The sequence below is a fragment of the Rhinatrema bivittatum genome, chromosome 8, assembly GCF_901001135.1.
Source record: "Rhinatrema bivittatum chromosome 8, aRhiBiv1.1, whole genome shotgun sequence".
Classification (NCBI taxonomy): Eukaryota; Metazoa; Chordata; class Amphibia; order Gymnophiona; family Rhinatrematidae; genus Rhinatrema; species Rhinatrema bivittatum.
The window spans coordinates 21,748,844-21,893,022 of NC_042622.1; the positions used below are offsets into that span (position 1 = coordinate 21,748,844).

Below are 144,179 nucleotides of genomic sequence, written 5' to 3' on the forward strand. Positions count from 1 at the left end.
AGAGAGGCTCGAGGGGGTCAAGGGACTGGGCCGGGGGTCCCAAGACATGGAGAAGGATCAGGAGGTCCCACATCTGGAAGTTGGAGAGCCTAGGGAATGTGTCTGGCCATAGGGAGTAAGCTGCAAAGAATCCATAGTGAGCTGGTAAGGCTATTATTTATGGCGCTAAGACTTTCATACACAGTCTCTTGGAGGAAAGAAGGAACCAGATGAGTAAAGGAGTGGAAGTTGTATACACCCAAGAGTGTTGATGAATCATGGGAGTTCAAGGGATGAACCTGACCTCTACCCTGGGAGAAGGGCTAGAGAGTTTGCTGTGACTTGGTACTTTTCATTTTTCCTACAATTTCTGATCAAGCCTGTGCACGTTGATCTGATCGGTGTTATCTCTGATTGCTGGTACCATCAGAAAATACAAGTTTGTTCTTGGAATATATTTACATAGTGAGCTGCATCCTGCTCGTATGATGTGATTTGAGAAAAGCAAATAGCCGTCAGGGGGGGGGGGGGGTGTCACAGAGGGGATTCTCTTAAGCGTGAGAACCCTAGCCAGCTCAGGCCTGTTGCACACCTTCCTTGCCTCTGGATCTGGATCCACTCACCACTCCACCACCCTGCTTCACACACATTCTCACTTCAACTCTTCCGGAGGGACTGGCACTCGGCTGCCAGGCCCCCTCACATTTTATAGGCCCCTTCCAATGGCTAAAATAAAAGACTTCTGCACTCCTCTTGTCTGCTCATCTATCCTACCTGCTGCTATAGCCCGCAAGGCCCCACTTGTCCTGCAGTTTTAGGCTTGCTTTTCCACCATTCCTCATCCTGCATACTATCCAATGTCGTCTTGAGTGCGTTTCCCTCACCCCTTCCACTGGGAAGCACCCAGGAACCTGACAGATGACAACATTCAGGGAAACGCTTTTGCCTACACACTTCAGATCCTTCACACGTTGTGACACATTTTATTGGCCCAGTATAAGAACAGGCCAAAGATGGTGCAGAAATGGTTTATATGATCTTGAAAGCTCATGTAGCTGTGGATAGATCTATCTTAATCCAAAAAATGGTTTCAGAGAACCTAGATTGCTCCAGGATGAACGTGACTACTAGAAGTCAGCATTATCTAGATCAGGAGTGAGCAAACCTATTCAGCCTTGGGCCCCCTCTTCCATCCGTGCAATTTGTTGGGTCCCCCACGCACCAAAGCTGGGTTACATCATGTATATAATATATATGTATGTGTGTGTGTGTATGTGTGTGTGTGTGTGTGTGGCAATCACGCTGCCAGCCAGAAGCTCAAAATTCCAGTTTTGATTCTCTTCCGGTTGCTGATAGGAGCAATCAGATATACACAAACTGTTCTGTCCCCAGCAGTGGGTACATGTTTGTATCTGTCTGTATTGTAGTTTAACTGTGTTTAGTGCAGTCCTCACTTCTGAGGATTCTTAATAATGAAGCACTGTTTGTAACCCATGATAAAAATCTGTGAGCCTTTGTCTTTAAGAGGCCCCCTCCCCTTTCACTTTCTCTCACCATCGGGAGAGCTTGAATCCTATTCAACCTAACTTAAGTTTTCCATGGTGCCTTATAGGTTCAAAGCAGGGGTGGATTCCCAATGACGAACCGGCCCGGGGATTCGCCCCCCCGGCCGGCCCCAAAGATACCACGTGCTCTGCCGAGCACGGCTCTGTCACAGCCATGCTCTGCAGACCACGTGACTAGAGTGACCGGCCCACGATAGGCCAATCCGCCCCTGGTTCAAAGGACTGCCCTTCATGATCCCCCTGTGCTACATGGTTCTTAGGCTTGCTGCCATTGGACCTGTCCTCTGCCTCTAGCTGTGTGGAGGCGTTTCTTTTGGCAGCTCTTGGCCACGAGGCAGTTGCTCCATGCTTGCCTCTGAGTAGCTTTGTGCTCTGTGTTACCCCCTGAAACGGATTGGGTTTCACCTTCCCTCTTATTGCCTTCTATGGGCTAAATCAGCCTCATATTCCTCTCATCCTTCCCACCTCTACAATAACTAACTCCTGCAAAACAAGAAACTCCATTCTCCTTTCTCCTGCCATAGTTCCAGTTACCAAAGATTCTTGCCTGGGGCTTGTGTCTGAAGTGCAACAATTGTAAGTAAAGTTTACTTGTGCAATAAACAATTTCAGACTTTACAGAATCTTTGCCATGAGGACTGATTGGGGGGAAAGTTTAGCTGCCTGGGTAATAAAACATGGATGTTTTATGTGAGCCAGAACACAAACGGACCGATGCAATATCTGCGCGGTAAAAACAGGTGCTCATGACTGAGTGCCCGCTCTCCTCCTAACGCATGCCCATCCACCTCTCCCGGGCATGCGATGCAGTAGGCAAATGAGCCACTGCGTTAACAGGGTGGCGCTAGGGGAAATTGTGCGTCCCTAGCGTCTCCTCGGCATCCGGCGCCCAGGAGAGGTGGCTGTACAGGGGTTAGGAAAATGGTTGCTCATAAAATTGAGTGGCCGCTTTCCTTTTTTTTTTTCACGTTGCTGCTTTCTGTGTTTCCTCCGACTTAATATCGCCATGATGTGAAGTCTGAGGAACCACAGAAAAGCAGTGTTTTCTGCTTTTCTAATCAACTTTTGGGGCTCCTCAAAGCAACGAAAGCTCTGGAGCTGGTGTTAATTTTTGAGAGTTAAATTGTGTGCATTGGCACACGGTTATGTTTTTTTACGTCGGGGGTAATAGCTAATAGCCTCATCAATATGGCATTTACATGTGATGAGCGCTATTAACTACACCCTGGTTTGAACGCGCTGATCCCCTTATTGCATCAGGAGTTATAGACGCGCGTCCAACCACAGGTTAACCTGTGCGCTAGCCTGAGCGCACGGTATTGCATTGGCCTGAAAGAGAGGCAGATACCACACCACATCCAGATGGGCACCTCACAGTAACAGCAGCACAAACTCCTTCCACTGCCAGACACTGTAAAAAAAAGACACTCAAAATCTATACTGCAAAGTTATCATAACATAACAGTTGTGACACCAAGAATTCAAGCAAGAAGCCGACCTGTGAAAAAGCAGCACTGTAAATATTACACTGAGTCCCAGAAAACCAATACATCACCTACTGGGAAAACGAAACAAACCCGAATGCTAGAGATCCCTATACAGACGCTGCACACTAGCAGAATCTCTCACCTTGGTGTCAAGCACAGAGCAGAGACAGACCCTCACCAAACGATCACAAATTAGAATCGGCAATATGCAGACAAAAACTGAAATGGAAATCCCAAGAAGCCAGACTTTGCATGTAACAATGGAAAAACAGAACCACCATTCCTCATAAAACAATAAAATAAAAAAACATAAAGCATCAATTATAATAGTAGAATCGTACCAATAAAAGGATAAATATTTCAAAACTACTAAGAAATAGAACATCTATTAAAGTCATATATGTTTTTAAATTTTCCAAAGCACCAATAAAATATTTCAAAAGAGCACACATATCAAATAACACCTATAATTAAAACTTAGGATAAAAAAATAGCCCCTGCTGTCCATACCTAGTAACTTGATTTCCAGTCACCCTGAGGTTGTCGAAGATTAGGGGGCTGGAGGGACATCCAAACTTATCCTCTCTCTCTCACATATACACATACATACGTGCGCTCATACATACTCACACTCATACAAAGGCTCCAAGTCCCTCTACCCCACGCCCCCATGCACACAAAAGCCCTTACTACCCCAGATTCCCTCATACATACACAGGCTCTCACCCACACAAACCTCCAGGCAGGCACCTATTCATTCTCTCCCCCCCACACACACACACACAGACTGACCCCTAGGCAGGCACCCATTCTCTCTCTCTCTCTCTCTCTCTCACACACACACAACACCCCAGGCAGACACTCATTCTCTCTCTCACACGCACACAGACCCCCAAGCAGGCACTCATTCTCTCTCTCACACATACACACAGAGCCCCAAGCAGGCACTCATTCTCTCTCTCACACATACACACAGAGCCCCAGGCAGGCACTCATTCTCTCTCTCACACATACACACAGAGCCCCAGGCAGGCACTCATTCTCTCTCTCACACATACACACAGAGCCACAGGCAGACACCTATTCATTCTCCCCCCCCCCCCCCCCCCACAGGCTGACCCCCAAGCAGGCACCCACACACACACACACAGAACCCCAGGCAGACATTCATTCTCTCTCTCGCTCGCACGCACACACACACACACCCAGGCAGGCACTCATTCTCTCTCTCACACACACACAAACCCCCAGGCAGACACTCATTCTCTCTCTCTCTCACACTCACACACACACTCCCAGGCAGACACTCATTCTCTCTCTCACACGCACACAGACCCCCAAGCAGGCACTCATTCTCTCTCTCACACATACACACAGAGCCCCAGGCAGGCACTCATTCTCTCTCTCACACATACACACAGAGCCCCAGGCAGGCACTCATTCTCTCTCTCACACATACACACACAGCCCAGGCAGGCACTCATTCTCTCTCTCACACATACACACAGAGCCCCAGGCAGGCACTCATTCTCTCTCTCACACATACACACAGAGCCACAGGCAGACACCTATTCATTCTCTCCCCCCCCCCCCCACAGGCTGACCCCCAAGCAGGCACCCACACACACACACACAGAACCCCAGGCAGACATTCATTCTCTCTCTCTCTCGCACGCACACACACACACACACACACACCCAGGCAGGCACTCATTCTCTCTCTCACACACACACAAACCCCCAGGCAGACACTCATTCTCTCTCTCTCTCACTCACACACACACTCCCAGGCAGGCACTCGTTCTCTCTCTCACACACACACACACACAACCACAAGTAGGCACTCATTCTCACACACGCACACATACAGACCCCCAAGCAGGCAGTCACTCTCACAATCACACAGACCCCCAGGTAGGTATCCATTCTCTCTCTTACACACAGACAGACGCCTAGGCAGGCACTCATTCTCACACACAGGCACACAAGCTCCCATTCATACACATGCACACACTGAAGGCAGGCCCCCTCTCTTTGTTTTGCTGGCAGCCTCGGAGCCTCTCTCATTGCTGCTGCCGCTGTCACTGCCGCCACGTGGCTGTTGAGGAGGAGCCAATCACTCTCTGCTGCTTCAGGCACTGAAGCCCATTCTGCTGCCTCCTCCTCTGAACAGGCCCTGTGCTATTAAAAATTGGTGGGACTAGCACTTCCTCCATGCTGATCTCGTGCATTGCGAGATCAGCATGGAGGAAGTGCTGCTTTCATGAGTTCTAATACTGCGGGCCTGCACAGATGGGGTGTCCAGTGTTGGCAGCCTTGCTTATTTACCATGAGTTTGGGCTATTTTTTTTTCTGGAATTGTGTTTTGTTTTTTTTAGCAACTTGTGGGTAGCTTATTTTTGGGCTTTTTTTGTTCATACTCGCTTTTTGGGGGGCTTGATGGGCGGGACTTGCTGTTCCTGTTTCCTCTGATTGGCTGCTGTTCAACAGGCAGCACCAACAGTGCATCAGAGAGCTGAGCCTCAGCCTTCCCTGTGCTGTGATTGGACACTGTGAGGAAAGAGGGTGGGACCTCAGCAAGCAGGGTAATCAGTCGCTGCTTTTTTGTGGCCCTGCCCCTGCCTCCTCTCTAGTGCTGCCACCAGAAGCATAACACATTGAAATCGTCGGCCCAGTGTGCTGTAGCGATCAAAAAAGCAAGCAGTATGTTAGGAATTATTAGAAAGGGAATGGTTAATAGAACGGAAAATGTCATAATGCCTCTGTATCGCTCCATGGTGAGACCCCACCTTGAGAATACTGTGTACAATTCTGGTTGCCGCTTCTCAAAAAAGATATAATTGCGATGGAGAAGGTACAGAGAAGGGCGACCAAAATGATAAAGGGGATGGAACAGCTCCCCTATGAGGAAAGTGTTGCGCTTGTCGGTTGCAGACTTTGCGCCCTCTATTGCTCACCTTTTTTTCTGCCTGATTCAGTTCCTTTCGGGAAGATGGCTGCCTCTGCTTCTCCACGCCGACCCCTCCAGCGTCCCGGTCCGGCATGGGCGATTGCATTCACCATCTTTCTCCCGGAGTCACCTAGGGCACGCGTACGCAGCCCCGTCCTCGGGGGCATACCCAACGCATGACGTCACAAGCTCTGGTATTTAATCTCCATTCACAATTGCGAATACGAGTTAGCAAGGAATCCTCCACGCTGATCTCTCTACAGTACCAGATGCTCCCACTCTGTGTACTCTCACTCCAGGACGACTTAGGTACCCGCTCCTCGGGGGCCTTGCTTCGCTCCTATCTACCCTCTGGGGTTGCCTACCACCTACAAAGACGCCTAAGGTACCCGCTCCCCTGGGGCCTTATTTCGTCCCGGACCTCCTCTCCTCGGGGGTTCTCTTCTACTACAACTGCCAGCATCAGAGTGAGTACTACCGTTCCAGTTCTGTCTATGCATTGTCTCACCTCTCTCTCTCTAGATCCTCGGCCTACCCCACATCGCTGACCACTACCGGATCTACTCTCATTGGCCTTTCCATCGTGGTCTGGGTTCTCGGCCTACCCTGTTTCGCGGACCACTACTGGACCCATCTCCCTCTCGGGACCTGGTGAGATTGTGAAGCTGCCTTCTCCACGCTGCAGCCCTCAGACGGAACATTGTCATCAGACATTTCCTCTGCTGACTGGGATTATTAACCATTCCTCGGGTTACCATCTACGTTGCAGTTTAATAAAAACTAACTTCTCTGTGTCTATCTCTGCTCAGGAGCTAGCCTATCACTGCAAGTCCCTGCAGGGCTCCACCCTGTGGGAGGTGCCATCTCTTGCAGCGACCAAGGGCCCATGCTTCAATATCCAAAGTACAACAGATTGCTAACTCCATGGACCCGGCTCAGCTCACAGCCTTGCAGGCCATTCCTGGCCTGGCCCAATGAATTACAGAGCAACAGAAATCTCTGGAGACACTAGCTGCCGCTTTCAACCAGTTGAACGCCTGACCGAATACACCGACAGTTCCAGAGAAAGATTCTTCTTCTCAAGTGGTTGCAGTCCGCACCACTGTGCCGCTTCCAGCTCCTACACGCTTCTCTGGTGATGCCCAGATGTGCAGGGGTTTTATTAATCAGTGCTGTATGCACTTCTCGTTGCAACCGAACTACTTTCCCACTGCTGTTTCAAGACTACCTATATCCTATTGCTACTCGATGGAAGAACCCTGGCTTGGGCTTCACCTCTCTGGAAATGCAGCGACCCTGTTTTAAATGATCTGACTGACTTCTTGAACCTGTTCAAATCGGTGTTTGATGATCCAGCACGTCAGACCATCGCAGGGTCCTCTCTTCTTCACCTTCAACAAGGAACTAAGCCTTTACTAGACTATGTTATTGAATTTAAGACATTAGCATCTGAGCTCCCGTAGAAAAGACAAGCTAGTGGCTCATGATTTACCAGACACCATGAAATCTCTCATTGATTTGGCTGGGAGAGTCGATTGCAGGATATGCGATCGGACTCAAGAGGCAAAGTGTCACAAGAATCACTCTTCGGGAGGTAGTTGCCTTCGAGTCATGCACACGACTTCAGCCCAATCTTCTGTGCCCAGTGAAGAAGAACCTATGCAGCTAGGATGCAGTCACCTGACCTCTAAAGAGAGACGTTTTCGCAGACGCTCAGTTCTCTTTATGTACTGTGGCCATTCTGGCCATGCTGTCCAGACCTGCCCTATCTGTCCGGGAAAAGGCCAGACCTAGGATTTGCTGGAGGACTCTTCCTAGGTCTAACTGCACCTTCTCCTCCTCCATTATCTCTTCCCGACATTTCAGGACGTCTTCTCCAAGCAAGCAGCAGACGTATTACCTCCACACAGGACCTTTGATTGTGCGATAAATCTCAAACCTAACTCAGAGCCTCCCAAGGGAAGGGTATACCCCCTCTCAATAACAGAGACTGAGGCCATATCGGCCTATATCCAGGAGAACCTGCAAAAAGGTTTCATTAGACCTTCTAAGTCCCCGGCTGGCGCGGGGTTCTTTTTGTTTGGAAAAATGACGGATCCCTTCACCCTTGTATCGATTACACAGGTCTCAATGAAATCACCATCAAGGATCATTGCCCTCTACTGTTGATAACCGAGCTATTCGACAGACTCCAGGGGGCCTACAACTTGGTCACGGGGATGAATGGAAAACAGCTTTTAACACCTGTGCGGACACTTTGAATTCCTAATCATTACCTTTGGACTGTGCAATGCACCAGCAGTGTTTCAGAATATGATGAATGATATTCTGCGAGATTTACTGTACCAGTGCGTGATGGTATATTTAGATGACATCCTGATTTTCTCTCAGGACCTCCAGACACATCAGGCAGATGTGATAAAGGTACTACAAAGGCTACTTGACAATCGCCTATATGCGAAGCTCGAGAAGTGCGCTTTTCACCAGAAATCAGTGCCCTTTCTGGGATACATTGTTTCCAAGAATGGCTTTCAGATGGACCCTTAAAAGCTGAAAAACATTCAAGAGTGGCCTCAACCCACTGACCTAAAGGCATTGCGCCGTTTCCTCGGTTTCACAAACTATTACCGTACCTTCATCAAGCATTTTTCCACCCTAACAGCACCACTCACGGCCATGACCAAAAGGGCTAATCCATCTTGATGGTCTGCTGAGGCTGTAGCGGCCTTTCAAACTCTCAAAGAAGCCTTCCTAACCAAGCCTTGTCTTCGTCATCCCAATCCTCAGCATCCTTTCATCGTCGAGGTTGACGCCTCTGACGTCGGCATAGGAGCACTACTAAGCCAAAGCCAATATAGTGATGCCAATCACTGCTCTTTCTTCTTACGACGATTCTCTCCCGCCGAGAAGAATTATGGAATTGGAGATAAAGAATTGCTAGCTATAAAACTGGCCTTTGAGGAGTGGCATCCATGGTTGGAAGGTGTGCAGCACCAAATAACGGTGTATACTGAGCATAAAAATTGAAATATCTACGATATGCCCAACGCCTTAACCACTGACAAGTGAGGTGGTTGTTGTTTTTCAACCGCTTTGACTTCCTACTAAAATATCATCCTGCGGAAAAGAATGTCCGAGCAGATGCCCGTTCATGCCTATTCTCGCCCTCGCTCCACCCTCTCTACCTTTGTGGCGACTCCCTTTGGCTCAGATGGACAGATGCAGCCGCGGCTTCTCTCCGCCTCTTGGTCCCGGTGTCCCTGGGCTGGCTTGACGCTACGGATCCGCCATGTTCCTGATGATGTAAGGGCGCGCGCGTGCGCTCCAGACTTTATACCAGCAAGGGTGCGAACCTCGGGGGCGTCCCCTCTTACTGACGTCATCGTTTTCAATTTAAAAGGTCTTTCTTTGCTAACTACAAATGAGTTAGCAAGGAACTCCAACGGGACTTGCTTCGGCAGTCCACGCTTCTTGCAACAACGATCTGAGTCAGCAAGGGAATTCTTCTCTACTGCTCAGCCTTTTCAAACTTACCAGGAGTACCCGCTTCTCGGGGGCTCCACTCTCTCTATTCTTGATTTCAGATTGTTGGACGGGTTTTGGTACTCGCTCCTCGAGGGCCTATGTTCCTGAAGTCTCAGAAGACTCCTACTGCCTGGAGGTGATCGCAGATGTGAACACAGTGAGTCCTATTACAGACAGGAACCAGTACTCGCTCCACGAGGGCCATTGTTCCTAATCGCTAAGGCTCCCTTCTGTCTAAGACGTTATCGCAGGTATGGAGATCATGAGTTACCATTACAGATTGCAGATATGAATCGGTACTCGCTCCACGAGGGCCTATGTTCCTAATTCCTTTCTCATACTCTCTTCTTCCTCAGAAGATATCGCATTCCTATATTTTATGGATTATTATTATAGATTAACAGATAGGAACCGGTACTCGCTCCACAAGGGCCTACGTTCCTAAATCTCTCCTAGCCTCTCTTCTATTCCAGAAGCCATCTCATACACAGTTATTGTGAGTTCTATTTCAGACTGCTTACAAGAACCAGTACTCGCCTGCGGCTCCTGTTCTTGAATACTGAAGACTCTCTGTTGCATATAGAAGACACTACAGAGATCTACATTTGTGAGTGTATCATCTATCATTGGTTATGCCCTGCATACCCTGTCTACTCACTACCTATAGTCTCTCCTTTCAGCTCAACAACTCAGAGATCATGGTTCCAGTATCAGAGGGACTTCAGCCCTGCCGGGCATATCAACTCACTACTGCCACCTCTGGTGGTTCTACTTCCAGTCTAATAAAGAACTATCTGTGTTTGTCTCAATACTCCAGCCTAGCCGGTGGTCCCTCTCAGGATCTCCACTTGAGGGTGCTGTCAACTGCCATCGACCCAGGGATTCACTATTTCTACTAAGTGTTATTCCTCACTAATAAGAGCGGTATCATCATCTACCACTTTGTGGGAGCCAACCCACATCAGATCATCACTCCTCTCTCTGTGGAAGCTGATTCATATCAGATAGCTATCTCCCCATGGGAATCATACAGGTTGCTGGTTCATCTTCTACAGGAACAAGGCATAACAGTTGCTACTCATTCCCTCTGGAATTGCAGAGCACTAACAGATTGCTATTCCTTAGTAAGATCCTTACAGAGTGCTACTTTGTCCCCTCGCGGGGTGATTGCTTATAGCTTGTTAACTCCTCTTTCTATGGAAGTATCCAGCATCCAGATTCATAACAAATTACTAACTCCTTCCCTCTGGGGGAACAGATCTATAACAGATTGCCAACTCCTCCCCTCTGGGGAGCTGGTCTCTAACAGATTGCTAACTCCTCCCCTTTGGGGAGCTGGTCTCTAACACTCTACGGTGGATGTACCGACGAACCTTGTCACATCATCAGTCCGGAGAAGTTGGTGTTAGTAGCTGGGAAAACTGTGGTGCCGCTGGGAATGAGAAAGAAATTACTAAAGTGGGCCCATGACTCCCGTCTGGCCGACCATCCCAGGAAGGCTGTACATTAGCCATGCTTCAACGTTTCTATTGGTGGCCTACCATGAAGACAAATGTCCAAGCCTACATAGCCTCCTGCTGGGCATCCCTGGGGTCTCCTCCAACCTCTGCCTGTGCCAAAGGAACCTTGGACACACATCGCAACCAACTTTGTGGTGGACTTACCCTCTTCTGCCGGAAAGAATACGATCTGGGTGACCGTCGATCGATTCTCGAAAATGGCACATTTTGTGGCCCTGCCAGGATTACCATCCACTGCTGAATTGGCTAAATTATTCATGAAGCACATCTTTTGCCTCCACGGCATGCCCAAACACATTTTGTCTGATAGAGGCGTCCAATTTACTGCAAACTTCTGGAGAGCTGTGTCGGAAGTTCGACATCGCATTAGATCTGACCTCGGCCTATCATCCGCAGTCCAATGGCCAAACAGAGCGAATTAATCAGACACTCAAACAATTCTTACGCTCTTATGTGAATACTAGACAAAGTGACTGAGCAGAATTACTCCCTTAGGCCGAATTCACCCTAAACTCACATCCTGTTGCCGCCACGGACAACACCTTTTCAAGTGGTGTAAGGCCGCCAACCATTACCTCCATTACCTTTGCCACTCTCCGTGACGTCTCCAGCAGCTCAAGTCACCGCAATAGAATTGCAACAATTGTGGAAACAGACTAAGGATCTATTCCTCAAGGCGGGAGAAAGGGCCAAAAAGGCTTACGATGCTCACCACAGGAAGGCACCTCAATTTCAGCCTGGGGGATAATATATGGCTTAGTACAAAGTTCCTCCGCTTAAAGCTGCCCTCTGCACGTTTCGCTCCACGGTACGTTGGACCTTTTGCCGTCCTCCGACGCCTTGGGAATTTGACTTACAGTTTGAAGCTACCGTCATCCATGAAGATTCATAATGCCTTTCATGTGGCACTATTGAAACCTCTCGTTTTGTCTGAATTTTCCAACAAAGCCTCAGAACCAGCACCGCTTGATGCTGAAGAAGATATTGCATATACGGTTGATGACATACTGAATGTACGCAAGAGAGGTAAATGTTGGGAGTACCTTATCTCTTGGAAGGGATAAGGACCGGATACTCCCTTGGCTAATATCCTGGATAAAGACATGATCCGTTGCTTCCATCAGTCTCATCTGTGTAAGCTGAACCCCCCTGGGGGGGGGGGGGCCCTTGGAAGGAGGGTACTGTTGCACCTGTCGGTCGCAGATGGCTGCACCCTCTATTATTCACCTTTTTTTCTTTCTGATTCAGTTTCTTTCGGGAAGATGGCTGCCTCTGCTTCTCCACGCCGACCCCTCTGGCGTCCCCGGTCCGGCATGGGCGAATGCATTCACCATCTTTCTCCTGGAGTCACCTAGGGCATGTGTGCACGCGCGCGCAGCCCCATCCTTTATGTGCGTCATGGCGGGAACCTCGGGGGCGTCCCCACCGCATGATGTCACAAGCTCTGGTATTTAACCTCCATTCACGATTCCGAATAAGAGTTAGCAAGGAATCCTCCACGCTGATCTCTCTACAGTACCAGATGCTCCCACTCTGTGTATTCTCACTCCAGGACGACTTAGGTACCCGCTCCTCGGGGGCCTTGCTTCACTCCTATCTACCCTCTGGGGTTGCCTACCACCTACAAGGATGCCTAAGGTACCCGCTCCCCGGGGGCCTTATTTCGGCCCAGACCTCCGCTCCTCGGGGGTTCTCTTCTACTACAACTGCCAGCATCAGAGTGAGTACTACCGTTCCAGTTCTGTCTCTGCATTGTCTCACCTCTCTCTCTCTAGATCCTCGGCCTACCCCGCATCGCTGACCACTACCGGATCTACTCTCATTGGCCTTTCCATCGTGGCCTGGGTTTTCTGCCTACCCCGCTTCGTGGACCACTACTGGACCCATCTCCCTCTCGGGACCTGGTGAGATTGTGAAGCTGCCTTCTCCACGCTGCAGCCCTCAGACTGAACATTGCCATCAGACATTTCCTCTGCTGACTGGGATTATTAACCATTCCTCCGGTTACCAACTACGTTGCAGTTTAATAAAAACCAACTTCTCTGTGTCCAGCTCTGCTCAGGAGCTAGCCTATCACTGCAAGTCCCTGCAGGGCTCCACCCTGTGGGAGGTGCCATCTCTTGCAGCGACCAAGGGCCCACGTTTCAATGTCCAAAGTACAACAGAAAGGCTAAAGAAGTTCGGGCTGTTCAGTTTGGCTGAGTGGGGATATGAGAGAGGTCTACAAAATCATGAAAGTTAATGGAAATCGGTTATTTCCTCTCTCAGATAATAGAAGGACCAGGGAGCACTCCATGAAGTTAGCAAGTAGCTCATTTAAAACAAATCAAAGAAAATTATTTTTCACTCAGCGCATAGTTAAGCTCTGGAATTCATTGCCAGAGGATGTGGTTATGGCAGTTAGTGTAACTGGGTTTCAAAAAGGTTTGGATAAGTTCCTAGAGGATCCGGGCATTGTGCCTCAGATACCTTCCCACGCGGTACGACAATCGCGGCCCGCTGGAAGCTCGATTGCGCGCACCCGATCTAGATGTCTCAGCCGTTTTGCAGAAGGCTTCTGTTTTTCTCTCATCACTTCATATCTTAATGAGTCCTCAACCGAAACTTTTTTTTTTTTTCTCTCTTCATAGTGTAGCTAAACTGAGGGAGCAATTGTCAGTTTGTCCTGGTTCTCCTCCTTATGTCCTCTCTTCACCCCACATAAAGTGAAGAGCAGGAGTGCATGGGAGGCCGCCACCTTGAGAAGGTCTGCAGATGTCCCAGAAGGCGGCAAGCTAACATTGCCTGGGCTGCATTTTTTTTGGCACCCCGAGACTGCCCAAACAGCAAGACAGGCTGCCTTCTACCTTGCGATCTCAAGACGGAGCTGCAAGACGCCATCTAACACCCACGGTGACGCTGCAGGTTTGTGTTTCTGTTTCCTGCTGTGCGGCCTGGCTCCTGTTGATGTCATTGCAGGCCGACTATAGGAGCTGGCACACTGCGGAGGGGTGGATCGTCCCCCAAAGCCATGAGACCAAAGGGGGTTCCCTTTTGGGAGATTTTAATAGTGTTTGGGTGGCTTTTGTTCTTTTTCTTTGTGAGAGGGAGGGGAAAGGAAAGGATAGTTATTGCCTTTATTTTAGTCATTGTATATACTATTGCACTTGACGTTTTTGGGTGTATATGCTGCCGTATTCGATGTATATATTTTGAAATGTTAGCTGCCCTACGTTTTATGTTGGAGTAGGGTGACATACAAATCGAAAATGTAATGTAATGGTATTCGCAGTAGCTCCAGTTGCCACTGCAGTGCCCAGCAGTTGCCTTCAACAGAACAGTACCCAAGCTTTCTTTCATCCCATGGGCGTCTCTAGGCACAGTCCCTGCATTCTGATCAGCCTGAGGAATGGAAACCCATCAGGAGGATCTGCCTTGATATTTCCAGTTGATATCATACACCAGTATGCATGAGGCCATTAAGAGAGCCTCAGGGATTGTTCTGCAACGATAAATATAGTTTCCAAACTTTTTCAGACAGAAAGGAAACCGTACAACTAGGGGTTACAAAATGAAACTCCAGGGGGGACGACTCAGAACTGTTGGGAAATATTTCTTCACGGAGAGGGTGATGGAGGCCTGGAATGCCCTCCCAGAGGAGGTGGTGAAGACAAAAACAAAGGGCCATGGGATAAATACTGTTGACTTCTAAAGGCTGAAGGATGGAAATGAAGAACAGGGTGCAATGGGGTAACTTGCTGGTGCAGCAGTTACCAAACATAACCAAAAAGCCTTGATGCAACTGCAACATTGCTCTCCACGTCAACAACAGGGGGAAAAGGGGAATTGGATTTAGACTACAATCCACAAGGATCCTGACTTTTATGCTCCGGGGAAATAAGCATGAGAATAACCTGCATGGAACAGCAGTTATTACCCTTAGCAGAAGGCAAGGAATTATTACACTTAACCAAAAAGCCTTGATGCTTTTGACGCAACTGCAACATTGTTCTCCACTTTGAATCCAGTTCCTCTCCCCCCCCCCCCCCCCCCCGCTACCGTCAAACAACAACCAACATGGGCCGTAATATGCTGACATAAGGGAAAAAGCACAGGACTGATTACGGCCAAGTCCATAAGCAAAGCAGGTCAAGTAGCACTGTCTGAATTTTCAAGAAGGCTCATCACCCAGTAAATATTTTTCTAGGAGTACGTTTTTGATGGGTAGTTATAAGGCTTAGGGATAACTGCACAGAGCAGCAGTTGCTACCCTTAAGAGAAACATGGGTGTAACCTGCACGGCCCAGCAGATACTACCATAAAGAAGTTTCCTGGCAGACTGGGTGGACCATTTGGTCCTTTTCTGCCATCATTGCGATGTATTTTGTTTTTTGTATGTTCCTATCATTAAAAGGTCTATCAATGTAGCCAGACCTAGTTAGTCTGCATACATGTGAATTTTGATCTAGCAATGCTGCATACCTATTAGCAGGTTGATAAACAGGGAGGTGTTGCATTCTCCAGAGAGCTAGAGAAATCAAGCATGGATTAATTAGCTTTGAGTGCATTCATTAACATCTGTCATGTCAACATACTTTATGAATTGGTCAATAAACCATGAAGTGTGCTCAGGAAAAATTTAGATTCTTATTTACATGAGCAGGATGTGAGAGGTTCTGCTGAACTTTGTATTTCACGCGTGACCCAACGCGTTCCAACAACAGCTCTACTGCCGCATCCAGTTTCCAGGGAAGAGGGCTCCATTCGTTTTGACTTTCCTGTTTATCCTCTACCGCCAGCTCCTCCAGTACCTTGGGTTTTAGAATTAAAATGTAAACTGAAGTAAAATGTAGTTTGGTGTCATAGACTCTAATTTTAGCTTCCCGAGCTGTCATAACACTGTAAGATGTGTTTTGTAGTAATTAATGTTTGTAGGAAGACTCCTAAGTAATAATGTCTTTTTAGCAACTGGACCACCAAAGCAGAATGAAGTGCGGTAACTTTCTCTCTCTCACTCTGAAAGTTTCTGTCTTCTGTTCTGCTCTGCTTGGCCCTTTCAAAGCTACCTCAATGAGGAGCCTTGTTGAGACCTCGGCTAGTGCCGCTGTTTATAGAGGGGATCATTAGGAACAGTTTAGTGAGAACAAAACCGTGTTTTGTTCCCATTGTCCTCCTTGACAATCCATCTTCAGCTGGAAAACTATCCACTAACAACCAACAGCATATATTTGCCTATGGAATTTAGACCATTGTCAAAGAGCTTCCGTGCCTACAGCTGTTGACTTACAATAAAACACACTGTACACTTAAAAACATTCGACCATAAGCGTTTTTCACTTCCCTGTATAAACTAAGCTCAAATAGCTAAACATCTGCAAGGTCCACCTGCTTCATTCTAACTCCTCAGATAACAGCTATATTTGTTCAATTGTGAATGCTTGAAGTTACCACAAAATATCCAGAGTCTGAAAGGTAACATCTAGAAAAGCAGTTTTTAGTTATCGAAATACGGAGCATTGCTAAATCTTGAATAAACCACGTTGTCTTGATATTGCTCCTGAGCTGTGGTCAGACAGTCTGTGGTGTGGAGGGTTTGTGGGCAAACCATATCTTGGTGAACCAGGGCTCAAGAGCGATTAGAAACCAGGGAGTACTTGGACCAAAAGGTACCAAACTCATTTCTTGCCAGGGATTTTTGTGGCCAGTTGTTTTCAGATCAGAACCAGTTCCGCTTTTCTCCCCTTTAGATGGATCTTAGAGAGAGATTAAGAGGAGCACTGGATATCTTATTTACAGAAATGGCTCATGGGCATTGCAATATGTGCGCTGGACTGGGAAAACCCAACTTTTAGGATGGCAATTTCTTATGTTCTTATGATAGAAAAGGCATCAGCGTAAGAGGTTTTTTTTTTTTTTTTTTATTGGACTAACTTAATATGTTGTGAAGAGCATTTCAGAATCTTATTCCTTTCATTGAGCAAAGGATGATGTCTGAATATACAAATAAATTGGTGGCTGACATACACCATCGGTGTTTGCTTTCAAACCATAGTATTCCTGGTGTGGTACAATGGTGGTACTCGTAAGCAGCTGCAGACATGATTTCCTCATTGGAAAGGTCCACAATCATCTCTGGTATTCCCATGCTTTCATAGCAGGGAGACTGTCTCTTCCTTCCTCCCCTTAGCTAAAATTAAGAGCTGGTTAAGTGCCAACTATTCTGCACTACATTTTTATGGGTGTGCACAAAAATACCTTTTGGGTTTTTTTTAATTCATTTAATTTCATTTCGGGTTTATGTTGTTTCGTTTTACTGAAAAGAAATAAACAAAAATGAATGAAAACAAAACAAAAAAAGTAAATGAAAGGAAGGGGCCCTTGGCCTGCTGGAAAGTACCAGAACTGTCGGAATTTAAAAAGTAAAGTCCCCCCCTCCATGGGGTACAGATGTCTGAATGGGGCAGAAGCAATCCCCAGTCTCTCCTGCTCTGCTGCGGAAGTATTTACAAATGGCGCTGGTGGCCCTGCTCTATTTGAATTTCTGGACCCTGTGGAGGGAGGAAGAGGGGGTCTGAGATTTGAGAATGGGGTAGGAAAGGCCCATGACTGTTGTTTTTCAGATGGGGGGGGGGGGGAGGGGAGGGGCTGGAGCCAGTGCTGGTGGCGGGTGCTCTACTAAAACCAAAATAAAATGAAAAGAAACAAAATCACATCCCTATCGATTTATGCTTGATTAACGTTACCATCTAGCTCCATGCCAGTTCATTTTACGCTGGGGCATGCAGTGAACTCAATAGGAAAATCAGAAGTTCATCTCTGTGCATGCACTGGGGGTAAATCCAGGATTGGCCCAGCTTGCCCTTCTTGACGTGGAGCTATCTGACCACTCAATGCATGATTAACTTTTCTAGGACTGGACTGAAGCAACCAGAGAAATGCTTGAAGCTGAAAGTACAATTCTGATAAGCAAAGGTACTTGGCTATGAATTTGCTGCTGGATTTGTTTCTCAGGCGGTAGCGTCTCCACGTGGCTTTGTTTTACGCGTACCATGACAGGAATAAACTTCACCCTTCAGCCAGGGGATGTGGGATATAATCTCAATCACTCAACTTTACTAGGGATGGGCAGGGCAAAAATGTCCTTTTTTTTTTTGGGAGGGGGGAGGTGGGATTCAGTTCATTTAATATTTCTTTTGATTCATTTCTGAAATAAACATTACATTAAAAAACAAAAAGAAACACCCCTCCACCATAGCCCTCTTCTCATCCCTTTTGTGGGCTCTCTGAAAATGAAAAGGGCAGGATCAATCCCCAGTCACTTCTGTCCCACCAGCTCGGCTTCCAAAAATGGTGCCAGGCTTGAGGGCCGGCCAATATCAATTTGTTTCACTGCTGTAAATCAATACGGCCATCTTGCTTTATGGCTGTGTTGCTTTATGGCAGTAAAACAACTTGGCGTCAGCTGCCCCTTTCACGGGAAGGGGGTGTGCTTTTCGGGGGTTCTTTTTACACTTCTTGGCAAATACTACATGGCGCTATGTGCTAATAGCGTGCACTGTGTGCTGAAAGACAAAAATCCTCAAATTTTCGGGTTTTTCGAAGGCACCAGCCTGTCATTTGGTTTGAAATGAACCAAACCAATGTACGTCCCTAAAATGTACTGCTAGTGCTCTTCACAACACTTGATTTCTTCTGGAGCAATCTATGAAGGCGGGCTTGGAAATTCTTTTTAATCAAGCTGGCGGTGCCCAATACAGCTGGGACTACTTTCCTGGTCTCCGATTGCATCTCTTGCTACTAGAGGATCTTCTCTCTCTCTCCCCTACGTTGTACGGAATTGGGGTGAGCATTGCTTACTTTTTTCTTTCATTTTGCTTTGTTTTCTTGGCTTCATATTTTTGTTTTATTTAAAACAAAAGAAACCAAGCAAAAATAAATAAATACAAATTTTAAAAAAAATGGTGTTTGGTCCGGGGGATCTGTCCTTTCCCTGCCAACCAAAAAAGATAGAAAACAACTCCCAGTCTCCTCAGGCCCCCTTAACCTTATCTGTTGACTCCAAGTAGGGCAAGAGAGATTCCCCGGTGGCCGCTCTCCTGCTGCTGTTTTTCTAAATAAAGCCTGGGGTGTGAGGCCAGCGCCACCTCCCATTATGAACTGGACAGCAAAGTGGCGCAGGCCTTCGGGGGCGCTGGCAGCGTTTTGAAAAAAATAACGGCAACAGGTGGATGAGGGCAAAATACTGCTGGGGCCCAGAATTTCAGTTTGGGGGTTTTTTGTTTTTGTTTAAACGAAATGAAAAGAAAAGAAAATTCATGAAATTTTGTTTCATTTTCAAAACAACAGGAAGTGAAAGTTCATCCCTAGAACGGAAAAGTCGCTTGGCGCTGACGCTTCTATCAGCAGTGCTCTTCTTGTATTTTTTCTCCTCCTATCGCAATGTCTGGTTTTCTACTATCAAGTGTTTTATTGGTTGGAATGGGAATTTACAACGCCTTCCTCCTCTGCCAAGTCTGACTGTCAGGATCTCAGTGTTTTTGATGGGACGGCGATGCTGTAGCGTTGACACGGTTTCCGGCGGCCGCGCTGGGCCGCCTTGTTGTGCCTTTCAGTGTCCAGGCCCCCTGACCTCGGCCCGTCAAGTCCAGCAGCGAGATGTGGAACCGTTTCCAGTTCTGTCTTACAGAATCCGCACGTCTGTTTCGCCGGTTTTTACTCTACTTGCTGTAGCGTCCACCATATCGTCCGTAGCCCGCTGGCCCTTGTCAGAGTTTGAGCTGCACGTGGCTGCTGCAATGACTCTGTTTCTCAGTGAATGTGAGCGCTTGGCACTTGTTTGCTGGTTCAGCTCTTTTAAAAGCTTTTTCTCCTGTTTTGGAAAGTCTGTTGGATCTTTCTCCTCTTGTGCTAATGGAGACTCATTCATTCCTTCTAGTCCTCAGAACACTTGTCCAAGTTTAAGGGAGGCGACTATCTGCGGCTGCCTGATTTTGTACTTAAGTACTTTTTGAGTATTTTTGTCTCTCGATGCTGTTAAGGGTGCTTGGAGGCCTGTGATAGTAACTCTGGGGTAGATTTTAAAAGGTGCACGCGCTACCCAGCGCGCACACATGTACGCCCGATTTTATAACGCGCGCGCGCAGGCGCGATCATGTTATAAAATCGGCCGGCACGCGCAAGGGGTGCACAATTGTGCATCTTGCGTGCGCCGAGCCGCGCTGCCTTCCCCCATTCCCTTCCTCCTAGCCTGACCTTCCCACCCCTTCCCTTAACCTTCCCCCCCCCCGACCTTTTCTTACCTTTTGCGCCTGCCGGCAGTCTGCCAGCACGCAATCCTCCGGCACAGCGGCAATGGCCGCTGTGGTCAGAGGCCTCTGGCCCTGCCCCCTCTCCTGTAGTAAAGCCCCGGGACTTACATGCATCGCCGGGCCTTTTTAAAATAGGCCCGGCGCCCTTAGGGCTTTTAAAATCTGGCCCTCTGTGTGTAAAATCTACTTCTGAGACTCCAGTGATGCAAGCCTTGGCATATGCTGGTGGGCATGGTGGAGATTTCTTGTCTTATATTCAACTGGCTGAGAGCCGTCTGGGGCCTTCTACCAATCCAAAGCTGTATGAAAACGTGAGGACTGCAAATTGATTATGTGCATCTTATTTCAAGCTGTTACAGTTCTTTTCAATCTCATTTTCAGTCCTTTGTAGTACTTGATCTTTTCTCTCAGAGATTTGCACTGGACTGTTGCACTTTTCTCTGCTCTTATGAATTTATATGTCTTCCTGCTCCAGTTCCTAGTCCCAGAGAGATGTTTACTTTTGCTTAATTTTTCTCTGAGGAAGGTCACCTTAGCATGGTGAAGTTAAGTTTTTCCTCTCACCTTTTCCCTCTTGCTAGGAACGAGAGTATTTACAGTTTTCCACTACGCCATTCCTCTAACAGGTAGCTAGCAGTAATTTTATTATGGGTTTGACGGTTGCTTAGTTTTGATTTTTAATATTACTACCCTTAACATAAGGCTGGGGGTAACCTGCACAGAACAGTAATTAATACACTTAACAGAAACATGGGGGTAACCTGCACAGAGCAGCAGTTACTGCCCTTAACAGAAGGCATGGGGGTAACCTGCACGGAGCAGCAGTTTCTACCCTTAACAGAAGGCATGGGGGTAACCTGCACGGAGCAGCAGTTACTACCCTTAACAAAAGGCATGGGAGTAACCTGCACAGAGCAGCAGTTGCTACCCTTAACAGAAACATGGGGGTGACCTGCATGGAGCAGCAGTTACTGCCCTTAACAGAAGGCATGGGGGTGACCTGCACAGAGCAGCAGTTGCTACCATCAACATAAGGCATGGGGTAACCTGCGTGGAGCAGCTGTACCCCCTTAACAGAAACAAGGGGGTAACTTGCACAGAGTGACAGTTACTACCCTTAACATGGGGGTAACTTGCACGGAGCAGCACTTACTATTCCTTAACAGAAACATGGAGGTAACCTGCACAGAGTAGCAGTTACTGCCCTTAACAGAAATATTGGGGGTGACCTGCATAGAGCAGCAGTTACTACCCTTAACAGAAACATGGGGGTGACCTGCACAGAGCGGCAGTTACCACCCTTAACAGAAACATGAGGGTAACCTGCACAGAGCAGCAGTTACTACCCTTAACAGAAACAAGGGGGTGACCTGCACAGAGCGGCAGTGCTACCCTTAACAGAAGGCATGGGAGTAACCAGAACGGAGCGGCAGTTACGACCCTTAACAGAAATATTGGGGGTGACCTGCACAGAGCAGCAGTTACTACCCTTAACAGAAACATGGGGCTAACCTGCACAGAGCGGCAGTTACCACCCTTAACAGAAACAAGGGGGTAACCTGCACAGAGCGGCAGTTGCTACCCTTAACAGAAATGTGGGGGTAACCTGCACAGAACAGCAGTTACTGTCCTTAACAGAAATATGACCTGCACGGAGCGGCAGTTACTACCATAAGAAGCTTGCTGGACAGACTGGAAGGACCATTTGGACTTTTGTTGCTGTCATTCCTATGTTACTAGTATGTAATTTATCTTCCTGGATTTGTCAATATCTACAATTTTATATAGAGAATAATTTGCTGTATCTCGTCTACATTCTGGAGCCTGTCCATCAAGGAATCATTCGGCTCCAACCAAGGCAGATGCCCAGAAAGCTGCCAGATAACCCACAGCAGAGCTCCATCTGCCCCTGGAAGGTGGAGTGGATAACCAGCCTGCCAAAGAAGTCCTGTCCTGTGCTTACCGGAGCTTGAAAAAGTCCAGCAATAGATAGATGTATAGCAAGGTATCCCTGATATAACCCAAGTATAACAGGGGCGAAATGAGAAGAACCGTAACCCAAACATGCAAAATGATGATTTTGGTATATATTTTAACTTTCAACACTTCACAAGCTTGGAAAAATATACAAAAAAATGGGTGTTAGCACACAAATTTATACGTTGGCTCACAAGCTTACTGAGTCACAAGTCCACTACAGAGAGACTTAAAAAAAAAAAACTCCCAAAAAACCAAGCCAGTGCTCTGAGCTATAATAACCATTTCTACAGCTTACTGGAAGCAGGCAGCGCTGTACAAGATAGACAGGAGAGGCAGTCCCTGCTCCGTGGAGCTTACAATCTAAGTTGAAAGAAAACTTGCTGGCAATCTTTCCCTAAGTCATGCACTAGGGAGGCGATGTAGTAACCTGCAGGACTTCCCCGCGGTTTAGAGGTTTTCTTCACGCCCGACTTTCCGACCGCGCTGGGCAGCAAACGTAGGTCTCAGCAAGGAAGAAAGAACGATTCGGCCACCTCAGTGAGTGTGCAAAGATATTTTCGTTTTTGCTGTGAAATTCATAATTAATGGGCTGCTTTTACACGGGAGATTTTAAATAAACTTTCATACCTAGCCGACTCCATGTGAACATTTAAGAAGGAGCCAAATTTACAACATTTTGTTAAAGGGCAACGCAGGAAACCTCAAAAAATGCTGTTTGGGTTTTTTTTTTCTTTTGCACGTTTCAGGGCGTTTTGTCTTCTTTTTTTTTTTTTCGGCGTGGCCCCCCTTTTGTGAATAAAAGTCCCACGATGTTAGTGCATCAGCGCGCAGCTCTCCTCCGCAGCCTCCGAGTAACGCGGGATGCTTAGGTTCCGGGTGCAGGACTCAGCAAGGTAAGGGCTCCACGTGCAGGGGGAACAGTCCCCAGACAGGATGCGCAGTGAAATGAAACTTTACAAAAATCCAATCAATGACCTTCAAATTAGTCAAAAGCTTAGATCCCTTTTTATTTTTAAACTATCAGGGGTGTCCACAGAAAACGTTTCATGGGAGGGGGCATAAAAAGAAAACAGGAATTTAAAAATCATAGAAATAGCTACAAAACCAATTAGCCACTGAAATCCGCGCGATGACCCTCCCATCAGGGTCCTACCGAAAAGGTTTCTTAACCCTTCCGTGTAGTCAGACGCTGCTTAATCTGTTTACGTGACGAGCAGTGCTGGAGGAGGAGGAGGAGGGCCCTCCCTCTCCTCCCCAGTAACCTGAAGATCCCTCTACTGGTTCTGCAGCAGTGCGCCGCCGCCCCTCCCCTCCCACCAGCTCCAGCCTCCCGCCGGCTCCGGCTGCCTTCAAACACCACTTAGATTTCGCGTGTGAAAGGGAAGAGAGAGAGAGAGATCAGATCCCCACCCCCCCCCCCCCCATAAAGAAACGAGAACTCGGCATTTGGCCGTCCCAGCTCTCTCTCTTGCACGGATTTTTACAAACTCCAAAGATCACCAATTTAAAAAAATCAGCTCCACCTCAGCGGCACAATGATCGGCTTTAGTGGCTGATCCAAGGCGAGCAGAACTTCTTCGGTGCTAAAATTAAGTGCCCGCTCAGGTCCCCATGCTCGCGCTCCCTTTTTCTTAGCTCGCGCCCCCCCCCCCCCCCGAGGGAAGCCATGGAGCCCTTCCCGGGGACCGCAGCCGCCCCGCTGCTGCTGCTCTGGGGCTGCCTCCTGCTGCTGCGGGGCGCCCTGGCCGACTTCGCCCTGGACAACGAGGTGCACTCCAGCTTCATCCACCGCCGGCTGCGCAGCCAGGAGCGGCGCGAGATGCAGCGCGAGATCCTCTCCATCCTGGGGCTGCCGCACCGGCCCCGGCCGCTCGCCTACGGCAAGCAGAACTCGGCGCCCATGTTCATGCTGGACCTCTACAACGCCATGGCCGGCGAGGGCTTCTCCTACCCCTACAAGCCCATCTTCACCACGCAGGGGCCCCCGCTGGCCAGCGCGCAGGACAGCAACTTCCTCAACGACGCCGACCTGGTCATGAGCTTCGTCAACCTCGGTGAGTTGCCCGCAGGAAAGCACCCTTTTTTAATTATTATTATTTAATTTGCATGTCTTTTGTCAAATCGAGGTAAGTCCCTGCTGTCGAACCGCAGGTGGAGGCTTGCAGCACCAGGCGCATAACTCGTGTCGGGGGCTCTTATTCCCAAACAAAAGCAAAACCCTTTTAACGCCCGGCCAGGTGGAAGAAATGCCCTTGTTGGCCCTCCTGCATGACCTAACTGGTTTGCACCCCCCCCTCTCCTACCTAGGATGGTGGAAATCCCTGGCAGAGTTCAAAGCCCAGCGTCTGCCGGAGCCTGCGCCTCCTCCTCGCTCTCTCGCTGCAAACCTTTCCCCTCCGCCTACCTGTGCCCAGCTTTCTCTCCAGGGCATTCAGGTGGCGAAGTCCCGTCCCCCCCAGCAGGCTCCCTCTTAGTGCTAGCCAAGGCCAACTCGAGCAATGTCGTCATCGTGGCTCGCCATAACCGAGTAATCCACTTCTGCTTGGGCACTTTTTTTTTTTTTGCTTTTTGTGTAATTTGATTCACTCAGCTAAATTCTAGCAAGCCCTTGTCATTTGCCAGCATGCTATTTTTAATACGTAATTATAGATTCGCTGTTCCTGTACCCGGTTTCAGCATTCGTCACATATTCGGCTACGAAACCACTGAATATATGGATTGCATGCCTCTTAAGTTCAAGAGCCGATTCCAGCGAGCGTTTTCAAAGTAGCACAGGACTAGTGCTGCACCTCCGGCTCTTCATTTCAGGCCAAGCCAGCCGATAGGTAAAGCAGTTCACAACACAGGGAAAACGTAAATGCAGGAGGAGAGAGGTCGCAGTTCATTTGCTCAACTGCAGGAAGAATCCAGCTAACAATAAGCTGTGTCGGTTTGTTGGATAATTCTTGGGTTAAAGCAGCTAAAATTAAGGGAGTTGATGCATGGAACCATCTCCTCAAGTTGAGGCCAAACACTGGTAAGGAAATGATTTCAAGCAAGCCTGGGCTGATAGCACAGAGGATCCCCAGCTGTGAGAATGTAAAGGTAGGGAGCAAGGAGGGTCATAAAAAAAAAAAAACCTGCTGCCAGATTCTCTTTCTGTTCTGACAACCATATGTAAGCTCTTTGAAACGAAATACTAAGCTAAAGGCCTGATTCATTAAGGTGTTTCTTCCATTCTGTGTCTGGGGAAGCTTAGTGAATTAGGCACTAAGTGACTAGATAAAAAAAAAAATACACATTCCAAAAATAATTCCTATTGTGCTTTAGATATTCATCTTACAGGTATGACATGGGTTAGTTTTAATTAGCTTATTCCATTGTAAAAATAAACCTAAAATCAATTAAAAAGTAACATACATAGATTATACATTCTCTTTCCTCATGTAATATGTGCGTATATCAGTATATGCACAGGTGGTGTGCACTTTTTTTTAACTACAAAAAGGAAGAAACAAATCTTATTTTTTTTCTCCCCATGTGACTCTAGCAGCTACACCAAATGTCCTGTAATGAGTTCTAATAGCAGAAAGGTATTCCCCATGTAAGGTGCTTTATTGTACCTGGCTGCTGCCATCAGCCAGAGGGCAGGTCAGATCCAATGGCTTTATGTAGACAGGTGAAATCATTCGTAACAAGGTACTTTTGAGAGGTTTATCTGTACTGTTTTGTTCCCTTGTCTGCAGTGCATGCCAGGACGAGTTTTAAAAAGGACCTGGATGTATAATGGGGTTCTTCATCAGAATGCCCACCTTTCATCCTTGTAAGAGTCCTACCGCTTTCATCTCTATGGGACAAAGGCTGGTTTGTGTGTGTGTGCGTGGAGCGCTGCTGGTGTGCATTATCAAGCACACCTGCTTGAGGAAATGCCGTTCTCTGTAACCTTCAGTGCAAAAGACCATCTGCAGGACTGGTTTGGGTTTTGGTTTTTTTTTAAACTGTTATACTAAAATAGATCTCCAAATATATTTTGCGTTGCAGTATGGCAGTTCTATAGGCAATGGTTTCTGATAATTCTGTTGCACATTATGAATAATAAACTGCCTTGACATAATAAAATATATATTTTAGTGCCCAGGCAGGGAAAATGCAATGCTGTGCTCTCCCAGTGGATTTGTTCATATTGGCTTCAGTATGAGCAGTTTGTATTCTTAGCAAATTTGTTGCCATCTGTTTGACTTCATGGGCCATTAGGTGGCAAAAATCCTTAGTGTATCAGTATTTTGAATGTTGTACAGGGTGAATTTAAAATCCACAGCAGGGGCATTAAGAGGCAGATTATAAAAATTTCATTACAAAAGTGTTTTGTTCTTTTTGTTTTCTTTTTTTAAACATATCATAGTATTTGAGAATCTCTTGTAATAGTGTCTCTTTGGTAAGTAAAGTTATTCATTTTGAGCTGTATATATTTTTTTTTTTAGACTTTTTTTAAAATCCTGATTAGTCTCATGCACAAATCATTCAATTTATTACTTAAGGCTATAAAAAAAAATCTGAATAAAAATGGATTTGTAGACTGTCCTGAAATATATTGGAACTTTTCTGTACCTGTCCCTAAATATTTATTCACTTCCCTCCACTAGCAGAACACGACATGAATAAAAATAGAGAGATTATTCTATAACATCTTTTCCAAATGAAACTTATTAACCCTGCCTTTGTATTTTTTTGTTTCTCTGCTCAATTTGCATTTTAGGAGGGATGTCCATGCATTTGAAATGAAAATGAGATAAATGAGCCCATTTTTGTTTCTGACCTAAAGAAAACAAATCTGATCCTCCCCCCACCCCCCCACCAAAAAAAAAAAACCCCATAACATGCCCAACGAAAACCAGAAAGATAAAGATAGTGCTGGCGCGGGCCCTGCTCGCTGTTTGCTGGAATTTGTGAAGTCCTTCTGATGTCGGAGTGCCTTTTCAGAGCTGAGAGTAGCCGACAGGTGATTAGTAAAAGAGACCCGCGTTTGGTTACAATGCACTAAATTGGTTTAAGCTTTTCAAACAGAAAATCAGTCACTCGAGGAGCCTGCTTTTGTTAATATGAATCAAGAAGCTGCAAAGTCCTAGGTTCTAGACACTGTGATTTTTGTTTTGTTTTTTTTCCTCTGACCAGTGTTTGGAGTAGCAAGCCATCGCTCTGCCCTTTAATAACAGGGCCCGAACCCTGTAGGGCATTAGAAAGAGGTTCTGTCACAGTTTAAAAATGTCCTGCAGGGAGCACTTCATCCAGCAAGCATGGGCTGCAGGCATCTGCAGCTGTAACCTGGCTTGTGTTAAGATTTGGAAGGGGTTGGTCAGCATTCCAGCTCACTGCGGGCCTTCACTGGTGCACAGCCAAAGGTTAATATAGATGTCACACAGTGTTTCTGCGGAGAGCCTTAGATATAAAAATACGAGTACAGCTGTGTGCTCAGTAACCCTTTCATGCTCACTCCTTTCAAACATCATTTTTTGCCTGCCTCTATAAATCGAAGATGTTCATGGATTAATGACCTGGGTTTGAACTTTCTGGCTCTCTCTATGTGCTTTCCACTTGGAGCAGTGCATGTTAAATCTTGGCTCAGAATGACATTTGGGAGTCAGATGATTTTTGTCCATGTATTTAAATAAGCCAGACTGATTTTGGTGGGTGGGGGGCTCATGTTGATCCACAACTTAGCTAGCTTGGGTATTTTAGCTTACCCCTGCATCTAGGACAGTGGTTCCGAATCCAATGCTCAAATACGTAGTCATATTTGGCTAGTCCTTGGTCCAATACAAGATATTTAAGAAAAGAATCAGTGCCTGTTTATTATAGTGGCAGGCAGTGGCTGTCCTCCCTTTACCTTGCTTGATGTCCAGATATGATGGTCATTCATATTTCATGCTTTCCAGTTGAGATTGATTAGCAGTGTAGATGGAGGATTTTGATGCTTCATTTTGACCGCCAATACAAGGTATAACGGCTTGCAAAGAGTCCGGTGTGTGCTTAAAGAACAGACTTATTTATCTGTTCTGTGCCTTTAGCTTTCATGTTCCTGCCTCTTCAGATCCTTCTGCATGGATATGTTTGCGGGCACGTTAGCCGCAGTTCTGGGAACATTGCTTCAGACCATCTGGGCATGTAAAAATAACCCCGGGAGGGGGGATGCCACCCCCATCTGAAGAAGAACAGCTATTGTGTAGCAAATGGAAATCACATGTATTTGAAGTGTGTAGGCCAACCTTGGAGAAAAGTGGTGATTTTATTCTCCCGCCAGCATGTGTTTCGCTTGTGTGTTCCCCTTTTAAAGCTTTCAGATCTCAAGATCCCGTTACGACTCTTGACACAAGGCTGAGGAAACAGCTTCTCTGTAACACTTTGCAAACTGGGAGTGCAGCTATTTCGCAAGTTAATGGCAGGAAGACCAGAGGAAAAAGTTTTACAAGGGTGGTCAGAAACATTAAAAAAAAACCAAAACAAAACCCAAAATCCTGTAGTTATCAAAATGTAATCTGTGCTGGTGACGGGCATCTTTTCAATGGGACACAGCTGCGTCTTAGTAAAAAGATGACAGTGGATCTTGACGTGTCATCTGTTCAAACTGGAATGTGAGGGATTTAAGGTTTATCGTGCTGGTGCGGCCCAGTACACTTCTTATAAAACATTTAGGTCCCACTGGTAAAATCAATATATTACATTAGAAAAGCTGCTTTGTTTTTAATTCCTTCAATCGGGCTGTGACTACATCATTCTTTCACGCTCTGGGCAGAGTGGACAAATTGCCCATATTATACAGTGTAGTTGCATACATAAAATATTTAGTTTCACAAATCTGAGCTGTCTTAACCTTGATGAATGCCAGACAAATGCAGAATTACAGGACAAAGCCATTAAGAGTGAAACGAGAAAGGAAAATAAATGCTGGAGCTAAAGTTGTATGTGATTCCCAGCTAGGGTACATAACAGAAAAATCGAGTGGTCAAGCAGCTGCTGTAGAGGACCGGGCTGGGAGGATTTTCTTTTTACTGGACAAGAAAAATTTCTTTCCTCTGTGGGGGATGAACAGACCCCCCCCCCCCCCCAAGGTACTTGGCTTCTCTATTCTTACACCAATCTCCATCCCAGGCAAAAGCAAGCTCTGGAAGTCAGTTCAGTCCGCTCCTAGGATTGAGGGCTTCAGTAATGCCAAAGTTCATTAAATACACACAAAAAAAAAAAGGCAAATTCAATCTTCCTCAGGCTTCCACGGTAAAAATAAACAGTAGCAAAGTCAAAATTCTTAGCAGCACAACAGACTCCTCAGTAAAGGGAATTCATTCCCGGCAAAAACCAATACAGTGCATCAATAAGAAATGCAACATAAGAACATGCCATGCTGGGTCAGCCCAAGGGTCCATCAAGCCCAGCATCCTGTTTCCAACAGTGGCCAATCCAAGTCACAAGTACCCAAAAATTAGATAAATCACAAGCTACTCTTGCTTAATAATTAATAGCAGTTTATGGATTTTTCCTCTAGGAACTATCCAAACCTTTTTTAAACCCAGTTACACTAACTGCTGTAACCACATCCCCTGGCAATGAATTCCAAAGCTTAACTATGCATCAGGTGAAAAAGAATTTTCATCGATTTGTTTTAAATGAGCTACTTGTTAACTTCATGGAGTGCCCCCTGGTCCTCCTATTATCTGAGAAAGGAAATAACTGATTTACATTAACTTGTTCAAGTCCTTTCATGATTTTGCAGACTTCTATCATATCCCCTGTCAGTCGTCTCTTCTCCAAGTTGACCAGCCCTAATTTCTTTAGCTTTTCTTCATAGGGCAGCCGTTCCATGCCCTTTATAATTTTGGTAGCCCTTCTCTGTACCTTCTCCATCACAACTATATCTTTTTAGAGATGCGGCAACCAGAACTGCACACAGTATTCAAGGTGCGGTCTCACCATGGAGCGATAGAGGCATTTTGTCGACCTCTTTTCAGCTCTTACTGGAATTCCTATGTGTGGGGGGGTGTTTCCCACTGGTGCTGAGACCAGTGGAGGCACATTTTTCCATGGAGGGAGTAATAAAACTCCACATCAGAAGTTAGGATAAATGATGAGAACTTCCAAGGTAGTCTGTATTCTTTTCTTTGGTGGTGTCCTCATGATTCCTCTAGGGCAGTGATGGCGAACTCCAATCCTCGAGTGCCACAAACGGGCCAGGTTTTCAGGATAACCACAATGAGTATGCATGAGAGAGATTTGCATGCACTGCTGCCATTGTATGCAAATCTATCTCATGCATATTCATTGTGGATTTCCTGAAAACCTGGCCTGTTTTTTGGCACTTGAGGACTGGAGTTCGCCATCACTGCTCTAGGAGCTCTTCCAGAAGAAAAAATATCTTAAGCCTAAGTGTAGAGTTTTATTACTCCCTCCATGGAAAAATGTGCCTCCACTGGTCTCAGCACCAGTGGAAACCCCCCCCACACACATAGGAATTCTGATAAGAGCTGAAAAGAGGTACCCTGAAGTCTCACCTTTTATACTACTCTGTCATCCTCTGACATCACCCAGGTTTAAAAGTACAACTACCTTATTAGATCATCTACTACTGAACAAACTGTAGCCCATGGTTTTCCGGGGGTAGAGGTTAAGTATAGTTTGGGTAGATGTTAAGGGATGAAAATATTCGTGGCCTATGGACCAGAATTAGGATCTGGGCCACAGTCGTACGACAAAAAATTTCTAAAACCGTGTTCTACCCTGAAGTAAAAGTAGTTTTAAGGGGCTCACCCACAGGCTCACGGTGACCTTGGTTCAGTTTCCCGGTGGGGTCTTCTGCTTCTCTGGATCAGCGTTCCCAGTCTCTGCGGGGGCGGACGGGGACGGTGCACCAGTCATTGTGCAATGGCAACACCTAGTGGCTGGATTTTGGGCCCCACAGTTGTTGGGTTCTTGAAATAGCCCTGGTGTTTGGCCTCCCCCCAACTAATGATGGTCACTACAATGACGAGGCTAAGCAAGTTTGGGAGGGGCTAGTACAAAATAGGGGGAAATTCCCCAGGGAGTTGTGAACGAAGACCTAATTCCAATTGAGCAGGAACCTGTCGGGTCACAAAAAGCCACTACCACGCATCTAAACACAATGTCCACGATGCTTAGAGTTCAGGAAAAAAAAAAAAAGCGAAATAGAAAGTAGCTTTGAGCTTGCAGAAGTCATGATTGTGCTGTTGGCCAGTGCACGGCCGGGGAGGAACAGGGGCGAGCGAGCTCCCCGGAAATAACCCGTTCCCCTTTCATCCCAGCAGGGCCCTGTTTGCACCGCGCGCTGCGGTGCCGGAGGAGCAGGACAGGTTGAGGCGAGCAGCGGTGTGAAAGAAGGGGGGGGAAGGAAGAACTGTCCAGAAACAGTGAAAGGGCCTTGCTACTTTATAGAAACCACGTTATTAAACGCAACAAAGCTGAAAGCACCGCGGGATGTACATAGATCAAAAAAGGCCACGTTTTAAAACAGTTGCCTGCCTGGTGACAGATGCCCAACTGCTCCCTAATCTGGGGCTGATTTACTAAAAGACTTGAGCAACTCCAAACTGGGAAGACGCTGGTGCAAAACCTTAAGACATCAGCTGCAGTGTGTGTTACAAAAAAATGTCTTTGATTATGCTGTGACCCGCTCCGAGTTCTCCACTTGAAGGAGATGGGGATGATTTTCATATAAATAGTCTAAGAGAGAACAGTATATTCTTGATGTGGGCACAGCCTGTGCCATGCCTCGGGAGTGCTTCCTGGCTTCTTATTGTTTGTGTCTGCTGCCCTGTTGTTTCCAGTGACACCACCCCCCCCTCCCCTGCCGATCCAGATTGAGTGGTCCCTGTTAATTCAGGTTTCAGGGTAATTGCTGTATTGTTCTGGTACTGAGATGCTGCTAATCTACTTCTTGTGCAAACATGTTTAACGTGTGTTAGTGTGTTTGCATTCGCCGAGAGGGTCTGGTTCTCAATCTGCTTTTCATTAATTGACATCAGTAGCACACTGGCGTATTTCAAAGGGCTGCCAGCTTTAAACTGTGTTTCTAGTTTCCTGGACTTTCCTGTCTGTGGAATGCCAGTGTTCCCGTGCAAGGGCGAGCTCTGCCAGCTGCAGCTTGGCGGAAATGGCTTTTGCCATGCCGGGCTGCCAACGCTGAATGATGCTTGTGAATTTCCGCCGCCCGGTTTTGTGGCCTCTCCAGTTCGTGGTGTGTGGTCGGTGGGATGATGCACAGGAGATTAGCAGCTGATCATTAGAGGAAGTCTTTGAAGTGATTTATATTTTGTTTTAAAGATATGATTATATTATCAGCTAACAGTTCTTCTGGTTTGGGCGCTGAAAATAATGCATTATCTATATAATATGTGTTTGCATATCTGTCTACAGATATATACTCGTATATGGTATTTTTGTGATTCCAGCTATTTTCTAGAGTTTCTGTGGCTTGATAACTATTTAGGTTAACCTAATTTAGATCAATCTTATTAACTTAATTGTTTTTGTTTCGTATTAAAGCAGGATTTTCCCCCATTCTGTGCCTACGGAAAAAGTCTTGATTGAATAAGGCTCATGAGCGTTATAGAGCCACGGTTTCACATACAGATTGCATCATTCTGCTCCACTTACCTATTTGTAATGAATCACAGGGCTCCTTTGTTTTTCAGCAAATCCTGCAGTTGAAAAGCTTTTCATAAATCATTATTATTGGGCAGCACAAGTGATCCCCAATAATAACTTTTATATAAATCTATTTTCAGTTTATAAAGGCAAAGGTGCACCAGCTACACAGTTTCCAAGGCTCATCTGCAAATCACAAACATGGTGGCCCGCCATGACTTGAAATGTCTTCCATTACTGTCATTTTCTCCGCCATGATTCTGTCTTTCAAACCACTATTGGCACAGCTGTGACAAATGCTTGATACCACACATTTACTTACTGTGGGCCAGTCTTTAAAAAAATAAGTGTCAGCTGCTTTTATAAGCTATTATTGTGCAGCATTTAGCTCCCCAAGATAATATACACACATTTTGAAAGGGGCTCTCCAACATGAAATGGCCTTAGAACAGGAATTCCTTTTGGAAAAGGGAGTGGCCTAGCAGCTAGCGTAGTGGTCTGGGATCTAGCAGACCATAGTTCAAATTTGTGTGTTTTTTCACTGAGACTTGTGACTTTGGGCAAGTCTTCTGTAGCTTCAGGAATGCACTTAGAGTGCAAGCCCACCGGGGCAGGGACTTGTACCTGCATTGTTATCTGTTGTTTCAGCGCCTTTGTGCATGGTATACTCTAATATTACTATTCAGTCTGAAAAATCAGTGTTTTTCTGCAGGTGAGGCATTGTCATCTCCGGTTCTGATTTGAGCGTCCATGTGTTTGGCTGAATCAGGGCTCAGGATGGTAGAGAGAGGGCTGCAGCAGGTGATTGGAGGGAGTAGAGAACACTGAGAAGGCTAGGGAGGAGAGAGAGAGAGAAAAGGCATGGGGAAGAGGAGGACAGAGTGGAGGACAGAGTGGAGAGAAGAATGAGGAGGTGAGACAAGGTATGAGGCTGGAGGGAGTGAGGAGAGGACTGTATCTGGGTGAGGTAGATAATGAAAGAGAAGAGGGAGAGGGCTGCATAAGGGTGGGAAAGTGTGCAGTTGCCAGGGAAGAAATGCACTCATGATGTACTAATGCTACCTGCCCCCCTCAAAACTAATTAGTTTGTGGGAGTACATGGCAAATGCATTTTGTCTCAGGTGAGTAAATTCTGGAGGCCTTTTTCATAGTTTGGAAACTATGGTGGGCCACATCTTCTTTTTCTTTCTCCTTCTCTTTGATACCGTCATGTTTCTAATACACCAGATGGCTGCGCCTCATGACCAACTCAAAGGGTACTTATTAGTTAGTGAGGGCAAGATGACATCCAAGAACAAGAGAGAACATGCAGTTTGGTGCGCCGTCTTTCCAGGAGCTGTTGGGAGCTTAAGATTCTGCTCTTTTAAGATCATGGAAGTAAAAAACAAGCTTGCTCATTCCTTCCTAATGTCCCACTGTGCGTACTACAGAAATCACATTTGTAGCACGTTTGCGAGATTGCTTTGAAGCAGTTTATTCTTACATTAAAAAAAAAAGTTAATTCCTCTGTAAGGTTTTAGACTGCGTGCTTCAGAAACTTTCAGCTCTCGAGTTCTGTCACCTGCTTCTGGGTCTCATCAGGGTATTTGTGCTTTATCAACAGGGGTTACGCATGAAACCTTATTCTACTAGGCTAAGAATATGATTGATTGTTTTTAAACTGAGTTGACAGAAAACTAATAGATACATTTATGAGGTTAATGAATGTTTTAGGATCCAAGATTACTAGAGTCCCTTTATCAGGCAAGGTCCTTAAATAAATAATCCTTTTAATAATTTTAATACTCCTTAAAGCATTTATACATTTCTTAGTCTTAGACAGGAATAATTCCTACCCAGCTATTTTGTTAATTGTTTTAATTAAGCTTCCCTTTTTTTTACCTGCTGTTTCTGTCTCTCTTCCACATCCCTCTCCCTCCTCATCTGTCTATTTTTTACTTAACCTTAAAAGCCCCCTTTTATAAGGCTGATCCATTCATGAATGTTTTGTGGAACAGGAGCAGGGTTGCACCAGCATGCCAAGGTTTTGGTTCACTGAATTTAAAAGTCTCTTGAGGGTGAAAGAGAGATTTTAGAAAGTGCTTATTGAAGGAAAAGGCACTTGGAGTAATGTCCTCTGTCACTCAGCCTTCGTAATAAATCACCCTCCATTATGACCAAACCGTTTGAAAGATCAGCCAGGGGCGTATCAGGTTTCTGCGTGTGTATGGTAGGATCACAGAGTGCACGGTCTGGTCTTCCATTCCTTCATAATCTCTGCTCATGGGTTTTTGTTTGCATGTAAACAAACCAAATTCTTACCCAACCTGCGGCGGCCCTCTGGAGTTTATTTTTATTTTTTATTTTTTTGCTGTTTCATTTTCTTCTCTTACTATGCCTTTCCCAGTAAATGTGACAGGCAGTATGAGATACAACTTCAGCAACTGCAGCTCATGCAACTGCTTTTTTTATTTTTCCAGAGCTGTTGATCTCATCTCAGTGACTTGAGCAAACACGTTAGGCGCATGCTGGTTTATGCGCTGCCTGAGATGTATCCAGGGAAGAATGCTTATATACTTAGCCCATGGCTGCAAAGAAAACCAAAGCTTTCCAACTTCCTGGTTTGGAGAGGAAGGGTCTGGAAGGGCTTATGGCTATAGTCCCTGAAGGGTATAGAGGGACTTCAGTAGCTGGGCTCACAGACCCAACTGGGTGAGGAAGCTGTGCAGTCTTTGGGGCCGATGCAATAAGATGTTTGCTGAAAACGGGCGCCCACATCCCTCTGTGCCCCGATGCAATATTTAAATGAGGCAGTGTAAAATAAAAGGGCGCGGTACGGGAGAATGTACATCTGCGGCACTCGAAAAGAGGTTATTGCAATGGGCGCTCAGTACAAGCATCTGTCTTGATTGTGCTTCCTTTGATTATGTTTCTGAGGTGCCGATTTCAGTGCTAGAGTTTATTATATCAGATGCCCATTGCTACAGGCGTCTAAGTTGTGTGGTCATAAACACACGCTTCTTTTTGAGTCAATCAAGATACATTTATTTTTCGCCACCGCAAGTAGTAAATTCCAGTGCCGGGATAATACATTTATCACAATCACCATCCATATTTTGTAATGTTTCTCATGAGGCCTTGACTGCAAGTTGACTTTTCTCCACCTCTGGGTCTGGAGTTAAAACCCCCGTGACAAAACGTGCACATTGGGCGATAATAGCCAATGTCCTCGTCTACATGAAGTTTTGTATACGTTGGGTGCTATCGGGTTCACGTTTGTTAGGGCGTGCGTTTTGGACGCGCTAAGCTCCTCCTTACTGCATTGGGTGCTAGTTTTGTGTGCTAGGCTGGGCACACTTCATTGCACTGGCCCCTTTGTGAGAGAGGAAATGCTGCTTTGCTCATGGAAACGCTGACCCTCTGCTTCCATGCTCCTTTTTCCTGATACAAGCGTTTCCCGTTTGAAGCTTTCCCTGAGGACAGTCAAGAAGCCTTTCCAGCTGAGCTTCATCAGGAAAACTGTCTGGGCTCGGTCCGCCTGGGAAGGCTACTTCCTGAAAAAATCTGAGCAGTTGCCTTAGAGGCACCTATTTGGAAGAGTATCTGACAACAAAAAAAGAGAATATTTGGATGTGAGAAGAAGCCACCATAAACGTCTCGTGTAAGCTTTCTCTCCACTCACAAATTCTTACCCAGATATTTATGTCCCCCCCCCCCCCCTTTTTTTTCCCGCCTTCCTGCAGCCCCATACCCAAATAGTTGCACCCTATGTAAATATATTTTTTAAATATTCAACAAATACCTTTTGGCTCTATGGTTTTCTAAGTCCTAAATTTGGGTAAATTGCACCCTTTGTCTTTCTTATGGTGAAGAAGAAAAGCTTTCATCGCTTTAGAATCAGTGCAGACCTCATTGAATACGTCGGACATCTGGATGTATCAAATCAACGTGGATCCTTTGCGGGTTGTGATTTAACAATAAAACATGCAAAAAACGTTGCACACGAACTTTTGAGACCGTGAGGGTGTATTTGAAGACAGGACAAGTGTGGTCTCAAAGGTTCGTATACAGCAACATCCTAAGATAATTCTTACGTAGCTCCCATAAAAAGATTCATAGCTTTTTTTGTGCTGACACCTAAGCCTTTCTTTCTCCCTCTGTGCCCACTTAACTCTCCTCCAGTGAGCCCGCAGTCTCTTCCTCAGACTGAAATCCCATTTTTCACTGCCTCTCTGAATCTTTCTCTCTAGTCCTGTTGCATTCCCCAACTCAACTAAGCACCATTGAGGCATCGTTGATCCTTCTTTGTCTCTTTGCTCCCATATCTCCTCCATGTATGTGTTTGGGTGCCTCTCTCTGGCATCCACATGCATAGGTGCGAGATCTATGGGTGCTTGAGCACCCCCGATATAGAGCAGTCTCCTTCACTGTGCGCAAGGCGGGGTAATCTGTGTTGAATTTGGCTCCTGTAATCATTTTGAGAAGTTAACTCCCATATCCATAAAAGATCCGTGGATAGACCTAGTTTTTGGGTACTTGCCAGGTTCTTATGGCCTGGATTGGCCACTGTTGGAAGCAGGATGCTGGGCTTGATGGACCCTTGGTCTGACCCAGTATGGCATGTTCTTATGTTCTTATCCATTCCTCACCGACTGTTGAAGCCTGTTGAGCCTCTTGCTCGCTGTTTTCTCTTGCCTTGTTGAAATGTTCTCCCTGATTCTTCATTCTGACCTCTTTATCTTCTCCAGAATTCAACTACTAGACTCCTCTGCTAACACACTCACTCGCTCTTCCCATGTGATTCCTCGCCTGGCTTTCTCTTAGGTACTATTTTAAAATACTGCTCTTCACATTTGAATTCATTCAGGGTTTGGCTCCCTCCTCCTTTGTTTAGTCTGGCAGGTTCCTTCTGTTGCTTTTGGCCTTCCAGCCCAATTGGAACCGGCCTCTGTCCAGCATCAGCGCCACAAGCCTTCGTTTGCAGTGACCCGGGGATCTCCCCTCCCATTTCATGTTCCTGCCCAGAGGTTGCAGGAGAGAACAAGGCCTGATATGGCCTTTCCGTGGAGGCTATTGCTGTAACAGATTTTGGGCATGCTTGGGACAGATGTGGTGGGTAAAGGGACGAGAGGTTTGGTAAAAGATTAGATTGGTGAGCTTGTGTTGGGTTGTAAGGATGTGCATGGAAAAAAATGTGGTTTTATTTTGTTTGTTTCAGGTTCTTTTAAATTTGGGTTTCAGTTCATTTAATGTTTAATGTTCATTTTGGTTTCTTTTGTTTACTGAAAAGATATGGTGCCCCTCCCACATGACCCCCCCCCCCTCCCGGACCATGCTTACCCCTTTCATGGGAGTCTCCAATGTAGAAAAGGGCAGGAGAAATCCCACTCTCAGTTCAAAACTTGGCACAGGCTGGCCCAAAGGTTGGCGCCATTTTGTTTTACAACCCTATGGGTTTTTAAAAAAAATTTAATTTCCTTTTTAAATGAAAAGAGAGAAAATGCAATTATTTTGTCACATTTTTAATTTTGTGGAAGAATTTGAACTGGGAAGACTGACTGGTACAATTTGGTCTCTCTTTATTTCTGGTCATGTACTCCGTTGCTGTACTGCCTGGATGTGGCGCCCATTCGTTCTTGACTCGTGCCCAAACGAAACTCACTCCAGATTGCATAGACATGCATTCAGTGTGTACATCTCACATACCGGTTAAACAGTCCATTTTAAAACTGTCCCCAGGACTCAGGCCATGGCACTATTTGTTACACTACAGGAGGTTCATTTTCACATCCCCTGCCCTACAGGGCCAGTAGAGCCTGCGTGTGATGCAGTGCGGAACAACAACCAGCACCACTGTGGCGATCCCTGTTGGACAATAAGTAGTGTTGAGAGTACACCTTGGAGGCTCTCTTCCAGCCCTTGGGCCAGGGAGAGTTTGCTTCTTGGGGATGGAGGGGGGTGGGTGCAAAGAGAGTGCATTTTATTATGTGCTTCTAAAACCTTGAATAATGGATTACATCTTGCAGAAGGACTGTAATTCCCGAATCTCCACAGAAGAAGCAGAACTGAAATCATGTTGGAATTTAGATTTCTTTATGGGATATAACTTTTTCTTACAAGCTTTTACACAGTTTATAATGGGATGAAATTTTATCCAGAAAGTGAGGTGTGCTGGATGTATTTATTTGCTGCTGTGCTGGGACTGGTGTGGACCCAAAGAAAACTCCCTGTTGGCTCTGGTCTTGTTTATAGCTGATCACATAAACTATTTCCCAGCAGTAATATCAGAGGAATGATGGGTACCATTGGCATCTTCAGGCCTATTTTGATTAATTCTAGAAGGATACAGAAGAATATTGGTGAAATCAGTAAACGAGAGCTGAAAATCTATCTGGAAAACCCTTTTTTATTTGGGGGTCCTTGAATTATTTTGAAGTACAAGGTTTGATACATGCCGTTCCATAAAGGGAGACTGAATGCAGCGCCAAGACTTTGATGGATGTCTCTGGAATATAATTGGTAAAAGCCATTGAAACGAAATGAGCGCATTACAACGAATCCGTTCAACGTGTAATCAGCATGTGTATCTCCTTTAACCAGCAGGGGTTCGCATACACACATTACTGTTTGTAGACACGCAGTGCTTACTGCCCTGTTTGATTAGCTTTCTTGTTTCAAGCTTTGCCAATAGATGCATGGACATATGTTGTAAAAAGACTTTTACTTTGAAATCAAGATGCAAATCTGGGGTATTAAGAAAAACAGACCAGCCCTTTATTTAGCTGCACCTGCGTCTTAATGCCTGAAGAGTTTAGTTTGATGGAATCCAGACCTCAGGAAGGATTATAAATTCTCATTTGATTTCATCTACTGCTATAATACCTTAAACCAGCTGTACCAGTCTTGTATCCAAAGCCTTTTATAAGGATTTTGCAAATGATTTTGAATCTTGTGTCCTACTAAGTAACTTTAGGCTGCATGCATGGAGTAATAGGGAACAGAAGTCAGATGAAAAAAGTTCATCCATTTAAATTAAACCCATCTCTCTTTCTGTTCATTAACAATGATACTATTGTTCATTGAAGCGCAGCACAGATGTTGACGTTGCAGTGTTTAATTTGTCTCTTGTGAGACAATGTTGGGTTATTCTGTGGCATCTACAGAAAACTTGAATAAATGACTGGGATAACTGGTGCTGGTGAACCGTGGGCTCAGCACCAGCCCTAGGGAACGCCATTGGCATGAGTTATCCAAGGTGCAACTCTTTCATGGCAACTGCCTACTGATTCAGGATGGCATTGAATGGATGGGTTTGGAGGGAGCTGCATGCTGCTTTGCTGGTCATTAGGGCTTGCTGGCTTTTTAGCCGTGAAGGAGTTAAAGAAGAATTAGATAAATGGAGTCATAAGGTAGTGAGTAAAGAAGTGTGCATGCATGCCTATCTCTTGTATAGTCATCAGGATTATTCTGGAAACCCAACTGGTCAGGGGCCCTTGAGGGTCTGGAGTTGCCTGCCCTTGAAGTAATGGCGGTTAAAAGAGTTTGAAACAGGCCTTGGCTGTCTAAAGCATCCCTGATGTACTGCATTTCTCTGCTCTTTGGCACCCGCTTCCAAACCCTGTTTAAAAGGGGTTCATGTGTTCCAGCATTGGGGTAACCTGCAAGTGAAAAACTATCTCCCCGTAGTGCTGGCCCAAGTCAAAGCAGGGAGAAAGTACACAGAGAGCAGGCAGGTTAATTTAGGGAGGTTTTTGGCCAAACTTAGAAACCTACATTTTCAGTTAAAACCTCCCCCCCCCCCCCCCCCCCCCCCCCCCCCCCCCCCGATATTTTGATCCCTAAAGCTTCAGGGGCTTACATTAAGGCTCACAATTTATTTGCTTAGATTTAGGGACCTAAATTAGGAGCCTAGTCTTGAAAATCAGTATTAAATCCCTAATTTTTTTTCCCGGCACCCTATCCCTGTAGCCACATATGTATATAATTTTATTTTTTTTTTTTTTTAGGTGCCTAAAATTTAGGTCCCTAGTGACAATAAGTCCCTGAATTGATGCACTTGGGCCTAGTTGGTATTCAGAGGGTAATTCCATGGGTGGAAAAGTGCTTTACCCCCACCCAAAATAGCCTGTTCTAAAATCTCCCACCTAGTATGCGGGAAAATGTATGCACATACATGACATAAGCATGTAGGCTCACTTGGCATGAAAGGAGTTTCTGGGGGTGGAGTTTAGAATCCCAGAATATATTCTTAGCTTCATTACAAGTCATGCTGCTGGGCCATCGAGCCATGGAGCCCAGGATCCTATCTCTGACGGTAACCAGATCCTACTGGGGAAGTCCACTTCCATGTTCCTCACTCCTCAAAGAGCTGGTGATTTCCCCCCCCCCAAGTCTTCCTGGCTAATAATTAACTGACCTGGCCTTCGGAACAGTGGTTCTCAGCAGTGACTATGCATGAGATAGATTTGCCTGCAATGCCTCCATTCTATGAAAATCTGTCTCATGCATATCAGTTGTGGAAATCCTTAAACCCAGACTGGCTGGGTGTATCCTGAGGACTGATTGAGAACCGCTGCTCTAGAAACTCATCCAAAAAATTTTTTTTAGTTGACCCAGCAGCTTCCTCCTGCCGCGTTACATTTCCAGCTCAGTCGGAACCAGACCCGGGACATGGCACCAGCTATCCGGGGATATCTCCCCTCCCCCAGCACTCCTAGTGTGGCACCAGGGTCCCTCCAGAGCCCTCCAATCACGGGCTCTGAATCCAGCCACCGGATGTAGTCATCTCCATGACCCCCCTTCTCCCAGGTGGCTGGGAGTGCTTCGCCCGCCGCCTCCCCCAGACCCGGTCCAGTCTAGAAGAGGAAGGACCCACTCAGGGGACTGAAGCGGGATATGTGCATGGCAGAGCCCAGCACTGCCACTGAGTCGCTGCTCCAGCCCGTGCAGACCCTTTTAAATCCCTGCTATCCTATTAAGCTTGACCACATCTTGACTGGAAAAATACTTTCTCAAATGAGTTTTATCTGCTACTAGTTAAGTTTCATGTAGTGTCCCCTTGTCCTGGTCCTGTCTGAAAAGGTAAATAGCTGCTCCCTATTAACTTGTTCCCCACCATGCATGATTTCATAAATCTCTTATATTATCCTCCCTTCTTCTCCATGCTGAAGAGTCCTAACTTGTTAAGCCTTTCTTTCATCCCCTTTATCAGTTTTGTTACCCTCCTCTGTACCTTTTCTAATTCTGCTGTGCTGTATAGTTTTTGAGATGAGGTAAGCATTGATCTGTATAGAGGCATTATGATATTCTTAGATTTAGTCTCGATCTATTTCCCAATAATTCCTAACATTGTTTGCTTTTTTTGGCTGCTGCCGCACACTGAGCTGACGGTTTCAATGCATTGCCCACAATGACTCCAAGGTCCTTTTCCTGGGTGGCAACTTAAGTGGAACCCAGCACTGTGTGCACGTAGTTCTGGATTATTTTTCCCCATGAGCATCATTTTGCACTTATCCAGACTAAATTGCATTTGCTATTTACATGTCCAGTTTCCCAGTCTCACACAGTTCACCTGCAATTCCCCACAGTCTGCTACTTGTTTGTTTTTTTTTAAACTGGTTTTGAATAATTTTTTGGCATCTACAGGTTTGATCACCTCACTTTTTTTTTTCTTCCCTTTTACATAGAAATGACGGCAGAAGAAGACCAATAGGCCCATCCAGTCTACCCAGCAAGCTTTCACACTTATTTCTTCATACTTGTCTGTTACTCTGACCGCTGAGTTCAGGGCCCTTATTGGTAGCTTTTTGATTCTAATTTCCTTCCACCCCCGCAATTGATGCAGAGAGCAGTGCTGGAGCTGCATCAAAGTGAAGTATAAAGCTTAATGTTTGAGGGTAGTAACCATCATATCGAGTAAGTTACCCCGATATTTGTATGCTCATACTGCTCAGATCAATGCCTTGTTAGGATTTACATCCAGACAACATCTATTTTTTCATTCCCCCCTGCCTTTGAAGCAGTGAGCTGCACTGGATATGCATTCAAAGTGAAGTAACAGGCTTAATTGGTTCGGGGTAGTAACTGCCGCAACAAGCAAGCTACTCCCACGCTTAATTTGTTTACCCAGACTGTGCTACCTTGTTGGTTGTTGCCTGAATGCAAATTCTCTTTTCCACATTTCTTCTTACAGTTGAAGCATAGAGCAATGTTGGAGTCGCATTAACCGTGTGAACGTTTATTGAATAAGGGTATTAATCACCAGATAGTAGCTGTCATTCCCGCAAGCCACCCCCATGCCTCTTCACTTCATTCACATCCTCCAGGCTTTATGGATCCACAGTGTTTATCCCACCCCCCTTTGAAATCCTTCACAGTTTTGGTCTTCACCACTTCCTCTGGAAGGGCTTTCCAGGTATCCACCACCCTCTCAGTGAAGAAATACTTCCTGACATTGGTTCTTAGTCTTCCTCCCTGGAGTTTTAAATTGTGACCCTTGATTCTGCTGATTTTTTTCCAACGGAAAAAGTTTGTCATTGACTTTGGATTATTAAAACCTTTCAAGTATCTGAAGGTCTGTATCATATCACCTCTGCTACTCCTTTACTCCAGGGTGTACATATTTAGATTCTTCAATCTCTCCTCATAAGTCATTCAATGAAGACCATTCACCTTTTTGGTCGCCCTTCTCTGGACCGCCTCCATCCTGTCTCTGTCACTTCGGAGATATGGTCTCCAGAACTGAGCACAGTACTCCAGGTGAGGCCTCACCAAGGACCTGTAGAAGGGGATAATTACTTCCCTTTTCTTACTTGATATTCCTCTCTCTATGCAGCCCAGCATTCTTCTGGCTTTAGCTATCACCTTGTCACATTGTTTGCCGACTTCAGATCGTTAGACACTATCACCCCAAAGTCTCTCTCCTGCTCCATGCACATCAACCATTCACCCCCCATCGAATATATTTCCACACCCCATATGCATGATTCTGCACTTCTTGGCATTGAATCTCAGTTACTGTATCTTCAACCAGCCTTCCAGCTTCCTTAAATCCTGTCTCATTCTCTCTACTCCTTCCAGCATGTCCACTCTGTTGTGGATCTTAGTATCACCTGCAAATAGAGAAACCTTACCTTCTATCCTGTCCGCGATGTCGCTCATAAAGATATTGAACAGGACTGGTCCCAACACCAACCCTTGCGGCACTCCGCTCATCACCACTCTCTCTTCCGAGTAAGTTCCATTTACCATCACACATTGTCTTCTGTCCGTCAACCAGTTTGCTATCCAGGCTACCACCTTGGCACTCACACCCAAGCTTCTCATTTTATTCACAAGCCTCCTGTGCGGGACCTTGTCAAAAGCTTTGCTGAAATCCAAGTAGATGACATTGAGTGCTGTTCCTCGATCCAATTCATTAATCACCCAATCAAAAAAGTCGATCAGATTTGTCTGATAGGACCTTCCCTTGGTGAAACGATGCTGCCTCTGGTCCATCAATTCTGCTGCTTGTAAATAGTTCACTATTCTTTCCTTTAGCAGCGACTCCAATACTTTTCCCACCACCGAGGTGAGGCTAACTGGCCTGTAGTTTCCAGCCTCCTCTCTGCTCCCACTCTAGTGAAGCGGGACCACCGTCGCTCTTCTCCAATCTCTCGGCACCACTCCCGTTTCCAGGAATCTATTGAACAGGTCACACAGCGGAGCCACCAGCAAATCTGAGCTTCCTCAGTATCCTGGGATGAACTTCATCAGGCCCCCATGGCTTTGTCCACCTTCAGTTTTCCTTTTCTAGATCATTAATGAATAAGTTCAATACTGGGTCAAGAACAGATCCCTGGATAATCCATTGGGAAAATGGACCTGCCTACAATAAATCACTCTTATCACAAAATACTCGGTGTTATATATTTCAATAACCTTTCACTGATAATCAATCCAATTTCTTCTTAGTCCAACAAAGGATCTTTTTCTTGTTTTTGCTAATTTTTTCAAAAAATTTTTTTGTGGAAGATGGGAATGGTTTCATACGTTATGGCCGGCAACCCCCTTGGCGCCTTTATCTCTTTAATCATAAACGCATCCACCAACCTCCATATTTATTTTAATTTGAACAAAATTTTTTTTTTTTTTAAAGAATTTTTGATTTGAATTTCAGTGAAAATCGCTTTCTTATATATGTTCGTTATTTACTACGTGTTTCGTTATCTTCTCTCTGTACTACGTACTACTAAATATTTGTTATAAGCCGTCAGTGATGAACTGGTTGGTACTTAGCTTTAAATGAATTTCTGAATTAGTCCCGACTTGCGCAAGTTTCGACATGCAAATGTCTTCATCAGGGTTCATTCATATCCATTGTCCTTTTTTCAAAGACTCTCCGTCCATTATATCCTTTGGTGCTCTGAACAAGCCTCCGTTCAATGCTCTTCCTGACGGTGTTCAGGAAGAGCTGAACGCCGTCAGTGAAAGGTTATTGAAATATATAACACCGAGTATTTTGTGATAAGGTTGTAGTGTACACTTGGTGTAGAATCTCTTTTTTGAAATTAAGTACAATAAATCACTGTCACGTGTCTCATGACTTTGATTTCCTGAGAAGTATCTTATTACAGACTTTGTTAAATGCTTTCTGAAAATGTAAATGCACCATATCAAATGGCTCACCCTTATTCATGTTTATTTATACCTTCAATGAATTCTTATAGATTAACAAAACATGACTTCCCTTAGCTAAACCCATGCTGTCTCTTGCTCATAAGGACATGTTTCTCTATACGCCCAGTAATGTTGTTCTTAACAATAGCTTTCATTATTTTACCTGGTACCAATGTCTGTCTTACTGCTCTGTATTTTTTTTTTTCCAGGATCATTCCTGGAATCTTTTTTAAATGTTGACTATTACATTGGCTGCGTTCCAGTCCTCAGGTATCGTGGCACATTTTAATGAAAGGTTACTAATTACCAGGAGCAGGTCTGCAATTTTGTTTTTGTATTCCTTCAGAAGTCTTGCGTGGATACCATCTAGTCCTGGTGATTTGCTACTATTTATTTTTCCAGTTTACTCTAGTACCTCTTCCAGATTCAGGGCAAAATGTTTCAGTTCCTCTGAATTACTACCTATAAAGAATGGTTCTTTTCTGCTATGGCGTTATGCTCACTGAGTGTCTTTTTTACACTCTGGTCATCTAATCTATCTCATCAGCTTCTTGTTTTTGATGTATAGTAAAAACTTTTTCAACTATTTAGTTTTCTCCTCTTTAACAAGTTTCTCTTCAGATTTTCTCTTGGCCTGCCTTATTAATGTTTTACATCTTATTAATGTTTTACATCTAGAATGACTTCGGTGGGCAAAGTAATAATTTACCTGCAGAAATGACCCTTTAAAAAACTGCACATCAAAGACACATGCAGAATTACATGCATGCACATGTGAAATTTAAGAGTTTCTTGTGTAAAAGGCCCATATATGTGAGTATATGGCTGAGTGCACACAACTCTTATTTTAAAAGTGGCAAATTCCGCACATACATGCACATGCGTGAGCAACAGGCAGATTTGGGGTGGATCAGGATGTTCCAGGGCGGGGCCAACATTTATGCGCATAAATGCTGCTTTTATAATCTGCAAATGCAGCACATGAAGGGCTATTTACTTCTCTTTAACAGGTGTAAGTCGGAATAAAACTTGTTATAGCCAAAAACTGAGTGAGGGGTCTGGGTAAACCTAGGGGGGGAGTGCAGGCTGAAGAACCAGAGGGGTCTGGATGACCTAGAGAGAAACTGGGCAAACTAATGGACTGACTGGTAAAACTGGGACTTCCCTTGACGTGCGCATGTTATAAAATGTGCTCACTTGCGCGTGTAAAAGCCAACAAGTCCTAAGAAAACATACGTGAATGCTTCCTCGTGTAACTGCTTACATTTAGCAGACGTACACGCACTAGGTGATTTTTATATAATGTGCGTACACTTGCACGGATGATTTAAAATTCCAATGCAGGGCTGGTGCAAGAATATCTGGCACCCTAGGTGAAGCTTCGGTCATGCACCCCCAACTCCAACTTACCTGCTGGCGGCAACTCAAGCACAACATTCCCCTCTTTGGCAGAATTGGTTTTCCCCCCTCTGGGCTTTGTGCTAGTAGGATTTTTTATTTTTTTTTTTAATTAGTAATTTTTATTGTTGTCAAAAGATAGCATAATACAATCACAAGAGACGCAACACATGGTCTACAATTATCTAGGACAACAACTGCAAACATTGTGAACCTATGTATCCCAGACCCTTCCCTCCCTCCCCAGCTGGATTTTGCCGCTCCCAAAATCTTGGCACTCCAGGTGACTGCCTGGTTTGCCTAATGGAAGCACTGGCCCTGCATGTGAGCTTGCACCACCCATCTATGTATATGGGCGAGCGTGCGCACGTTATAAAGTTACTGTCTGTATGCAGTAGGGGGATGGTGTCTGAGTGTGATTGGGACTTTTGTTCATAATCTATTTTATTTTAAAAAGTGTGCATGTAAATTCTTTCTCTGCAAATAATTGCACCAAATTGCAGGTATAATTGTGGGCATGTAGCTTTGCTGGGATAATTTTTAGTTTAGATTTGTGTGTGTAACTTACACAAGTTTTGCTGATTGGTTTGCCAGCTAACTAATGAGTGATGCTATAAAATTGCCCCCCATAAAGGCGAATTTTCAAAGGCCAGCGTGCGCCAAAATCAGGAGATGCACGGGCATGTAGGGCTTGTACGCGCTATTCCTGAGGGATTTAAAGGGTCCAGGGTAACTGGGGGGGAGTGCAGGCTGTTAAACCAGGGAGTTTGGGAGAGCCTTAGCTCTACACTGGGCGGACTGGTAGATGAACTGGTGAAACTGGTCTAGGTGTGGTTGCACGCCGGTTATAAAACTTTCCTCACTTACGTAGCCGAAACCCGATTTGCACGGTTGGGCACACCTATTTGCAAAATTAGGCGCACACATACACACGCCAAGGCTATTTTATAATGTACGCGCGTACGTTATAAAAATCGCCGCGTCTGTGTGCTCCTTTGAAAGTTACTGGCTTAATTTGCCTTTGTTAATGTTCATTCCTATTTTCCTCGTTAAGCCGACTGGACTGAACGATACGCCCCTTGGCATCCACTCTGCTCTGCTGATCCCTTGCTCTTAGCTCTTCCTTCTTTGAAAACAGATGACATGATACTCTGAGATGTAGGACCAGCAGCTGAGAAAGCACATTTTGGAATTCAGTACCTCTGGTGCTAAGAGAGAGTTCTCCAATTATAGCATTTTCTGAAAGCAGGTCAAATCCATTTTTTTTTTTTTTTTTTACTTCATCCAAGCTTTTGATGCAGTATCTTAAATTTACTCTGTCCTTTTGGTTTTATATTGAAATGTTCTGTTTTAGGATCTGTGGGATTTTTATTGGATTGTATATATGGGGTCGATATTGAAAGGCTAGCTGTTTATCTAAGTAAGTTGGCTAAATATATCCAGCTACCTTAGATGGGGTATTCAGCAGCACGGATATGCTCCTGAATTTCCCCGTATTTAGTGCTACTTAGACCTGATATTAAGCAGGGCTAACTTAGCTGGATAACGTATCCAGCTTAGGCTGAATATCGCTACTTAGCTAGTGGATAATCTAAGGAGTGCCACCCTGATCCACCTATTCCCTGCCCACAACTTATCCGGCTAGCTAGCAGCCACTGAACATAACTGGATAGTCCTATTTATCTGGCTATCTAGCGTTTGAATATCAGCTTCATGTAGTTTGATTTTATTGTTATATGTCTTATTTCATTGTGTCCTGCCTACATCTTTTATTTAATTTGGTGGAATATAAAGGCTTTTAAATAAATACAATTTTTAAAGGATACTGTTTTGGCTTTATAGTCTGTTTCATAGCACCATTTAACCATGTTGGCAGATGTTTGGCTTTCTTTCAGTCGTTTTTAACTTACAGAATATATTTTATCTGAGCTTCCAAGATGGCAGTTTTGAAGTCCCCATGCAGGCTTTAATTCTAATAACTGTTCCTTTTAGTTTCCTTCTAACAGTTTTCCTCATTTTTGCATTTTCTCCCTTTTTTAAAGTTAAATGCTACTGCATTAATCTTGAGGTCCATATTCAACAGCATTTAGCCAGGTAACTCAGAAGTTATCCATCTAAGTGAATATTTGGGCACTTATCTGGCTAAACTGTAGCTAGCTAACTTAGCTGATCAAGTTTAAAGGTGATCTCTGGGCACTGGATAACTTAGCCAGCACTGGTGTTAGCTGGCTAAGTTATCCAGCTAATTCTGATATTCAGATTTAGTGGTTAATTTAGCTGGCTAATTCTGATTGGATCAATATGTTATCCGGATAAAGTTGGCCAACTATATTCAGTAGTGTGGCTGTACTATTGAATATACCTTCAACGTTTGCCAGATAAGTTTATCCAACCATCAGGTTGATACAGTACAGTGCGCTGTTAACCTGCATTTGGACGCGCGTTTTTGACGCGCTAGCTTTACCCCTTATTCAGTAAGGGGTAATAGCGCGTCAAACGCATGTCCACCCCCCCCCCCCCCCCCCGAGACTAATAGCGCCCTCAACATGCAAATGCATGTTGATGGCCCAATTAGTTATTCTCGCGCGATACAGAAAGTAAAATGTGCAGCCAAGCCTTACATTTTACTTTCAGAAATTAGTGCCTACCCAAAGGTAGGCGCTAATTTCTGCCGGCACCGGGAAAGTATCCCAGCGATATTAAGTCAGAGGTCCCGAAAGTTAAAAAAAAAAGTTTGAAATCGGCCCACGGCTTGAAAACCGGACACTCAATTTTGCCGGCGTCCGGTTTCCAAACCTGTGGCTGTCAGCGGGCTCGAGAACAGACGCCGGCAAAATTGAGTGTCGGCTGTCAAACCCGCTGACAGCCGCCACCCCTGTCCAAAAAGAGGCCTGTGCGCACGCCGGGAGAGCGGGTGCTCTCCCGCGAACTTTACTGTATCGGCCTGTAACTTAGTTATCTGGACAGTGACTGAATATGGACCTGTTTATTTCTTATTCTCCCTGCAATGATGATATCCAATCTGACTGCATTATGATCACTCTTGTGAAGTGTCTCCACCAGTGTTACATCTGGCACCAGGTCCTCATCTGTTCTAGGACAAAATACTATAAACGACTATTTCATGGAGCACCTAGAAACTACCTCCCTTGAATTCAGTACTGGGCTAACCGAAATCTTCCATTATTGTGTTTCCAATTTTGGTAGTCTGTCTAATCTCTGTCCGTCCTTCATAGTCTGTTTCACCATGGATGGTAGTCTACCCGGCCCGCTGTACTCTCTCTCATCACGCATGTATTTTCTATCCAGATTCCAGAGGGAAGTTAGTTTCCTGCAGAATTTTTATCCTACTTGATTCTATGCCATCCTTACCGTATAGTGCCACCCCATCCCCAATTCAGTCTGTTCTGTCATTCTGATGTATTTTGTACCCTGGTATTATTCTTTTCCCAATATGCCGAGTCACTCTCCTAATGTCACTAACATCTGGAATAGGTATAGGACCTGCTCTGAGAACGTTCTGATACAATGTCAGCCAAAATCATTTGCCTACACCATGCTCTTATCATTTAAGTATAAACCACTCCTGAGCTCCATGGGAATTGATGGAGAAAACTGGGGGAAAAAAAAAAAAGTTTTCATTCTTGGTGTGACGGGCACTACCATAAGTAGAAGGAAGTTTAAAACAGGATGCTAGATAGAAGTTAAGGAAAGTTTTACATGAAAGCAAGAGGTGAAAAACGTATCTTAAACTCACACACTTTGTCTTGCCCTTACGGGAAAGTCCTGCACGTCAAGGAGGACTGCAAACCCAAACGATTGGTTTCAGCCTTTCACAACTGTAAAGCAGCACTGTGTGCAGTGACAAGTTACCCAGCCTGGTACTGAGCCAGCTCATGCCGTCACCTGCAATTAATTACCCTGCAGTGAGCCACTTAGCACAGAGATGATCGCCCACCGGCTGCTTTTTTCTTTTTTTGCATTGGTTTATTTCTTCTGGCCTCGTCCCAAGGCTTTCCCCATTGTCTGCTTAACCACGTTGAAAACTCCAGCACCTGCAGCAGCCCTTCTTCACATCCATCAGGGGTAGCACCGTGACATGGAAAGGATCACCTGGCAGCTACACCGACCCACACCTGTAAGTAGCATCCTGCCATCTCCTTTATGTGTATGTAACGTTATACATTTAAGAACATAAGAAAATGCCATACTGGGTCAGACCAAGGGTCCATCAAGCCCAGCATCCTGTTTCCAACAGTGGCCAATCCAGGCCATAAGAACCTGGCAAGCACCCAAAAACTAAGTCTAGTCCATGTTACCATTGCTAATAATAGCAGTGGTTATTATATAAGTCAACTTAATTAATAGCAAGTAATGGACTTCTCGTCCAAGAACTTATCCAATCCTTTTTTAAACACCGATATACTAACCTCACTAACCACATCCTCTGGCAACAAATTCCAGAGTTTAATTGTGCGTTGAGTAAAAAAGAACTTTCTCCGATTAGTTTTAAATGTGCCCCATGCTAACTTCATGGAGTGCTCCCTAGTCTTTCTACTATCCAAAATAGTAAATAACCGATTCACATCTACCCGTTCTAGACCTCTCATTATTTTAAAGACCTCTATCATATCCCCTCTCAGCCGCCTCTTCTCCAAGCTGAAAAGTCCTAACCTCTTCAGCCTTTCCTCATAGGGGAGCTGTTCCATTCCCCTTATCATTTTGGTAGCCCTTCTCTGTACCTTCTCCATCGCAATTATATCGTTTTTGAGATGTGGTGACCAGAATTGTACACAGTATTCAAGGTGCGGTCTCACCATGGAGCGATACAGAGGCATTATGACATTTTCCGTTTTATTCACCATTCCCTTTCTAATAATGCCCAACATTCTGTTTGCTTTTTTGACTGCCGCAGCACACAACCGACGATTTCAATGTGTTATCCACTATGACGCCTAGATCTCTTTCTTGGGTTGTAGCACCCAATATGGAACCCAACATTGTGTAATTATAGCATGGGTTATTTTTCCCTATATGCATCACCTTGCACTTATCCACATTAAATTTCATCTGCCATTTGGATGCCCAATTTTCCAGTTTCACAAGATCTTCCTGCAATTTATCACAATCTGCTTGTGATTTAACTACTCTGAACAATTTTGTGTCATCTGCAAATTTGATTATCTCACTCGTTGTATTTCTTTCCAGATCATTTATAAATATATTGAAAAGTAAGGGTCCCAATACAGATCCCTGAGGCACTCCACTGTCCACTCCCTTCCACTGAGAAAATTGTCCATTTAATCCTACTCTCTGTTTCCTGTCTTTTAGCCAGTTTGCAATCCACGAAAGGACATCACCACCTATCCCATGACTTTTAACTTTTCCTAGAAGCTTTCATGAGGAACTTTGTCAAACACCTTCTGAAAATCCAAGTATACTATATCTACTGGTTCACCTTTATCCACATGTTTATTAACTCCTTCAAAAAAGTGAAGCAGATTTGTGAGGCAAGACTTGCCTTGGGTAAAGCCATGCTGACTTTGTTCCATTAAATCATGTCTTTCTAAATGTTCTGTGATTTTGATGTTTAGAACACTTTCCACTATTTTTCCTGGCACTGAAGTCAGGCTAACCGGTCTGTAGTTTCCCGGATTGCCCCTGGAGCCATTTTTAAATATTGGGGTTACATTTGCTATCCTCCAGTCTTCAGGTACAATGGATGATTTTAATGATAGGTTACAAATTTTTACTAATAGGTCTGAAATTTCATTTTTTAGTTCCTTCAGAACTCTGGGGTGTATACCATCCAGTCCAGGTGATTTATTACTCTTCAGTTTGTCAATCAGATCTACCACATCTTCTAGGTTCACCGTGATTTGATTCAGTCCATCTGAATCATTACCCATGAAAACCTTCTTCATTATGGGTACCTCCCCAACATCCTCTTCAGTAAACACCGAAGCAAAGAAATCATTTAATCTTTCCGCAATGGCCTTATCTTCTCTAAGTGCCCCTTTAACCCCTCGATCATCTAACGGTCCAACTGACTCCGTCACAGGCTTTCTGCTTCGGATATATATATATATATTTTTTTTAATTCTTTATTTATTGAATTTTTTACTGATTACAATAACATACAATATATCATACCGAGACATCCATCATCCTATCCTCCCAGCATAATTTTACTCTAAAACTATTTTTCCAATCAGTATCCAGAAAAACAACACAGGAAACTAAGACATTGAATCCCATTATTAAGCGAGTATATGAAGAAAATTTATAAGAAATACATGCAACAGATTATATATATTTAGTTCCCCACTTTAACTGATTTTACAGGATGTGATTTTAGAAAAGCTTGCAACGCAGTGACTTCATAGAAAAGAAATTTTTTTGTCTTCATGCTATATTTCACATTTACACGGATATCTAAGATAATACTTTATCCCTCTTAATAAGCACTCACTTTTTAACCCAGAAATTCTTTCCGCCTAATTTGTGTTGCTCTTGATAAATCGGGATATACCCAGATTTGCTGACCATGAAATTTAAGCTCTCTATTTCGTAAAAATAACCTGAGTATTGTATCCCTTTCTGGGGGAAATATAAAGGAGACAAACAAAGTTTCTCTCTCCAGTATTTCTGTCTCAGATGACATCTCTATAATACCTGACAGATCAGTGGATTGTTCTGGCTGACTATCCTTTTTAAGTTTTTTTTTTTTTTTTTTTTTAGAATATAATAAATTTTTCCAATAGCTGGCATAGCCTGTTCTGGTAGCTTTATTATTTGCTTTAAATATTCATTGAACATCTCTTTAGGGGCTATTACCTTTTGATAGGGAAAATTCAATATTCTTAAATTTGAATACCTTAAATTATTTTCCATATATTCATAGCGTTTTTCATTTAAACTAACTGATTTAATTACATTTTTTTGAATATCTTCAATCTTAGAAATTCTTCCTTCTTGTTTTTCAATTTTTTCTTTATTAGTATTTACTATTTTCCCCATCTCTACAAATTTTTTCTGGCTACCTTCATATGTTGCTGTTAAATTTATTATTGCTTTCTCTAAAAATTTGATAGCAGACCATATAACATCCATTGTTACTTCAGCGACAGAAGAAGATATAATCACATCTGTTTTAAGCTTAACCTCTTCACTTCCTTTTACAGTTAAGTCCTTTATCGCCACTCCCGGGTTAGCGATGTCCGTTGGCTCAAGGGCCAAAAAAGCATCCTTCCCTTTTGATGAAACAGGTGGAGTGGGTATACTGGGAGCCCCGGGGCTCAACGAGATGGCTTCGGCCGGGGAGACTGACTCTCGCTCCAAGTCTGTCTCCCCAATGGCCCTGTCCTCCGGGTTAATTCCTGTTGCTGACATAAAAAAAGTAGATATTTGAGGCTGGGACTGACCCTGCATGGGAGACATGCAGGGTCATACCAAGCCATGCCTCATACCAAGCGGGCCTTCCGCTTGGTATGAGGCATATTCAAAAATAGGTGCCAAACTTTGTCACAGTCTCTCGATTCAATGTCTTAAATGGAGGTTTGAAAATGTAAGGATTAATCTGAGATGTACTTACATACTTATTTTCTGAGGTTCAGCGTAGGAAAAAACAAGTCAGAAAGCTTCTTTTCCTGACAAAGCCGTGCGCCGATGTTGACGGCGCGCCATAGGGGGTTCCGGTTTTAAGCCTTACCGGCCCCTCCTCCAATGACGTTAGCGACAGCTGGTAGGAGTCGCGGTAAAGTTTCCAAGAAGCAGCTCTCAAAGGTAATTATTTCTTAGTGGAAATGTTCAAAAGGGCAAGCGTTCTCACCCTTGTATCCTTCGCTTGCAAACCTCCTCTGGTATATTTAAAAAAGTTTTTGCCTCTTCAGCCAACTTCTTTTCAAATTCTCTCTTAGCCTGTCTTATCAATGTCTTACATTTAACTTGCCAACGTTTATGCTTTATCCTATTTTCTTCTGTTGGATCCTTCTGGAACACTCTCCCATCAGAGCTCAGATCAGTGCAATGCTCCACTACATTTAAAAAAAGACTCAAGACTTGGTTATTCAACCAAGCCTTCCCATAACATCAACCTGCGAAATATCCCTGCCAATATCCCCTCAGTGGTAACACGCTAGAGAACTATATAGATCTTCTCTAGAAATCACATGATCTTTGGCAGTCTATTATCAAAACCCAACCTCTAGCCTATATTAGGCTCCGTACATGTTAATTATGTTATTACCCCCATATATCTTAATCCAAGTTAATTCGACCTGTTCATTGTAAGACATTTACTTGTCATTGTTGTTATTGTTTAAAATGTAAACCGAATTGATCAGTAATTCTGTTATTGGAAAGTCTGTATAGAAAAATGCTAAATAAATAAAATAAATTCTTCCAATTTTTGAATGAAGATCTTTTAGCTAAAATAGCTTCTTTCACCTCCCCTTTTAACCATGCCGGTAATTGTTTTGCCTTCTTTCCACCTTTCTTAATGTGTGGAATACATCTGGACTGTGCTTCTAGAATGGTATTTTTTTTTAACAATGACCACGTCTCTTGGACATTTTTTACTTTTGTAGCTGCTCCTTTCAGGGTTTTTTTTTCTTTTTAACAATTTTTCTCATTTTATCAAATTTTCCCTTTTGAAAGTTTAGCCCAAGAGCTGTGGATTTGCACACTCTTCCTCTTCCAGTCATTAAATCAAATTTGATCATATTATGATCACTATTGCCAAGCGGCCCCACCACCGTTACCTCTCTCACCAAGTCCTGTGCTCCACTGAGAATTAGATCTAAAATTGCTCCCTCTCTTGTCTGTTCCTGAACCAATTGCTCATAAAGCTATCATTTATTCCATCCAGGAACGTTATCTCTCTAGCGTGTCCCGATGATACATTTACCCAGTCAATATTGGGGTAATTGAAGTCTCCCATTATTACCGCACTACCAGTTTGGTTAGCTTCCCTAATTTCTCTTAGCATTTTACTGTCCGTCTCACCATCTTGACCAGGTGGATGGTAGTATACCCCTATCACTATAGTCTTCCCCGACATAAAAGGGATTTCTACCCATAAAGATTCAATTTTGTATTTAGTCTCATGCAGGATGTTTATCCTGTTGGACTCTATTCCATCCCGGACATAAAGCACCACACCGCCTCACGAGTGCTCCTCTCTGTCATTGCGATATAATTTGTACCCCGGTATAGCACTGTCCCATTGGTTATCCTCTTTCCACCATGTCTCTGAGATGCCAATTAAGTCTATGTCATCATTTACTGCTATACATTCTAATTCTCCCATCTTACTTCTTAGACTTCTGGCATTAGCATATAAACATTTCAAAGTTTGTTTTTTGTTTGTATTTTCATTCTGCTTTTTAATTGATAGGGATAAGTTAGAATTTTTTAGCTCAGGTGAGTTTTTAGTTACAGGCACTTGGACTATTTTTCTAATTATTGGAACCTCACTATCTGGATGCCCTAATTCTAATGTTAGCCAAATATCCCGCTGAACATATGGGATAGGCTAAGTGTCCTAGCCTAAAGTTATCTGCTGAATCTATTTGCCCTGTTTCTACATCTAGTCGGATAACTTTAACCCTAACCGGCCAGTGTCTGTTATCTGGCCTTGTGTGGCTGGATATCCTGCCACCAGATAACTTCAAAAGATATCCAGTTATGTAGCACTCTTTAGATTAAAGAAAACAATACGGTCACAGGCATCGCAGCCCGATTCCCACTCCCTCCTCCCCCCCCCCCCCCACAACCACCACCACGCAAAAGTCCAAACCCACCCACTGGCCAGGGCCCTTCCCAACCCCTTGAAATCTAAACATTAAAAAGACCATGGCAACAACCGAGCCAGCCCTTCAACCATCATCACCACCTATCTCAGAGGGGCCGGGGGGGAGGAGGGGGGTTTGGAGGGGCTTCATTTATCGGGGCTGGAAGGCCGGGTCTGGTTGGTGCCGATAACGTTTTCACTTCTAAATTAGAAGGAGGTGGGGGTGTGGTATCCTGGCCAGCAGGTGGGTTGGGAGTTTTGTGGCAGATAAGGTGGGAATTGAAGCGGGTTGAAATTCAGCCCGCATTTGAGAAAAGGATCTGCACGGATAAAATTGCCGCATTTAATGGAGGTGAATCGAGCCGAAGACGGACTGTTGAATTGGTTTCCGCTATTCCCCTGAAGCAGGACTCCGGTCCGAAACATGGCCATGTCGGGATATTTGGGACCTTTTCATCTTGGATAACTATCCATTTTAATATCCGTGTGATGTGTTCAGTTGGGATTTTCCCTATAATTTTTGTGGAAACTTTCTAAATTTTAAGAAAACTTAAAAAAATTAAGAAAACAAAATACACGGAGGACTTACAATTAAAGCAATATAGACCCCTATGATAAACGAGTTGATAATATATATGACAGCTCGCGAATAGAGGGTCTTACATAAGTATATCGGTAACAGTGTGCTGTATTTAAAGAAAGAACAGTACATTGGTTGTTTTGATTGTTTTAAATATTGAATTCATGGCCGTTGCTCCGGGGCCTAACTTTGGGCACTGCATTGTTACAACTTGTTGTGCTCCTTCGATACTGTCCTGTGCCGTTCTTTGCTTTTTCTATTACTGTTATGGGATTGCACAGTGAGGATAACTTTCAAGGGAATTTAACTGAGTAACTAAGTGCATGCCTGGAAGAACACTGAAATGCTGCCAATCGGCTCTCAGAATAACGCTGGCAGGCGCCATTTTTAAAAGGATTTGTGCGGGGCAGGAGCGAGTGGGTATTGCTCCTACCCCTAGAGAAGGGATAAGGGGGACCCGGGGAAGGTCCTTGGCCAGCAGCACAGTCTTGGGGGCAGGAGGGGAGGGGGGGGAATTGAAGGAGCCCAGGAAGGTCTGTAGCATTCTTTTTGGGGTGGGGGTGTGAGGGGGATCAGAGGAGCCCAGGGAGTTCTCGACTGGGTTTGGCTTAGCCCAGCTGGATAGGCCCAGGCCCCGGCCCCATGTAGTTTCATGGAGGGGGGTAGGAGGGTGTGTTTTGGGTTGTATTTATTTATGTTTATTTTGTTTCGGGAACAAACAAACAAATGAACTGAAAACAGTCGCCCCCCCCCCCCCCACAAAACAAAAAAACAAACCAAAACTGATTTCATTGGCTTGCACATCCCTAGTAGCCACTTTATCATTGTAGCCACTCTAGTTTTTGCATGGCCTACTGTTAATGATTTTTCCTTTCTAACCTACAGAACGATATCCTTGTGCTAAGAAAGAGGAAGAGAATTTCCCCAAAGCCACCAAGAAGCCAGCACCGCCTGTCTACCTGCGCTATAGGCCCGAGAAGCAGTAGGAGACATGGGCGTAGCATCCATAGTGCACAGGCTCCACCAGTTTTAAAACTGAGTGTGCCATGCACAAGCAACTCGGGAAGCTCCTGTGTCCTCTCTGGTTCTCCCCCCACCCCCCGGAACAATAAGCGAGCGCTTTGCCCACCACTTCTCTGAGTCACTGACAGCGTTCCCTCTAAGCTGCACACAGCTTCCCCCCCCCCCCCCCCCCCCCCCAGCGCAGGAAGACTGGTGGGGGCTGTGGTGGAGCTCATCCCACCACGGCCCAAAGAGAAAAGTCTGGCAGGACTATTTATTTATTTATTTATTTATTTATTTATTTACATTCTTTTAATATACCGATGCTCAAGACCAAGTCTTATCGTACCGGTTAACAATAAACTAGGGGGTAAACCAGTTAACACTGAAAGCGAAAGTTACATTACAACAGGGCTGTTAGAAAAAAGGGATAGATTAACAATTTCTAACTGGAGAGCCGTGCATGTAAGCAGAGAGCAGTTGCTTACATGGTAAAATTATATACAATTTACACAGAGGAGTCGATTAGGCAAGTTATATAAGAGCGCAGTTAGCAGAAAACAGTTCCTTTGTGTGGCGGAAAGAGGACGCGACCGTGTGGGTGACTATGAGGCTTCTTCAGGGATATGCTTGGGCGAACAGCCATGTTCTTAATTTTTTTCTGAATGTGATGTGACAATGTTCCTGGCGGAGATCTGGCGGGAGAGAATTCCAGTGATGCGGACCGGCCGTGGATAGCGCTCGTTTTTCAATGGCGTTGTGTATAGCGGATTTGTTCGGGGGAACCTGGAGGGAGTCTCTGTATGCAGATCTGGTAGGTCTTGCTGAGGAGTGTGGTTTGAGGGGTATGGTGAGTTGGAGATAGGATTGCTGAAATATGGTTTTGTGAATGATGGTCAGTGTCTTGAAGAGAATTCTGTAGTGTATGGGTAGCCAGTGAAGTATTTTTAGAATCGGTGTGATGTGGTCCATGCGGCGAGAGTTTGTGAGGATCCTGGCTGCAGCGTTTTGCAGCATCTGAAGAGGTTTGGTGGAAGAGGCCGGGAGACCAAGCAGAAGCGCATTACAATAATCAATCTTTGAGAATAGTACGGCCTGAAGGACTGAGCGGTAGTCATGGAAATGTAAGAGGGGTCTTAACTGTTTTAGGACCTGTAGTTTGTAAAAGCCTTCTTTAGTGGTGGTGTTAATGAATTTTTTAAGGTTCATTCTGGAGTCTAGGATGGCTCCAAGATCTCTCCCTTGATTTACTAATGGTGTATTAGTAGTGTTGGCTAGTGGGTTATTATCATTGGGGGTTCAGTTCAGTCTTGGAAGTATTGAGACTATGATGGCCTGAAACAGAAAAAAGCCTGGTGGGGCTGTGGTGGAGCTCTTCCCCCCCCCCCCCCCCCCCCCCCCCCCAACCTGAAGCAAAGAGGAGGCTATACGTGTGTCTGTGTGAGAGCCTGTGCTGTGTGTGTATGTCTGTAAGAGAGCCTGCATGTGAGCGTCTGTGTGCATGCATGTGTGAGAGCCTGTGGGGGTGTGTGAGCAGGCCTTGGAGAGCTTTTGTCTCTCTCACAGGTACGCGCGCACACTCTCACATAGGAGTTTGTGTGAGAGAGGGAGTGTGTATTAGTATGTCCGTGTGTGAGTGAGAGAGAGAGTGAAGATAGTTTGTGTGGCCCTACCTCCCAAAATCCACGACAATCTCAGGTGTACTGAAATGAAAAGATCCCAGGTATGCAGGGCAAGATATTTTAAAATCCTTATTAGTTGTAATTATTGGTTGGAATTTGATGTTTCTATTGTTTTGAAATATATATATTTTTTAAAAATATTACCATGTTATTTAATTATTGGATGGTTTATTCATCAGATGTTTTGAAATATTTTATTGGTGTTTGGGAAATAGAATAAATGAATGAAAAGGTTTTTTTTGTTTTTTTTTAATTATTGGATGTTTGTTTAGACATTTTATTCTTTTTATTAGCATGGTTTTAGTATTATGAATGATGTCTTTACGTTTCTGTTTTTCCATTGTTGCACTGCATAATACAGTCAGGCTTGTGGTTTCCAGTACAGTTGTTGGCACATTTCTATTCTGTATTGGGTGAGGGTTTATCTGTATTTTAAAAGTCCAATTCTTGCTGTGAATATGATGGTACTTATCACTGGCTTTTACAGTATTATGGTTCTCTCTGCCTCCTTTCTATTTTAAACAGAAGTTTGCTCTTTAATAATTTCACTTGCTGCAGAAAGCAGTTTTGAATGTTCTTGCAGAAAATATTTTTTCATTCACATATTTTATTGAAATTGCTGCTGTTAGATTAGGCGAATGCTTTAAGGGATGGACTTAGCTGATGTTCCCTCTAAGGACTGGGCTGCTGTTAGCATAGCATTGATAGGCTTTTTGCATAAAAAAAAAGTAGTACTCGCAGGGTAATGTAGCAGGACGTACTGTGTTCTCGGGCACATTGCAGCGGCAAATTTTCTGGTGCGCCACCTACGCCCCCTGGTAGGAGAGATGACATGAAAGAAGAGACATTGTAAAAATAAAAAATAAAACACATTTTATTGTGTCCAGTATTTTTTTCTTTTAGTTCTGTAAAGTCTGCAGGAATGGACCTGCAAATTTATCTATTAGCATTAAGGCGGACGTAAAATTTTGGCATCTATAGGCAGGAGCAGAGAGCAGGCGTGTGAGGGGAACATAGCAGAGAACAGGAGAAGGGCCAGAGGGCACATGGCCCCCCAGAGAAAGCAGGAAAGCAGGCTGCTCCTTGGCCTCTGTGTTTGACATCTTCAAAGCTTGGCACCCTAGTTGCCTATATTGCCTCTCCCTAAATCCTGCCTGAGAAGCATTACGTGAAACACCGGCTATTCTGTCTCAGTCATGCGTTTCCTTTGCATAGTTTAGGTAGATAGCTTAACTCAGTCTTTACTCACAGACAGAGACCCTTCCTTCAACTCCAGACTTGTAACAGGCCGCGTAGTCTGGGCCGCTGAAATAAAGACAGGTAAAATGAAGATTATTCTGCAGGGTTGGGTCAGATTAGCTGCTGATGCACATGGACTGACCAGAGCTGACCAAAAACACGAGGCAAAAAACTCCCAAACACTCCTGCTTCCCAGTCAGAGGTTAACCCTTTAAAGCCAGCAGCACTGAATACAGCAGAAGCTGTGAACATGCAGGCTGACCACCAGGTAGCAATATAACAGAATCAAGAAACTTTTTTTTTTTTTTCTTTTTTAATGCAGACTAAAAGCATGAACAGAGCATCAGGATCAGAAACAGAAGGGCTGCTGTGGAAGCAGGGCCAGTGCAGGAGTGCACCTCCCCCCCCCCCCCCCCCCCAATTAACTTTCAGGCCCATAGGCTTCCCTCCTCCCTTGAGATTTTGATAATTAAACTCAACAATGATTATGGTTCTACCACCACCCCTCCCAGAACAATCTTGCAGAAACACACTTGGACATTGTAATTTGAATATTAAACTTTGTATATATCAAATCAGGCAGTCAATCTAACAAAGTGTCCCGAAAAAATATTCTCAAAAACAAAATATGAACATTCAAAAATCATGTATAACAGATTAAAACATAATTGGCTCAGTTTTATATGAAAACATTTTATTGTATTACAAAAAACGTTTACTAAAAAGATTACATTATATATCCCAAATTTGTTAAATCACAAGTAAAGAGCACAATAGTCCTTAGACAATCCTCCAACACAAAAAATATTTAAATAAAGCAATGATCCAATGGCCCTGTATCAACAAAGCTTAAATTGTCTTAATTGCATCTTATTTTATATGTTTAGATTTATATTCTGCTTTTTGCACTTTTTTTTTCAGCGCTTCAAAGTGGATTACATTCAGGTACTGTAGGTATTTCCCTATTCCCAGGGGGTTTACAGTCTAAGGCCTGGATTTATCAAAATGCGATAAGTATCGCAGGCGATAGCAAAAGGGGTGTGGTTTATGCTAATTTACAGTTTATCACAATTTGCGCTGGTTACCTATGCGAAGAGCTAAGTTAGTGCACATTGCGCTAAGCTTTTCAGACTTTGCGATAAGTGCCAGACCTGATGTATTTCCTGCATTCAACCACTGGGGGGCGGGAGAGAGAGAGAGAGAGAGAGAGAGACTAGCCATAGTGTCCTCTCCCTAGATAGGTATTTGTATCCCTATAGTAGGCCCACCTAGTAACTTGAGGTGAGGGCTAGGTATTGGTGTAGGGGCTAACCCTCACCTTGAGTTACTAGGTAGGCCTACGATAGGGATACAAATACCTATCAAACGGGCCTTTCAGGAGACATGGCAAAATGCGATAAAACCTGACTGCCCGGTAACGCAAGCTATCGCACGGCTTAACGCTATTCAAAGAGGTGTAGTTAAAATCGGCGTTAAGTCTGTGCGATAGCATTTCACACACTGGCATACCCAGCCCACTCCCCGCCCCTAACTCCTCCTCTTTTCCAAATTTGCATCGCACCATACGATATGGTGCTATCGCATGCGGTAAAGACGTTTTCGCATGCGGTAAGGGCCTATCCCATGCATTAATGGGGTTTTTCGCATGCGATAAGCCCTTAACGCATGCGGAAACACCTTAGCGCATTTTGATAAATGTCCCCCTAAGTTTGTACCTGAGCCAATGGAGGGTAAAGTGACTTGCCCAAGGTCACAAGGAGCGACAGAAGGACTCGAACCCTGGTCTCCTGGTTCATAGTCCCACTGCTCTAACCACCAGGCTACTCCTCCATTGTTATTAGTGTTACAGTGAGCCCATTTAACTTGCTGAAAGTTGCTCGACCTGGCGTCCCGACTTTTCACAAACAGATAACCAGTGAAACTCCTTCAGTAATTGCAGCCTTTAGTGGCTGTACCTAGAGATATAGATACAAAAAGTCAGTCGTTTGTACCAGTGACAGCCATTTGTTGGCAATGTTGGTCATTAAATTTTATGAAATGTATTCTTGAGTGCCATGGAGGCGCCTCAATTTAAGTTCTCGCTGGCTCGAGCGAGATGCGGAAGGAAGGCACAGCTGTGGATGGCAATTAAGCAATTTCAATTGAAAGTTCAGTCGCGCGGCCGCCTGATGGGGTTGTGTGGCTCCTTGCTCATCGATTTGTTTATTCCTTGTCGATTCTAGTACTCTATCTTTTGGTTTTCACAAACATTCAGGGGTTTTACGTTCGTTAGCCTATGACGCGCGCACTAGTCTCTCCCTTGGCCTTGGACATCGATTACACAATCAGCGTATTCTGTTCTCTTTTTCGTAGTGGTTTCTGAGTTTTAACATTTACAGCTAAATTTGACTACTTAGCAAGCTAATCGAGGCCTTAAGTTTGCGTATATTCTCGGCGCCCCCTTTTCTTATGTGAGGAGCCTTGTCGGGGCATTTGACCTCACACCCAGGAGAAACACTACATTGGCACAGTTTCAAATCCAGTTTATGAAAAAATATAAATTCCTTGCATAGAACAATACATCACTTTTTTTTTTTTTTTTGAGTAGTGTTGTTCATGGTTAGCTTTCAGAAAAATTGATGACATTCCGTATGTTCAATTTTTAATCATAAACAGCTTTATACTGTTATGGATAATGCCGCAGTGCACTGTATAATTATGTCATTGGTAATCTATTGATTGTGGCATGTAAACACTCATTTTATAACATAGAGCTGATATTTACTAAATAAGGTTTGTATAGGCAGGGACTGGTTTCATGTTCATTTTTGTTTAATAGATGTATAAAGGGATATATGTATGGCTGTTCTTTTATACCACATTTATCAATATAAAAGTGCTCATTTATTTTAATTGTTCCAAAACAACAGATAAAAAGTTGATTTTTTAATAAGATTCTTTATCATTTACATTAGTGTTCTTTTTTTTTTTTCTCATTCCTTTGGAATGGTTTTTTGGCCTGTGTGTATGTGTCAGTGGGAGTTGTATCTAGAGATCACCTATATCTGCAAAATAAGGTGGAAAACTTGGAAAACGTGGTTCGCTGACGTAGCATCCAGTTAATACGTTTCCCAAAGAGAAACCAGTCTCTCCTATGGAGACACTGTGCGGATACATTTTTGGAAACTTTTATAAATCTCTGACAACTTGCTCCCCCCTGCCCCAAAGGCAAATTTTGTCTGTGCCGTGTAAGATTTCACAAGGGAAGGAAGATTCTTCAGCTCCTCTTGAACTCTCGCTGGTCTTCTTTTTTTAGAACAACTTCTGAGGAAGGAATAGGCTCCGCTTCTTTAATTGTAACATTTTGTTATGAGGTTGGATCCAGATTTCAGTTTGAAACTTTTCTTTCCTATCAGAGATGTTCCCTTTCTAGGATTAAGAGTTTGTAAGTTTCCTAAGGCAACTCAGGCTGAGAGAGAGAGCTTTTTAACTGTCGCGACCTGGTGTCATTAGTTGGAGGGCTTTATTTTTTGGCTCTATTTCCCCTTGTAAATGTGAGGATAAATTTAAGGGGGTAAAATTGTGTTTTCTTTGAACCCTTCCAGTTGATCGCTTTATTTTATTATTTTTTTTAAATGATAGCGCCCTCAGGACATTGCTCTCTCTGCCGCAAATTTAGAAATTTCCTCTCGAGGTATAGGCACAATTAATATTTAGAGTGTTATCTCCTTTCCGTTAGGCTATTTTCCTTTTTTTTATATTAATGTCCTCATAAATTCTGATTTGGAAACCATTTGAATTATTTGTGGGCTGACAGGGTATGAGAGATTTATTTGTATTGCTTATTAATGTTTTATTTTGGTTTTGATCTCTACATGCTGTTCTATACAAGTTTATTAGCTTGGATGTAATAGGAAAAACCTTTTTTAATATATCCGAAGCAGAAAGCCTGTGAGGGAGTCAGTTGGACCGTTAGAAGATCGAGGGGTTAAAGGGGCACTTAGAGAAGATAAGGCCATCACAGAAAGATTAAATGATTTCTTTGCTTCGGTGTTTACTGAAGAGGATGTTGGGGAGGTACTCGTAATGGAGAAGGTTTTCATGGTAGGCCTGATTGACAAACTGAAGAGTAGTAAATCACCTGGACCGGATGGTATACACCCCAGAGTTCTGAAGGAACTCAAAAATTAAATTTCAGACCTATTAGTAAAAATTTGTAACCTATCATTAAAATCATCCATTGTACCTGAAGACTGGAGGATAGCAAATGTAACCCCAATATTTAAAAAGGGCTCCAGGGGCGATCCGGGAAACTACAGACCGGTTAGCCTGACTTCAGGGCCAGGAAAAATAGTGGAAAGTGTTCTAAACATCAAAATCACAGAACATATAGAAAGACATGGTTTAATGGAACAAAGTCAGCATGGCTTTACCCAGGGCAAGTCTTGCCTCACAAATCTGCTTCACTTTTTTGAAGGAGTTAATAAACATGTGGATAAAGGTGAACCTGTAGATGTAGTATACTTGGATTTTAAGAAGGCGATTGACAAAGTTCCTCATGAGAGGCTTCTAGAAAAAGTAAAAAGTCATGGGATAGGTGGCGATGTCCTTTCGTGGATTGCAAACTGGCTAAAAGACAGGAAAGAGAGAGTAGGATTAAATGGACATTTTCTCAGTGGAAGGGAGTGGACAGTGGAGTGCCTAAGGGATCTGTATTGGGACCCTTACTTTTCAATATATTTATAAATGATCTGGAAAGAAATACGACAAGCGAGATAATCAAATTTGCAGATGACACAAAATTGTTCAGAGTAGCTAAATCACAAGCAGATTGTGATAAATTGCAGGAAGACCTTGTGAGACTGGAAAATTGGGCATCCAAATGGCAGATGAAATTTAATGTGGATAAGTGCAAGGTGATGCATATAGGGAAAAATAACCCACGCTATAATTACACAATGTTGGGTTCCATATTAGGTGCTACAACCCAAGAAAGAGATCTAGGCGTCATAGTGGATAACACATTGAAATCGTCGGTTCAGTGTGCTGTGGCAGTCAAAAAAGCAAACAATGTTGGGATTTATTAGAAAGGGAATGGTGAATAAAACGGAAAATGTCATAATGTCTCTGTATCGCTCCATGGTGAGACCGCACCTTGAATACTGTGTACAATTCTGGTCGCCGCATCTCAAAAAAGATATAATTGCGATAGAGAAGGTACAGAGAAGGGCTACCAAAATAAGGGGAATGGAACAGCTCCCCTATGAGGAAAGACTAAAGTGGTTAGGACTTTTCAACTTGGAGAAGAGACGGCTGAGGGGGGGGGGGGATATGATAGAGGTGTTTAAAATCATGAGAGGTCTAGAACGGGTAGATGTGAATCGGTTATTTACACTTTTGGATTATAGAAAGACTTGGGGGCACTCCATGAAGTTAGCATGGGGCACATTTAAGACTAATCGGAGAAAGTTCATTTTTACTCAACGCACAATTAAACTCTGGAATTTGTTGCCAGAGGATGTGGTTCGTGCAGTTAGTATAGCTGTGTTTAAAAAAGGATTGGATAAGTTTTTGGAGGAGAAGTCCATTACCTGCTATTAAGTTCACTTAGAGAATAGCCACTGCCATTAGCAATGGTAACATGGAATAGACTTAGTTTTTGGGTACTTGCCAGGTTCTTATGGCCTGGATTGGCCACTGTTGGAAACAGGATGCTGGGCTTGATGGACCCTTGGTCTGACTCAGTATGGCATTTTCTTATGTTCTTATGAAAAAAACCCAACCCCACAGCATGCTTCTCTGTAGGAGGGGGAGGATAGTAGCTAATGCCTTCATTAGAATGAGATTTGCATGAAAGGGGGCCAGCCTGTACTTTTTTTGGTGCACAAAACTCCTTGCTGCCTTGTCAGCACAACTGAGGTAAAAGTGTGCCTTCAAGTGAGTGCAGCTCATTCCCTCAGCTCCCACGAAACTAACATGAAGGATACGGCCTGAGCTGCTGTTTAAACACCCTCATCTCACAGTGTAAATCTCTTTGCTGTCGGCACTGAATGAATGAAAAACAATTTGGGAATTTTGTATCCCTCAAGCTTTCCTGCTATAAATTTACCACCATGGCAACAATAATAATTCTTGCTGTCAGATGGAGCATGGAAGTATGCCATGGTACACTTCAGCTTTGCATATTAACGCTGCGATCCCTCTTGAAATAAATATCCTTCAGGTGATTTAATTTTGCTTGGTTGTAAATCCTGATTTAGAAGAGAACAGAAATGAATACAATGGCAGGGACTATAGAGCACATTTTACGTTGTGTCCAGATTAAAGGTACTGTGCAGAACTTTTGGTATTTTCACTGCATGCTGGGTTGTGCAGTTTTTGTCAACAGTGCTCCTTAGTAAATGTTATCGGTGTGCACTCTATTGCAAACCATGCATACTAACGCACTGATTTAGCACGCAAAGCCTTCGGGGTGAAGTTTTAGTTCCCATAGTGCATTGGCACCATAGTCCCACACGGGATAGGAAAGTCTCTCTCCCAGAACCTAAGTGCTGGTTGGTAAAGTATATTCTTCTGTCGTCCACATCTGGATTCCTAATGGATCCAACAAGCACTCGTGTTGATGACTCTGGAGCTGACCCTTCGGAACGACCGCTGGTGATGCTGCAGTGTCTTTGGGAATCCATTTTCCTTTCACGTTAGCTTTCGGTCTCGGGAATCTGACCTTCCCGCTGGTGGTTTTTAACACTGAAATACATTTGCAGGCTGTTATGTGCCAGAATTGCACCAGTTTTAAAAGTGAACTTACTAATACGAGTTTGCTTTGAAAATTATCTCACAAAAGCTACCCCCACAAAGTGGTATATGTTAATTTGTGGAGAAAGCTTTATGAGCATTTTATGCTTTTTCAAAATTGAAAAGTGTGCGCACAAATAAAAACCCAGACCATTCTGTCCACTAGAACCCCAGTTCCCAATTCACTTAAAATTACAAACACACACGCACTGGGTGCATAGATGTGACATTTATATGCATATCACTGTAGTAATATTCATGAAAGCCATTTCTGTGAGTAAAGCACTGCTTTACCCCTAGAAGTCCCTTTGAAAATGACCTTTCCTGTGTTTTGAGACTTTTAAGTCCTTCACAAATCCCTCTTGAATTCTCCCCACTCACTCCTTTGGAAGACAATTCAGCGAGATCCTGCTAAAAAGGGCTCTTCCCTTCATATTGTTTTGAGAGATCGGAGAGAAATACACAGAACTCTGTTAAAGATATTTGTGCAGCCTTTGATGAAATCTAGAATTTCAAAGGGGATGTAGGGATGCTGTTGGCTACTCCCTGAGTTTTTATTTAGTTAAATTTTAAAATCGCCTTCCCCAGGCTCAGTGGTTGTGCTGGAAAATCAAAAGATCTTTTGCTGGGAGCCTTTCCAGGCAGCAAGGCGAAATACAATATTATGATTTCCCTTGTAAGAATTCCAAAATCTGAATTGCTTTTCAAAGTTGCAGTTGTTGTTAACCATGCTTTTTCTTACGTAGCATGACTGTGTCTGCCCTTTCTTAAGGTGATCTCTCGTAATCTGTGCCCATAGTAATCATAGGAAAGGATTCTGGGGCAGAAACCTTGAGGTCTAGGAAAACACAAATTTCTAGATACACTGCACCCTGTCTTGATATTTTGAAACCATGCAATGTAGGTACGTTTTCACATCTTTCAAATCGGACTAGCTGCTCCTGGTTTCATAGTCATGAAATAAAGATGCTTCTTTAGTGTTTATTGTACATCCAGTAAGCCTCGCCATGTCCGATGAATTGAGTTTTCTTCTGTGTGTTATTCAGAGCTTCCCTGTTTTTATAGCTTAGTGTTGTTTTGTCGTTTTGTGGGTGGTTATTTTTTATGCCTTTTAATTCTCGTTTTTAATTGGTTGTACCTAACCTTGGGCATCCCTTGTAAAGGTAATGAAGAAACACAAATAAATAGACTAAATGGAAGGGAAAGTGAGAAGGTGTCTGTGCACAGTGAACCCCCAGCGTTGTGTAGCTTTTGTGACACCTACGTCCTGCCTAATTCACGGATCCCTGCTAGAAGTATGTGTGTGAGTGCTGCTGGACTGAGAGATGTGCCGAAACAACTTGACTGAACCTAGCGCTTTCTGCAGCTTTAGAAATTCCATGCATTCCTTCGTGCTGCTCATATCTTTGGAATTAACCCACTTCCATAAATTCAGGTCAGGCTTTCACCGTCGGGGCTGATCACGAGCTCCTAACACAGTGCCGCTTCCTCCAGGGTAGTTACGCCCTTTGGCATTCAATGACATCACAAATCTTTACCTTAAAGACGTACACATTGTGCCCATTAAAACGAAAAATACTTTTTTTTTTTTTGGGATGAAACGCAGGAAACTGGAAAACTAGATTAGTGGTTCATGGATGGGATACTTACAATGAATAAAATTGATAAAAATGAATGTTTGGCAAATGCAGACTTTTTTTTTTTTTTAATACTAAACAGCAGAAATAGTCAAAAAGCAACTGATTTTTGTTTCAAGTCCAGTTTAGTATTTTGTTTTCATGATTATGCTGTAGATAAGTAAGTGAAATGAAGGCAGTAAGTGCTGTATATAAGCAAGTACATCATAGAAAGACTAAATTAATTCTTTGGGAAATACCGGTCTGAAGGTGTGTTTCAAGGGTGATTTGGATGAATACAATCAAATCACGGTGAACTTGGAAGATGTAGTAGGCCACATTGACAAACTGAAGAGTAGCAAATTATCTGGACCAGATGGTATGCACCCCAGGGTTCTGAAGGAACTAAATGAAATTTCAGACCTATTAGTACAAATTTTGTAAACTGTCATTAAAATCATCCATTCTACCTGAAGACAGGAGGGTGGCCAATGTAATCCTGATCCTTAAAAAGGGCTCCAGGGGTGATCTGGGAAACTATAGACTGGTGAGCCTTCAGTGCCAGGAAAAAAAGACTGGAAACAGAGGAGGATTAAATGGTCAATTTTCACTGTAGAATACCTCAGAGATATGAACTTGGACTGGTGTTTTTTTAATACATTTATAAATGTTCTGGAAAGGAAAATGTTGAGTAAGGTGATTAGATCTGCAGATGATACAAAATTATTCAAAGTAGTTAAATTGCATGTGGATTGTGATAAATTTGCAGGAAGACCTTGCGAGACTGGAAGATTGGGCATCCAAATGGCAGATGACATTTAATGTGGACAAGTACAAGGTATTGCATACGGGGAAAAATAACCCTTGTTGTAGTTACACAATGTTATGTTCCATATTAGGAGCAACCAACCAGGAAAGAGATCTAGGCATCATAGTGGATAATACTTTGAAATCTTCTGTTCAGTGTGCTGCGGCAGTCAAAAAAGCAAACAGAATGTTAGGAATTATTAGGAAGGGAATGGTTAATAAAACGGAGAATGTCATAACGCCTCTGTATCGCTCCATGGTGAGACCACACCTTGAATACTGTGTACAATTCTGGTCGCCGCATCTCAAAAAAGATATAATTGCGATGGAGAAGGTACAGAGAAGGGTGATCAAAATGATAAAGGGAATGGAACAGCTCCCCTATGAGGAAAGACTAAAGAGGTTAGGACTTTTCAACTTGGAGAAGAGACGACTGAGGGGGGATATGATAGAAGTGTTTAAAATCATGAGAGGTCTAGAACAGGTAGATGGGAATCTGTTATTGATAACAGAAGGAGTAGGAGGTACTCCATGAAGTTGGCAAGTAACATATTTAAAAACAAATCTGAGAGAATTTTTTTCACTCAGTGCATAATTAAACTCTGGAATTCATTGCCGGAGAATGTGGTAAGGGCAGTTTAATGTACCTGGGTTTAAAAAAGGTTTGGTTAAGTTCGTGAAGAAGAAGTCCATAAACTGCTATTAATCATGGTGACGTAGGGAATAGCCACCAGTATTACCGACATTTAGTAGCATGGGATCTGTTTAATGTTTGGGTACTTGCCAGGTATTTGTAACCTGGATTAGCCACCATTGGAATCAGGATACTGGGCTTGATGGACCCTCGGTCTGACCCAGTATGGCAACTTCTCATGATGTTATGTTATGGAGGCTCTACGCACAAGTATTTAGAAGACGCAGCAGAAATGCAGGTGCTCACGTCAGACTGGCAGGCTAAGCAGGGGGCCTAAAAAGCTGAATGTTTGGGCAATGCCGACACTAGTATTTAGATTATTATAGAACTTTGTGGTTAGACGTGGGAATGATGGGGATCTTGTATGATCTTCTACGCAAAGGAGGAAAACAGCAGAGCTTGTCTTGAGTAAGGAGAAATCTTGCAGATGGTCACACTCTGTAGCTGGCAGCTGGAATGTATAGCTGGCAGTTTGGACAGAATCTGGGCAGACTGGATGAGGTAGATGATTGTTTTCTGCCATCATCTACTATGTTAACATGAGGTTCATATTCAACTGGCAGTTGCTGGATAAAGTTATCCAGTTTTCTTTATATGGGAGGAGACCAGCTCGGATTGGCATCCAATGCAGATGGGAGTCCCGCAGGGTTCAGCCCTATTGATGCTTTCATTTAATATCTGTTTAGTGCCAGTTTGTAAATTGACCGGTCTCTACAAAGGATTTCACCTGTATGCTGTCGGATTTACAGTTTTACATCCTTATGGGCTTATGGACTGAAATGTCGGCAATGATTTCCTTGTGTTTAACTACACTGAGATGCTGGCTTACGCATAATAAACTGGCATTGAATCTATTAAAAACTAAAATTGTAGTCATCCGGCAATTACATTGCCTGCACTGGATGAGGGTAGCTCGCTTTACTTGGGATTGGCATTGACCACTTTGCAAGCACTGCAGATCTTACAACATGCCACCCAGCCCAGTTAAACTTCTAGCCATTGTATTAAAGATCCCATTCCTCAGTTTTGTGTGACCTCCACTGGCTTCCACTCCAGTGGAGGATCAGATATAAGGCTGCAGTTCTTGCATTCTCTATCGGTTCTCTCCCATGGGTTATAATCCTATGAGAGCATTGGGATCTTCACAGAGAGGACAATTGGATGTTCCAACTCTAAGGCCGCCTCGGCTGGCTTACAGAAGGCAGCATGCATTTTCCATATCTGCTCCGATAATTTGCAACTCATTACCTCAGGAGCTAAGACTGATGGGACTGCTGCAAAGCATTCAAGGGCTTGTTAAAAACTTTCTAATTTAGACCCGCATTTTTGTGACGTCATGGCCGGTCCCCATTTGAGATATGCTGATTCTTTGATTTTCTTGTCGCTCTTCATATTTTTTTCATTTGATTAGGGATGTTTTTATGTATGCCTCCTGAGGTCCTGATATAGGCAGGTTACGAATACTGTAAAATAAATAAATATTCAGCCTGAATTCACACCAACTGAATATTTGGTCTAAAGTTACGCAGACAAAGTTCCAGCTAGCTTTGGGATAGTAATTGATCTAGATGAGTTATCCTGAGAACTTATTTCTGGCCAGTGCTGGAAGTAACACTGCACACCAGCAATGCCCCTCAGTGCCGCCTTTTTTTCTCTGGAGAAAAATAAGCTGGTGAGCAGGGTTTGGGGGGGGGGGGGGGCAGAATGAAAAACGTTGGGGGTTTGTCCCATTAACTCCACAAATTAGGACAAACTGCATTCTCTCCGTGCTAGTATGTTTATGCCACCTGAGGCCATTGCCTCACGGCCGCTCATGACACACATTAAAATGCCTGGATAACTGGTACATTTTCTGTTTTTTCACTACGGACAAAGACTGTCGCGTAACTAAATTGCTTTTTAATGAAGTCTGAAGTTACTGATGTACACTATTTGTGTTTTGTGACAAAGTCAGTTTTTAGAAGGTGATAGTAACTTACAGGAAACCACAGTTTGTACATTGTAACATTATTAAACAACCCGTTAGTAAGTGACCGGTGGCAGAGCAGGCACGTTAGGGTCACTTATTTTATTCATTTTCTATCTTTCGGCACTTCAAAGTGGATTACATTCACAGCTTTGGCAGAATACAGTTTTGTTTAAATGAAATGACATGCAGAGAACTTGAAAACCATAAAACACTCGTAAATGAATCTCTGAGGCCTGATCCTTGTAGAGTTGCTGAGCTGATAAGTCTCCCACATTTGGCGGGAGAGTCCCGCTTTAGTGATCTCATCCCAGCCCCAGGCAGCATATAACTCCCGCCAAAACTCTGGCCAGCCTGACTTGAAAAAATGCCTTAAAAAAAAAAAAAATCTGTCCTGGGCAGCAGGCTCAGCACAGCAGGCGCCTCTGATCTCTGCTGTGCAGGGTTCCCTGGACCGAGGGCTGAAAATCACCGGTTTGTACAATTGTGAAGAGCTGACGAAGAGTGAGAAGTTCCCTAGAGCAGCGGTTCTCAACCAGTTGTGTCACCAAGCACATGCAGGAGTGTCGCCACACTCCCAGGTCCCCTGCTGACCCCAGCTGCTCCCCCTGCCCCAGCGAAGTAGGAGCGCCTCCTCCGCCCGGCCTTAAAATGCCGATAGCCCAGGCGGAACGCGGAAGGCGAGCTGGAGTCGGCGGCACCCGCATGGTCTCTTCTTCCCAGACCCCGCAGCCCGGAAGAGGAGGTGGTGAGCAGCAGCTGTGTGCATGGGAAGAAGAAGAGACCATGCTGGTGCCTGCAACGTCGGCACAAAGACGAGAGACGCAGCCTGAAGAAGAGCATCACGGCGCGGAGCAAAAGAGGAGCAAAGTCAGCCCCCACGGCCGAAGGGAGTCCTTTCTCGAGGCCACAAGGGCTGGAAGTGGAGGAGGCTGCTGCTGCTGTTGCTAATGCGGTAGAGGGAGAGTGAGAGTGAGTGAGCAAGCATATGTTTGATATCCTGTGTGTCTGTGTGAACATAAGTATCAAAGTGAGTGATTGAAAACCTGTTTGTGTGAAAGAGAGTATGTGTGTGTGATTGAGAGCTTGTGTGTGATTGAGATCCTTTGTGTGTGAGATGGTTTGATTGAGAACATGTATGTGTGAGAGAGATCATGTGAATGTATGATTAAGAGCCTGTGTGTATAAGTAAAAGAGAGACCATGTGTGTCTGTGTGTGATTGAGAGCTGGTTTAGGTGAGAGAGCATGTGAGTATGTGATTGAGAGCCTGTGTGTAAATGAGAGAGAACGTGTGTGTGTGAATGAGAGTCTGTGTGTGTGTGTGAAAATACAGACAGCATGTGTATAAATGTGTGATTAAGCGCCTATATAAGTGAGAGAGAGCAAGAAAAAGCATGTGTATATATGTGTGTGTGATTGAGAAGCCAGTGTGAGAGAGCTTGTGTGTGACTGAGAGAGAGGAGAAACTTGCAAGCAAATCATCCCTCCTCCTGCGAATTCAAAACTATCTCGGGGCACCTGGATATCAAACATTCTCAGGTATGCAAAGCTTTTTTTTTTTTTTTTATCCTTATTTTTCATTATTGGGCCTTTGTGTCTGCTATTTTGAAATAGTTTATTGGTATCTAGAAATTTTTTATATGAGTTTTTAATTATTGGATATTCCATTCATCAGTTACTTTGAAATCTGTTCTTTTTGTTAGTATGGTTTTACTGCTACTGATTTTATATTTCTTGATTTGTTTTAGGACTGGTGAAGTTTCTCTTTTTCCTCTGTTACACTGCATACAGAGACTCTGGCTTGTTGTGGTTTCCAATTCAGTTTTTGTCTGCATGCTTCTAGTTATGCGTTTTGGTCTCTTTATTCTTTGTTAGGTGAGGGTCTGCACATGTGATTCAGGTGAGGTTTTCTGCTGGCGTGTAGTTTCTGTGTAGGGCTCTATAGCAGCCTTACTTGGTCCGTTTTCCTAATAGGAGGTGTATTGGTGTCTTAAGGCCTGGTGTAATATTTTCAGTGTTGCCTTTTCTTAGGTAAGGTGGTTACTGTTTGAGTGCTGGAAATCGGTGCTGTTTTGGTATGGGATGTTTATTATTTGTTCAGTTTCTGTTTGGACAGAGTACTTATCTTTCCCTTGTGTCATTCTTAACAATAAAAATAACACTGGACCTTTATTTTTTATTTCCACCGTGAATTGTAATGAGCAGCGTGTCACACGTGAACGAGGTTTGTCAGGTGTGTCACAATGGGAAAAGGTTGAGAATAACCGATGAGAGCAATGTGTTATGAATTTGGCACAGTGAATTCTAGCCGGTGCTTGGTGCTGATTGAATCAACGCTGGTTATAACGACTGAACTCCGTGTACACAGTTCAAGAGCAATGTTATATAGTGATTGACACAAACAGTAAACAAGAGTTGTCACACCTTTCAATTAACAAAAAATAAATGCTGGGTAGGAATCCAGGTCTCCCTGGGATTGAGAGATGCATAAACCCACTAATTACACCCCTCGCCTTTCACCTAAACACCCAATTACCGAAGCAGCCTCAAAGCTCGCTCCTCCATAGCTGACTAAGGGTTAGGTCTGTGCTATGGGCATTTTGTACTGAGGTGACCAAGGGCATGCAAATTTCTAAAGCTAGTTGCAAATGTACTATCATGTTAACCCAATAGAGAGGTTTGTCATCGGCAGCTTGTTTGCCGACATCTTTCTACCTACCCAACTAACAGGGAGATCCACATGATTACGCCTTCTAATTACCACAGAAGAAGGAAGCATCCTTGCATTGGGGCAGACAGAAATTGCGTCTTCTGTTTTCCACAAGTGAATACACCCCCTTGGCCACAACAAAAAATGGATTGACTGTCTCTTTAAGGCTAATGAGGGGTTTTAAGGTGTCCACCTTTGCTGCTGCTTAAAAGGCCAGCAGTGGCTCTGGCAGGCAATGTGAACTAATAAGATTTAGTGCGGCAGACTAACAGATGTGCTTCTCAGATATTAATTCTGAAGGCATTCACTACTTCTGGGTCATTAGATAAGCATGGAGCTCGGTTCTCCCTGGAACCTGGGGCATGTGCACCCTCGCATTCAGCCAGCGATGTCGCTACGGAGCAACGGCGGGATCCCAGGCCCAGGAACTGAAAGCCGGGTCTTATGGCGCGGGAGTTTCACGTGTGACAAGAGGCCGGGCAGTTCAGTGCACAACATCGCTGAAAGTCAGTTTCTAGAGCGGATACATGAACCCGAGCACGTGCTGCATGTGCGTGAGTTGCAAACGTTTCCCAAGCGAGCTCTGAAAGTGATCCCACCAGAGCTGCCCACCCACGGTTGCACCGACTGATTTGCCCACAGGAAACGTTTAGAAACTGTTGAAAATGGAAAAGTGCGCGCGTTAGGCCCGAACCCCTCTGCAGGAACGCCTCCGCACATCAGGGGCCTGCGGGACACTTCCACTCAAGTTAACCCGCATATCAGGCAGGCAGTTCTATAACGAGTATTTTGTGTGTGTGGGTGGGGTGGGGGGGTGGGTAAATGCCTCTGAAAACTGCCCTCAGATTGTGGGGTTTTTTTGTTGGAGGCGGGCAACTTCTTGGGCTCATTTCTGATGAGGGCGTGCAGAGCAAAAATTATCCTTTCGTTTGAAATATGGTTTGTTTGGTTTTGGGGGTTTTTTTTTGTTTTGTTTTTTTTAAGTTTCATTTCCTTTTCTTTGGTTATCTTTTTTGGTTTTGGAAAATAGTACCTGCTCTTTGGAAACAGTGTGTGCTATTTCCTGATACCTAAAAAAAGAAAAGGTACTCTGGAAACCCCAGAGTAAGACCTCTGGGGGTTTCCAGAGACTCCTCCCCACTGCTGCCCCTGGAGGCCAAATTTGTCCCAGAAAGGTGGTAATTGTAGTGGAAAAAACCCCATTTACATGTCCCCTACCCCCATCACCCACCCTCCTGACCACCTTCCCCAGACTTATAAAATTCACACCGTGGTCTACTGGGGGCTGGATAAACCTCTCTGTTCCCAGACCTGGTGGCCATCTTTCTGAAATGACACCAGCCCTTTCCCCTAACGTGGCAGGGGCTGCCCAGTGGCCCATGTTTGTGAACATAAGTGGGCGCATGGGGAGTTATGCCCATATCTTATAACTGTATAGCCCGGTGCCTCACGATGTATAAATATCACGTACATCTGCCCCAAGAGTACGCAAGTATGTTGCAGTAAACGTATATTTCCAGGGCCAGAAAATGCTTATTTTCTATGTTTAATAAATGTACGCATGAATATTTTAGGTACATAAAAATATAGAACCTGTCTGCCTAATAGCCCTGATTTAAGCTTGGCGGCAGGTATTTTTATAGTGTGTATGTAACCATTCTTGTGTGCGTACTTATTATTATTTTATACTGTGTACGTAACCATTCTTGTGTGCGTACTTATTATTATTTTATACTGTGTACGTATACCATTCTTGTGTGCATACTTATTATTATTATTATTATTATTTTATACTGTGTACGGATACCATTCTTGTGTGCGTACTTATTATTATTATTATTTTATACTGTGTACGTATACCATTCTTGTGTGCGTACTTATTATTATTATTATTTTATACTGTGTACGTAACCATTCTTGTGTGCGTACTTATTATTATTATTATTTTATACTGTGTACGTATACCATTCTTGTGTGCGTACTTATTATTATTATTATTTTATACTGTGTACGTATACCATTCTTGTGTGCGTACTTATTATTATTATTATTTTATACTGTGTACGTATACCATTCTTGTGTGCGTACTTATAATTATTATTATTTTATACTGTGTACGTATACCATTCTTGGGTGCGTACTTATTATTATTATTATTTTATACTGTGTACGTATACCATTCTTGGGTGCGTACTTATTATTATTATTATTTTATACTGTGTACGTATACCATTCTTGTGTGCGTACTTATTATTATTATTATTTTATACTGTGTACGTATACCATTCTTGTGTGCGTACTTAGACCCACCAGTCTGCCGCTGTCTCCCAATCCTTCTTCAGTTCACCTAGGCCCTCTAGCGCTTCATCCTGAACCCCCCCGCCAGTTCGCCCAGACCTCCCACCCAAAATCTGCAGACAGCAGACCAGTCTGATTTTGAAATTGTGCAAGTCCATTAGCGGGTGTAAAACTGTTCGGATGAGATCGATAATGTAATGTGCATATATGCACCTCTGAAAAAAAATAGCAACTGATCCCCCACCTCAGAACGCTCCTAGCCTGACACTTTTTCCCCTGGTAAAATATATGCGCCATGCTGCAAGTCCCTGCGCCTTCTCGAGGTTTCTAAAATAGCCCAGGCTGTACACAGGCATGCCATTTTCACACTCGAAACCCCTTTGAAAATCGACTCCTTTGAGTGCGTTTGTTTAAACAGGAAGCTTGCAGTCACCTAATGTCTTAGATTATAAATACACTTTTTATAGGTTTGGGACAAGTTGCAAGTTAGGGGCTCTGTTTTCAAAAGAGTTTTGCTGTAGACAAAAGTGGGAGGAAACCTTTTTGAAAACAGGGCCCAAGGATGCCAGCAACGTTCCAAAGGAGTTGAAAACTTAAAATCGGAGCCGTTTTCAGCAGGGCGATGAATCCTGCCTGTAGTTAGCAGAGCCCTCAGATTGTTTGTGCGTTTATGTGAGCCCAAACTAACGTTTATCCGGCCATAGAAAAGCGTTGCTCGAGGTGGATGCATATCGTCCAGATGTCTGTGACTCTTCCTGTCAGTCCCTCATAACCCAATAACAAGACGTACCCACGCTGTCCCGAAGGGCAAAGGAAAAGAGAGCCCGCATTAGATAAGGGAATATGTTTCTCTTTCCAGTGGAGTACGACAAGGAGTTCCTGCACCAGCAGCAGCATCAGCGGGAGTTCAGGTTCGATCTCTCTAGAATCCCCGAGGGCGAAGCCGTGACCGCCGCCGAGTTTCGGATCTACAAGGACTACGTCCGGGAGCGCTTTGATAACGAGACCTTCCGGATCAGCATCTACCAAGTGCTGCAGGAGCATCCCGGGAGGTGAGTTACTTGGGGAGTTGATTGTGATCTAAAAGTGCTGCCTTCGCGCCCTGTACCTTCACTGTACGAGTTACCAGCTTGTTGCGAGGGTCATTTTAGCAGGTCTTTTGGTTCGGTGGGACCGAATCTCTTTTTTTTTTTTTTCTTTTTCAGGAAACCCGCCATGGCGCTCTGTAACCTCCGTCCTCTAGGGCTAAATCTGTAGCGTTGCACTTTTGTCGAGGGAAATCACAGACTTGGCCAGGAAGACCGAAAGCAATAGACTCCGTGACGGAGAGCGCGCCGCTTCCAAGGGACTTTACTCATTAACCATCGGAGCTGCCGCAAGGAAGACAAAAAAGATTGTTGCCTTGTAATCCACGGTCTTTAGTGGACCATAAAGAAAACTGGCAGAGGGTAATGGACAGATGGCCGAGTTCTCCCCCCGCAGCCAAAATAATATAGTATCGCAGAGGCGGAGTGGGAGGAGAAAAGGATCCTGTCAGAAATCCTAGGAAAGTCATGGAAACTCGTGATCCCCTCCCCCCACCCCGCAGGCTGGGCCATGCGGAGAGAAGGAACGGCATGCGTACCGCTGTCCTGATTGTGAGGCGATGGAGCCCACTGTAAAGAGAGAATTGCAGGAACGCGGCCCTCAGTGTGTAGTGCAGGGGGTACAGAACGTGCTCCGGCAGCGCTCGGCGCAGACCCATGCACCCAGCAGCGGCTCTGGAAGCAGCCAGGCCTATAATAAATCACAGGCTAGGGATGTGCGGCCCCTGAAAACCACACAGACTTCCTGTGATCTTCTTCTTTCCAATCCAAAACGACACAAAAGAAAAAAAATGCTGTCTCGTTTTAGTTTTCCATTTTAGTGAGCGTCAAAACATTTTATCTCGCGCTAAAATGTTTGTGCTCGCTAAACACAGAAATGGAACGAAGCAAAATGAGGAGTGAAAGCCCAAGACCAGCTTTCCCCCCCCTAAAGAGTGATTTGGCTTTTCCCCGTGAAAGCTCATGGGGTCTGGTTGTTGCGCGCGGTTCTGAGCGGAAGCTGGCCCGGTCCTCCCGCACCCAGAACCACCAGTAAGATTGTTCCCAATGCCTTTTGAACTTTGATGTGCCCGAGCCAGAAGGAGGCAGGCGCTGACCTTCCACCCCCTGCAAAAGTCACCGTGACTCCGGCCAAAATCTTCTTCTTGATCTAAAGCAGCGTTGCCTCCTGCACGCTCAATTTTCAGCAAATCCCACTGACTGCCTGGTGCTTTTTGCTTAATCTTTATTTTATTTTTTTACTGTGGGCAAACGTCTTTCCCCACGTAGGACAGAGTTTTGGAAATTGCTGCTAAAGGCACGAGTGCTCTGTGATTGGGAGGGGGGGGGGGGGGGGCTGCGGATGTCGGGGTGGGGAGTTTCCCTTTGACTTGCAAACTGCATGGGTTGGGGGTGGAGGAAAGGGGGCTTTGAAACCTGCCCCGTCATGCATAGGGGTCGAGATGCTATTCGGATGCGTTTTTTGTAAGTGCCCTCGCCTGCCTCGCTGGACAACTCGCGTTAATCCGGAGCTTTCCCGGGTGACGTCCAATCTGCAGCTTGTGCGGGGGAACACGCATCGGCCACGGCGAGCCCTGGCAGGGCACGGGCAGCGCCAGGCATGCCCCGTTTCTTACGAGGCTCCTCTTAAGACGGAGGCAGGCCGCTGCGCTGGACGGACCTTCGATGTGAGCACGCTTTCTGTTTTTCACACGTGGCGGGAGATGTCCAAGAGAAATCCCAGACTTTTGCGATCTGCCCTCAGCTTTCAGAAACCGCTGCCTTAATCCTGCGGGGAAAAGGAAATGCGTACGGATGTGCTCGCGTTGGCCTGCCCAGTATCTTTCAAGCGCCGTTTGCTGTCGGTTGGGGCATTCGGTCTAACGAATACCGACAGAGCGCACCATGTTCCTCAGGATTGATTTGTTTTTTTTTTTTTGTACTTGGTCACAATTACACAATGAGCTATTAAACTCGTTACAAGCAGTTATTAACGTACACTGGGCTTTGACAGCTCCTAAGAGGATTTCAAACCTGACCGTATGCATTTATTTTCAGGTCGCTACTGATTCATTGGGGCCTAAGACCTTGAAACCATTTTTCTATATCCTGTCGTCCACTGCTGCTGAGAGGCTGAATCTCAGCCGATAACATTTTTTTTTTTTTTTTAATTGCAGCCCAGGACAGCCATGTTCGGAAACGGCAGCTCGAAAAGATCCGCCAATTTTGGGCTCTCCTCACACCCCCCTCTTCTGGCCTCCTTCCCCTGCCCTGTGTTTGTGCCGGCACTGTCTGCCTGACATGTGCGAGCCACGGGAAGGGTGTAGAGCGGCCCCACTGGGGACGTCGGAGCCTGTGGCACCATCGCCCTTGGGGAGAGGGCTCGCAGAGGCCATCGACGGAGGCGGCGCCCGCCCTTGGGCGTTTGGAGGTCGCACCTCCGTGGGCTACCGGATTTGGAAGAGGTGCAGACGGCCCTGGACAAACCAGAGGAGAGGAGGTGGTGAGCCTGTTTTACCGTGCCGCAGCGGCAAGGCTGAGTTTTGTTTTTGTTTTTTTTTAATAGACAAGAAGCAGATTATGCAGCCATTTGGCATTAAAAAAAAAAACAAATAAGTTTGCTTTTTGCCCGTCTCCTCCTCTTTAATAAACAGCCTGAGAAAATAAATTTTATAGTGCAGTTCACCGAAGCGGGCTGTCGGTATTATGCCTTTTCTCCAAAATGTACTGTCATGCCTGCATTCTCTTTGTATGAAATCATTTGGGATGCTCCGCCTCCTGCTTCTGACTTCAGCGCTCCTTCCCATTCATCCACCTGCTGAATTTTCCCACCGGATGGGATCTGCCCCTCGAGTGCTGCACGGCCAGGCGGGCTTCCTCTTCCATGAACACCCTCTCTAATCCTAGCCAGGCCCCATCCCTGTGGAGATCCTGCTTCTGCCTCCTTTTTGATCTGTATCGAGCGTCTCACCTCTGCGCCTAGCGCCGAGTGCTCTCAACATGAAAGCATTCTGAACACGGATCTCCTGCATGGAAGCTTAACGTCAACATTCATCCGCATGACACTGAAGCTTAAAGGGAAAATCTTCCCCGGTCAAAAGAAAATGGGCTTGCTGGGGAAGAAAAAGGCATTTGAGCCGACGCCAAAAGCCCTCTCGTCCCGAGGAAGCTTGCACTTTGCACCGAGATGAGTCCAAGCACCAGATGCTGCAGCTGGAAAAATATATGGTAGCTTTACATCTCAAGCCACGTGACTTCTCTCTCTCTCGCAGGCCTTCTGAGGCCACAGATAATGGGTGATGAAAGAGGAGCAGAGCGGAATGACTGACGCTCCTCTCTCCTACAATAACAAAACCCACAAGCTTGGGAATTGAGTTGCTTTGACCAAGTAACCAGAGTTCACAGCAGTGAAAGGCGAAAGAAAGAGAAACCTCTGTGTGTTTTTCCAGGCAGGCTCGGCGGCGAGTCTCCGGAGGAGTTGCTGCACAGGGGACGTGGCAAAAGGAAAGTCAGCGGTTTTGCCCTTCAGCGCAGAGCCGGAGAAACGTCTACCAGGAAACATTTTGTGGGGGCCCCCGGCTGTATCTGAAAAACGAGACTAGCTGGAATGGGGGGGTAGTTCAGCGGGAGGAGCCTGCATTTCCTGGATGGGGGTCCCCGGGACGCTGCTCGCCTCCTCGCGACGCGGCAGTCCACGCACGGCGCGCGTGCCCCAGCGTGCCATTGACAGGGCACAGGGAGCTCTGCCTGGAACAGTGAACAGCTTGACATCGGGGGAGGGGAAAACGTGATGGGCCACACGTCTGGATTTTGTTGCTGAAGGGTTAAAACCTTACGCATGTCCGCATTTTACATACAAACTCGAATGTCATCTTTTGCAGTTATTTAGGTATTTGGAAGAAAGTCGAAGTCCCGTCCGTATCTGTTTAAGAACTTGCCATGCTGGGTCAGACCAAGGGTCCATCAAGCCCAGCATCCTGTGTCCAACAGTGGCCAATCCAGGCCACAAGAACCTGGCAATTACCCAGAGATAGGGGCAATTTTTAAAAGCCGTGTGCTGCTTGCAGGCTCGCAGGGGAAAGCTGGTGCCAAAGGTCCTTTTGTGCTTCGGCGCAGGTGCAAAGTCGGCCCTGGAACGCATGCACAGGGATTTCAAAATAACATCTGGCCCCCCCCCCAGTTACTTTCCCTCCCTGAGAAGGGAAGGCAATTTTCAAGTGGTGATTTTGCTGGTAACTGCTTGAAAGTTGTCCTCACAATGCAAACATTTAGTTGCACTGATTTTAGGGTTACCAGATGGCCCCGGGTCACAGGCTGAGCCGGTCCTGGTTTCGGCCGCCTCCTTGTTTGCATGGAATTGTAGTTCCGAGTGTCCCATTGTTTTACCGGAAGAAAATCAGAAATACAAGCCCCAGCATGCAATGGGGGAAAACCAGGACTGGCTCAGCCTGTCCCTGCGAATCTGGGATCCTCTTTTTTTTTTTTTTCTTTTCCGATGGTTTGTAAATACCAAGCCTTCAATTTCGCAAGAGCCCCCTCCCCCTCCATCCATTGCTTACGGTGGGAGGAAGGAGTAGGGGAGAGGTGGTACAGCAGGGGAGCGTAATATGAAGCAGGTAGCGCCTCTGTCCCATTGCCATGTGAGGGCATTAGGACGCTGAATAGAAGCTTCTGTGCTGGCAAAATAACAGCAGGGGCCTTCGTTCTGCAGAAATCCAGAAATGGCCCCCATGTTCTCATGCTGCAAATAAATAAAAATTATAAGATAAAGATGGTCAGGTCAGCTTGGTACCACTCTGTTTTCTAGAATAGGGGGGCCCTGCTGGAAAAGACTTTTGAATGTGAGCTCTCTTGAACTCTCACCATTTTGGGAAAATTCAGTTCACTTTACATTGAGGATTTTTTTTTTCTTGATGGCCTGCACTCCCAAACGTCGGGAATGTATTGGCCGGTCACAAGCTTGCCCCCACCCCTCAGCCCCGGAGGCAGGCCTCCCCCTCTCTTGGAGGGAAGGGGTGTAGGGGAAGAACTGGAGAGATTTTGTCTTCCCAGGCTTGCTGCTGAGCAAAGGGAGTTCTGCGGTGCTGGGCCGTCTGTGGAGGCCATCTTTGAGGCTGCGGAGCCTTGGTGAGGACTCTACAGTTGACTGTCTGAGTCTGAGGGGCATACTGAGCCCTTTTATTTTTTCAAACAGGTCTTCCCAAGCCGTGTCTGCGGCCGAGCTCTTCTGGAAATTTTGGCCCCATGCATTCCTGTTCCTACGTGACGCCCATCTGACATGGGCCCGTGTTTCGGCGTGTTAACGCCTGCGTCAGGGAAACAATTACTCTACGCAGAGTATTCAGTAATTTTGATGCAGGCGTCAACACACCGAAACATTGGGCCCATGTCGGATGGGTGTCAGGTACTGAGCACGGCCTTTTTGAAACGTCTTCTTGGCGAGGCAGCCATCTTTTTTCAAAGCTAAGTATATAGTGCAATAATATGACATTTTAAACGTTGTTAAAATTTCTTTGGAATTAGAGAAATGTTTGGAACCAGCAGATGAATGAAAAGTTTGTTGCTGTTCCTGAAACCCATTACGTGGCAAGAGACGGTAGATTGCATTTCTGCACCTTTACAAATCTGATGATGTTCGGTTATTATAGATTTGTTTGAATAATTTTATTATATATTTTTTAGCTTGTTTTGATATTTTTGGTACCGTAGGGGTAGATTTTATAACATGACCGTGCTGATTTTATAATATGCTGGCGTGCATGTGTTATAAAACTGGATGGTCTGCGGGCACATGCGCACCGGATTTTATATTCTGCTCGCGCTTCTTTTCAATTAAACAGCAATAAAAAATTGAAAACACCAATTTTCCTGGGCACACCCCCAATGCATTGGTTCTCCACCCCACCCTCGGGGCACGCCTAGCCAGCCAGGTTGTCAGGATCTCCACAATGAATATGCATGACATAGATTTGCATACATTGGAAGCGCTGCATGCAGATCTAGCTCATTGCATATTCATTGTGGAGATCCTGACAACCTGACTGGCTAGGAATGCCCCGAGGGTGGGGTGGAGAACCACTGCTCTAAGGGATATGATAACGTCATCCAAACTGTGTGCAAGAAGAACAAGGGAGAAAAAAAGAACCGAGTGCCAGAGGGCAAGTAGAGCGTAAGATGTGAGGAAAGATACTTTTAAAGCATCCCAAGTCTGGTTAAAAAAAAATAAATAGATGTTTCATATCAACAAGTCAGGCAGGCCCTAAGTTCCACAGCTGAGAGAAAGATGGTGCCTTTGCCGGTGTGTGATGCTGACGAGCACGATAGGACAGTTAGAGTTGCAAACTGGTTCCATTTTTTTTCCAGGTTAGGATGATTCTCCGCTGGTTATACCCTGCTATATCTGCATGGACTTGTACCTCTGGCCTCTCTATTAATTTCCCTGTGAAAATAAAGTCTACAAGTCCATGCAGGTGGTAGGGGGAGGCGGGAGTAAAAGCAGGACTGGGTTAACCTCTCCTGAAAATCAGGAGTCAGTTGGCAACCCATTTAATCTGTAACTTGCTCCCGGCAAAGTCTGATTACTGTTCAGACCCCCCCAGACCCCCTTCCCGGTGCAGCTGGTAATTTTGGAGGTCTTCCATGCGAGGGCTTCCCAGGACATGCCAAGCCTACATTTCTGGCCCAGATCGAGCTGCCGTGGCTGCCTGCAGGCAGCAAATAAGATTTCTGAAGCTGTATTTTAAAAATAAAAGATTTATCTGTCCTCGAAGGCTTAGTGCTCACAAAGGACGGTCTTCCTGCAGGATGTGGACAGGAGAAAACTTGGAGGGCAACTTTTTCCACGAGATCAGGAATGGCACATGCACTGCCTGCAAGCGCCACATGAAAAAAGTATTGAAAAACTTCATGCAGTCTTTTTAACTTCAGTTAAGGCCTCTGTGTTCTTGAGTTTTAGGGTGAGGGGTAAAGAATAACACGTTTTGGGGTAGATTTTAAAAGCAGGGTACGGTTCCCGGCGCGTGCACATGGATACACCGATTTTAAAACAAGCGTGCACTAGTGCGTGCATATTATAAAAACCGATGGCCGCATGCACATGCATGCCGGATCTTAAAATCTGCACGTGCAATTGCGAGCGGCCCGCGACTCATGCACGCGGGGGTGTGTGTGTGTTTATAATGCAACGAGCGGAGACATGAGTAGGGCTTCCCCAGTTCTCTTTTTTTTCCCCACTGTACCTTTGTTGGTCATTTCCTGATTCCATTTTAGGGTCTCTTCTTGTTCTGTTTCTTCTCCTACTGTCATCTTCCCTTCACACTCACACACTCCCCACCCACCCAGGCTCATGTTTTCTCTCACAGATTCCCTCATACACACAAGCGCTCGCTCTCGCAGCCCCTCCCCCGGCTCCCATTCTCACGCACCCAGCGAAGAATTCCTTTATGCTAAAGCTTTTCATGTCCCAAATGTGGCCGCTGTGTTCCCCTCTGGTGTGAGATTGGCTGTCTCCTTTGACATGGACGATGTCCTCCAATCCGTGCCCTATAACAGTGAACTGCATTACCCATACAATTGGAAAGCTCCTTGTGAGCCCCTAAATATTCCTCAATCCAGCATAGTTTTCCAGAAAGCTCCACAACTCGCGTGACCGTTTTAAGGCAGGTGGAGCCGGAGTGCCTGGGGATTGCATCTGCCACATTTCGACATTTACCAGCCCCGTGGATGGGGTTAAAGAATTTTTATTGTGGAGGTGTGGGGGTGGAGGGATTGCGGGACAGGGAACTTTCTTTCCTTCCCTCCCCCGCTCCCTCTTATTTCTTGGTTATTTCAGTTAAACAAAATAAATACCAAACAAAACCATAAATGAATAATAAAAAAAACAAAAAATGAAGTAACATAATGAAACTTTTTTTTTCTGTGCATATTGGCTTTCACCCGTTAGAAACTCCCTTTCATTGTCATTCCTATTTCTGCTCCTGTCAATACTGAATTTCTGTTGTGTTCCAGTTGTCTGCTTCAGTTTATAGTACGGTACTACCCATCCGTCAGGTATGTGTGGCGAAGGTGATCTACTCATACTAAAAATAAATCTGAAACTGCTGCAAGGTGCGTATAGGACAGTTGTGACTTGTAGCAGCACCAGAGGGAGAACCATTTTTTGGTTTAAGGAGATATGACCTATAGGACTTGATTTGTCAAGGTCTCTTCCCATAGGTCCAGAATGAAATGAAAGCCCTAGTGAATCAGGTCCATAGAGGGCTAACAGTCTAGTTTAGTGACGTGTGCATGGAGCTGCTGAATGTGGTTTAATTTCCTGCCCACTCACCATGTGACCTTGAGCAAAATACATGCAAATCCTTCAGCTGTGAGCTCTTTTGGCTAGGGTTGCCAGCTGGTTCCAGGTTTTCAGGGCAGGTTGATCCGGTCCTGGTTTTACCCCATTGCATGCAGGGGCTTGTAGTCTTGGTTTGCTTAAGGAAATGCAATAGAGAAGTTAGAGCGGATCAACCTGCCCTGACAATCTGGAGCCAGTTGGTGACCCTACGTTTGGCTTGGGATATTGTAATCGTGGCTTAACATGTACAGTGCTGGTGCCATGATCCCTGCAAGAGGCACAGGAGAGCAACCCTGGCAGGCCTGCTCCAGTTGTCCTGCGGTTGAAATTGCATTGGGCTTGCAGGTGCTGCAAACTACGGGGCTCAATGCAGTTTAAGCTGCAGGATGGCTGAGGTGTCGGCTGTCTCCAGAGCACCTCAGATGAATGCTGGTGCTGTTTAAACTAATAGGGCTATAAAAGAGAGAAAAATTCAGGTTCATTAGTTTGCAAGTGTGACCATGCCAACAGTTAAGAGGTTCGTTCATATTCAAAACATTTCATGTGGCTACAGTTGATTTTACCCACATAATTCTTGCCCTTTAGTGGACAATTTTAAAAGCCATTTCTGCCGGTAAAGCAATACCCAGTATGCGGTTACCCTTATGTGCTTATGTCCTGTCCACGCGTAACTTTACTAGGACTGAGCAGAGTTGGTCCTGGGGAAGGATTTTGACTTGCGTGCAGGTGAAATTCTGTGTTTTTGTAAATTTAGTAGGATAATTATCAAACTGGACTTGTATTTAAGTCTGCTTTGAAAATTGGTGTCTCTTGTAGGTATTTTTGCCTACGTTCTTATGTGGGCTGTGTAACATTGGGCCGGCTTGCACCCGCCCCAGATGCCACCCATCTCCTCCCTCCTGCTGATGCTTCCCCTTAGGCCTGTGCGCACCCAGGCATTCACAGCACTTAAAGGGCGCGTGACGGGAAAAGCTCTGCGGCGCCCTCGGATGACATCGTTGGCTTTTCTGCCTATCGGAATCCCTGCCGAACAATCAACCATGGCCTCAGCAACAGCCCCCGCAGTGCATGGTGTTCAGTGTATCCTGCCTTGTCCCAGTCCTGCCTTATTCCTCCCCTGTCTTTGCCCATCTGGGACTTGTTCATCTTCTGACCGACTTCCAGTTCCGACCTCTGCTTTTCTGCTCTCTACGTGACCTTCGTCTAAGCCCTGATGGCCCCTGGAACCTGCAGGGAACGAGGCTGGTACAGGTGAAGCCCAGACCTTGTCCCGGTAAAGCGCGTCCGCCTGCTGTCGGCGTGGGTCTAGTGGGTTCGCCTACCACGCCGCAGCCAAGGGCTCACAACCTTTAACAGAACACGCATGGTGGTAACCTGCACGCAGCGGCAGGTACTAACCAAAGGTAAACTGTTGGGCAGACCAGATGGACTTTTTTGATCCTTTTATGCTTTCATTACTATGACAGGCTCTTACAGAATTAACCCCTAAAGTTACCTGGATAAAAAGTGGTGGGGCCGAGAGTGGACTAAAATATTTAGCTGGATAGCAGCATATAAACCAGCAAAAATGTGTGGCCAAATAACTTTAGGATAGCTATTTGTGAAAACTTACATTGGTACAGTATTTTATTTATTTATTTTATCTATTTATCGAGTTTTATATACCGTCGTTCGGTTTCGCCATCACAACGGTTTACAAAGTTTCGATGTTTAGTAATCTGAATAACTTTAGTCAGATATTTATTTATTTATTTTTTGGTTTTTATATACCGGTTTTCTTACATTTTATGCAAATCAAATCGGTTTACAGAGAACAAAGTAACTTGCTTTTTTTTTTTTGAATTTGACAATTTTTATTCATTATATAACAAGAACGCACAAGCACATAAGAAGCCAAACACAAAGTAACTTGCTTAGTAGCATTACATATAACAAAGAAACTCTTAAATAACAGATAACATAAATATGAGAGAAACATATTATAACAATAAATAAAGGTATTAGAAAATATTCCTGATAATGCAGCTGCCTTGCAAGATGCTGATGAAGAAACCTTGAAAATAATTAACTTACATGTGGATGAATCGAACGAAATTGAGCTGGTTGCAGGGAAGATGAGAAAGGGAGGAGAAGAAAAGAGTTGGTCAAGAAAGATGGTGTGATTATTGGGGAGGGAAGAGATTAGAGCTTTAGGGGGTGGAGTTTAAAAGGGGGGAAGAGGGGGTGGAGTTATACTAATTAGAGCGATTATTTAGCAAATAATTATTTAGCAAATAAGTTCCACTGACTATCCAGGCAGATAACGTTACCTGGATAATTGTATGGCTCCTCAGAAGTTTGTATCACTTGCTATCTGTTAAGGACTGCAGGCAAAATATTTTCAGTTTGGTTCATTCCATTTGTTTTTGGCCCATTTTTTTGACAGAGTTTAGTAAATTTCACTTCAATAGGGTTTTAAAATATTTTTTATTTCAGCAAATAGCGCATTCTGTTTGCCAAAATGAAAAATTGAAAAATTATCATTTTTTTGGAGGCATTTTTGATTCGTTTTGGATTTAACAAAATGAAATGAAAATAGACTCATTCGGTTTGGAGTGTGCATTTATTTTAAACGAATTCACCTCCTAGCAGAACGTAAAAATAATATTAAACAGAGACTTTCTTATGAATTGCTCACTTCTGTTCTGTGAGGGATTTTGCTTTTTCTAAGTTTTTAGTGCAGTAATCCTTCTAGAAAAGGCCAAGCTTGAGATTTGCTCCATGAAGATGGGATATAGTTTCCCATATGGTTATCGTTAATGTAGTAGTGTTGCACAGAAACAAAAATATGATGGCAGATAAGGACTGCAAGGCGCCTCTCAAGTTTGCCCGATATCATCCCTGGTGCAATGAGCTCTAGGAATGTGCATTCATTTTTAAACAAACTGAAGGAACACACCTCAAATGCTTTTTATTCTCTGAACTTTGAGATAGTGAATACAGAAATGAAGATGCACATTTTTCCCTCCCCCCTGTGCTTCTCTCTGCTCTGCCAGACTACACTTACTCCCTCTGTGGGGGCTATGATGTAGGAAGGGGTAGGATCAATTCCCAATTGCTCCTGCCCTGCTGGCTTGGGTTTGAAAATGGTGCTAATCGGCCCAGAAACCGGTGCCATTTTTTGAAGCCGAGCTGGCAGGCCAGGAGTGACTGAGGATCACTCCAGTCACTTTCTACTTTGGAGATATCTGTGGTTCAGCAAATGAACTGAACCAAAATAAACATTAAACAAACTGAAACCCCAATAAGCCCCTCCACCCTTGAAATGAAGACACCAATAAAGCAGCCACATTCGGAGTGATAACTGGCTTTCCCCTCATCTCTTCAAAACTAAGGATTGTCGGTGCCTGTCCCATGCTTTCTTGAACTCGGATACTCTTCTTTTTTTTTTTTTGTCTCCACCGTCTGCCTCCACTGGGAGGCTGATCCATGCATCCACCTGATTGTCGTCACATCCTATTTGCAGCTCTTACAATAAAGCAGCTAAAATAATTTAATAGGTTTCATCTTTTGCTTGACATTTTAGGTTGGGCTTTCTTTCCACAACTGCTTTCATCTGCGGCTCACAGAGGAAAACGTCATGGCAGGTGTTGCCACTAATTTTCATGGTTGAATAGTCTTCTGTGGGATGGAAGGCACGCATCTGACATAGCTAAGGATGAGCGACTTCCTGTCTGCTCGCTCTGGTGCATTAGCCTGGCTCGCTCTTCTAAGGACGTGAATGAACTGGTCGCTGTTAGTAACCTTGGCAAAAGCTTCCTCCCTGATGGCAGCAGGTTTTAACCACACCGAGTCATAGCAAGTGACAGAGTCCGGGCAACGTTTACAGCACTTTTACTCCTGAAAAACTTCCCTTATGTCTTCGAAGCCAAACAAAACAAGAAGTAGCTAAAGCCATCCAATTCTGCTGCTGTCAGTGAGTTTGGCAGGGGACTGGAAAGGAAGGAGAGAGAGAGAGAACAAGTGGTGCGCGCTCTAGATTATACGAAGCAGATGATATCTCAGTACCTAACCTGAGGAGGCTGATCCAGATCTGGCTTTCATCCATGGCGTGCATGGAGAAGTGGCCCTAGCTTTTTCTTAGGGAGCCAGGCCCTGCAGCACAGACTCTGTTTATCCTATAGATCGGATCAGAACACCGTGACTGTAATGCTGAGGTTGGAGCCCTGGGCTGCCTTTTGGTACTTTTTATAATAAGTCCTTACTTGGGAGGGACGTAGGTTTGGGAGTTTCGGAGAGATCGGTATGACAGCAGTTTCTTCTCACTGAGTCCATGCTAGAACGTGGAAAAGATCGGTTTCCATAAGAACATGCCATACTGGGTCAGACCAAGGGTCCATCAAGCCCAGCATCCTGTTTCCAACAGTGGCCAATCCAGGCCATAAGAACCTGGCAAGTACCCAAAAACTAAGCCTCTTCCATGTTACTGTTGCTAGTAATAGCGGTGGTTATTATCTAAGTCAACTTAATTAATAGCAGGTAATGGACCCGCAGTCACTTCTGTCTGACGGATTCCATGATGCTATCCGGCCCCCAAGGCCAACGCCATTTTCACTTCTGCCCCCTTTGGATGAGAGAAACTGTGTCGGAGGAGGGGGATGATTGTGGGTTAGGAATGGGAGGGTGGAGTTTGGTGGTGGTGATTTAATTTCTGCGCTGAGGGATTGGCGGGGAGAGGTGGGAGCTCGGCCAGGAATGTCTCTGATTTTATCCAGATAAATTTTATTTGACTAAAAACTTACTCTGAGAAGTCAGAAGTGGTGAGCACGGCGAGATTTTTAAATCTTGCAGTTTGTCCGGCTGACTCCCAGACTTAGTTGGACAAACCTTTTCACTCTGGATCTCTCGTCGTTCCTTTGCTGCCGTCCGGGCGCTAGACTCGTGCTGCCAGGAAATCTTCCACAGAAGTGGCTGCATGCACGTATTTGAAGTGTTAGTCTCTTCTCCAGGGAAATAGAGGAAGTGGTCCAAGTTGCCCCGCAACTGGTTGCAGTGGGAGAGTTTTCCAGGTCTATGGAGGGTCACCATCAGCCTCCAGTTTTGGATTGGTTGATCTGGGCCTGGTTTAGTTCCATTGCATGTAGGGAGTTGTAGTTCTTAGGGGAATTGATGGGAAAAAATTCAGAACTACAACTCTATACATACAATGGGGATAAAATTAAGGCTGAATCAACCAGATGTAGATGGTAATCGGAACTTCCTCCAGACCTCGAGCTCAGTTCTCCAAGCACTCAGCTCCCACTTTCTCTTATCAAAGGTGTTTATTTTAAGAGCTATGCATTTGGGAATGCCACATTTCTTTTCTTGTGCTTTTTCAGAGATTCTGATCTGTTTCTGCTGGACACTCGGACTGTCTGGGCTGCAGAGGAAGGCTGGCTGGTATTCGATATCACGCCAACCAGCAACCATTGGGTGGTGAATCCTGAACACAACCTCGGCCTTCAGCTGTCTATGGAGTGCACAGATGGTAAGTTCCATACAGAAATTTTATTTTATTTATTTATTTAGACATTTTATATACTGTCATTCCATATAATGATCACAGCAGTTTACACAAGTAACATTCATAATTATCAATTAACAAGTCTTCACGATTTCCGTAGATAGTGTTCATGAGCAGTGATTAACATATCTTGAATCAGTTGCGATGTTTCAGTACATATTAAATTTCTTACTAAAGATCTAAGATTTGAGGCAGTTAAAGCTTAAGATAATATAACAAATATCACAGAAATGTTACCATCAAATTAATGGTTCAAGCTGAGAAAACTCCAGTCAAGTTAGTGATTGTGGAGAGTCACCATTTGCTCCGCTGGAGGCCATTTTATGAAAACATGTTGCTATTTCTCTTTAGTTTCTGCTCTGTCTGCTCCATTTCCTTTAATGAAGATGGGTTATAAAGCATAATCTATGGGATACATTTTAAAAGGAGCACACAGCCGTCCATGTGCGCGTGGTTCCTGGCATGTCCGTGTGCACGCGCCGATTTTATAACGTGCACACCGGCACGCGCATGTGTTAAAATCTGATGGCCACGTGCATATGCGCGCCGGATTTTAAAATCCGCCGGGGGGGGGGGGGAGGCGGCAAATTTTCCATTAATACGCACGGTGACACAATCAGGGCTCCCCCAACTCCCTCCCAGTCCGCGCTTCCCCGGGACAGCGTAGAATGGTGCCGTCTTGGCCCACCCCTTCGGAGAGGCCCGGCACTTGTGCGCGTACTGGGTTTTATGCACATGGCCAGGCCGCGCGCATAAACTCCGGTTTTTATGCACTTGGGCCTTTTAAAATCCGCCTTATATGTATAACTTGTCGGTTTCTCTTATTTTTATAGATAAATATTATTTCTTTGTAAAAAAAAAAAAAAAAAAATGAATGTACACGAATGAATTTGAAAGAGAGCAAGCACGATTGCTGCTTAAAAATAAAACCTTAAAAAAAAATAAATAAAAGGAAGACAAAGTAAGAAAATGTACAATGTAAAAGGCCAAAAGCAAAATTCATTCTCTGGTTTTAAGGAGGCAGAGGCTTGGGGGTTCCTGTGCACAAAAATCTACTTCAGTGAGCCAGAAAAAGGGCGCAACAAATCAGAGTATTTTAAATAAAAACCCAGTTATAAAATATCCTGTAAATCCAGGACAGCCCGGCCTAATCCTGCTTTTCTGAAATGCAATTCCCACTGTGTTCTGGGATTTGTAATCCCACCTCCCCCTATTAAGGAGGGCGGGGCCCAGTGTACGGGCAGGTAAGTGTCAAGGGGCTCCCGTCCCGTTGGGTGGGCCCGGCCTGAGGGGCAGAATTTCCTGGCTGGGAATGAAGAGATGCTCGCAGGAGGCGCAGCGTTTGCACTTTCAATCCTTCCTGCTGGCAGGGGGCACTTGTTGCCGTAAGCCTCTGGGGCGGGGGACGGCCACGTACCTCTGGTGCCCCCCACCTCATCCCTTCTGTTCATCCGAAGCGGAAAACAGGTGGTGGGGAAATGGTCACATTTAGGGTAATTAGTAGAGAAAACATTACGCGTATGTTCCCTGATCTTTCCTTCAGCTTGACAAGTGAAGCAGAGGGAAGCTGCGCCCCTGCACGAGCTCCGCCCTGGAAAAATTGCTTGGAGCTGATCGAGGGCAGGGAGGGTGCTTGTAAAAATAAATAAAATAAATATTAATTACGTAAATATTGTGCCGCCGGGTCTTGGTGCAAACGAGAGGGCGAGCAGCCTGACCCCCATGATCTTCCGGTGAGTAATGCTTTCCCCAGAGGATCCCCATACTGAAGGAGAGGGAAAAGTGCCAGCTGGGTATGTGCATTTTGGGGGGGGGGGGGAAATTGGGATGTTAAATTTTTATATGAACCCCTACATCAGGTGAAATTGTAGGAAGCAGGGACCGGCCTGTGCTGGCTCAGTGCGGTGCCGTGCGGCATGGGAGAGCGGGGGTTCAGCTTGTGCCGGACGGGGGAATCTCTGATAGCGGCGATCACGGCCCTGGGGTGGGGGGGGACAGCTCGGTGGCCGGGCCCAGGATGCATGTGCCCGGTAGGTTCTGGAGAGAGCTGCTTCCTCTGGCCCTCCCCCCCCCCCCCCCCCCCGCCCAAGGATTGCTGCTGCGATGGCCGAGCCGGGTGGGAGAGGGTATAAATGTGGGGGAAATCTCCAGGTACCTGTGGCTGAGGGCGTCCTGGTACTCGAGCCCCCGCCAATGAGCTGCAAGCCCAGAGGAGCAGCTGTTTCTCACCACCGCTCCCCCCCCCCCCCCCCCCCCAAACGGACAAGTAGCAACCGTTTTAAACAGGCTGCGACTAAACATGGAGGCCTGGGGTGTCCCGCTGAACTTCTAAACGATTTGGACAAATAAAAGGGTGAGGAGACGGCGTTTATTCTGTAATAATAATGAAGCCCTGTCTTGGTATCTTACTAAGTGTCCTTCGTTCAGGGTTTCTCTGAAAAGCAGCGACGTGCGCTAAATCTTAAAGTAATCAAAATAATAACACCCCCCCCCCCCAACAAAACGGGATCAGTCTGTTCTGTTTCACTAAGTGCCGGCCTCGTTTTGCCACTCGGCTCATAGTGATAGGCGGTGCCTACCGGGACAGCGTTGTATGCAGTGATCCTCCTTGTTTTCTGGCACTCGTTTCCCAGCAACGTGGAAACGAGGGCTGGGCGCAGACTCTTTTTCTTTTTTTTTTTCTTTTTATTTTAAAATGAAAAAAAAAAAAAGAAATAGAAAAACAAAAGGAAAAAAGAAAAAAAAAAGAGCCCACATCCAATCCCTCCCCTGGGGGGGTCCCTCTTACCTTCTCGTTGAAAACTCCTTCACAGGGTGGGAGCGATCCCCGATCGCTCCTGACCCGAAGCTGCCGCTATTGCAAATGGCGCCGGCAGACTGAGGCAGGCGACGCTGCGATTTATTTTTCCATATGAAGGCGCCCCCTGGTCGGCGCCCTGTTTTTTTTTTGTGTTACAAAAATTAACAGCGGTGCCGCCTTTACTCTGCTGGCGCCATTTGCAATGGCAGCAGCCGTGAGATCACGCCTGCCCCACGAAGAAAGGTTCAACGAGAGCTGAAGGGGGGAGGAGGAGGCTGCGGAGGGCCTGGGAGTGGGGGAAAGTTTTGGGCAGCAGTGACAGCCTTAATTTTTTTAATTTTTTTTTTTTAAACAAAATGAATTGAAATGGGAAATGTCATTAAAATTTCCCAATTCCATTTTCCAACATAAAGGCATCCCTAGTGGAAACTGCGCATGTAAATGTTTAGAGAAGAAACGAATTTTAATGTTCAAGTCCTGTCTTCTTTAGCAAATAATTTCCAGCATTTTTTTTTTTTTTGATACAAAAAATTCTGGTAATCCGGTGTGTGTGACTCTGAGGCGCATGGGTCAGTGCTGAAACAAGTGAACGGCTATCAGCTCATAAGATTGATTTTTTTTTTTTTTGGCCCAGAAGTTACCTCCTGATGCTTTGAATTTCCAGCCCAAGGGGAATCAGAGCTGGGATCTGGTGTCAGGAGCAGTCCTTCACAGGTACCTGAGGATTTCTTGCCCTGTTTTATTACCCCCTAGTCAGCGCAGCCACAGTCCTTCGCCATGAGAGCGCCTTCCAGGAATCTGCCACCATGCATCCTAAATCTGGCCACCAGGTGTCGCCCTTCTCCCCAAGGGCTGGGCGTGCTGCCTCCCCAGCCCACCTGGGGTGCAAAAGGCCTGACTTGTGACTCAAACCCAGGCCCTTCACCCGGCAGCGCACAGCACTTCCACTGAGTTTCCGGACCGTCCCTCACGGATTTCTAAGGGAGGGACGTTTATTGTTGAAGACCAGAGATGCATTTTTCAAGATGATAGAAAGAGGCAGGAGGGGGGTCTTGTATTGCTAAAGAGCCTCCTGGCAGCTAATCTGCAAGACAGCCCTCGTCTTTCTGCAATGACCCTAAGTCTGTGACCTTTCCTCTGTATGGAACAGACATGGTCCCGCTGTTCTGGTCCTTCGAACTGTCCCCCAGCTTTCCCCATTTTGTGTAATAAAGAAAGCGTCATGATGCATGTTTCAGCAAATGGCAGCTCATGGAAATTGTAATTCTATTCTTGGGTGAGTAAATAAATATAGCTGCCCAGAGAAGCCGAGGACACAGTGAATGGATTAAGGAGCCCTTGCTTGTTGGACTTGCCTTCCTCTCTTTCCCTTTGGTGCTTTTATTCCGGATTGCTTCAGTTCCGGCAGGCCTGACAGTGGCGTAACCACGGGTGGGCTGTGGCCCACCCACTTTTGGCTCAGGCCCCTCCCGATCAGCGTTAGCTAGTGGCTCAAGAAGAGAGGCCCTGTTTCAGGGCTGCAGCGGACATGCTGGGCGTGCATATCCAGGGGAGCGGTGACGGAGAAGAGAAGGCCAGGGAGGCATCGCGAGATCTGCATAGAAGAAGTGCTAGCCCGCGAGTTTTGAATACCACTGGGCAGGCACACGAGGAGCAGCAGTAGAATGGACTTCCCTTTCTGCTCCCGATGGGGAGTCTCCCCGTATTTTGTGTGAGTGAATGGGAACCTGCCTGAGGATTTGTGTGTTTGTGGGGGAGAATGGGAGTCTGTGTGAAAGCATTTGAAAATGAGTTTGTGTGCGTGTGTGATGGAATGGGAGCATGTGTGTAAGAGCATATGAGAGTGAGAGCCTCTGTGTGGGAGTGAGAACCTATGTGTATGTGAGAGAAAGCATGCAAGAGTGGGATCTTGTGTGAGAGAGAGCCTCTGTGTGTGTGTGTGTGTGTGAAAGAGGAAGAAAAGAAAGCCGGAGGAGAGAGAAGAAACAGAATAAAAGAGACCCTGAAAAAGAAATAAGCAAAAGACAGACAACAGGGGAAAAAAAGAGACTGGGACCAACCAATTAGAAAAATAAGATCAGACAAAGGTAAAAAAAAAAGGTTATTTTGCCTTTCAGCAATTGGAGCATGCCTGTTAGGAAAGTGGACCCTTGGGCTGTGGTGTAGTTGGCGCCGCCGGATGAGCAAGCCCGTATGGCCCACACCTAGAGCTGGTGGACGTACCCTCAGTGCGACTAGCTGGAGCATCACCTATACCAACCACCTCCCCCACAGGTTGAGCTCTTGGGTTTTGACAGCCGGGGTAATAGACAGAGAGCGAGAGTCCAGGTCCAGGTGCAGTCAAGGCAGGCAGCAGACAGCGAGATCCTGTAGACAAGCCAGAGGTTGGGGCAGGTAGCAGACAGGTGTAGGTCAGGTCCAGGAGCCAATCGGGAGGGTTAGAGAGCAAGCCGAGGTCAAACCAGGAAGTCAAGCCAAAGGAGACGGGATGAGACAAGGGCGAGGACAGGGACAGACCACAACACTGGGGACCAGGATCGGGCAGTGAAGACTGACCAGAACACAGGAACATGGGCAGACAACTCGGGGACAAGCAACATGCACTGAGGAGCAGATCACTCAGGAGACCACCTGCCGAGGCAAGAACTGCAGGGCTGAGCTTGCTCCCACAGCCAGAGGTGGGTGACATTATCCAAAGATGACTCCTGGCATTTCCCGCCTCTGTGTGTATATTATGTGCGAGGTTGGGTGTGTGCGTCACTAAGGCATCCAGCACTGGGCCCTCGCTGTAGGCGTGTTTTGAGTGCATGTGATGGCTGCATGGGATGCTGGTAAGTCAGGTGGCTAGGAGGGAGCAGCTGGGGACCGCGGGTTCTAACAATGCCATCTGTGGGAATGTGCAAGTCTTATATATTTGTATTTTGCCTTTTCTTCAGCATTCCAGCGTACACAGAGTCTGGTTTCCCAGGCTTTCCACTTCAGTTTTGTCTGCATGTTTCTGTTTCTAATTTGTAGTCCCTTGTTCTGTATTGGGTAAGGCTCGGTCTGGGATGTGCATGTGTGACAGAAGTCCAGTATTTTGACTGGCATGTTGTTTCTCTGTAGCGATTTGTAGCAGTCTGGTTTGTTCTGTTTGGTCAGTAGGTGGTGTATTGGTGTTCTAGGGCTTGGTGTAATGTTTGCCTTGCTGCCTTTTTCATAGATAAAGCTGCTGCTGTTTGAGTCCTAGAAGTTACTGCTGTTATGCTATGGTATGGCAAGGCTCTAGGTGTTTTTTGGTTTTTTTTAATAGGGGTTTGTGTTACTTCACAAAGTGTTTGGCAGTAGAGGGAGTTTCTTTTGCTGTCACTGATGTGACACCAGGATTTGAATATATATATTTTTTGCATGTCCTAGTTCTGTTCTACAGCCATTGCAAATCTTAAGTTCTTATGATTTAGTTAGGATATTCTCTGCATTTTTGGAATGAGGATTCATAAAAGAATGCTTTTGATATTTGTTTTATGTGATTTGATCTGATTACTATTTTACATGATATTGTGTATCTATAAACTGCAAAAAATATAACATTTAATGTAGGTTAATAAGGCATTTTTAATGTTGGTAATTGCTTGAAATAATAGAATTACAATATTTTAAAATGTCACTTATGCATGATGGCTGTTGGAAACTACTCAGAAATCATTGTAGGGTGCATGCTAAGGCCTTATTTATTGATAGGAGTACCAGTAGGGCCTAGAGCTGCACCTTGGGCCCTCCAAAAATTCAGTTCTGGCTACGCTGCTGGTGCCTGAACAAAAAATCTCTCTCAGAGGAGGCTGCACCCAGGGCTCCACGCTCCTCCAGTTCTTTTCTGAAAAGTGCATAATTAGTTAATTGGATTTAGACAGATGTCTTAAAATGCACGCAGTCACGTGCTTGTCTAACCTTTAGTGCTGGCTTGTAGTTAGTGATTAAAACAAACGGCTGGAACTAATAATGCTTATTAATGAGGAACTGTGAACGCTGCTTGTAAACTGGGGCATTTCACAATGGCTTGGGGTCTGATTCAGCACAGCTATTGTTTGAAATAATACTTTTCTAGACTTTGCGTTTATGAAACCTTAAATCTCAGCTCCTCGTGAGCTTATCTGCAGCAGGCAGGTGAATGGGTAAAGCCTGGAAGGGGCCCCGGTGCTTCTTATATCCCATCCTATCCTCTCTCCTAGGGGCCGACGTAATAAAGTGCGCACAGCTTAACCAGCGGTCGGACGTGAGTCCATAATCCCCCCCCCCCCCCCCCGATGCAATAAGGGGATCAGTGCGGCCAAACATCGTGAAGCTAATAGCGCTCGTGCCGTGTAGATGAGGCTATTAGTTGTTGCCCCGCGATGCAAAAAATCGCCGAGCGCCCAAGGTTGCACTTTTTTTTAACCCATCAAGTTTTATGTCTGCCCCGGAGCAGGCGTAAAGTCTTGCCGTGCGTTAAGGGGGTCTGCTTAGAAACAAAAAAATACTGCTTTTCTGTGGTTCTGTCACGATACAAGTAGGGGGAACCACAGAAAACACTGTCCTGAAAAAATAAAAAGGCCTGACGGCAAAAATAAAAATTCCGGGCGTACGGTGAAACACGCACAGCATGCAAGCTCCGGGCCGTATATATTGTGCCAGTAAATTTGCTGCCGCGGGATAAAACGGACGCTCGTGAATTGAGTGTCCGTTTTGGTAACCTGCACGCGGCCACGTCTCCTGGGCGCCTGATGCCAAGGACGCGGCAGGGAGCACAGACGCATCCATTTTAGCGTGGCAGCTCATTTACATATTATATTGGGCGCTCAAGAGGTGAATGTGCGCTTGTTTAAAAAAAAAACCAGGCGCCCGGTTTGGATGCACGATGTTTACGCGCTCTTTATTGCATCGGCCTCCTTGCGTCTCTAACGTAGCAGCCCCTGTTGTGGCTGACATTCGGTTATATTTTATATGCTGCTTGACTTTAAACCTGAAGCCTTGCCAGCTCTAGGCAACCCAGCAAGAGAGTAAGGGAGCTTTTAGTTAAAAGAAAGGCGTTTGCCGCTGAGACTCCAAGTCCACCCATTTCTTGAGGCTGCTTTTTTTTTTTTTTTAATATCTCTGGCAGCTGAGAAAACAAAATGGGTCTTTGGAAGGTGAAGGCACTGGTGGCCTGGGGCCTTCCAGCAGAAAAAAACTGATCCCGAGGCCGGGAATAAAAGCAGGAGGCTTAGAGGAGGGAAATCATGCAAAACATGTGAAAAACTCAGGCATGGACATCTCTAGGAGTTTCACATTAAATATATTCGGTGCACCTGTACCATGACAGGCAGGCCGGAGGTACCTCTGCCAACTTCTCCCTCTCCCACCCGTTTGCAACATGGGGTCCTGGATCCGCAGAGGGGGAAGGTGATTTACAAGCAATGATTTTACCCAAGCAATGGCTTATTTACCTGGCTAAAGTCGTTTGAGAGCTGCCTTGTGAAAGAGCAGAGCCTATCCATGGGCATACTCAAAGTGCACTCAAGAGGTGAGCAGAAGAATCCATGCGCGTATATTAAATACATGGTACCCAGCAAAAAAAAAAGAATTGAATTAACAGAAGTTTGAAACCTGTGAGCAGAAGTGCCAGTCAAGACTACAATCCTGGCTACTATGCATTCACACATCTTTCATATACATGCAAAAGGCTCCCCAAGCCCCTCACTGGCCAGACTGTTGCTAGCTTAAACCCCGAGCTGGGATCCAGTAGTTTGGAGACCATCCCTGCAGGCACCTTCGCAGAGGCTTGTCTGGATTGGTCAGCAGGGCTCTCTAAAAGCAGGGAGCGTGTGGCAGTTTTGAGAGGAAGGAGAGTATTGCAGTGGGGTCTTCATTTGTAGGCCTCTCAGTCTGATGCAGGGGAAGGGACTGCCCCAGGGGCGGATTGGCCTATCGGGGGATCGGTGGGCCGATCGCTCCAGACACGTGGTCTGCCGTGCGCGGCCGTGACAGAGCTGTGCTCCGCAGACCACGTGATGCGTCCTGGGCCAGCCTGGGCGGCGAATGGCCGGTCCGACATCGTGAATCCGCCGCTGGACTGCCCTCTTCCAGTGCTGCACGGTCTGGGTAGGGTGAAGAGGAAATCTGAGGGAAGCCATTTTTGTTTTTCTGAGGCTTTTGCTGTTTGAGACCTCCCCCTGTCTTGGGTGAGGGCGGGAAGGTGCGGTGACTCCCTCTGCCCTGTTAAGGAAGGGACAGCAGTGTCCTGAGGGCTTACTGAAAGTAGCAGAGTTTTGTTCCCGTTAGGCTTAGGCGGCGTTCTTTTGCCACCAGTTCCTGCCCACAGCGAAGGGGAGAGATTTTTTGGACTTGAACACCTTTTGGGTCTTTCGCCAGCAGAAGTCCCGCTAGGAGCCCACGTCCCACCACTCGGGAGTGGGGCTTTGCCTGCGGCTCCATCCAAAAGGACACTGACTGGGCAGTATAGCACTGAGAGAGAGGCACTTTTGGGATGTTTATGTTTTATAAGAAGATAATCTGGACAATTTCTCGTGTGAACTGGACTTTAGGTATTTTTGGTTACAATAAATTTTTATCGAACACCCCGTGCCAGACTGTTCAGAGTCAGAAGTGCCCTTTAAAGCAAGGACATCCCAAGCATAAATGCTGTGACCAAAGGGAGTGAGAAACTGTATGTATGGCCCCGGAGATTCGTCCTCCTCTCTGCAGGAATGAATCCAGCACCCTGGTGGCCAGGTGGACGATGCTGGAGAAGGAGAGCTGGGAGTAAGGACGACTCCGGGGTCAACCGAGTGCTCCTGTATTCCTGTTGTGTCCGTCGGTTCCCGACGCCCTCTCTCTGCCCGCCTCACCTCTGTGGCGCCTCCCTCTTCGCCCGCAGGAAGATTGGCTGCCGCGGCGTTCCTCTGCCAAGGTCCTCCGGCGTCCCCGGACCGGCTCCACGCTGCGGACCACCATGTTTCCTGGAGGCCTAGGGGTGTGCACGCGGCGCGGCCCCGACTAAAGTACCAGCGATGGCGCGAACCTCGGGGGCGTTCCCCGAAGATGACGTCCTCTGCGACGGATATTTAAAGTCTTAGAATTTGCTAACACATCGAGTTAGCAAGGGTTTTGCTACCTAAGCTACTCTGCCTCCTCGGACTAACTAGGGGTACTCGCTCCTCGGGGGCCTCGCTCTCTCTCTTACTTTATAGATTGCAGTCTGGAACCGGTACTCGCTCCTCGAGGGCCCTTGTTCCCGGACTTCTTCGAATTCACTTCTGCCTGGAAGTCAGCACTGCCTACTACATCAGTGAGTTAGCATCGCTCTCTCAGAGCTTTCCCTGGAACCAGGTACTCGCTCCTCAAGGGCCTATACATTCCAGCTCTTGTGCTTCTATGAGACATTGTGTGAGTCTTACCATCAGGTTCAGTACATGAACTCTACATACCCTGCCTACTCTCTATATTTCAGTTTCTCTACAGCTCAGTTCCAGGGATCGCTGTTCCAGTATCAGAGGGACTTCAGCCCTGCCGGGCACTTCCAGCTCACTACTGCCACCTCTGGTGGTTCAGTATACTGTCTAATAAAAGAACTAGTGTGTGTCTGTCTCCATACTCTGAGCCTGACCGGTGGGCCCTCTCGGGATCTTCCCCCGGGGGCGTGGTCATCTGCCACTGGTCCAAGGATCCACCCACAACTCTCCTAAATATTACAGATTGCTAACTCCTATCTGATTGCTCCTCCCATCAGATAGCAATCTGTAATTAAACCGCTAACTACTCACAGAGATTCATTACAATTCCAGGAGGTCCTCAAAGAGAGGGTGCTAGGTGATTCATAACTTATTACTGCATACAAAGCAAAAGCTATCTAAAATGGAAACACAACTTACATCTACTCACCTCATGCTATTTAAATTTGCCATGGAAACTCCTTCGGAGCTGTAGCCAGTGCCCACCTTTTTATTCATCCAAGCACGAGGTGAGTGAATGTGATTCATATTTCCATTTTAGGTAGATTAAAAAAAAAAGTTAATTGAATTACAAATGTCCTGAATTATGAACATTTATGGAAGATGTACGAGTTCTAGGTTTGGGGCTTTAATGATCAGCGCTGCAGCTCACACGGTTCAGACGTGTGCTATCTCAATTCCTTTTTATGCCTAAAGAGGTCAGCATGAATACGTCAGCAATATTCTCGCTGGAAAAGGATGTGCTTTAATTATCATTAATCTTTTGTTTTTATAATTTTCACAAAAATCCCAAGAATGCTCTTGTACAGATATAAGGAGAATGTCATGAAGAGATGCACCTCATAAACCACAGAATTATAACAAACCAAAGAAATATATATATAACATGAAATCTCCAAAATATAGGAAATCAAGGGGAAACAAGTGTAATCAAAGCGGCTACCATACACAGGCAAAAAGAAATGTAACTTCCAGCACCTAATCCTAAAAACTGGGAGTTCTTTAGGAGTGGGAATCGAGGAATTGTGTGGGTTAAAAAAAAACATATTTGGAATCTAAATCATAAACAAAGCATTTGCATGGATAACACAAATTTAGCTCCTCATGATAGAACCTCCATTCTCATGGCAAGAAACGTTTTCCTCCGTAACTGAATGGCTCTTGCTAAGTTGAGGTAGATCCATATTTTTTGGCCATAAAACAAGGAGGAACGGTTTCACAGCAAAAACCTTAACACGGCACTTTTATCAGAAATAAAAGTAAATGATACTAGTAATGTCGCACGATTAGTTACCACCGTGTCTAAAGACATGTCCAGAATATCAGATAAATGTAAAGACTGCTCAGGTTGATGTTGACCAGCAAGTTACCCTTGATTCCGTTCATTTAAATGTAAATAAAAATTTTAGAAATAACCGGCAAATTATCAGCAGGGAACCCTATAACCCGGGTAAGATAGGATTTAAATAAATCACTAGGTGGAATCATTTTAACATAAGGAAAATTTAGTACACAGAGATTTAAAGTTTTCAGAACATTTTCAATATTTTCTAATTTCTTTGTGTGAACCAGTTCAGATTGCACAAAACCATGTTGTAAATTCTCCAACTGTAGTTAGATGAGTGTCTGTCTGTCCTACGTTTTCACCAAGAGTATTAACAGTTTTATCCATACTTGGGATCCATTGATTCATATCCAGTATTATATTGGTTAAAGTAGAAATTGCTGCCTCCATGGAGACTTGGAGCAGTCCATAATGAATCCATTATCACAGGAGGTTTTATCAAAGAAATTCTCGGCAATAAGCAAACCTTTACTCCCGGGGATGCAGTGACACCTTCCCCAACTCCAGAGGGGTCAGTTGGTTCCATCAAGCTTGAGGCCTGGCCGGGGCTTTCGGGCATTGTAGCTGGAGGCTCCAAACTTCCTCTTCCATAGCCTCCCAGCTCAAGATCTTTCAACGACTTGAAGTCTCCACTCTGGTCAGGATTAAAGAGTTGGGTTGTTTTGATTCTATTTCATTGGTGGGTGGGTTTCATTCATTAAAAATGTTTTCTTTACTGATTTTTGAAAAAGACAGTAGCAGCCAACCTCAGGCTTCCCGCCCCCCCCCCCCCCAGGATGGCAAAAAGACAGAGGGGGGCTCTGTCTTTTTGCCATCCTGTTTACCCCATTATCATAACATCTTTAAAAGACAGGCGCGATCCCCAGATGCTCCTGCCCTGCTAGTGCTTTTCTACCATTTTGAACAGAACATCGAAGGGGCAGGAGCATCTGGGGATTGCTCCTTCTCGGTTAAAATGCTTACGATTACAGGTACGTTGGGGGGTGACACGGGCTCCGTTTGGGTAGGGAGGGTTGGGGAAAAAAAGGCCTAATGAGATTTTTTTGTTCTCAAAATGAAATGAAAAAGGACATTTTGTTGAAATGTTCTGTTTTGTTTGAAACAAAAGCGCATCCCTACATTGGAAATAAAATGCCTATTGTACTTAAGATCAAGATGAGAGAATTTATTTATTTATTTATTTATTTATTTAAAGGATTTATATACCGGAGGTTCCTGTATAATATACATATCACCCCAGTTTACAAGGAACGGTAATTATCGCTTCATATAGCGGTTTACATTGAACATGTTAAAAAACTAAGTAACAAATACTTAAACATTTGTTTAAGTATTTGTTACTTAATTTTAAGTATTTAAGTTTAAGTATTTGTTACTTAATTTGTTACTTAAGAATATCACCCCAACAAACAACCCGTTTCCTGGTGAGGCTTGGCTTTTGGATTAGAGCAACGAGAGGGTGTACATGACAGAATTCCTCTTGAAACGGATTGCGTTGGTGGTGATATCCTCTCATCTTGACATTAAATGTTGTATTTTGTATTGCAGTGCTTTAAATGAGAGGGCACTTGGAAATGCAATACTTGAAAAATCAGTTGAAGTTAAATGGTTAATTATATGCAATACACAGCACTTTTTCAGTGAGTGCATTGCCGAGGCATTAACGCTGACACTCAGAAGTGCTCCTTGAATGTGTGCTGTGATACTCTGCTCTTTTAATATATTAGGTACAGACCATTATGGGGGTTTTCTTTCACAGTATGAAAGAAAACCATTTTACATTTTTTTGAAGTTGCGTGACTTGGTTTGCTAAAGTCTTCTCAATTCTTCTTTACTGAAGGCCAAAGTATCAATCCTAAACTGGGCGGTCTGATTGGCAGGCACGGCCCGCAGAATAAGCAGCCGTTCATGGTGGCTTTCTTCAAGGCCACGGAAATCCACCTGCGCAGTATTCGATCTGCCGGAGGAAAGCAGAGGAACCAGAATCGATCAAGAGCACCGAAGAACCAGGAAGCGCTGCGGGTCTCCAACGTAGCAGGTATTTGGGCCATTGTTCTGTTCGCTGGCTTTCAGGACGTTCTGAACTTAATACTAAAAGACCCGATCCGATGAGTGAGGACAGAGTCCGATCCAGTTAATCTGCGCACACATCGGTGGGCCGGAGACCAGGCTGGCACAGGGCAGAGACTAAGGATTGGGCCCAGCCAGTGCCGGGCTCTGCCTCTGAGAGCAGGGGGGTGTGCACATAAAATAAAAACAAAAACAGAATGAAAGACAAAGTGAAATGAAACATTTTCATCTTAATGTCTTGCTTATTTTGCTTTGTTTATCCAAAATGAGATAAAAAGAATGCAAAAGAAAAGCAGAAAAACTACCAGAAGGAAAGTCTATCCCCTTCCCTGCCCACCAAACCTGCTCAAATGAAAGGCCCCCTCCGTCCTCCCCCCATCCCCCCAGATCTTAGTCCCCTGGTGGGTCACAGTCACTCCTGCCCCTGCAGCTCAGCGTTTGAAAATGGCTGCTGGTCAACTAGACACCCGCGCCGTGAGGCTGTTGCGCAGCCATGCAAACTTTAGCCCGAATTCTCGAAGCGGACTTCTACGCACCCACAGCGGCGCCGCATTCGCACACGTATTTTTGTACCTGTTTTGTTAGCAGATGTAAACGTGTGCGAGTGGATTGACACGCATGCCTTTGAAACTCAAAAATACGTACATAAGTGCTAACCCTGTCCCGACTCCATCCCTCGAACGCCTCTTTACGATACGTGCAAAAGTACAAGAGGCATTGCGTCTGTGCGCACGTTTACACGTGCGACCTCCTCCCGGGCAACTTTCAAAAGCCCATTTATATGCATAAGAGCGCGATTTATATGCTTATGGAAATTCTTCCCTAAATAAATAATAGGACTGAGAGGGGTATGGACGTATTAGCTTTTCTCGTTTTAATTTTATACTCAGAGAACAGTAGCAGTGATCAACGACAAGCCTGCAAGAAACACGAACTGTACGTCAGTTTCCGGGATCTCGGCTGGCAGGTATGGACTTTTCTTTTCCGTAACATCAAAAGAAGCCATAACCTAACTTGACAGCTCAAAACAGCAGCTTCTCCACTTGTTGACTTGGCTTAGCTTTTTCTTCCTTTAGTCACGGTTGCTAGGACTTATTTATTTTCCTTTTATACGTTCTGGGGTGTTTTGTTTTTTTTTGCGTCCATGGGAATAAAAGGCACGTCCTTTTTTTTTTTATGCATGCTGACTTGCCGTGTGCCACTGCAGAAGGGTTTGTTGAGGATCAGCACAGCAGCATCCACTGGGTTGGAAAGGCAGAACAAATTTATCCATAAGGCCCTTTATCCATAGTCCCAACACTCTCAATTCAATGCAGGACTGGATCATCGCTCCGGAGGGTTACGCTGCGTATTATTGTGAAGGGGAGTGCGCCTTTCCACTCAACTCCTACATGAATGCAACAAACCACGCTATCGTTCAAACACTGGTACGTTGTCTTTACCCTTCCTTGGCAGTCACTTCATGAAAAGTGAATAGATTGATTTTTTTCCTTTTAAGCTTAGGTGTAAATTAGGTTTATATTTCAGATGCCGACCTACCTGAAGTGTGTGGCACACCTTGCCTTTAGGCAGAGTCTGCAATGGCCGTAGCTGAATTTTCCAGTCTTTTCATTCTCACAATAAGGAATATTTCCTGGAGTTTTAGGGTAAATTTGTCCTGAGCCAGTTACATTTCTTACCTGCCTCGTTTGATATGTTGAAGTAGTTACCCAGGGCGACAGTCTTGTAGATACATTTTTATAGGATCCTTTCAGAGCCTACTTTTGAAAAAAAAAACATGAATATGACTTTTATCTCCCAACACTTTTTGTTTTGTTGTTTTTTTTTTTTTGTTTAATTTTATTTTTCTTTCCATTTTGTTTTTTTTTCCAAATAGTGCACACTAAAATGATTTAGTGCACAATCTCAAAAAGGGAAATGAACCAAAGCCCCTGTCCTAAAATTTCAGGGTTTCTTTTTTGGTGTTAATTTGTTTCAAAAATGAAACGAAATGACATTTATTTATTTTTATTTATTTAGGGTTTTTATATACCGATTTTCTTGATACAGATCAAAATATAAATATGAAATATGACATACGAAATATGGCTGATATGTCATTTCAAATGACTGTGCATCGCAGGTCTAAACTTTCCTAGCGTGTATAATGGTGCTGAACAGGCTGAAGGAGATGCAGCTTCAGTGCAAAAGGCCTACTGAATATAATGGCAAAAAAACATTTTTTTTTTGCTAATTCCGGCGGGCGAATCTGTTTACCGCTTTCAGTCTTGAACAAGTTCCTGAATTACTAATGTTACTCTTTTCATTCCAGGTCCACTTCATTAACCCCGAGACCGTGCCAAAGCCGTGTTGCGCCCCCACACAACTCAGTGCTATATCGGTTCTGTATTTTGATGACAGCTCCAACGTCATCCTGAAGAAATACCGACATATGGTGGTCAGGGCGTGCGGCTGCCATTAAGGGGTGCAGAAGATGTCGTTTTAACTTCATGAAGCTATGAGTGAGGATGCGAGCTTGAGGAAGAACGCTCATTCCCAAAACTCAAGGCAGCTCACTGTCCCGCTGGCATCCTCGGACTGGACGAGTGCCTTCTCACCTTGGCCAGGGGGTCTCCTAGCAATTTCTTTTGGTGGCTTCGGAGTTGGTGGCCACGTTGACATTTTTTTTTTCTAAAATACAACTGTTAACCTAAGCTGATTACTTCCTCCATGGTGGCCTCAAAATCATCCTTTGGTGGCCATATGTGACCACGTTTGAGAAACATGGGGGCTCTTTCCTGCTGCTATGAATATTCAGTACTTTGCAGCTCCAGCAGAGCCGACAGCGATGTCGTGTACCCGCCCTATTTTTCACAGTGGAGGGGGGGGGGGGGGGGCTTGCTGATGTCACTGCCCTCCGGCTGCTAATACAAAATGGACGCCCCTAGCAACTCGGATGGCTCAGAAAACCTCTTTGGTTTAAAATGTATGCTTTAGCCGGGGACATAGCTTCTCTTTGGGCAAAAATCTGCCTGGCATTTTTAGGATGGCAGTGCCCCTTTTATATGGACTTACAAATGTTTCCTGCTTCAAGCTTCTAACTGATGTATTGATGCCTAAAGGCAGGCAAATGTGGAGCTGAAGAAAATCTGACTGGAACGTGACACTAGTGCATAAGCGTTTTCTTTTCTACATTATGAAAGACAGGGTGCTACAGGCCACTGGATATGAAGTACTTTTTTTAAAATCTAAAATTCCCATTAGAAAACAAGTCTCGTGCTTGTCAAGTTACTCCACTTAGGACCACAGAAATAAAAGCCAACAGCTGAGCTGTAGGGGAGATGCTTTTTACTGGACCAACGACACATGTATGACTGGCATTCGACTGCTGTGCTTCCTTTACAGTAACATATTAATGATGGTAGAAAAGGACCAAATCTGCTCAACGGGCTTCTGAAGGTGGTATCTGCCGCTCCGTGCAGGTTACCCCCAAGCCTTGTGTTAAGGGTAGTAATATTTACAGCAAAACCAAGCAGCTGTCAAACCCATAACCAAATTACTGCTAGCAACATCTTACAGGGTGAGCAGCCGTCCTGTTAATTCATACTGTGCTACTGCTTGAACGGGCTTTGCTTTTTGGACTTGGCCGTAGAAGCCGTCCTGCGCTTTTCCCTTCTGCCTGCGTATCGGCACCCCGCCCTTCGTTAGGTCAGCATCCTTACCTAATTCCATGCTGGCCTGATGAGGCTCTCGCAGTCACTCCTGCGGCTTGCATGTTCACCTTCTGCCATTAGATAATGCGCTATCAAACCATATACTAACTCACAGGCCGATTCAGTAAAGTCCGCGGGAGAGCGGGCGAACACCCGCTCTCCCGGCACGCGCACAGGCCACTCGCCTGTGCGCGCGATACAGTAGTCAAATGAGGCCCGGCGGTAGAAACGGGCAAAAGGAGGCGCTAGGGACACTAGCGCGTCCCTAGCGCCTCCTTTTTGACAGGAGCGGCGGCTGTCAGTGGGTTTGACAGCCGACGCTCAATTTTGCCAGCATCGGTTCTTGAGCCCGCTGACAGCCACGGGCTCGGAAACCGGACGCCGGCAAAATTGAGCGTCCGGTTTTCAACCCGACAGCCGCCGGCCGAGCTGATGTCACTGCCGGAGGGCAGTGACATCAGCAAGCCCCCCCACCTCTCCACTGTGAAAAATAGCGCCATGATATTAAGTCGGAGGGTGCACAGAAAAGCAGTTTTTACTGCTTTTCTGTGCACTTTCCAGGTGCCGGAAGAATTAGCGCCTACCTTTGGGTCGGTGCAAATTTCTGAAAGTAAAATGTGCGGCTTGGCTGCACATTTTACTTTCTGAATCGAGCACAAATACCTAATAGGGCCATCAACATGCATTTGCATGTTGAGGGCGCTATTAGGTTCGGCGGGTTGGATGCGCGTTTTCCGCCCCTTACTGAATAAGGGGTAAGGGAAAACGCACGTCCAATGGCAGGTTAAAGGTGCGCTCCCTACTGTATCGGCCTGTATGATATCTGGCACTCACTTAATGATGCAGCAGTGCGCGGGCTTATACGTGAGCTCCTGCACTTCTTCGTCTGCTGCGAGTATTCAATAATCCTTCCTCTGAAGCACCTGTGGCCCTTTGTCATCCTCAGAGGATATGAAAGGCAGATCGGAATAAAACAAGGCAAGGCTGTCCAGGGCTGACAAAACCCATTCATGGGATTAGCTTTTTAAAGGGACAATCCACATGCATTTGTTTTGCCGCCGCTTCCTGTAACATAAAGCACTGCGGCAGCGGTTGAAGTAAATTAATATTGGATTTCCACTGTTGCTGCAGGCCCGGCCCGAAGTGAGGGAAATGTTTTATAATTCTGTGGATAAGGGCGAGGGATGCGCAGCTTTGCCCTGAGTTTTCTGCATGTAAGTTTGCTTTGAAAATTTCTGCATGAGCACAGATTTACCTGCGCATGATCACACCTGCTCTTATCAAGCTTTTGTGCGGGAGAACTTGCGCATGGACGTTTAAAAAAAACAAAAACAAAACCAAACAAACCCCAAAACAGTGAATTCTTTCAGAATTAGTAAAAAAAAAAAATAAATCTAAAAAAAAGAAAATCGGGTGAATTTTTAGCCTGCCTTTCTAAATGAGGTTCATTGCAGCTTACAGCATTATTAGAATTAGTGTCTAATAAGTCTCTTCCCCATAGAGCTTACCCTCCATTGCTTTCACCACTAGGCAAGAAACACACCTCATGCTTATGCCAATGATGATCACTGCAGCAGGACAAAAAAAACAAACTATGAAATGGCCAAATGCTATCAAAATGTTTTAACTCTAGGTTCGGGTTGTCTGCATTCCTTTGTTATGCATAGGAATGGCAGAAACGGGGCCATTTTTCCTGCAGATTCTGCAAATCCATTACTATGGAGCAGGAGGAGCTAGATTCTCACCAGGTTCCTTTTGGCAGTATTGCTTTTATTACAATGATTTTTTTTTTTTTCTGAATTGCGTCGCAGGTTCTTGCCTCCGGCAACTCTTACAATCGCCATCCGGCTGGAGTTCTCTGGTTCCATAAGAAACTGAATCACTGGTGAAGCCTCTAGGGGATGCTTTTCCACGATCCCACTGCCCGAACCCTCATTGCAGCTTCCCTGGTTCCACCTTTGGAGGGTCCCCAGGCCAGGTACTCCAGGCTCTATTGCCTATACCTTACCCTGTTCCTTCCAGAGTGTCGCAGCTCTGGATTCAAATCCTCTCACCCCAGTTATCAGGTAGTTTAAAGTCTCTGTAGCTTTACTTTACTTAACCAAACCACGAGTCTCAAACTCGTACGATGAGAAAGCAGCTCCCGCCTTAATCCTCCTGCATGCTGCTCACAGTTGCTTCCTGCGCAGCCTAAGCTTGGCTGCGGTCCGTGGGCCTGGTTCTTGCCACTTCCCACCATAATCTGCCGCGGGAACTTGTGCTTCCCCCTTCACTATGGCTGCAACACCATCCACCCCACGGCACTGTTCACGTAAAACTTCTGACCTGGAGTCTCTATGAATGCATCGTCTCCTGGAGGGGTCTGCAGCGCTCGTCCCATAGGCTCTGGCACATCCTCAGGGCTGCCGAACACTTCCACCTCCATCTCTCCTTTTGTCTCTTCACCGGGTTCCTGCCCCACCCTTCAGACAAGCTCTCGCCCTTCTCCCACCACGCCCGGGCTCTCTCCTCCCCTTGATCGGGCAAAACCTGGGAAGTTCCTCTCCCTCCAGAACCCCGGGGCCTTCTGGGAGCCGTAGTCCACCTCCTTCCCAGGTTTTCCTTACAGCCCGCCCCCCCCTGTACTCATCAGGGGAGTATGAGGCCCAGCACAATTGCCTGTTTTTGAGTTTTGTGTGTGTGTGGGGGGAGTTGGGTAGGGTCGGAGGGAGAGGCATGGCAAATCTCTTACATGTCCACAGCAACAATCTTTGCAGCTGGATTCCAGAAAGCTCTCTATCTGTTTCTCATCAGCGGGAGATCGCAAACAAAACGTTGACGCGGGTGTGCAAAGAAGCAAATGTGGAGGTGGATTCGTTCTGCTAACAACAACCGAGAAAGCGGGTTTCTTCTGAAATATTTTCTGAGGTACTGCGGTGGTGTGCAAAAAAAATCTGGAAGTCTTACCCACGATGTTCTGCTAGCTGCAAAGACGAAACGAGGCTGGCAGACCAAGCTACAGCAAAGATGAACAATTCGTAACATTTTTCTTTTGTCTTACGTGGAAAAGGAACGGTTATGAAGTGATGGAAGATTTTTCTCATGGGCACAGCAGTGCTAGACGTACGCAGTGCTTTCTCAGTACAGTTTACAGTTTATTAAAGTTTCTTAATCGCCAGTTGTGCAAGACTCTAGGCGATGCACAATAAGAACATACATAATGACAACCACAAAATACAGCACAAATAAAAACTGTTCAGTCTAAAGTTGTCGTCAGGAGCACCCAAATCAGGCCAAAGCAAACAGGTGAAGATCTTAGCGTCTGTCTGAAGCCCAAGTCCCACAGGTAAGGAAATGCAGAGCTGCGGAGCGGCGAGTCCTGATAGACCTCCATAGTAGATACAGGGGTATAAATCTCTTTATTGTTGAAATCTATAAAACATTCATAGGGGCCGATACAGTAAAATTCGTGGGAGAGTCGGCGCTCCGAGGCGAGCGCCCGTTCTCCCAACGCGGCCCAGGCCACTCTCCTGGGCGTGCGATCAAATATGCAAATGAGGGCCCGCGGTAAAAGGAGCGGCGGCTGTCAGCGGGTTTGACCAACGATGCTCAATTTTACCGGCGTCTGTTCTCAAACCTGCTGACAGCCACGGGTTCGGAAAACGGACGCTGGCATAATTGAGCGTCCGTCTTCCGACCCGCGGGCTGCCGGCTGATTTAAAAATTTTTTATTTTAATTTTTTATTTATTTTTTTTTTTATTTTGGGGCCTCCGACTTAAGATCACTATGATATTAAGTTGGAGGGTGTACAGAAAAGCAGTTTTTACTGCTTTTCTGTGCACTTTCCCAGTGCCGGCAGAAATTAATGCCTACCTTTGGGTAGGCGCTAATTTCTGAAAGTAAAATGTATGGCTTGGCTGCACATTTTACTTACTGGATCGCGCGGGAATAACTAATAGGTCCATCAACATGCATTTGTATGTTGCGGGTGCTATTAGTTTCGGGAGGGTTGGCAGCACGTTTTCGACCCACTATTACCCCTTACTGTATAAGGGGTAAAAATGCGCGGCCAATGTGGGCTAACTGTGCGCTCTACTGGAGCGCTCTGCTGGAGCGCACTGTACTGTATCAGCCTGATAGTTCATAAATATTAAAGACTTTAAAAAAAATCAGACTAGGAAAAGAAAGGTGTCTGAGGCCTTCAGACCAACAGAGAACCCAGGATTGGTGATGCTCCAGTATCCCTGCTCTATGGGTCTGTCTCGGGCTCCCCACATCAGCGCACCTTCAAGTGCTGGGAGAGCAGAAGTTGATCTGTGGCCCCTGCTCTGACATTTCCTTCCTTGTCCTTGCATCGTTCCTCAGTCCAGGTGTTCAGCAGGCCATGCTGCCCCTGTGCCCCAGGCTGGCCTTGGCATCCTGCTCCATGGCCTGAGCAGAGCTCAGTCTCTCTCTTCAGAGAAAGGAGCTGGTGGTGCTGCCCACCAGGATGGAGATCTGGGCTTCTGATTCAGAGAACTCCTGGGGAGGGCCCCGCTGGCGTTTGCCTCGAAGTCACTGATCTCCCTCGGCACCTTGGCAGGGTGGGGTGAAGGTCTTGCCGCTTGGGAGAGTTTTTTTCCGAATCCATGACATTTTCAAGGTTTCTGCACTCAGCAGGGTGGCACTTACAGCCCTCGCTCCATCTCCGACAACCACACGTTGTATTCCCGCATCGGCCTCCGCAGGAGCACTTGGAAGGCCCCGCGCGTGTTCAGATGGGGTAACTGGTACTGCCCTCCTTAAAGTTCACCGTGAAGAACAGAGCAGGTTAACATTTGATGCTGTAGGTGTTGGGATGTGTTTTGTTTCCTGTGTAATAAACAATCTGATTCCTTTTCTATGAGCTTTACCTCATGTTCACAATTTCAAAAGCCTGCTAGAGGCTCTTTTCAGACAGATGTTTTGGTCATGTTTTCGGCTAATCGGATTGCCTGATAATGGGGGTGAGGGGTGGGGGGTGGGTGTCTTGGCCTTGAATATCTCTCTGCCAGGTCAAACATTTCCATCTGGAGAAAGTCCTTAGTGTGATTTGGAGAACTGGTACGGAGGAACAAAAGTGGATAATTTTTTCTTTCCTGCCTGCACAGTAAACCAGATAAAATGTACTGTAGTTCTTTCTTTTCCTCATTTCAAATACTGTTTTTCCAAAACACCCTTTACAGACTTTGGCATCTGAAAACGAGTTACTGGAAAACAAAAAAAAAAAAAAAGTCTTAACCACTAACTGTATGTAGATTGTATCTCCACTGGATAAGCTCATGTGCTGTTTGCAAGAGACCTGTATTTTTTGTTCCGAAAAAAAGATGTATAGTATTGTATTTCTGGCGTATGTGTCTCCCCCTCTGTGTTACCATGGCAAATATGCACAGCCTCTGTCTTCAGGCCCCCTCCACAAGCCACGCACATGTAGCGGAAGAAATAGATCATTGAAAGAGTTACTGCGGTGTGTTATGACTTCTTCTACATTCTGGACTCATGGCATGCAAGGCATCCGACTCCTTGGACTCAGTAACTTCTTCTATTGAAATGCATGTATTGCTACTTACACATTTCAGTAAGTCGTGAATGCTTCGCTGATCTTTTAGTTTCACAAACTTGTATCGTTTTCCCCTCCATATCAAGATCTTTTCTGTCACTCTCCTCTTCAGGCTTTGTTGCCTGAAATATGACTCGGTTATGGTAAGGAGTAAAGACGGTTACCTTTCCTCAGTTGTGGTGGGTCAGCTCTGTGAGATTTTGGCGTCGCGCTTCACCACACCCAAGCAGAGGGTGAGGTTTAAGATTATGATTCCAAGTCGCAACTAATTTTCCCCATCTCCAGTTTCAGCTCTTTTCATGCCTACCCTTCATTGCAAAGCATCTCATCCATAACTGGACACATGCATAATTGTATTACCGTTACACTGTGTATTCCTCACGGCCCTGATTCATACGTTCTGCATGGCCTACTCTGAGGCCATTATTCACCAAAAGAATTAGGCTTTTTCGCTGAATAACATTTCAGAATGTTATTGCATAAAATGCTTGAATCAATCTATAGGAACAATGCTTCTGTGTTAGCTGATAAAATATGTAGTGCTGTGGATCAGTTCTCAGGACCCACTGGTCAGTCTGGTTGCTGGGGGTGTCCACAATGAATATGCATAAGATATTTGCATGCAGTGGACAAAGTGCATGTAAATCTGCCTCGTGCGTATTTACTGGAAACCAGACTGGGGGATTTAGAGGACTGGGATTGAGAACCACTGCTGTAGATGGTCCTACTGTCAGAAAAGGCATTGACTATGGCAGGCTGTTCATATTGGCAGCGCTCAGTGGGGCTCTTCACCGTGCTAAAATTAATCTCATTTGGGTTCTTCGCTGGGTACTCTGCCGACTGTGGTGCCATTCAAGCAAAACAGAGTGAGCTCCCGCTGCAGAGAATTTGCATATCAGCTGCAATTTTGTGCATGGACAAAAAGGCTGCCAGTGAACTGCGTTTGTACATTTTTATGTAAATATTTGTCACAAAACAGAAAATTATTTATTTCATTTTCTCTTTGGATTCCCTTTTAATCACTCGTTCTGGAAAAATGGATCTTCTCTTAAAAAAAAACAAACCAAAAAAAATTTGTTTTCTTATTTAAAAAAATATTTATTAAAAGTTGGCAAAATACATGTACACATTTCCGGTTCTGTCCTAGAGCAGTTATTTTCAGATGAGTTTTGTATAAACTTGCGAAATAAATGATTTTTAACTTTTGAAAAAATGCTGTGGGCTGTTGTGATTATTTTCTTCATAAAGGAAAGAGTTTTTTGGGGGGTTTTTCCTCCAAGGGCCCAGTGCAGCTCCATGATTTCTAACAAGTCTACTGTTACTTATGGGAGTGGTTGGTCATGGTTTCAAGTGTTTTGTTAAGAGTGCAGAACGCTAGTGGCCAAATGGCTCCTGAAGAAAAGTGACAAAGCCATGCATTTGCTCAGCATTAGATGATGCCTTCGTGACTACCTAGGTCCTGTCTTCTGATGGCCTTGTAAACTCAGGTGCAACATCGTCCAGTAGAAGGCGACGGCAGAGAAATGGCCACAGGTGCACCCGCTCTGCTGCGTCTACGCTGCGAGGACACCTCCCTGCTGCCAACCATAGATTATGACTGCTTAGGAGACCCTCTTCTTACCCAGGATGGCCGCTGGTTGTCTCCGTTCCTACTCTGGCATCTTAGGCAGATGAGCACCCAGGATCTGCCGCTTAAGTTCCGACCCGGCAGACTTTCCTCATTTCCTGTGTCTCTATAAAAAGCTTTGTAATAATATAGGGGGGAAATTTTATGAGCCCTCCTAAATCTCACACCGCAAGTACAGGCGTATCTTAACACCCGTTTTCAAAGCAGACTTTCACCAAATTCCCCTCCACACACGCACACACACACACACACACACACACACATTATGCCTGCGATTATGTCCACAGAAAATTATCAGGGAAAATGTGTGCATGCACTTTTAAAAATCCCAAATTATCTGCATCAGTTCAAATCTCTCCCTACCATCCATCCTGGGGAACAGCTCCGCTCATGCTGGGTCAACTTATACGCGAGCTGGCAGTACGTGCGCAAGTCTACCTGCATGTCAGGCCATTGGTGGGGGTAAAACTGTTTTACTCTTGGAAATGCCTTGTAAAAATGTCCCTCCCTAATAGCTACTCATTCTAGCATGGCCATTGCCCAAGCAGCCATCTGTTTATCAAGCTTTGGACTGGAATTAAAGCTCTTGAATTTACAGTTATGCTTAAAGGCATACACAGATTTTCCCCAAGCACTGAAATAGGTGCACAGGGAGAGCTGGAGATGCCCATCTGGAAAGCTATACATCCAGAGAGAGAGAGAGCGTTTGCCTAAGTGACATCCACCTTGCATGTGCAGCTTAAATGCCAGTGGCACCCGGTGCCAACAAATGCAGAGGAAGGGCAAAACTGAAGAACCGTGGCCAAGGCTCCTGATTGAATTACACTGCAGCTGTCAGCAGCTGTTTCAGGGAAGCAGGGGGTAAATTAGTTCTGTTTACTGCTGACATAGTTCAGGCATTTAGTCATCTCAAATAAAATTATGGAGGCACAAGAAAGGCAAACAGAAACACTGTAAGAAGTTGGGCCAGAAAGCTGACACATTTTAATGTGGGTCCTTCGGGGGCTCATGTGAAATAACTCTCGTCAATTATGGAAACGGGAAGGGTTTTCTCACTGTGTACACAACATCGCCATGGACAACCGAGGTCGAGTCATTTTCCCCTACCCAAAAAGAGCGCAGCAGTTGAGAAGAAAGCAGGGGTGTCTCTCTGGCTCCCGTTTTATTTTGCACCGGCATGCTGAAGTACGCCTGCCTGCCGATTTGGGAGCGAAATCTCTGACCTTTGTGACAGAGCAAGAATCGGGTAAAATGGAAGGATGGCGTGCAGCGCTCTGGACAGGTTCCAGGCACGTTCTCTCCCCATCTTGCACTATATCCGATAGATAGATAGTTGTTGTTTTTTTAGTCTCTTTTGCAGCTCCCAGACCTGACTACCCACCTGCATGTAAATGAAGTTAATTTTTCAATAAAGTAAAATAGGAAGGAGAATACGCTGTGCCTAAGTGCCGTCACCAGCGCAAAACGTTTTTCCGTTCGTTTCCTTTTCCCCGTTGGGAAACGGTGGAAGGCGGAGGCTGCCCGCTGGACCTGACCCGGTACCTCTTTTTTTCTTTTTTTTTATTTAGAAAATTATCACTGCAGTGCCGGCACTGAACCTTCGGTTGCCCATTGTGTGAAGCCACTGGTTGTTGCTACTGCCACTGCAAGTTGTGCTCTGTGCATCTTTTCAGTCCGAAAGCGAAATCCTTTGCATTTTGCCTTATATATATTTGCCTTATATATTTTTTTGTGGTGGTCCAAGGGAAAAAAAAGAAAAAATTCCCACTGTACGTATGCAACCAATTGTGTGGTGAAAAAAGCAACACATCTTAGCTTCAACTAAGATGGCTGCCAGCATCAGTCTTCATATTCATGTCGATCTCCTTTCGTCGCCGTCTCCACCTCTTCTTATTTACAAGGCCTGATTTAAGCGCATGGCGCCCATAGGCCTAGGACCAAGTGTGGGGATTTTTGCCCTAGAAATCGAAGAGCTGCGGGGTGGGGAGTGTCCCAGTTTGTGGGCCCCTAGGCGTGTACCTAAATCCGGCTCTGGCTATTTATGGAGGTGGTTGCAGCTACCCTAGTCAGCAAATAAAGTGTCCATTATTTGCAATATATGCATTTGTTGCAGGTTGGGATTTTTGCATAAGAATCAACCAGAGAAGATGGTGTACATGAGACCATGCAAGCCCTTCTTTCGGAGGTCAGCATGGGATTTTTGTTTTTTTTGGGTAATATATAAAACAAGCTAGGCTTTGCTAACTGCAATTCCTTGGTCTCATGATCTTATCATGAAGTAGTTCCGTCTCAGACATGGAGAGTCACCAGTGGGGGCCACCCCCCCCCCTGAATTTTAACGCATCCCCAGCGGTTATCACACGACACCTCCCACCCCTCCTGCTGCTCTGTCTTTAAATTCATTGGTTTGGAAGAAGACGTCTTGACAGAAGAACAAATGTTGCCCTAACCTGGGGTGACCTTTCATTACACTTGAGTGAAATTAGGCTTAAAAATAGCTGTGTTCTTTCTCTAATGAGGTTAAAATATTAAATGAGCTGGAATATTAATTTCTGTTAGGTAAGTTTTGACTAATAAATCTTTTGGAAGATTTACATAGATGTTTGTACTGGACAGTGAGCAAGTGACAATTGATGCATCAAATTAACAACTCAGAATGCATCATTTTGATTTTTGATTTCCTGAATAATGAAAATTGCCTGTTTCCACTTCAAAGACTGTAAATTGTAACCATAGCTTGTAATACCCTTATTAGTTGTGCCTAAAGTATTTTGCTATTGTTCACTGTCCAGTAGAGTAGAAGCATATGAATTACAATTTTAAGAGGAAGGACCCCAGTTTCAAGGTAGTGTTCATGCTTTCTGCCCATGTGGAAACACTATTGAAAGCTGGACAGAATTCCACTACAGAATTTAATGTAGGACCAATGCTAGCTTCTGCGTTTTCCTTCCCGTTCAGTATATTTTTATACTTGATTAGAAGCAGGCAAGGAAGCATTTCTGATGTTGGGACTCCAGGAATCTAACATTGATGGAAGTCTCATTCCTTAGATACCAGTAGAAGAGATAACATGCTAAGCTGGGCTAATTGTATTATTTTAGGAATGAGAAGCAGAAATGGTAGGAGCAGTAAATCATCACTCATCCTTCCAGCTGTCAGCGCTGAGAAGTTTAATTCAGGTCCTACTAATCTTGCATATTGGACTGCTGTTACTTTTTACGGTTTAAAGAGCGTCCAGTGCACTTGTTCAGGCTCAGCCTCAGAGTATTTGGGAGCCATCATTCCATGGGTGACATGACATCTGGAACAACCAAACCGGGACTGGTTGGTAATAAAGCAATGTCACCTCTGACCTAATTAATGCAAACTGTTCAGTGTCTGTAGACGTGTGTCTCCTCCATTTACCACTGGCAATGTCACATTTGCTTAATGTCTGATTCCTCGAGGTCTTTTCCCATCAACATGGAATAGGAGAAGAGCCTTTGGTGAATCATTCCTTAAATAGGTTGGATATTGTAAGACTGTGAAGATTACATATAGATTTTTTCTCAATTCTGCTTCAGATTCAAGCCATTGCATTCAATACTTAACTCTGTTTAACAAGGAATGAGAAAATGCAGATAGAGATGCAGAGATCCTCTCAGCTGTAGCACTCCGTCCCGTAGGGCTTATCTTGTCTAAATGCTGTAGACTCAGAAGACTAAGAGTATTTTTTATTTCTTATCTTAAACTTTTTTTTTTTTGGTCTGGCAAGTTCCTCCTCCGTTTTTGGGCTTGCACCTCCTAGAAGCTTAGAAACAGAGAACTTGACGACAGCGCCATTCATGCCGCAGTAACCCATAACCTCAGGAGATCTTTCTTTCCACCCGGTCAGAATCTGCCTTCATTGTGCTTAAAGTTCCGTGAGCCTTCACAAGCAGACTATGATACATTATAGGAGGACCTTGCAAGACTGGAAGATTGGGCATCCAAATGGCAGATGAAATTTAACGTGGACCAAGTGCAAGGTGTTGCATATAGGGAAAAATAACCTTGCTGTAGTTACACGATGTTAGGTTCTATATTAGGAGCTACCACCCAGGAAAAAGATCTAGGCATCATAGTGGATAATACTTTAAAATCGTCGGCTCAGTGTGCTGCAGCAGTCAAAAAAGCAAACAGAATGTTAAGAATTATTAGGTAGGGAATGGTTAATAAAACTGAAAATGTCATAATGCCTCTATATCGCTCCATGGTGAGACCGCACCTTGAATACTGTGTACAATTTTGGTCGCCACATCTCAAAAAAGATATAGTTGCGATGGAGAAGGTACAGAGAAGGGCAACCAAAATGATAAAAGGGGATGGAACAGCTCCCCTATGAGGAAAGGCTGAAGAGGTTAGGGCTGTTCAGCTTGGAGAAGACTGAGGGGGGATATGATAGAGGTCTTTAAGATCATGAGAGGTCTTGAACAAGTAGATGTGACTCGGTTATTTACACTTTCGAATAATAGAAGGACTAGGGGGCATTCCATGAAGTTAGCAAGTAGCACATTTAAGACTAATCAGAGAAAATTCTTTTTCACTCCACGCACAATAAAGCTCTAGAATTTGTTGCCAGAGGATGTGGTTAGTGCAGTTAGTGTAGCTGGGTTCAAAAAAGGTTTGGATAAATTCTTGGAGGAGAAGTCCATTAACTGCTATTAATCAAGTTTACTTAGGGAATAGCCACTGCTATTAATTGCATCAGTAGCATGGGATCTTCTTGGTGTTTGGATAATTGCCAGGTTCTTGTGGCCTGGTTTGGCCTCTGTTGGAAACAGAATGCTGGGCTTGATGGACCCTTGGTCTGACCCAGTATGGCAATTTCTTATGTTCTTAAGTTCCATTTACCATCACACATTGTCTTCTGTCCGTCAACCAGTTTGCAATCCAGGCCACCACCTCGGCACTCACTCCTAAGCTTCTCATTTTATTCACCAGCCTCCTGTGCGGGACCGTATCAAAAGCTTTGCTAAAATCCAAGTAGATGACATCGAGCGCTCTTCCTCGATCCAATTCCTTAGTCACCCAATCAAAAAAGTCGATCAGATTTGTCTGACAGGACCTTCCCTTGGTGAAACCATGCTGCCTCTGGTCCATCAATCCTGCTGCTTGTAGATAGTTCACAATTCTTTCCTTCAGCAGCGACTCCATTACTTTTCCCACCACCGAGGTGAGGCTAACTGGCCTGTAGTTTCCAGCCTCCTCTCTGCTCCCGCTCTTGTGAAGCGGGACCACCGTCGCTCTTTTCCAATCACTCGGCACCACTCCCGTTTCCAGGGAGCTATTGAACAGGTCACACAGTGGAGCCGCCAGCAAATCTCCGAGCTCCCTCAGTATCCTGGGATGAAACTCATCAGGCCCCATGGCTTTGTCCACCTTTAGTTTTCCTAGCTCTTCCCATACATTCTCTTCTGTAAACGGAGTTTCATCTATTCCGCTTCCCTCCAGTTTCTTGTTAACTAGCGTCTGTCCTTCTCCGGGGTCTTCTTTAGTGAATACCGAACTGAAGTATTCGTTTAATATTTCTGCCATTTCTTCATCTGTCTCCACCCATTGATCCTTTTCACCTTTCAATTTCACTTTGGGCTTTTCTCCTTTCACTGATGTATCTGAAAAATGTTTTGTCATCTTGGTTTACCGCTTTGGCAATCCTTTCTTCTGCTTGAATTTTCGCTTTCTTGATTGCTTTCTTCGTCTCCCTCAGTTCCACCAGATATTCTTCCTTGTGCTCCTCTCTGGGATTCTTTATATTTCTTGAACGCTGTTCTTTTAGCTTTTATTTTGTTAGCCAGCTCCTTTGAGAACCAGATAGGTTTCATTTTTCTCTTGCTTTTCTTTACTTTTCTAACATATATACTAGTTGCTTTGGTACTTGCTCCTTTTAGTTTGGTCCACTGTTGTTCCACATCTCTCTCATTCTCCCAGCCTTCTAGTTCTTCCTCCAGGTACTTCCCCATTTCATCAAAGTTCGTGTTTTTGAACTGCAAAACTCGGGTCATCGTGCGACTTCTCTGTATCCTATTTGTGATATTAAACCAATACCGTATGATGATCACTGGTGCTGAGGTGGGCACCCACCTGGACATTAGAGACATTATCTCCATTAGTGAGAACTAAATCGAGTATAGCTCCCTCCTTCGTGGGTTCCATTACCATTTGTTTGAACAGAGCTCCTTGCAGGGCATCCACTATCTCTCTACTCCTGTTAGATTCTGCAGAAGGGATTCTCCAGTCTACATCCGGCAGATTAAAATCTCCAACAATCACCACATCTCCCTTCTTTCCCATCTTTCGGGTGTCTTCAACTAGATCTTTGTCAAGCTCTTCCATTTGATTTGGAGGCCTGTAAACCACTCCAATAAAAATGGATGCCCCATCATCATTTTTTAGATCGGCCCATAGTGCTTCTTCTTTGCCCCATCTTCCTTGCAGCTCAGATGCTTGGATATTGTTTCTGACATAAAGAGCCACTCCTCCCCCTTTCCTGTCCTCTCTGTCCTTCCTTAATAAGTTAGAGCCCGGTATTGCCGTATCCCAATCATGAGATTCCGTAAACCACGTTTCTGTGACAGCAACAACGTCCAAGTCCGCCTCCACCATTAGGGCTTCCAGATCTGGGATTTTATTGCCCAAACTATGAGCATTTGTGCTCATAGCTTTCCAGCTTTTCTCGTTCAGGTTACTGCTTTTCTTGGACTCCTTTTGTGACTTTAGTTGTTTTGTTATCCACTTCACCCTTTTCCATTGCGTTTGTATTTGGATTTGGGGGGTGACAGTCTAATTTCTTTCTGCCACCCCCAGCTTCTAGTTTAAGAACTTAAGAAATTGCCATGCTGGGTCAGACCAAGGGTCCATTAAGCCCAGCATCCTGTTTCCAACAGCAGCCAAACCAGGCCATAAGAACCTGGCAACTACCCAAACACCAAGAACATCCCATGCCTGTCGTGGTGAGTCCCCACAGGGCTCCTCCCTTATGACATAGGATTTGAATTTATCTCTTAGGCTCCTTTTTCCTGCCGCAGAGAGATGTAAGCCATCTTTGACATATAGCTTTTTGTTGTTCCATACATGGCCCCAGCCCCCAATAAATCCAAAACTTGGTTCCTTACACCAGGATTTGAGCCATACATTGAAGTTATCAATATGGCTTAGTCTCTCCTTCCCCTTTCCCTGAACAGGTAATACTTCTGAAAAGGCGATGGTTGTGGCCATGTGACTAATCTGTTTTGATAGAGACTGGAAATCTCTCTGTACCGCTTGGATGCTGTTACTAGCAAGGTCGTTGGTTCCCAGATGGATGATAATATCAGCTTTAGAGTCTTTGCTTTCTTCTTGGATCGTTCTGACTATATGAAAGGCATTGCTGCCGGCCAATGATCCTGGGAGGCATTTAACTGTAGTGTTTCCCTCTAGAAGAGTTCTCAAATTAGTGCCTCTGATGATAGTCACCCAGCACAATGAGCTTTCTTCCTTGGTTATTGAATATTGGAGTAGACCGGGCCGCCACCTTAAAGGTGGTGTTATACTGGCTTCCTGACTTGCTGACACCCTTAATAGAGAGAAAAATATTTATTAGATATAGACTTGTGCTCCTTTGATTGTTGTTTCTTATCTTGACTTCTCTGTTAGCCAGCTAAATGCTTTTGAATATGGACCTCCACGAAAATAATTGTTAACAACATCATTCAAAGTGCTGAAGTAAAACAACTTGGAAAAATGATTATGCACAAGATTGATGAAGACATCTGTGCTGATTGTAGAGCAGCTGAAACAATTTGGATCTACCTCGATCCGCTTGCTTCCTGAAAAAGCAGGAGCTCAGTAGGCCATCATCTAGGCTTGTTTTAAAAACACCTCAGCTTCTGGATGCAGAAACTGCAGACCAGGAAATAAAAGCTGCACGTAAGACTTTAGCTGAAACACTGGAACGGAAGAGATTTAGATATCAAGCCACCCAATGCAACATGAGGGAAGAGTCAAAACAAATCCAGCGTGAACATCCTGCTGAATCAAACAGCAGGAGCAGAGACTGCAAGAGAATCAGGAGATTCCTCAACCAATTTTGCTGCTGCTGGGAAAAATGTTAATTTAAGGAGCAATACTGGTTCTTTAGTACTGATTACCTGCAGTTCTGAGTGCGTATTTTGTGGGCAATGTTTGTATATTGTTACAATTCCTGCCCGCGGAGCTACCCTCCACGAGCAGGCCTCTCACCTCAGACGCCATCGGGCTGCCATGCTGCCTTCCCGCGGCAGGGAGCCGTCGGGCCTGCCACTCCTCCGCGGCCCGAGTCGCGTGCTGGCCTTCACCCATGCGGTTGGGGGACCGCTGACCATCTGCCATCCCTATGGCCAGGGGGACGCTGCTGCCACCCTTCCTTCGCAGCAGGGAGCCGCTGCCGGGCTGCCTCCGCGACAGGGAGCCTCGATGTCATTCTCGGGGTCCTCGTCCGGCAGGCTGGAGGCTGTCCTGTGGCCAGGAGTAAGGAGGAGCACCTCCTTACTCCTGCGCGGCCAGGTGCCGCTGTCCGTGGTGCTGCAGCTCTTCAGGGCCTTCCCTTAGGTGCCGGCACGTGCCTCTTCACTGTATTTAAAGGGCCACCGACAGGAAGTGCTGCTGGTCCCACCTGACTACGTCTTCCTGCTTCAGCCCTATAAAAGGGATTCCTCTTCAGTCACTTCTGGCCTTCGGATCGGGTTCCACAGTCGTCTGTGTCTTCTGACTGGTCCAGGTCCTCCGTGGTTTTCTTCTGCTTTGACGGCTTCGTCTCCATGTTCCAGATGTTCTTCGTCCAGGTCTTCAGTTGTCTTCAGGTTCCTGATGTCCTCTGACCCTGTCGTCAGATGTCTTCGTGTTCCCGGTGCCTGATGTTCTGGTCTTCTGTTCTCTTGATGTTCCTGATGTCCTCGCCTTCTTCTCTGCCTCCATGCCTTGGTTCCCAGATGTCCACCTTCCTGGCGTACCGCTGTTGTGGTTTGTGACCAACCCCACGGGTGGGCTGTGTAGGGCGCCTCACAGTACAAGGCCATCCTCATCTCCGCAGCACAACCCTCTGGCTCAAGGGCTCACAACACCTGCTTAAGAGATGACTGCGCCCCCGTGCCTATAACCATAGCCGAAGGCCTCCCAGCCCTCGGTCCATAACAACTGCCGGAGGGCGCACTCGTAACATATATTTCTCTGTTCTTTTGTAATATGTCTTTGTTATTCAGTATTTTATATACTTCTGTCTGGTATAATATTTTATTACTTTTGTTTGTTTTAATATTTATACCTTCCATCTGTTTTAAAATGTTATGTCTATTTCATTTTTGCTTTATCTCTCTTATTATGAAATTCTTGTTGTAAGCCACTTTGGATTTAATGGGATGTGAGAATTTTAAATAAACAAGTTAAAATAAAGTTACATTTTCAATATGACACTGAGTCTCTAGATTCCTAAACAACTTTGATTGAAACACGGTTGTGTGCTGCAGGATTTGTCCACAATTTGGTTCTGTTCAATGTTTTTATCTGTAATGCTGCGGAAGAGCTATTGGAAAAGGTTTGCCTTTTTGCAGGTGATACTACAGATTGCAACAGGGAAGACATCCTGGAAGATGTGGAAAACACAAGGAGGGATCTAGGGAAGCTTGAAGAATGATATAGAGTCTGGCAGTTATCAGGCAGGGTCATGCATTTGGGTTGGTATAGTATACGGGATGAATTTCTGCTGTGCCCAAAACCAGAGCAGAATCTGGGGGTGATCATATCTCATGAACTTAAGGTAGCCAAACAGGTACCTAAGGCAACAACTAAAGCCAGAAGGATGCTTGCGTGCATAAGAAGAAGAATAGCCAGCAAGTAAAAGGGATCTTAGTGCTTTTGTATAAGCCTTTCGTGAGACATCATGTGGGATACTGCGAACCATTCTGAAGACCACACCTTCACAAGGATATCAACCAAGTGGAGTTGATCCAGAGGGCACGTAATAAAATGGTCCAGGGTCGGTCTTCACCATGAAGGTTATTGGGACAGATGTAAAGCCCTAAACATGTACGTCCTGGAGGAAAGGGGAGATACGATAGACATTTCAAAACTTCCAAGCAATAAAGGTGCAGGAGGCTCTGGAAAGAGGGGACATGAGAGGAGGGTGAATGGGGGTAGACTCTGGATTAATGTAAGGAAATATTTATTAAAAAATAAAAAAATTCAAAAAGTGTAAGAATATTTTCTCACTTACAATCCAAGGAAAAACCAAAAATACTCAAATATTTGAATGACCTTCGTACGGCACTGGGTAGGCATTCACAAACATGTGCATCAAAACCCATCTATGTGCTAACAATTATAATCATAAGTCATTCATTAATCATTCGTCATTGACCATCTATGTTTTTCTGAGACTTTTTTATCTATTGCATTTAAAGCTTTATAGTCCAATTCAAAAAGCACTTATCTGAATGCTGAAAAGCAGCCAGGAATAAAGCCCAACTTTGGAAATATTCGTGTGTCTGAGTTTTTAATGACTTTCTTCTTTGCCCGACATTGTGAGTGCCTACCCAATGCCATATGAAGGTCATTCAAATATTTATTTACAGGAAGGGTGGTGGATGCAGGGAACATCCTGTGGAGGTGAGAAGGGAGGTATGGGAAGAGCATGGGCAGCTGCTGTTTTAAGTGGCTGGGACAAGTTTATAGGATTTGTCAGATTTTGCATTATTTGTGTATTCAGTTTTTTTTGGTGTTTGGGCTTTAGTTCCTGATGATTTGGGAATTTTTAGTAACGTGAGATGGCTTTCCCAGGGTTTTATGTCAAGTGTATGTGTGTGTAGTACATCAGAAAACAATGGTTTTATATTACATTATTATAATCCGCCCTGAGCTGCTGGTGCTGGCAGAGTGGAATATGCATATGTTTAAATAAATACATTAAAATACGGCTCTCTGAGGGAGAGGAAGGGAATAAGTGGTGTGCGGTCAGGACTTTCAAGAGATTCAGTGAATCCTCAGCCCTGACCAATTTCCTTTATTCACTTGTTTTTTGTTTTGCTTTTCTTTTGCGTGCATTTTTTCCCAAGTCGGGCAGGGATAAGGAAAAACTCCTGCCCGAGCCTGTACTGCACTCAACCGCGTGATCCACTTCATCGGCCTCCAGCCTGCAGCAGGAGTCTCATTTAAATGAACGACATCTCCTGCTGCCACAGAGTCAATCGCGCAGCTCCTGGCGTGAGAACAGCCCCGCAGCGGCAGGAGATGATGTTGCATCAACGCTACTCCTGCTACAGTCCATGCCACAAAAATCACATGATCCAGCAGGCTGCAGCTGAAAGGGAGAGGATCCTTGACCTGGCAGCATGACGAAGAGCTGTAGAGGGGAACAGGAGGTCCTGAGCCTGAGAGAGTGAGTGTATGTGTGTGTGACACCTGAGTAAGCCACTAAATTTGAGAGTGTACCTGTCTTGGTGAGTGTGGAGAAAGCTAATGAATGTGAGTGCCTGTGTGTATGTGAGGAAGAGCGAGCCACTGAATGCAAGAGAATGCCTGTGTGTGTGTGTGTGGGTGGGTGGGTGGAAGAGAGAGCCACTGAATGTAAGAGTGTGTGTGTGGAAGAGAGAGCCACTGAATGTAAGAGTGTGTGTGTGTGTGTGTGTGTGTGTGTGTGAGGAAGAGAGAGCCACTGAATGTAAGAGTGTGTGTGTGTGTGTGAGGAAGAGAGAGCCACTGAATGTAAGAGTGGGTGTGTGTGGAAGAGAGAGCCACTGAATGTAAGAGTGTGTGTGTGTGTGAGGAAGAGAGAGCCACTGAATGTAAGAGAATGTGTGTGTGTGTGTGTGTGTGTGGAAGAGAGAGCCACTGAATGTAAGAATGTGTGTGTGTGGAAGAGAGAGCCACTGAATGTAAGAGAATGTGCGTGTGTGTGGAAGAGAGAGCCATTGAATGTAAGAGTGGGTGTGTGTGGAAGAGAGAGCCACTGAATGTAAGAGAATGCGTGTGTGTGTGGAAGAGAGAGCCACTGAATGTAAGAGTGGGTGTGTGTGGAAGAGAGAGCCACTGAATGTAAGAGAATGCATGTGTGTGTGTGTGTGTGAGAGAGGAAGAGAGAGCCAGTGAATGTAAGAGAATGCCTGTGTGTGTGTGTGTAGGGCCGGTGCTAGCTTTTTTGCTGCTCTGGCAAACAATTACTGTACTGCCCCCCCTCCCCATGTCCCCTAGTTCATTCATCTCCCTCCAGTAATCTAAACTTTAAAATCTGATATTCCTCCCTACCCAGGTCTACCCCCTCTCTTCTGGAACCCATGGCCAGTGCAAGGGTATTAGATGCTCTAGAAGATCTTTAAAGCCTCAGCCCACCCCCCAGCCCTCTACACACACTTAAAATAATACATTTATAATAAATTTTACATGAAATAGAACATTCAGAACCCAGACTTCTAAGGTGAAATATCACAGCAGCCTGTATACGGTATTATGTTTACATGCACTGCTGTGGCACCAACCACAAAACCCTGCAGAAATACCCGATTGGTATTAGGCCTACTGTAACACATGTCAGATGTGGGCTTCACCCTCAGAAAGCCAAGACTGAACAATGGCAATATTGTAAACCTCCTATACTAGATCAGCACTAACTGCCAGCATTCAAACAATAACAATCTTACCTATTAAAAAGTAATGCTGCAAATATTACACCAGGTCCTAAAATACCAATACACCTCCTATTCAGAAAACAGAACAAGCCAGGCTGCTATAGAAACCACACGCTGGAAGAATACCTCACTTTGATCACGTGTGCAGAACACAGACAGACCATCACCAAATACAGAACAAAAAAAAAGAGACCATAAAGTCTAAATAAAAATGTGCAGAAAAAAAGTGAGCTGGAAACTGCAACAAGCCAGACTCTGAATACAGTGCAACAATATAAAAATCCAATTGATTTTTTTAATTTCCCAAACACCAGTAAAATATTTCAAAGCAGCAATCACATCAAATAATTAAAACTAATAAGGATTTTAAAAACCCTTCCCACTCTCCATACCTGAGAAATTTCAATTTCCAGTCATCCTGAGATTGTTGTGGATTAGTGGGTGTGGGAAGGCACACAAACTTTCTCCTCTCTCTCATATATTCACACACGCTTACTTTCTCTCATACACATTCATGCTCACACACTCATGCATCCTCTCTCAGATGCACACATTCCCTCTTCTCCCACACACACACACACACTCCCTCTTACACACACTCTCATGCATTCCCCCCACACACGAACTACCTCTCTCACATGCTCCTCCTGTCTCAAACACACATACACACAGAAACATGCTCCCTCACACACATGGGCCTCACCTTCTCTTCCACTTACTCCCCCAGCAGCCTTGGGCCCACCTCTTCACTTTGGATCGCAAGGTGGTCTCCATTCCACTTTCGCTGCTGATGGGATGGGGGCCACCGGGCAACCCCCAGCCTCACTACCTCAGCTCTTCCTCCCCTTTCCTCACCATCTTGGCTTTCCCCCCTTGTTCCCTCCCTCCCTCTAGATACTCCCCCCCCTGTTCTCACACTGCCTCAGTTCTTTTCCCATCCCTGTCTCTCTAGATTCTTCTTCTTCTCACCCCTTAGTGAGTCACTTTCTCAGCTTTTTCCCCCTTCTTACTTTCTTTACTCATTAACTTTAGCTTTTCACCCTGTCCCTTCCTCTAGAGGCTCTTCTCACCCTCTTCCTCCCCTGCTCTTTCCTTCCCGCTTCTCACCCTTTCCTGTGCTTTTCTTCCTTTTCCTGCCTTCTTACCCAGTCACTCCCCATCTCTTTCCTTTTCCCAGGCTCTTCCTCCTTGTTAAAATGGAGCGGAGGCCGTGGGGCTACCTGGCAGAATCCAACCTGCCGGCAGCCATAGTTGAGAAAAGGCTCCAGGACACTCGCAGCATAGAAGAGCCTTTGGGAGGCTTGCCAGCTCAGATTTGGCAAGAATAGCCCTAACCCCGGCCTGATCCGATGTAGCAACACATGGATCTTCCTGTAAGAGTCGGCAGCAGCAGCAGCAGCAGCAATGTTTCAGTGACATCATCGCCTGCTGCCATGGGGCCAATCTCGCGAGCGGAGCAACAAGATTTTGCAGCTTCTAATGCGAGACTGGTCCTGCAACAATAAAAGATGGCTTCACTGAATCACTGCAGCCGCCAGCTCACACAGAGGATCCATGAGTAGAAACATTGGATTGGGCAGGGGTTCTCGGGATTGGATTACCCCTGCCTAATTCGTTGGCTAAATCTGAGCACGCAAGCAGCCCAGACCCTTTTCTCTACTTCGTGTTGTGTCCGTCGGTTCCTGACGCCCTCTCTCTTCCCTCCTCACCTCTTTGGCACCTCCCTCTTCATCCGCGGGAAGATTGGCTGCTGCGGCGTCTTCCTGCCGTGGTCCTCTGGAATCCCCGGACCGGCTCCATGCTGCGAACCGCCATGTTTACTGGAGGCCTAGGGGCGCACGGGCCTCGACTAAAGTACCAGCGATGGCACAAACCTCGGGGGTGTCCCCCGAAGATGACGTCACCCGTGATGGGTATTTAAGGTCTTAGAATTGACTAACACATCGAGTTAGCAAGGATAAGGAATGACAATAGATTTGGGTTTTGCTACCTAAGCTACTCTGCCTCCTCGGACTAACTAAGGGTACTCGCTCCTCGGGGGCCTCGCTCTCTCTCTTACTTTATAGATTGCAGTCTGGAACCGGTACTCGCTCCTCGAGGGCCCTTGTTCCCGGACTTCTTCGAATTCACTTCTGCCTGGAAGTCAGCACTGCCAACTACATCAGTGAGTTACCATCGCTCTCTCAGAGCTTTCCCTGGAACCAGGTACTCGCTCCTCGAGGGCCTATACATTCCAGCTCCTGGGCTTCTATGAGACATTGTGTGAGTGTTACCATCAAGGTTCTGTTCCTGAACGCTGCATACCCTGCCTACTATCTATATTCAGTTTCTCTACAGCTCAGCCTCCAGGGATCGCTGTTCCAGTATCTGAGGGACTACAGCCCAGCCGGGCATTCCAGCTCACTACTGCCACCTCTGGTGGTTCAATATACTGTCTAATAAAAGAACTAGTGTGTGTCTGTCTCCTAACTCTGAGCCTGACCAGTGGTCCCTCTCGGGGTCTTCCCCGGGGGCGTGGTCATCTGCCACTGGTCCAAGGATCCATCCACAACTCTCCTAAATACTACAGATTGCTAACTCCTATCTGATTGCTCCTCCCATCAGATAGTGGTTTCATTACAGGTTGCTAACTCCTCACGGAGAATCATTACACTTCGGTTGCTGGCAGGCTGGATTCTGCCAGGCAGCCCTGCGGCCTCTGCTCCATTTTGTATGCTGGTGTCCCCAGGCCACCGCCCCCTCGGAGCCGCCAATCTGTGCAAGTTCACAGCTTGCACAGTGGGTTGCACCGGCCTTGTGTGTGTGTGTGGAGAGAACTACTGAGTGTGAGACAATGCCTGAGTATGAATTTGTGATGGAGAGAGAATCACTGAATGTGAGAGTGCCTTTATTTTGTGAGAATGCCTATGTCTGTGAGAGCCACTGAGTGTGAGTGTGTGCCTCTTTTGTGTGAGAGAGTACCTGTGTGTGTGTGTGTGAGAGCCATGAGTGTGAGAGAATGCCTTTATGCATGTGAGGGGAAGAGAGCCTCTGAGTGTGAGAAAGTGCCTCTGTGTGTGTGAGGGACAGAGAGCCACTGCATGCAAAAGAGTGCTTCTGTATGAATGTATGTGTGTGTGTGTGAGAGGGAGAGAGAGTGAGTATGAGAGAATGCCAGTGTGTGTGCGTGAAAGAGAATGAACATGTGTGTTAATGTGTGTATGGGAAGAGAAAGAGGATAAAGTTTGTGAAACCTCTCCTCCCCTACTTCCCCAGGATTACTGGAAATCAAAAGTTCCCAGTTATGGAAAGCAGAGGATTTTTTTAAATCCCTATTAGTTTTAATTGTTGTATGTTATTTGATATGTCTGCTGTTTGAACATATTTTATTGATGTAATATTTGCAGTGATGCTTTTTCCTAGGTAGGGTGGTTGGGGTTTGAGTTCTGGGAGTAAGTGTTATTTTGATATGGAAGATTTGTCTCTTTAGGTAAACTGTATTCTTGGCAGGCTGTGAGAGCTTTCATTGGATTTGTAAGTATTATCGCAAAATACTGTACATGAGCTGTCTTTAGATGTGAATGTCTCTCACATCTGAAGAAACGGCTTATGAAGTTTTAAAAGCTTTTGTCCTATATTTTTAAGTAGCCTGGCTTGTTCTGTTTATCTAATAGGTGGCGTATTGGTGTTTTAGGGCCTGATGCAATATTTGCAGTGTTGCCTTTTTGTAGATAGGATTGTTACTGTTTGAGTGCCAGCAGTTAGTGCTGTTTTGGTATGGGAGATTTACTATGTTGTAATTGTTTATTCATGGCTTTCTAGGTCCAAGCCCACTCCTAACACATGTTACAAAAGGCCTAATGCCATATGGGTTCCAACTGCCTTTTGTATGTTGTGGAAAGGGGACAGAGGGAGCGAGATTCATGAAGACTTAGGGGGAGCAGTATGGGAGGGGAGAGGGGATAGAGGAAGCGAGACTGCTGAAGAATCTTGGGTGGGGGGATTGGAAGTGGAGAGGGGGGCTGAGGGAGTGAGACTGAATCTCCTATTATAAATGTCACTGCATGCCACTGAAGGGAATATAAAGCTGAACTAGAGATGGGGATGGCCAGACGGGATGGGTCGTAGGGTCGCTTCTATGTTTTCTAATTCTCTGTTTCTGTATCCCTTTCCCCGTTCATCCCAGCAATGGACGTGACAGTCCTTGACCAGAGGCCACAGAATGTGGTTCGCTCCCAATCTCACCTAACATGGTCTCAAAGTCTGGCTGCTGAGTGCCGCCACTGAGCAGCAGCTGAGGGTCGCTTCTCTAGGAGCCGTGCACGCTGCCTCTGTGGCATCCCCAGTCTTAGACTGGGGAGGGGGGGAGTGAAATCCAACCCATGTCCACTTGTCACAAAGCCCCCTGGCCAGTTCCTCTAAGTCTGAATTTGTCAGTTCTGTTTTTCATGGATGTTTTTTTTTATAGTTAGTGGGGGCCAATATTCACCTGCAGAGCAGCTAGTTACTTAACTGGGATATTCAGCGGCAGCGCTGCTGAATACACCCAGATATCTTAACTATATCCGGCTAACTTTAGGACAGGACTACGGCACAACCGTAGTCCTCCGCATAACTTATGCGGCTGACTTTGCTCTTCCCAGAAATGCCTCCCGCCCACCCCCGGTTATCCGTCTAAATGGCTTTTGAATATCGATCTCACAATCTTTCTGTTTCCAATTCATATTTTTTGCTTTTATCAGAAGTTCCAGTGCAACGATATTGTGCAAGTCTGTAAAAATACACCAGAAACTTTGCCAGGAGATTTTATACCAGTCAACACATTCTCTTGCATAACCAGAAATTGTTTAGGCTCATGTCTAGTGAAGTGCAGATAACATTAACCTGCTGTTTCACGTCTTTCCTATTTCATGACAACCTCTGCTTGTACAAATAGTTATTCTTAGTTGAGAGTTGAGTGCCACAAGAAACTTTCTGTTGTCTTAAGCTTTTTGCCAGTGTCCAGGGTGCTGAGAGTTTAACCCTAAATAGAGTGAGGAAGAGGCATTATCCTCTAGGGAGCAACCACAGTAGAATCATGAAAGTGTCTCTGAATTTTTTTTTATGTACAATACAAGAGATGTGTTTGTAGATTGTTCTTTCATTGATATCATAGAGCCAGATCCAAGCTAGAATCAGCCTACAATGAGTTAAAATAATGCACATGCTATGCTGAAGCAGTTTCTCCTGTTCTGTTTCCCATGGAGAATCAAGCCCATGGTGTGCAACTGCCTGAACGTGAGACCCAAGATATTAGGAAGGCAAGGTGCAGGAAGAGGATCTGCCAGCATTAGCTCCCTTGGCTCTGCCCATAGACATGATCAGGAAGGCTTATTCACCCAAACAGCAAATATGTGTGCATTTTTATTCAATTATAGTAGGTCTCAGACATGAATATGTACTCTAGCTTGAGGATGGGGTAAGGCCAGACTGGAGAGAGTTGCTGTAGCCCATTACTTCCAACAGGATCAATTTTGAAACGTTAAACGTGGGCAGGGGGAGGGAGAGTGGGCAGGGAGTGTAGTGAACCTAGATTGAGCAAATTATTTTACTCTCTTATTGTGTTGTGAACTCTCTCACATAAGAACATTCTCTATAAAAAAAAAAAAAACCCACTGCCTAGAGTTCTCCATGGCCAAGCTGCTTTTAAAGTGCTAGTACTGTTTTTCTTGCAGGTGATAGAGGTGCTTGTCATTAAAAAAAACACCTTATCCAACGCTTTCCACTATATTAGCCTACACAACATTCACATCATCTTTCTTATCCTAGTTTGACTATATTTTGTTTGTAATCAAACTTTTCACCCTCTCTTTTACATACATTCTGTCAAACTTTGTTTGTGAAGCAGCAGTTACAACCCTAAACAGCAGCAGTACAACAGCAGCACTGGGTTTCAAGGCGGCTGGATGAACCTGAATGGAGGGACTGTGGTGAAACATTAGATTCAAAGTTGAAGATGAGAAGACCTGAAATGGTCTACCAGTAATATCATGTTTTTATCTTAGTTTTATTTTGTTTCATTGTTTATTTTGTTATTTTACACTTATTCATTTATTTTGCTCTGTGTTAATTTTACTTTGCTGTTCATTCATGTTTTTACCATACATCGCATTGATTTAGTACTTAATAAATGAACTAAACTAAGTGGTAGACAACAGCACTTTTAGTGGGTTTTTGGGCTTCCTTGGGATGGACATGGAGGGTGATGGGGGGGGATAAAGGTTGAAAGGTCAGGTATAAGACAAGATGACGGGTAGAGTTTGTTGTTGGGTTGCATGTGGGAATTTATATGATCATCTACCGAAAGTGAAAGAATCTTAGCTGAGCGAACTACATGGATTAATTTGGTCTTTACTATCATCTATAATAAGGTCAATACTGAAAAGCCTACAGTGTGGGTAAAGATAGTAATGTAAATGCACCCAACTACTTTTATCCGGAGATTCAGTGGAACGTTTCTTCCTAAAAGTGCCACTGAATATCTGGCTAAATCTATCTGCACTAATTCTGTGTAGGAAAATCTGGGACAACCATTTGTGGGGATGGAGTTGTCCTGCACAAATTTAGCTGGGGTAGCAATGAATATCACTCTACCTGGCTACATTATAAAAGTTTTCCCCAAACTGGTTCCTTTCTTATCTGTCTACATTTGTGCAAGTAGTGGTTTTAGCTGCTAAACATTTAGCTGGATAAAGGGGAATTCTGAACAGGCAAGATTTACCCTGCTAAAAGCTGATTTTATCCAGGTAAATCTTTTAATATCAACCTCTGTGTTACTATATTACTATACGCCCACACTTCCTTTATATATACTTTCTCTCTCTCTCTCTATGAAAACCTTTATTTGCATGACAAACTCTTGACTAGAACATGCAAAATATGTCCACAGCACTGTGGATTCTCAGGACAGTAGGCAGATCACAAGACGCACAGGGGTTGATATTCAAAAGCCATTTAGCCAGATAAGTCAGGGGCTTTCCAGGGGCAGGCGAGAGGCATTTCAGGGAGGAGCGAAGTTAGAGTTAGCTGGTTAACTTGTGCGACTAACTCTGATCCTCCTTCTAAAGTTAGCTGGATAAACATATCCTGCTAGCCGGGCACAGTCAGTGTCGCAACTGTGCTGCTAAATATATGCTACTCCTTAGCCACAATAGTTTATCTGGCTAACTAGCCAAACCGCTCAGCAGCAGAATATTCTCCCCAGAAGTACTAGCAAAATAGTTGGCTAGATTAGCTGCAGGCCTCAGTCTTGCCGAGTACTGATAGCACTGCATAGCGATGTTAACTACAGATCATATTTCTATCAAATAACACATATTTCACTCATAAGCCTCCTTAACGTAGCATATGGAATACCTCCACTCGCAGCTCCGCACTGGGATCTTCTGACACACAGGGAGGGTAGTTTTCAGCATCCCTCACAGGGATAAATTTGATTGTGCAAGGCACGTGCAGACTTTAGGATGAATTTTTCAACGCTGACTTATGTGCACGTCTGCTTGGAAAACTCCCGGACGCTGGCGTGGAACCAATGCCGACGAGCACGCATACGTTTACGCCCGCTGCTCGATAGATTTGCACGCACATCATTGAAAACCAAAATTACGTGTACAATGGTTCCCCAGCTCTGCCCCCAGCTCTGCATGCCTTTTCCTACTGCCAAACCAACTTAATGCGCATACTTTTATGCGCCCTGTGCCCTGACTGATTTTCAGGACAAGGCTGCTTTGGAAATGGAGCTCAAAAATGAGTAAACCACCCAGAAATTGACACCACATTCTAAAAGTGCAACCAGAGTAAAGCGTATGGTATTTAGCTAACAAAAAGGTCTCTTTCCTGCTGTCTGGCTGGCAGGATGGCGAGGGGGCTTCTTGGCGTAACTGGAACTACCCCCTCCTTCCTCAGCCACTGCCGCCGCCGCTGCTGTGGTTTGGTGACCGATCGGTTTGTCTGGCTGCTGCTCCAGTTCCTGAAGCTACTGCGCTTCATCGAGTGGCTGAGAAAGATGAGAATCATACATACCTAAACCCTTCCTTACACGGTGTATTTTTATTCCATTGTCTCGGTTTATAGATTATGCTGTTTGGTTACTTCTAGCAACATTATCACTTTTCATTCTAATGGCAGTCGCACCGTTGGCTAATTCACGAGGCATTCTGCAGCTTGCAGATGTCAGACCATGGTATCCCAGCAGAAGGAGAGTGGAGAATGAACCTTCCAGTTTGTTGATAACTTGATTTGTTGTTTGGGAAGGAATTTGTCCTACTTAATGAACAGTGAGGCCAATAAGTAAGTGAACGTAAAGCAAACTATATAGTGAAGATGAGACTATATTTTTGGATTTTTACAATATGTCAGGCTTTAAAATAATATTGACCATTCTCTGTGGAGAAGAGTTTTCGGTTTCTCACTCTTAGTTCAAGTTGACATCATGGCGGAAGCATGCTCAGTGCACATCCTACCCCCAATTCCAGCTGTTGGTGATATCGGAAGAGCACCTCTGCATATCTGTAAAGAGGTCATGCATATTGTAATATGATTGGGGTTACCTACATATCCGAATGAAGAGGGTTTATACAGTTCATACAGTACACAGGACCTCCAACCTGCAATTCTTTTTAGCTCTTTTCATCTCATATTTATTTTAAAATATTTGTTACCTACTTATTTTAACAAATTTCTAAGGAAGTTTTAATAACATAATATAATAAAAGAGAACATCAGTCCCACATACAATCATCATATAAGCCATGAAAATAAAAATAAAAATATCTAAAACTTATACAAAGCAGGCTTTGGGGCTGATTTAATGCATCCTTCTATCTGTCCTTCCATCCAGAGGCATAATAACGTCTGCAAATATTCAAAGATTGGGTGGGTCCGATCTTGGGGGGGGATCTGTTTCAAATGACCGGGATCTGGTAAGGGTGAAGTCATTGTCAATAGGGCCGACATTGAAAAGTGCTAGAAAATCCAGGCATAAACATGGGTTTTCACTTCCTTCCTTCTTTAAACAAAGGATGCAATTATCTTTATTTGCAGTAGGTGGTGAATAAGTTTTGGCTATACATTTTCCTACGTCTTGAATTTGGACTCATTGAGTCATTAGTCCGTATAGAAGCTGCCTTGCTTTGTATTTGTAGGGTTGCAGTTTATCAGTATTTAGCGTGGGCCCTAAGTTTATGAAGAGTTTTCTTCCTGTATAAACATGACGGGAGACATCGCTCTGTAAACTTGGCCTGCATATCTGAACCACGCTGGACATGATGTTTGCTCTTCCATGCTCCCTTTGCATGCAAATGCTCCGGAGCGAAAGAGGCCATGCAGAACGCATGTCAAGCTCCGTTCCGGCTCACTGCCAGGGAACCTTCCAGTTTCTGAGGATGCTGTGGCCGGCCCTAATCACTGATGTGGCATGAGTGCACTTACTGCTGTGCTTCCAAAAAGATGTGGTGTGCCGACCATTAACCCGGAGAGCAGGAGATCCAGTTTTTTTCTTGTTTTCATTTGCAAACCACTTAACCACATGAGCCCTGTGTGTAGCTGAACGGCAGAGAGCCAAGTTCAGGGCTGGCAGCTTGAAATCTGTGCAGAGTAGAAGCAGAGCTCTTTTCTTGTTCTGATGGAGTCAATAACTGCAAGCATGCGATGTAGGAAACCGGCGCAGACACTTTCTGTGTTAGACCTGGTGTGCAATGCATACATGGAAAAGATTTTGATTGAATTAAATGAATGGGTAAGGCAAGCTGGGCGGTCACCCAAGGCACCATAAGACAAGGGGTGCCTCAGGCTCTTCAAGCATTGCCTGTTGGACTGGTCAGCCAGTGGGATGGACAGTAGGGGTGATCATAGGTGCCCAGTATTAGGCAAGGCTTGAAGAGGCTAAACCTCACCAAAGCCTGGTGGGTTGGTTTTTGCTCCATGCCCCACCTTCTCATGCATTCAGCTGGCAAGAGCGACACATCGTCCATACTGGGCAGGTCTTGCAATAGGAGCCCAGGAGAATCCATTATAGAATCTTGAATATGGAATGATGAGATTGGCCCCATAAGGCAGAAAAAGCCGCTGCAATATTAAATGCTGCTCCTGACGGTCACCGGGGGACCAGAAGAAGAACTGGGAAGATAGCTGTTAAGAGGGGAGAGGAGGAAATTGAAAGTACTGGGAATCAGGGGCACAGAACAGAAGACCTAATCACATAGGGTAAGGGAAAAGAGATTATACATGGGGTGATAGTGGCAGGGAGAGATTACATGGGGTGGTGGGGGGAGAAAAGGGGGAGAGAGAATGGGGGCATGAAGGAGAGAAGATGTAGTGTAGATAGATAGATAGATAGGACCCAGGGTGGGAGGAAAGGGAGAGGGAGAAGACTGGAGAATGAAGAGGACTGGGACTGATGGAACAGAGAGGGAGAGAGGCCCACATCTGGGTAGAAGGAAGAAACAGTGTACAGGGATCAGAGGTGAGGCAGACCATGTTTGGAGAGGAAGAGGGAGCAAAGAGAAAGAGACGTGAGGGAGGAAGCTGGAGAAAGGATTAGGTATGAGAGGATGAAGGGGGAGAGAGGGACCTGAAATGGCAGAAAAAGGGACTGGAGCCAGGGGAGAGTTTGAGAAACGGGCAAGGAACTTGAGTTGGTGAGGGGACGAGGCAGAAGAAAGTAGATGAGGGCTGGGGATGGGATGAGTATAGAGGGTGGAAACAGGGGACTAGAGAGTGGGTAAAAGAGGGAGACAGGAGTTGTGAAGGAATGAGAGTAGGAGAAATGGGGAGGAAATTAGAAAGAGGGGAAGAAGGGCTAGGAAAGGGGTGAAGTTAGGAGATATAAAGAAGATAGGAAAAGAAGGAGATTGAGAGGGATAGGAAGGACAATGAGGTTAAGATAGAGAAGTAGGATGGAGATAAGTGTGGGAAGGTGCAAAACAACAAAAGATGTAGAGAAATGGCAAGGAGAGAACTGGGTATAGGAAAGCTTAAAGGGGGAGAACTGGAAAGAGAGCTTCAGGAGATTACAGGAGGCTGCAGTTGATGGAGGAGTAAGAACAACAGAGCAGATATATCTAGATTAGTGAGAAGGAGAAATGGGGGCTGAGAGGGAGAGTTAGGGAGTTTTAAATCTGGGGCATCAAGGGTGAAATATAGGAATGAGTGAACAGAGAGGCAGAGAAATTAGATGAAAGGAAAAGAGCAATGCAAAATGTAGGGGTGGAAGGCGAGGGAAGAAATGGAAAGGAAACCCTGGAAAAGAGGATGGCACTGAAAGCATTAAAAAAGACCAAGATCAATGTGATTAGCAAAAATAAAATGCCAAGATAACAAAGATAGAAGACATTTTAGTTAGGTTTAGTGATCTGAATATGTCAGCTTTGGCCAATGTGCATCTCTAGTGTTGCACTATATACAGAGTCTGACTTCTAGAGGTTTCCTCTTTCATTTTTGTCTATGTTTTCAATTTCTAATTTGTGTTCTCATATTAAGGTACATTTTTAAAGAGCCATGTGGGCGTCCATGAGAGCGCAGTTCCCGGCGCGCACACATGGATGTGCCAATTTTATAACATGCATGCGTCGACGTGTGCATGTTATAAAATTGGCTACCCGCGTGCACACACGCACCTGATTTTTATATCGGCACACGCATGTGCGCACGAGTGCCGACTCTTGCATGCAAGGGGGGGGGAGATTTTGTAGGAAGCGCACGGCCATGTGATCGGGCCGTTCCCTAGCTCCTTCCCAGTCCAATAAAGAAGCAGACTGGGAAGGAACTTACTAAAACCCCTACCTACCCTGCCTGCCTTTTCCCCTCCCCTCTCTGACCCCTAAAACTCGCCTAACTACCCTTTTTTTTTTGTTTCTCAACTTACCTGGTCTAAGGCGCGGCAATAAGTTGTGTGCGCTGGCGCGTGCTTAGGTGCTGTCCCGGTCTGCCCACGTCCTGCCCACACCCCGTCCAGACCCCACCCCGGCCCTCCCCTGGCCCGCCCCTTTAAAAACCAAAATGTGTGTGTATCCGGGAGATACAGGCGTCGCTGCGAGCATTTGAAAATTCGCCTGATTGTGTACTAGGTGAGGGTCTGTCTATGCTCTGCATGTGTCAGAGGTGAGGTGTTTTACTGGTGTTTAGTTTCTGTGTAGGGATATGAAGCATTTTGGCTTATTCTGTTTTCCCAGTAGGAAGTATAGTGGTGTTCTAAGGCCTGATATAATATTTGCAGTGCTGCCTTTCATAGGTAAGATTTTTGCAGTTTGAGTCCTAGGAGTTAGGGCTGCTTTGGTATGCAAGTTTGCTATATAAGTTTGGAATGCGTTTATTGGGATCTGTGTTATTTCCAGAGTGCCTGGTAAAGGAAAATTTGAGTTGTTTTTGCTAAGACGACTCCAGAATTCATATACCTTGTACAATGAGGGAATGCCTAGAGGGATGAGGGAAAGGGAGAGAGAATACTTAGAGGGAAGGAAAGTGGTGGGGGAGGTGGAAGAATGGGGAGACAGAACCTAGAGGGAAGGAAAGTGAAGGGGGGGGGGGGAGGAAGAATGCCTGGAGAGAAGGGGAAGAAGGAGGAGGGAATGCTTGAAGGAAGAGGTGGGGGAAGAGGGGCAAAGTGCCTGGAGAGGGGGGGAGAAGAACGTGTGAATGTCTGAAGGAGAGAGAGAATGCTGAGAGGGAAGGAGAGACGGGGGGGGGGGGGGGGGGGGGGGGGGGAGAGAGGAGATAATGGATGCAGGAAGGGAGAATGAAGGGAGGAGGAGGTGGGGCACTATTTGCCCGAGAGCTTGCCCTAAATTTGTTATTCTTCAAACGTGGTGACTCTTTTCAGAGGTGCACAAGGAATCATTCTCCTTGAGTATTTATTTATTTATTTATTTGAGGAGTTTTATATACCGTTATTCGGAAAAGCCATCATAACGGTTTACATAGTGCACAGGATTTTTTAACATGGAGGTTTTGAGATATCATAGCATATTGCAATTACAGTAATAAACATAACCTAACAAGTCTCTGAAGAAATATAAGGTTGGATGTGGAGGGAGGTAAGTTTGGTTGAGAATTAGGGTTATAAGTTCATTTGAGAGTTGGTATGAGCAGATGATTGGGGGTCCGTGAAGAATTTGCGAAACAGTAAAGTTTTTAGGTCTTTTTTGAAGGTTTTTATATTGTGTTGAGGTCTTCAGGTCTTCAGGTCTTCAGGTAGAGTGTTCCAAAGATTGGGGGAGGCGATGGAGAAGGCTCTCTCTCTTCTTGTTGTTAGATGAGCATCTTTGATAGTGGGGATTAATAAGTAGTTTGAGTTATTGGACCGTAGGTTTCTTGAGGAGTTTTGAAGAGTTATGTTAAGGGTGTTAAGTCCTTGATGATCATTGTTAAGGACTTTATGGATGATAGTCATGGATTTGTAGGCGATTCGTGCAGTAATCGGGAGCCAGTGAAGAGAGGACAAGATGGGTGTAATATGGTCATTTCTTTTTGTTCCAGTTAGGACTCTGGCAGCAGAGTTTTGAAGTATTTGTAGTGGTTTGAGGGATGAAAAGGGTATACCCTTTTGTAGGGAGTTACAATAGTCGAAGGTGGAGAAGATAAGTATTTGAAGTACGGTTCTGAAATCATCAGTGTTGAGAAATGGTTTTAAATGTCTTAGGGTTAGTAGTCAGTGGTAACCTTCTTTGGTTTTGTTTGATATGTGGTTCTTAAATGACAGATCTTTGTCGATGATAATTCCGAGGTTCCTGGTGTGGGAGGTAGGAATTATAGTTGTCATGTGTTTGTCAGGAACTATAAGGGGTGGAGGAGCAGGATTCTGTTTTTTGTCCATCAGTATAATTTCGGTTTTGTCAAAATTGATTATGAGTTTTAGGGAATTTAGAAGTTGTTTGATAGAGATTAGTAGATCTGAGGTTTTCCTGTAGGTGTCTTC

The 144,179-nt window shown here is 45.0% G+C and overlaps 1 protein-coding gene across 3 annotated transcripts; it reads left to right on the plus strand.

Annotated features, from left to right (window-relative positions):
- The first annotated feature begins 18,462 nt into the window (after positions 1-18,462).
- BMP7 (bone morphogenetic protein 7) lies at positions 18,463-109,862 on the plus strand. 3 transcript variants are annotated; one of them, XM_029613084.1, is made up of 8 exons: positions 18,463-18,847; positions 19,352-19,822; positions 78,978-79,170; positions 92,875-93,023; positions 106,490-106,687; positions 107,610-107,686; positions 108,036-108,146; positions 109,031-109,862. In XM_029613084.1, the coding sequence occupies exons 2-8, from the start codon at positions 19,546-19,548 to the stop codon at positions 109,178-109,180; spliced, it is 1,155 nt and encodes a 384-aa protein (XP_029468944.1). In that variant the 5' UTR covers positions 18,463-18,847; positions 19,352-19,545; the 3' UTR covers positions 109,181-109,862. The 3 variants fall into 3 exon arrangements, with proteins under 3 accessions (XP_029468944.1, XP_029468942.1, XP_029468943.1); XM_029613082.1 differs by lacking the exon at positions 18,463-18,847 and having other exon boundaries at positions 19,107-19,822; XM_029613083.1 differs by lacking the exons at positions 18,463-18,847; positions 19,352-19,822 and adding an exon at positions 23,049-24,347.
- The last annotated feature ends 34,317 nt before the right edge of the window (positions 109,863-144,179 follow it).

Excerpts from the sequence above, each read along its gene's own strand:
- BMP7 (XM_029613082.1), top strand. The coding sequence starts at position 19,234 with ATGAGGGCAAAATACTGCTGGGGCCCAGAATTTCAGTTTGGGGGTTTT. Across the intron at positions 107,687-108,035 it reads TCCGGGATCTCGGCTGGCAG|GACTGGATCATCGCTCCGGA; the intron begins GTATGGACTTTT and ends AATTCAATGCAG. Across the intron at positions 108,147-109,030 it reads ACGCTATCGTTCAAACACTG|GTCCACTTCATTAACCCCGA; the intron begins GTACGTTGTCTT and ends TTTTCATTCCAG.